Source organism: Dipodomys merriami, unplaced genomic scaffold (assembly GCF_024711535.1).
Source record: "Dipodomys merriami isolate MVZ:Mamm:240054 unplaced genomic scaffold, mDipMer1.0.p SCAF_15, whole genome shotgun sequence".
Lineage (NCBI taxonomy): Eukaryota > Metazoa > Chordata > Mammalia > Rodentia > Heteromyidae > Dipodomys > Dipodomys merriami.
Window position 1 is genome coordinate 20,554,569 of NW_027202826.1, and position 144,179 is coordinate 20,698,747.

Sequence of the window (144,179 nt, forward strand, 5' to 3'; positions counted from 1 at the left end):
GGCAATATCATAATCGGAAGAATTTCCCTCAAAATGAGTATTTCTATGGAAAAACATGGCAATAACCAAGCTAAGCTGAGAAAAAAGTGTAGATGATTGTTTCCATAAATAGGAGATAGAATGAATATGAATTAGTTGTTTGTTGATTGCTTTAAGAAATTCATAAAATTAGGGCCCCCCATACATTAGTCAGTATGTATGTAAGTTGGTTCATTACGCAGTAATGGAAGGCTTACAATCTTGTGTCCTTATCATAGGACTGTTAAGAGTTGAAAACAATTGGTTTTATGGGAAAGGAGAGATACTAAAAATCAATGAAAATTAATACTATGAAATAGAATATCAAGTTTTCTGTAAAATGAGAATATACTTATTGGTTAATTTCATGTAACCAATTTAGCTTTTGAAAAGAACAAAACAACAGCAAACAAATAAAAACCCAAATGGTACTTTAAATGTGAGCAACACTAAACATAGATAATCCTTTGATGGGGACTAATCACTGAAAATGAGAGGTAATCTTCAGATGCTACCAGGAAAGACCGGTTGTAAGGATTTCAAGCTAACAGTGTGTGATGAAGGGTCACTGAGGCTCTTCCCTTCTAGCCCAGCCCTCAGCCCGCTGTTTGCAGTGACATGAGCGAGCCATGTATGAAAAGCTACTTACCTGGTGAATATTTACAAAATGAAATTTAAAGCCAGTGTTTGACACAAATTTATGGTCATCATTTTGCCAACCATGAAACCTTTCTTCCTAGATACTGATTGCTATCTGGACATAAAGAATGTTTGTGAACTGCTGTTGATACAACTCAGTTGGAAAGTAATATGACACTTTATAGTAAGATGGAAAATGCATTTGTGTTATAATTCAGAAATCATCACTTATGTGTTTACCCTAACAGGACTGTTTTTCATTTGTACCTGTGTATAATTATTTGCATTGTGAAGTTGAAAATGAGTCAGTACAAAAATGTGTGCACTGGGGCTGGGGAGGTGGCTCAGTGGTAGAGTGCTTGCCTTGCATGCATGAGGCCCTGGGTTCGATTCCCCAGCACCACATAAGCAAAAAGAAAAAAGCCAGAAGTGGCACTGTGGCTCAAGTGGTAGAGCGCTAGCCTTGAGCTGAAGAGCTGAGGGACAGCGCCCAGGCCCAGAGTTCAGGCCCCATGACCGGACCCCCCACCCCAAAATAAAAATGTGTGCACTATTGAAACATCCACAGAGTTGGGATAGAGAATGTATTTTGGTGTATTTGGATAATGAAATAAAAAGATACATACATATACATTTTCTGGATATAAAAATACACCAGAAAGCCATGAGAAATAGAGGGGAATTGAAAATTTGCATGTTGATATTTATGATGGAAAAGGGAAGGAGACTAGATTCAGAAATGATAATGAGATCTTCAAAGATAACAGTTATGCTTTCTTCTTGATATTGACTTGTATGTTTAATGGTATTAATTATATTTCAGCTTTGTCATATTATTCATATTTTCAAGAAGTCCTTTTCTACTCAGTATTTCTTATGAAAAATGTGCATTGCTTTTGTTTGAGCTCCAGGAAGAATAATTATTCTACTTGTATTTTTAAAAAATATTTTGGAATGCTTATCTTCTTTGAATTCTGCCAAACTGATACTTCAATTTTAAATTGTGAAAAAAAAACAAGCAAAACCTTTTAAAAGGTACTTTTAACACTTAATAATTTTAACAATTTTAACAATTGTTTAAATGAGAATTTAGTCAACTAAAAAGCAATATATTATGGGATGTTAGAGTATATTTCAGAATTCTACCTATATTTATCATCTATCTGTCTATCTAGCTATTTAGCTAGCTAGCTAGCTATTTATCTATCTGCAACTTATCTTCCTACTTTAGGAATAGTTGTTTTTATGTACCAAATCAATAAACTCAATCAATGTAAAGTTCATTCATGTATGTTTGGTGCTTTAAAAAATGATACATATTGTAGCATACAGGAAAAACTTTATCCTTATCCCTTTACCCTGTCTCTTTTTTCCAGTGGTGACAACTTTTGAGGATTTGATTTTGAAGGCATTCACATTTTATTAGTAGAGAAATGGAACTAGAAAACCATTCATAATCCTATCACATTTTCTTTGGATCATTTGAACTGGAAGTAAATGGCAACAATGCCTGTTCTGTTCCATCTAAATAAAATTTCAAATACCAGTTTCAGAACTGTTCTGTGTAATAACCTAAGCTAATCTAATAGATTCTAAACATAGGGTACAAACTCAAATGTCCTCAAGGGCCAGGCGAGAGAGATGAGAGACTTGTTTGTTCAGTGTGAGGACTCTGCCTTGATTGCTAGCTCGATTTATAAAAAGCAGCTGTTTCCTGTCTTCAGTGAATGGTGATACATCCAAGATCAGTTTTATCAAATGGCCAGAGTTTTGAGAGAAAAGACAGAAACATCATGTCTTTGTTTCTAATGTCTAACTTTTGGCTAGTCCTTAAAATTGCAAACAGCATCTCCTAAGTTAAACTCAGCATATTAGTAGTAGAGAATGGGTTACTTCTTTATAAGCATGATTACATGAGGCAGCTACAGCTATATTTCTGCTTAGTGAGTTGAATCACCCTTTGGATGCACGGGTTTCTTCAACCTCATTTGTGTTGTGGAACTCTAGGTTTCCTGGCCCTAAAATGACCTGCATAACCTGGTACCATTCTACCATTCCAGTTTCTTTTTTTTTTTTTAAAACGTTCACAAGGCTGCATTTTATTTTATTTTATTTTATTTATTTATTTATTTTTTTTGTCGGTCATGGGGCTTGAACTCCGGGCCTGGGCGCTGTCCCTCAGCTCTTCAGCTCAAGGCCAGCGCTCTACCACTTGAGCTACAGCGCCACTTCCCTACCATTCCAGTTTCAACTCTGCCTCTCCAAACAAAGTAACGTCACTATAATCAAGAATGTGGGGGAAATGGACAGCGAGAAGGGTGGAGAGAGCCCTAGATGCTAGGGCCCCCAAGTTCTGAGTGCTCTACCCTGTCGTTTGCATCCTGAGCTCCCAAACACTAGTCAGGATCTGCTTGTGACAGAAAGCAGCTGCATATTTCTCTTTGTTAGCTTGTCTGTCTTTTTGGGAATGAGTGGAACACTCAGAACTTGGGGACCTAAAACAAAGTTGTGAGTGCTCTTGGCGTTTGCATCCTGAGTTCCCAAACACTCCGCAGCGTTCCTAGCCATATCATTTCTACAATGGCCAAATGATGAAATCAGCCTGGTGTCCATAATTAGATGTTGGGATGAAAATGTGTTAAATATCCACAATGAATTTTACTTAGCCATTAAGAAATATGAACTTATGTCATTTCCTGGAGAAATGAATGGAACTGGAGACCATCATGTTAAGTATTTCCTCTCAGGAGGAAACAAAACAAAATACAGTGAAACCAAACCAAACCAACCAAGGTCATGAGAGGAAAAGGGGGCTACTAGTGAGGTGAAAGGGGAGAGGAAAAAGGGGAAGAATGGCAGATAAAAAAGAGTAAACAGAGGGCAGAAATATAATGGAAGTTCATTACATGTTTATATGCCATGATCAAACCTCTTACTATGCATAATTTAATATATGCCCATTAAAAACATGGCCAGGCTAATTATCTCCGTAAGCAGATAACTGAATATGATACAGCCTTGAGATACTTTCAACTAAAATTCAAGGAAGTATTAGGAGACAATGTCAGTGAGGCTGATGGATCTTAGCGTCTGTTAACTTTGCTATTTTAGGATTTGATATTGGTTGCGATTATCTCTTGTTTTAAACATGTTGCATACCTTCAAATGTAACAAATTATTTTCAACCTTTAGCTTTTCAGGAGCAATTATTTACATAATATTTTCTCAGCTTAAGGATCTCAAAGCCTGCAATTATTGCTTTTCTATAACATTTTTTTCATTTTTGAGTCTTTTAGCTCAAAGCTATAATTTTTCTCACTCTGTTAAATATGAAGGTCATGTTATTGCACCATGTCCTACCTCATTGTTTATGATCATTTTAGCTGCCTCTCAGTCAAAGCTTTTGTTTGATGTTTCCTTGTGACTTATGACTTTTTGATTGTTGTATAGTGCCATCTTGCTGACAAGCTATTAAGTAAGCGCTGGTCTGTGTTTTCATTTGAGGTGTTAAAATAATATAAACTAGAATAGGTCTCTCTTAATATTCTGAAATGCTAGAGATTCTTTGCACCAAACATGCAAAAATTTTGAGAAAGCCAGATTTAGGACCAAGCAATGAAATACCCAGGGACATTCAGCATGGTGATACACTTAGGTCAGAAGTAGCATGTAGATCCACATAAACTTTGTGAAGCAAACAATTCATCAGTAGTCTCAAGCATGTACCTCCTGTATAAAACACTGGGAAACTTAGAAGGTTGGGAAAATAAATTATATTTCTTAACCCCTTCCTTTTGGTTGTGGTTTGCTGACATTTTTTTCATGCTCTTCCCATTAATAATCCATAGAATCTAGCACTAGCTATCAAAGATTTTCAGTGAGTGTTTGCTCAATCAATGAATCATTCAACAAATGCATACTATTCTCTAAACAACAGTCAATTGTCTCTAACCTCTGTTTCTATCATATCTATTAAAGATATGAGTGTTATCAATCTATGGAATTTCTATTTTTGTTAAATGTACATATGTTGGAATTATTTTATCTTAATTGGCAAAATGAGAAAATTTGAGAAAATATGGCCTTTATGTTCTATATTTTTGCAAAATATGTACATTACCTGGTTACCTCGAGACTTAACAGATTCTTTTTTTTTAATTCTGAAAATACTGTACAGAGGGGTTACAGTTACATGGGCAAGATAATGAGTACATTTCTTATCAAGCATTGTAGCCTCCTCCTTTGTTTCCCCTTCCCATCCCTTCCCATCCTTCCTCCGCCCCCCCAATTCTCCCCCTTCCCCCCCACCAAAGTTGTGAAGTTTGTTTTCGACATAACAATGTGTACATCTCATTGTTGCAATGGGTCCACCTGTATCCCTATTTAAATGATTTGGTTTTCCCCTTCCCCTCCACAAATTATACCAATATCAAATACAGTGAAAGCAGGGATTATACTGTGGGGGAGGGACATACAAAGCAACAAAGAAATAATCTTATAAATGTGTTAGAAACAATCGCATGAAAGAAAAAAACATTTGAATACATATCTTAGGGTTCATTTCCCTAACATCACATTATCTGACCTTTTTGCTTGACTCAGACATATACTAGATATTGCAAATAAGGGAAACCATGGGACCTATGTTTCTTTGGGCCTGGCTTACTTCACTTAATATAATTTTTTCCAAGCCTTTCCATTTCCTAACAAATGGGGCAATGTCATTCTTTCTGATGGAAGCATAGAATTCCATTGTGTATATATACCACATTTTCTTGACCCATTTATCTACTGAGGGGCATCTGGGTTGGTTTCATATCTTAGCTATAGTAAATAATGCTGAAGTAAACATAGTCGTGCTAGTAGCTTTAATGTGGTCTTGTTTGTAAACATTTAGGTAAATGCCCAAAAGTGGGATTGCTGGGTCATAGGGGAGCTCTATGTGGAGTCTTTTGAGGAACCTCCAAACTACTTTCCAAATTGGTTGAACAAGTTTACACTCCCACCAACAATGCAGTAAAGTTCCCTTCTGTCCACATCCCCTCCAGCATCTGTTGTTATTAGAGTTCTTGATTTTAGCCATTCTAACTGGAATGAGGTGGTATCTCAATGTTGTTTTGATTTGCATTTCTTTTATGGCTAGGGAGGTTGAGCATTTCTTCATGTGTCTATTGGCCATCCTTCTTTCCTTTTCAGAGAAGTTTCTCTTTCAAGACTTAACAGATTCTTAATGAAAGAGTATGCTCAAAGTAAAGAAAATTCACATCTCCAATATCCAGGCATTAGTTTGTGACTTGCTGGAAGGGAAAGACAAATAAAACAAAAGGCTGGCATCTATATGTAAAATAGATATGGAGCAGAGAATTTTCAGCAGCGAAGCCCAGAGACGATTGGAAATCAACATGATCAAATGGATGAACTCAGAAAAATTTGTGAGCCCTTTGGAATCAGAATGTATGAGTTAATGCCTGCTTTTATTACTTGCTTGCAACACACTAGTGATGTACAAACCTCTGTCCTAATTTCTTAATCAATATGGTGGGACTAACATTATGTACTGATTGTGAAGACTCAAGGAGCTTTTGATAAAGTACATACTATAGAATCCGGTACATACTAAGGATAACATTTTTTTTTTAATTGTAAAAGAGACTACATCTCAGTAGATTCCCGGCTTTTGTGAGATTTTCTTAAATCTTTTCTGATGAACTCACATCTGTCAGGCAAGATCATTGAGGAGATCATTGCATACTTTGCTATCAGATGAATTTACTCGATTGTAGTTTTCAAGATCACAAAGCTATCAAGCCTTAGCTAAAACTATTCCTTTCCCTTTTTCTTTTCTTTTTTTTTTGGGGGGGGGGGTTCTGGTCGTGGGGCCTGAACTCTGGGCCTGGGCGCTGTTCCTCAGCTCTTCAACTCAAGGCTAGCACTCTATCACTTGAGCCACAGTGCCACTTCTGGCTTTTTTATTTCTGCTTATGTGTTGCTGAGGAATCGAACCCAGGGCCTCAAGCATGCAAGGCAAGCGCTCTACCACTGAGCCACCTTCCCAGCCCCTCCTTTCCCTTTTTCATTCTTTTCCCTTCTCTCCCCTCTTTGTTCCTTTAACACTTGCATCTTAACATTGACTGCTTAAGAACTCTTGATTGCTCCCCACTCTATACCTCTTCTTCAAGCATCTCACTAACTGCTGTCACTATCTACCCACATATAGAAACTTCAAACCTAGAAGTCATTTGATTTTTTTCTTTTTTTCTTATTCTCCCTGATGGAATCCAGGGAATACATCATTCACTCTTACCCCCATCCTATTGGCTTGGTCTAAGTCATGATCATACCTTACCAGGACAATGTGAACTGAAATTAAGCAAAGATTTGTATAATTTCTAATTCATGTCCACATTGAACTCAGGGTAACCTCCAGTAAAGTATCTACCAGCTATTTGTCAATTCCTTGAGTGAAACACCTAGTTTGCTTCCCATTTTATGTGGAATAAAACCCAGAACCTCGTCTATCCGAACTCTTCATGATTCAGCCCTTAAATATCTTTGAAATCATCTCCTATAGTCCCTTTGGCCTCTCTACAGCCCAATCCATCTTGTCCTTTATATTCTTTGAATAAGCCAAATTCATTCCTAACACACAGTCACCTGTTATGCACCAAGGCCCTTTCCAGGTGCCTAACATATATCTTAAAGCAAAATGATAAAATTCTCTAACTTCTAAAGCTTACCTCTTAGTGGAACAATCAATAAACCACAAACATAATGAAAAATGAACTTCCTTGTGGAAGGAAGACCACGAGAGCTGTAAAAGAAAAGAGATTAGAGTAAGAAAGATAGAGACTGCCACAGAGGTAAAGGGCTTTGTACAAATTGTACCATAACACCATTCCCCAGCATTTCCCCAAATTGTTTGACTGTAGTATACGTATTATGATCTTAAGAATCTGCTCTTTCAAGGAAGACACTTCTATAAACTATGATCTAGTTGACTTAATTTGTCTCACAAAAAGGTATCTCCATAATTTTACAGAGCAGGGCCCTGAGCTCCAGAGAAACTAATTTTCTTGAAGTCACAAATCCTTCTAGAATGTTAAGATAAGACCCCTGCCTTACAGATTAGGAGAATTTTGATGAAAGAGGTAATCAGCTACACACTTGGCAAACTTACCACAGCAGCGTGTCTATCTGACAAATGCCTCTGTAACAGTTTCAAAAGAAAACAAAAGCCATGGATGGAAAAAAAATCACAAGATGGTAAAAAGGGTCTTGAGTTGGAGCATACAATCTTACAAACAGAAAAGAAAATCATCAATAAGTAGATATATGTTACAGCACAATATTGAGAAGAGTAATAGATTAGTACTGTTAAGTTGAATTAATATTCTATCTCTTTCCCCCTCCCACCTCTGTGTATTAGAGCTTGAACTGATGGCATGGGCACTGTCCCCAAACATTTTTATTCTAAGCTAGTACTCTCCTACTTGAGCCACAGTCACACTTTCAGCTTTATGGTGGTTAACTGGAGATAAGAGTCTCATGGATTTTCCTGCAGCAGGCTGGCTTTGTACTGCAATCCTTACCTCACATCTCAGTCTTCTGAGTAATTAGGATTACAGGTGTGAGTCACCCACAGCTGACTATTTTTTTCTTTTTTAAGAAAAATAGGTGGTCTTTTTAATACCCCAGTTGTTATAGATTGAATGTTTGTGTCCTATTAGATGTCAATATTTAGTTGAGGAAGCAATTAAGTTTAAAGAAAGTCAAGAATACAGTCTGAGCTGGTAGAATTTGTATCATTTTAATGAGAGACACACAGACACCATCTCTCTTCCTCTGTGTTGTGTGTGTGTGTGTGTGTGTGTGTGTGTGTGTGTGTGTGTGTGTGTGTGTGTGTCTTTGTCATCTTCCTGCTGAAGGCATACTCAAAGGAAAGGATATGAGGGCAGAGATCCACCCACTGCAAAGCGAGTCCTCATCACAAAACAAATAGGCTGAAACCTTCATTTGGGCCTCCCAGACTCCAGGACCATATAAAATATTTTTTTGTTCTTTTATTCACCAGGTACATTGCATTTTGTTATGGCAGACCAAAAAAGATTGACATTCTGATGTATCAGTATCTTAGAATAAAAGTGTAAGCCTGGCGCCGGTGGCTCATGCCTGTAATCCTAGTACTCAGGAGGCTGAGATCTGAGAATCATGGTTCAAAGCCAGCCCTGGCAGGAAAATCCATGAGACTCTTATCTCCAATAAACTACTAGAAAACTGGAAGTGGTACTGTAGCTCAAGTGGTAGAGTCATGCCTTGAGCTGAAGAGCTGAGGGACAGCACCCAAGCCCAGAGTTCAAGCCCCATGACGGATCAAAAAAAAGAAAGTGTAAATTATAGTTTCTGTGGCCTACAAGTTAGTCAATAGCTTTGTCAATTTTCATCTTTAATACATTAGTATTTCATAAACCATAGAATCATACTTGTCTATGAGTTTTACTTACAATGACTGAAGAACATTTTCTAATGTATTTAAGTTTCAAAGGTTTAATCACAAAGAATAGTAAATATCAATCTAGAAACACCACATGGTAAATGGAGGAAATGAATGAAAATCCTGTTATACACATATTCTAGAGATTTTAAAAGCAGATGACAACTTCAAGTGTTCATACAAGATAACAGAATTGAAATCATTCAAGTGCTGTATTTTATCCTTTTCATTTCTAGGCTGTCATGGTTTATTTTGACTTTAAGGAACAAGCAGTTCCACAGGAGTTGGAAAGAACACCCAAAGAGAGCTGGAATGTTTCAAAACCATTATCATTTGACTTATAATGAGAATGCACATGACTCAGAGGCCAACTGAGAATTCTTTGACTTATATTTACTTAGAATATGATGCTAATAAGTAATAAAAGGTGCCATTTTTTGTGACTCACATATATATTATTAAAACCCAACTGTCATCTTTATACTCATTTAGATTTTAGAGTAGCAAAAGTTTTGGGGTTCAACAAGTCTTTATCAGTGAAATTATTTACTGAAAATTTACTCACATTATTACTGAAAAAGTTGGATTATAGAAAGCAGATTAATTTTTTTGTCAAGGTTTTATTATATAGCCCAATCTGACCTTGACTTTGAGAACCTCTTGCCTCAGTTTCCTGGGTTCTGGGTTTGCAAATATGCATCACTGTTCTTGGTGAGAATAGTGGATTATATTTAAATCAATTTTTATCATTGCTGATAGATTTTCCATAGTTAAGGCATTTCTTTTTCTTGCTTCTCTGCTCTTGGAGAATACCTGGTATTGATAACAGCTAATGTTTATTAAAGCTCAGTTAATGCATGTTTAATTGATAGCATGAGTAAATACTGGAGTGGGAATACCCGAAAACACCTTTTCCAGCATGTTCCATTACGACTTCCTGTCTAGAGGGTTTGGAGACCAATGCTCAATTCCTCCTGGTATTGATGGGCAGAGTTGGGATTGTATATGATGGGATAGAGGAAAGCCTTCCTGGCTTGCTTCCTATTTCTACTTAATGACTAGGACCTGAAGCTCCATTGTGCTCTCTTCATAATAGTTGACCTAATATTGTTGGTTGGTGAAACCCTGTGGATTTTGTTGTTGTTTGTTCGGTTCTGTTTTCACTTTTTCAGTACTGGGCATTGAACTCAGGGCCTCATGTGTACAAAATATGTGCTCTACTACTAGAGCCACACTTCTAGCTAAAGCTGTCCAAATCAAAATATGTAACACCAGTAAAAGCAATCGATGTTTTCCCCCAGGTAAGTTATTATTATGAAGGTATATCTATGGTCTACTTTTAGCTTTTTGTAAATTAATCATTTGACGGTTTGTCTACTGTGAAATAGAAAAATAAAAATGATTTTCCTCTCAATACAAAAACAAAAAGGAAGTTCTTTTTATTTTTTTTTAATTTTCTACCTTTACTTTTATCCAGAAAAAGAAAGGCATTTAATCTCTTTTCCTAGTGTTCTGTTGTTTTATTTGCTAAATGCATAACCTTGGGGAAAGATTAGGCAATGTGATCGGTCCCTATGTCATATTACTTGAAGAAATCCTGCCAGTGAATGCTCCAGGACACCAATAAAGGCCCATATTTTTCAGCTTATTAACTTGTCTGCTCGATTGAGCTTCCTCAATCCTATGGGCCCCATCTGCAGTTTTAACAATATCGATGATTAATTCTGCAAAGAGTAGTTTAAACTGCAAAGCAAAATCTGAAACTGAGCTACAGAGAGACCATATGCTCAGAGACATCTCTACAACATGGAAAGAAATGTTTTGCTGAGGCTTTCTATTATGTTGTTGAAAGATATTGTCTGGCAGATCCTGCCCTAAGTGGTTCAGAAGGATTGTAGTAATAAGTTAGATGACTAAGTTTGTAATAAAAAAGACTCAGTTTACATTTGCATCATGATTGGATGTTAGATATTGGTACAGTAGAGTATTTCTCACTCTCAAAAGGAGATCTTTCTGCCTCCCATGTAAGTTTTTACTTTTTAATTTGAAGCTCCTCTGTTACAAGATTTACTGTGTGTGGGAACGTTATTTGCAAAATCTCAGGAATATAGAAGAGTCCAGATTTGTACTTATCATTTCTACCAATTTTGGGTCAGGTGATCTGGGAAATAACTTTTCCTTAGTTCTTTATAAAATCTGAGGAGAGTTGTCAGGATTGAGAAGACAGTGTGTTGGAAAAGGTCTGGCCCAATGCCTCAAAACCATATGAAATCTGAAGGGCAAGGTGGGGTTACAAGAATGTTCTATAGCAGTAGATGATCTGTTCCCACATTTACTGTTCTTGAATTGTTTGGTATCTTACAACGAGAGTGACAACTTACCAATTGAATAATAGAAGTCTTCAAGATAGAGGTGAATACATCTAGTTCAACTTTAAAACAAATTCTCTTCAATTAGCTAAAGCAAAATAATAACATTTCCATTGATTTAAAGACTAATTAGGACAGAAATCAGTTGTAGAAATTTAGAATAAATTTGCTTTTATTGTTAGCAAATTCTTTTCAGAAGAAGAGGAAAAGTAATACTATTTGATAATAGAGATTAATTTAGGCTTGCATATGGTAAATACTTAGTGATTATTCTCAGAATTCTTCCCCCAAATTATTATTTCTCTGGAAGCACCTGTGTTCCACAAATGATTTACTTATGCCTTTGGTAGAAAATGTGAACTGAGAAACTAAAGTAGATATTATTAAGTCCTTTATGTACTGAATCCATTAATTTGATTTTCTTAGATCTATTAATTTGATTTTCCTATTATTTGATTTAAAATGATAGAAAAATATTTTAAAACTGTATAGCTACTGGCATATTGCTATGAAATATTTACTATTTAAAACATTCATAAAATTAAGTCTTTTTTTAGGTTTTGGGAAGTAAGAAAAAATGATCATTATCCTTATTTTTGTGCCAGTCTTGGGACCTTGGTGCTGTCCTTGAGCTTCATCTATTTATTTATCTTCTCAAGGCTAGTGCTTCTACCAATTGAGCGATAGATAGCTCCATTTCTAGATTTTTGGTGATTAATTGGAGGTAAAATCTCTTGGACTTTCCTGCCGGGGCTGGCTTTGATCCTCATACCTCAGCCCCTCGAGTAGACAGGATTAAAAGCTTGAATCACTGGAATTATCTTAAGCCCCTATTACTTAATTCACAGAGTTTTGTTTATAGTGATTTCTAGACATTTCCCTTTTCTGCTCCTCCACCTATCAGCAATGTTTGCTTTTTTTACTACCCTTACCTTGACTATTTAAATAATAGTTTTACTATTTTTTCTTCCTACAGTCTTTTCTTGTCATCATTTGCAAGAGATCATATCAATGTTTTTTCTTTCACAGCATTACTTTTTTGTTTCAGTACCAGGAAGAAGACTCCATGCTTTCTATTATTGTATAAATAAAGCTTTAAAATGGTCTTCAGCTTTGATCAGTGACATATTTCCAGCTGGTTGAGGCTGCTTCTCCACTTCCTCTGCCCTTTGCCTCATTCCTATAAGCAAATCTGTCTTCACTTTGAAAATGACATGGTATTTTCTTCCACAGCGCCTTGAATATTTAAGCAGACAGAGATGGCTTAAATAAAATGGATTAAATGGATTTTGATAGAGACTCAAGGGATGCATTCAGGCTATAATCAAGGGCTCAGAGCACGATTGGCATAGTTACATATTACAAAACAAGGACTCATGAGGGCATTGGTGCACATGTCAGGTTGTTTATAACTGGAGCTTTATTTTAGTCCTGTCCTGTTGGTTGATTAACATTATGATTCTAAAAGAGTGAACTTAGAAAGTGAAATTAGATAGCTTCATAATGATGAACTGAAATTGTTCCTCTAATTAACAGAAAGCAAGGCTGGCTCTTAAAGTGTGAAAATGAACCTTTGAGACTATGAATAGAAAGCTATATAATAATCAAGAGAAAAATGAAAGACTAATAACAAGAATATCAGCCCAGGGCTGTGTGTATGTGTGTGTGTATATATAGATATATGTTTTGTGTGTGTGTGTGTGTGTGTGTGTGTGTGTGTGTGTGTGTGTGTGACATTTTCTTATGAATAGAGTTAAGGTCGAAGTAGATAAATGGAATTAAGTATGGACAGGACAAAAATAACAATTCTAAAGAGTATGTTGTTTCCTTTTTCTATACTAAGAAAGAGCTACATTGATTGGTTTCACTTTCTCAATTGTCCAGTGGTCAGTTGTTTCATAACTATTGAACTACTGAGGAATTATATCTTTAGGGTTGTCCCTAAGTTTACTGTTTGTTTTATTCTAAACCCAAATGCTGCACTTATTTTATTTATTATTTATTAGTTAACTAACAAATGATATTGATAATAAATAAAGAAAATTAATAACTTAACATTTAATAACAATACTTATTGTTCACTCTTAATTACTTATTAATAAATATCAGGTAAATATTTCGTTATTGTAGAAAGAACAGAACATGAGATTAACAATTTGAACACTTTGGAATTTGTTCTTTTTCCAGTTTCCTGAAGTTTAAAGTTAGGTTGTTGAGTGTATCAGATTTTTGACCTTCTTAATATAATAAATATGGCTAATATTTGTTTTATATGTTTAATAGTGGTGTAAATGCTCCCACCAAAGCAGATCTCAAGTCATTAACTTATCACTTAGTTGCAAGTTGTTATGGTCAACTCTCATTACAGTTTGAATCTATCATATCATTGATTGATCAATAGTAGTTAAATAGGTGCTATCTCTCTTTGGCATGATAAGCCTATGTGATCAGTTAGAGCAAGAATATGCAAAGTTTTTACAGATGAACCAGATGTGTCATAACTAATGCCCTACTGTTTTGTGAAAGACGAAATATATATCTGATTAAAAATGATAAGTGGATCTCTTTTCTAGGATGTAGTTTGTACTATTATCATTTTTACTAAACCATTGAGCACTAATTATAGAGACTTTCCTTGTCACCTATCTATAACTTAGTGTGATTACAACTCATTAATATCTAAAAGTTTTAAGTATTTTAAAAACTCAATATGAAATTAAGCCAGGCCCTGGTGGCTCACTGCTGAAATCCTAGCTACTTGGGAAGCTGAGATCTGAGAATCAGTTGGGAGTCCATGAGACTCCCAACAAACCACTCAGAAAAATCCAGAAGTGGTACTGGGCTCAAGATCACTAACCTTGAGCACAAAGGTCAGGGACAGCATCTCATTCCTGAGTTCAAGCCCCAGGCTAGACCAGAAAAAAAAAGATTAAATGGGGCTCTGAGTAACAATAAAAGAAGAAATAATTTCAACTCTTATCTATTTACTATTTAAATATATAATTGCTTAATGAATTGGGTCTTCGTTAATACTAGTCTCTGTACTTGAATGAACAATCTGGCACCTCAACATTAAATTAATAAATATTAACATTACAATAGACAACATAAGTATCAACATTGTTAATATTATTTTGACCATGTTTTGAGTGCCTACTATGGCCCAGAGATTGTGCAAAATATTTTTAATAATATTATCTTTTGAATCTGATCACTCAAAAGGTATTCAACACCTGCCTTGTTTAAATCATAGTTAATAACTTTAAAACTTTATAAAGAATATATTATGTTTTGCTTTAGAATAGGGATCATTATATGTAAGAAAAACAGCCTTTAAAGAAGCTTTCCAATTTGGCTAATGTTGAGGAGCTGGACTCTTTCCAAATTTTACCTGTTAGCATGTAAGTTGCCAGGTTTCTGCAAGGCCCAGGAAATTTGCTATGATATCATAATTATGTGGAACAAATGTTAAATATTAACTGATAGCCTTGGAATGGTTCTCTGGATTACCATCACTCTTACACTATTAATGTAAGACTTTTAGAACGTGACAAAGGGTAAATACAATAATGAAAAGCCTACTGCCTTGCCTTGTGAAGACAGCCAGGCGCTGGTGGCTCACGCCTGTAACCCTAGCTTCTCAGGAGGCTGAGATCTGAGGATCATGGCTCAAAGCCAGCCTGGGCAGGAAAGTCCTTGAGACTCTTATCTCCAATAAACCACTAGAAAACCGGAAGTAGCACTGTGGCTCAAGCGGTACAGCACTCGCCTTGAGCTGAAGAGCACAGGGACAGCGCCCAAGCTGAGTTCAAGCCCACAACTGACCAAAAAAAAAAAAAAAAAAAAAAAAAAAAAATTCACATAGACAAAACCCACAGGTTTTAATCTTCACAACTCTTTAGAGAATAAAACAAAAACACTCACCAAAGATGACCGGGAGATAACATGGGAAAAGGGATAAATAGGTAGTGAATACTTCTAATTGTTTCTGAAAGTTATGACAAAAAATAAAAAATCAATAGCTTATGTGCTGAGACAACCCAGAGGTATTTCCATTTCTAATTATAATGGGTTTTCTCAACCAGAGTCCCATTGTTGTGTCTTAAACTGCTTTTGTCTAATTTCTAGAAAAGGCATTTAATTCCATGAAATTATTCTAAACGCAAGGTTTTTTTCCTTTATACAATTTTCCTAATTTTTCAGGTAAGATCTCTGTATGCATTTCAGAATGGTGGATTATTTCTTCCAAGAGATGTAAGATTTGATATTTTTGAGTAACAAGATGATGGTAAAGCAGTCAATGTAACAATATCGTGATTCAGACTCAAAGCTATTCTGAATAGACATTGTATAATGCAATTTCCTTATGCTACAGACCATAATTAAATTGTCAATTCTAGATGTATTTTCTTTCTTTAGGTAAATACCTTGAGAAGATTGTAATTCTAATTTTAATAGAAATATTGACTGTTCTGTATCTATCTGAAAGCATGCAGTTCTCTAGCATTTTAAAACTATATCACAGATAAAGGAGAAACTGCAAGATGGTGATTGGAGAATGATATACATAGCCAAATGAGATTGCAGGCATGCTGGACTTTTCTATTGGATGTAAGTCATTAGAGAGCTCATTCAGTCTGTTTGCTTTGAAAGTTTTTTTTTTTAATTTTGTTTTTTAATTTCTTCATGTGAAGAAATGCTCAACTGCTTTAGCCAGAAAAGAAATGCAAATCAAAACAACATTGAGATTCCACTTCACCCCAGTTAGAATGGCTATAATCAAGAAATCTAGTAACAACAGATGCTGGAGGGGATTTGGCCAGAAGGGAATCCTATTGCATTGTTGGTGGGAGTGTAAACTTGTTCACTTTCCACTTTGGAAAGCAGTATGGAGGTTCCTCAAAAGACTCCACATAGAGCTCCCCTATGACTCAGTGATCCCATTTGGGGGCATTTACCCAAATGATCACAAACAAGGCTATACTAAAACTACCGGCACAACTATGTTTATTGCAACACTGCTCACCACAGCTAAGATATGAAACCAACCCAGATGCCCCTTAGTAGATGAAGGGATCAATAGTTCACACACACACACACACACACACACACACACACACACACACACACACACACACACGAATTCTATGCCTCCATCACAAAGAATGACACTACCCCATTTGTTAGGAAATGGAAAGACTTGGAAAAAATTATATTAAGTGAAGTAAGCCAGGCCCAAAGAAACATAGGTCCCATGGTTTCTCGTATTTGTAATAACTAGTGCATGTCTAAGACAAGCAGAAAAGGTCAAAATCTATGTATATATGACCATACAAGATGATACTAAGTGAAATGAACCCCAAGATAGAGGTACAAGTGGTTTTTATCTTTGTTGCTGTTATTTGTAATGTACTTATAATGTTCTATGTAATTTTTTTTGCTTCTTTTGTATGTTCTTCCCCCATGGCATAACCTCTGTTTTCACTGCATTCGATTCTTGTGCCCTGAATCTTGTATATATATTTTTCTAATTTGGGGAGGGGAAGGGAAATAACAAAATGCTGAAATAAGGATACAGGATGATCCATTGTAACAATAAAATATACAAGACACTATGTTGAAAAGGAACTTTACAACTTTGAGGCGGGGGGGGGGGAGGAATTGGGGAGGTTGGGAGGGAAGGGATGGTAGGGGAAAAACAAAGGAGGGGGTAACAATGCTCAATAGGAAATGGACTCCTCTGTACAGTATCTTTACAATAAAAATACATAATTAAAAATTTTGTTTCTAGCAGAACTCCAGAAACACTGTAGAATAATCAAACACAAATACAATGATTATATAAAATTATTTTTTCTTAATTCACCAAAATACTAAAATATATAAATTATAAAAAAAAATCACCTTGGGAAATCCCAATTTTCAAATGTCATGCATACTGATGATTAATGATGACAATTAGAATGTATTGAATAATGGTTATTTTTCCAGCTATGACATTTCTGGTTTTATCAGAAACTGTTGTAGGTATTTCTATAAAAATTATACTCATATAGGACAGAAGATATGGCTTAAGAGATAGAGCACAAACTGAGCCAGCAAGCCGAGAAATGGGTAGCCTTGAGCTTAAGACCTGGCACCAGCACCAAAAACGTAAAGAAAAGAAGAAAGAAAAGAAAAGAAAAGATCTGACACCACTTTATGATGAAAGCTCTGGAAAAATTAGGAATCCATGGAACATTCCTCAATATAACAAAGGCTGTATATGACAAACCTACAGCCAGCATTATACTTAATGGCAAAAGCTAAAGCCATTTCCTTTAAACTCAGGAATGAGACAAGAATGCCCACTCTTTCCAGTTCTCTTAAATTTAGTATTAGAATACCTAGCTAGAGCAATAAGACAAGATGCAAACATAAAGGGGATCAAAATAGGGAAAGATGAAGTAAAACTCTCCCTCTGTGCAGATGACATGATCTTGTATTTAAAGAACCCATGGATTCCACTCCCAAATTACTTGAGCTGACCAAAACTTTGGCAAAGTAGCAGGGTAGAAAATTAACCCTCAGGGACTGGGAAGGTGGCTCAGTGGTAAAGCGCTTGCCTTGCATGCATGAGGCACTGGGTTTGATTCCTCAGCACCACATAAGCAAAAAGAAAAGAGCTGGAAGTGGCGCTGTGGCTCAAGTTGGTAGAGCGCTAGCCTTGAGCTGAAGAGCTGAGGGACAGCGCTCAGGCCCAGAGTTCAAGCCCCACAACCGCCCCTCCCCCCAAAAAAGAAAATTAACCCTAAAAAATCAATGGTTTTTCTGTATGCCAACAATGAGAAGAGTATGGCTGAAATCGGGAAAGCAACTCCATTTGTAATAGCCCCACAAAAATAAAATACCTAGGAGTTAACTAAAGAAGTGAAGGACCTCTATGATGAAAACTTTAAAAACCTGAAAAAGGAAATTAAAGCAAAACTAAGGAAGTAAAAAAATCTCCCAAGCTCCTGGATTGGGAAGATTACCATTGTGAAAATGGCAATACTGCCAAAGGCTATCTACAAATTCAATGTGATACCTATCAATATTCCAACCTCATTCTTTAATGAAATAGAAGAAGCAACCCCAAAATTCATATGGAACGATAAAAGACCCCGAATAACAAAAATAATCCTTAGCAGAAAGAACAGTGCTGGAGGAATATCAATACCAAATTTCAAACCCTACTACAAAGCCATGTAATCAAACCAGCTACTGGCACAATAACAGACCTGAGGACCAATGGAATAGAATTGAAAACCCAGAAATGAATCCACATACCTATAGCCACCTAATCTTCAATAAAGGAGCAAGAAAAAAAAAATAGAAGGGAAGAAAGACAGCCTCTTCAGTAAATGGTGCTGGCAAAATTGGTTAAACACCTGAAGAAAACTAAAGCTAGAACCATATATATCACCCTGCACCAGAATCACCTCAAATGGATCAAAGACCTTGAAGTCAAAGCAGACATCCTGACAACATTACAGGAAGGAATAGGAGAAACTCTAGGGCTCCTTGGCACAGACTGAAATTTTCTTAATAAAGACCAGAAACACAACAAATCAAAGAAAGGTTGGACAGATGGGATTGTATGAAACTGCAGAGCTTCTCCATGGCAAAGGACATAGCTAGCAAGATCAATAGAAAACCCACGGACTGGGAGAAAAATTTTACTAGCCACAACAGACAAGGGTCTCATATCTAAAATATACTTAGAACTCAAAAACTAAATACCCCAACAACAAATCCTCAAAGAAACAACTGCCTGATTAATAAGTTAGCTAAAGACTTAAAAAGACTTCTCTGAAGAGTAAATAAGATTGGCCAATAGACACATGAAGAAATGCTCAACTTCTCTAACCATAAAAGAAATGCAAGTCAAAACAACATTGAGATTCTACCTCACCCCAGTTAGAATGGCTATAATCAAGAAATCTAGTAACAACAGATGCTAGAGAGGATGTGGCCAAAAAGGAACCCTGTTGCATTGTTGGTGGGAGTGTAAACTTGTTCACTTTCCACTTTGGAAAGCAGTATGGAGGTTCCTCAAAAGACTCCACATAGAACTCCCCTATCAGTAATCTCATTTTGGGGCATTTACCAAAATGATCACAAACAAGACTATACTAAAGTTACCAGCACAACTATGTTTATTGCAGCATTATTCACCATAGCTAAGATATGGAACCAACCCAGATGTCCCTCAGTAGATGAATATATATATAAATATATATATATATATGCCACATTTTCTTGATTTATATTTTCTTGATCTCTATCTATCTATCTATCTATCTATCTATCTATCTATCTATCTATCTATCTATCTATCTATCTATCTATCTATCTATCTATCTGTCTATCTATACACACACAATGGAATTCTATGCCTCCATCATAAAGAATGACACCACCCCGTTTGTTAGGAAATGGAAAGATTTGGAAAAAATTATATTAAGTGAAGTAAGCAAGACCCAAAGAAACATAGATCTCATGGTTTCCCTTATTTGCACTAACTAGTATATGTCTATGACAAGCAGAAAAGATCAAAAGCTATGTATATATGACCATACAAGATGATGCTAAGTGAAATGAACCCCAAGATAGAGGTACCAGTTGTTTTTATCTTTCTTGCTGTTGTTTTTAATGTACGTATAATGTGCTATGCAATTTTTTTGCTTCTTTTGTATGTTGTTCTCCCATGGTATAACCCCTGTTTTCACTGTATTTGATTTTGGTGCCCTAAATCTTGTATATACATTTTTTTAATTTGGGGAGGGGAAGGGAAATAACATAATGCTAAAATAAGGAAACAGGATGACCCATTGTTACAATAAAATGTACAAGACACTATGTTGAAAATGAACTTTACAACTTCAGGGGGTGGGGTGGGAGAAGTTGGGGAGGTGGGGAGGGAAAGGATGGTAGGGGAAAAACAAAGGAGAGGGTAACAATACTCGATAGGAAATGTACTCATCACCTTACTCATGTAACTGTAATCCTTCTGGACAGTGTTTTTACAGTAAAATATATACTAAAAAGGAAAAGAAAAACTATGGTCATGTTTTAAGACCTGAACTACACAGAATAGAATTTTGAGTAAGGATTCATTCAACAAATACTTGGCAGGGTGATGTGTGAAAGTGGAAGAGAGCAAAACTGGGGATTCAGTGGACACCTCTCGAAGGTAGAGATGCCAAGGATGTGCAATGTCTGCTGAAGAAAGATGCAGGAAGTGAGCAGAACAAGCACCAAGAGAGGCTGTGTGGCAACTGAAGCAGGCAGTAAAGCACATTGAAGCTCACATCTCACCACTGTGTGTGCCCTTTTGTTGCTAGAATTAGCCACCGGATTTAAAGCTTGCCCTGTTGGGTTATGATCTTGCTTCTTGCTTCTGTCCAACTCCTTCCTATTTTCCCATTCATCCTTTGGAATGAGACTATTTACCTCATGCCCATTGTACATTGGAAATAGGTGACTTGTTTTTAGTGTGTACAGGGCTCACAGTTAAGAGATTGCTTTGAGTATTAGAAGACCTTTGGACTTGAGAATTTGAACAGTGTGGACTAAATGCATTTTTGCATTATGAGATAGGTCTTTAGGGGGGCAGTTATAATATTATGGTTTGGAAATGAAGTGCCCCTCAAAAGTTTCACGTGTTGAAGCCTTTGTCCACTGCTAGACCCAATCACTGAGAAGTGACTTAAACCATGAGGACTATGCCTTCATGAAAAGATTCATAACAGAATGGCATTATACGGTAGCTGCGGGTAATAGGTCATGAGGAGCATGCTCTGGAAATGCACACTTTATCACTCACTGTCCCCTTTTTGCCTATCTCTGCTTCCTGAATTCCATTTAGATGAGTAGCCTCTTTCCCATGCTCAAAACATCATGAAGTTCAAGGTTACCACAGGCCTATGGAAATGGAGCAAGCCAACCATGGAGTGAAACCTCAGGCCTCTGTTTATACAAGTGGTGAATTAACACAGATATTAATTCTGTTAGTTTTAGGAGGGAACCCTCCATGTTATTTTCCACAAAAAGGTCCTATTCCTCCCAACACTGTCCAACAGCTTCTTTGTCTTTCTAGCCTTATCAGCATTCGTTGTCAGACATCTATCTTTCTTAGTTTGGTCTGTCAACCAGTGAACAGCGAGGTGTTTGCCCCTAGGCAAAGGATGCCCCTGATGGTAACACTGTTGGCTCTGCAGTTGCAAACTTCTCCAGCCAGCTCACATTTGTAGAAATAGCTGAACAGATATCCAGATGGAGCAGGCCCTATTCAAAGTCCAAAAGAGGGAAAATAAATGAGAAAGAACCCACACAGCAAGATAAATACAGAAGGGAAAGTAAAACGAACAAGGGAGAACACAGCAGAAGCCATCTACAAATTCAAAGAAACCCCACATATAGCTAGTCCACATATAGCTGCTTCACATATAGCTACTGGGCAGAATGTCCACTTTGGCTTATAGGATATCTATCAGGCTGTAGAAGTCAAGCCTGTCTTCTGCTAAGCATCTTTTTCTTACTCAGTGGCCAGGAAAAATTCTTTTTATTTTTAAATTTTATTTTTGTTTACATTTTTCAATTGTAAAGATGTTGTACAGAGGGGTTACAGCTATGTGAGTTGGCTAATGAGTACATTTCATAGTAAGCATTGTTACCTCCTCCTTTATTTCCACCCTACCATCACTTCCCTCCCCGCCTCCACCCCACCCAGGAAAAATTCTCGTTCAACTTGTTTCAAATGTTTGAGACAAAGTTAAGCTCCAGCTTCTGCATCTCTCTCCTGAATTTTGTTCAGGGTTCTCATATTGTTCTCGAAGAGCAGAGACTGCCGTTAAAACTAGTTTCCAAACCCAGCAAGCAAATAGCTAGTTTTGGATAATCCAGCTTTCCTCTGGTAAGTGACTATCTAGAATTCTTTTCTCCTGATTTTGAGGACATCTCCCATTTCCTTGAGGTCAAGAGGAAAAAGAGCCAACAGCTCAGCATGATCTTATTTCTCCTAGTTCTATAATTCTTTTCCAAAAACACAATTTGAGCTAACGGGTGATGAAGGAATGTCACAAATGTGTTACTTAAGGTAATTTCAGTATGCTTTGTCTTTCAGTCTTGGAAGATATATTCATTTTCTACTGTAGCTGTAACAAATTACCACAGACGTGGTGGCTTAAAACAATGAAAAAGTTGTTATCTTCCAATTCTGTTAAGTTAGAAGTCTAGTCTAAGATCATGTTGCTAACTGCAGAACTGAGCTCTTCTCATGGTTGTTTTCATAGCCACACATTTGGCATCCTTCTGTTATTTTTCCCCCATAATATATTTGTCTGTTTGGGTTATCATCACATAAAATCACAGATTAAATGAGACAATTTATTTTCTCATTGCTCTGGATGCTTCAAATTCAAGATCAGGTAGCCATCACAGTGAGAGAGTAGGGAGAGAGGGAGACAGAGGCAGAGACAGAGACAGAAACAGAGAAACAGAGAAACAGAGAGGGACAGAGACAGAGACAGAGAGATCTGACTTCAAAAGTAAAGATATTATCCTGTCAGAATACCTCCCCATTTTTTAAAAACTTTACTTAATCTTAATTATTTTCTAAAGGCCCATTGGAAGTTGGGCTTTAACGTGTGAATCTGGGAGAGATAGTTCTTTACATAATATGTAGTAACTTCTCCTTTACAGATTTGGGGTACTGGGGTGGGGATACTTTTGGCCAGGCATTTCTCTGTTCAGCACATAGGCAATTCTTGGTTATTAGCAGTTGAATGCTCTGTTACAAATTTAGAGTTTAGTGAGCAGCATTGTGGTATGTGTCAGGTGCATTATCTTTGAAATTGATTTCATTTTTTATAGAGTAATTTAAATGAATATGTATTAAAGTTATTACTAGTTGTTACTGGGTCCAAAATGTTAACATTGTAATATATTAAAATTATTATATAGCTAATATTTGTTCCTTTTTATGTCCCACCCAGAAATATTTGCTCTCAGTTGGTGAAATGTACAACCAAACCACTTTAAGTATCCATTAAATGCAGCAAATAACTTGAAATGAAGGTAATACCAGCTAATACCTTCTTCCATCACACCTGGGAGAAGGCAATGCAATTTAGAAACAGATGTAGAAGTTTGCAATTCTTATTAAAGCTAAATTCCAGGATGTACTAAAGTACAGAGCAAAGAATATGGAAAGTTGAGAAACAAAAATTATTTCTGCTAAAGTCCTTAGTAAAACCTAAGGAGAAAGATAGTGAGAGTCAATTGAAAAATAGAAAAAAAGGACAAATCGTGATTTATAAAAATGTATAATCCATGTAAGTTATGAAACAAAAATATGTACGTAAGTGGCAGTCCCAAGTTATTACCCACATATAATGATAAAAGAGAGGCCTAGCTAAACGACATGTTTCTACAATGAGATGGAAGTGTTAACTCTACTTGTGCCCTTGAAGATTTGAACTTGAAGTCTAGCTTTGCATTCTTTTAAAGGAAGGCAATTGATAGGTGCCAAGGAGTCTGCTCCAAAGATCAATGCACAATGTAGGCAAACATGGAAATTTCACCATCATTCACATTAATCTGTAGGTTTAATAGGTGCTATTCATAATAATAAATACAATTGCATTTTTAAAAAGCACAGAAAAAAGAATTCTAGCCCCAAAATGCAGTGTCCAGAATTCCACTATTGGGTAGTTTTCCATTTAGAGAGAGCCTTGTTACCCCCAGGCAGAGCAGATGGGGCTTTTCTCAATAAACATATTAAGTCACCAATATCTTTACCTGGACTTTAGCATTGTTGGCTTCTTGCATGGGGAAAGTGAGAGCAGAAGATGCACTGTATTGACCTCTGTAAGGGAAGATGGTATCAAAAAAAGAGCTGGTAATTACTCAAAGCCTAGCTGTCTTTCTCACAAGCTATAGAGTAGTGTCATCTCTCAAATCTAGCATCTGCAGTGTCCTTCCTAAAACTCGAAAAGTACTGGGATGTAAGGTGTTGTATTGAACTCAACATTGTATCCAGAAACTGGCTGAAACAAAGTGGGAATATAAATACAGGTAAAAAAAATGTATTTTTATGTTTCCAGTTACTTAAAATTTGCATCTGAATGACAAGATATTAACACAAGAATATGAAAGTTGACTTAGGGGCAATGTTTTAAATTTTTCCAAAAACAGTGTAATTTTTATGTTTTTGTTACAACAGAACAGAAAAAAAATACATGGGTGATGAATAAGAAATAGTAAATCTCAAAAAACTCAAATTTCAATGGCGGAAAAATGCTCTTTGAACTAAATTCATGTGTATGAAAGGGAAGACAAAAAGATAAGGAAGTACTGCTCAATAAAATTCAATTAGTATTTGTTATCCACCCTTCTCCGTGGATAATCACAGATTTTCAGACAGCTTGTGGCTCATTCCTGTAATTCTAGCTCCTCAAGAGGCTGAGATCTGGAGGACTGTACTTGAGAGGTCAGCTCAGGCAGAGAAGTTTGCTAGATTCCATCTTAAAAAATAAACAGCAAAAAAAAAAGCAAGGCTGGAAATGTATTTTTGAGCCCTTTACCTGTATGAGTATGTACTTATTAGACATCTGAACTTGAATGACTCATTGGTATCTTAAATCTGTGATAAACTGAACCGATGATCTTGCTTTTTAGACTTGTTACTACATTGTTCTTTACATGTTATATGTTAGCAGATCACATGACTATCCATCCAGTTGGAAATATATTAGATATCCTGGTTTTGCTCTCAACTGTACATTCACCAGTTGCTTCCAATTCTTTTTATGGCCTACAAGTTTTACAGGATATGTGTCTTTCTTATTTCTCCAGGTAGAACAAAGGAAGTCATTTCTAAGCAAATAGACCTCCAAAAAGCAAGAGTTCAAACTTTAAAAAATAAGAACTGCGATTTCTCTCTCTCCCTGTATGTGCATGAGTGTGTTTGGGACAGGGTCTTTCTATGTGGCAAGGCTAGCTTACAACTCACTACTTAATACAGTTCCCTTGACCTCCGGATCCTTCTGCGTCAGCCTCTCAAGTATTGGGATTACAGATATGTCCCATCAAGCTCAGCAAGAATTCATTTCTTTTGATCTAGTTAAAGTCCTGGTAGATGTTTCAGAGGAGACAGTACTCAGCCCATTGATCACCAGCACTCATGAGCATTGCGGTCTTTAATTCTTGGCTTGAAGGCTGGGCATAGCTTGACAGCCATCCCGAAAGTGGAATAAAGGCCATCAAATGGCATACATGGTTTCTGTTTTGTGGTTAAGGCTTGGAAGTTGTCTGTATTTCTGCTCTCAATTCAGTGGAAAGCATGTTATTTATAGAATCACACTTTGTTATAAGGAAGGTTGGGAAATAGAAGGCGCCATATTGCCAGTAACAAGGGAGGGAGCGGGGAAGAGCTTCTTGTGGAGCCTTGGCGCTCTTACCCCTGTCTGATTCTGACTCACTGGGTTTAGTCTTTTATTCTTTCTCTGGGGGTTTTATATGTGTGGGTCTCTCAGCTCCACAAGATGTTTGTCAACTTCTTCATTTAGATGGCGAATGATTCAGAAGCGACGTTTTATGCTCTCATAGAAAGTTGTCTCCATTGTAGCATGTGGAAAATCTGTTGTAATTTATTCAGTGATTGGTTCTTGTAGAGCATATGATCCGGGGGTAAAGAACATCCATTCTTGTTATCCATTGCATCTCAAATGTCTGTCACATAACAGATGGTTACTAAATCTTTTGACAATTGGATGTGTGCCAGTATAGGTAAGTGAAAGAGCTACTACAACCCCAGCCTTTTTTTTTTTCTTTAAGAAAAAAAATACAATTGTATTTTCTTAGCATGGTAAAGAAAGACTATTCAGGATCAGTGTAACAGGGATGAAGACCACTGAATGGGGACTTGGAGCAGAGCAAAAAGATTAAGCTCAATCCTAAATACAGCACAGGCAACTAGAAATCGATAGACAACAAACCAGGTGGCAGCCAGAGGATAGAAATTACTAAAAGAAAACATCAGTGATAAAGACATTTTTTGTTCAATTGACTTAGAAGTATGCTAAGATCCTAGGGTGATGGCTTGTGGTATGGAGTGTGTGTGTGTGTGTGTGTGTGTGTGTGTGTGTGTGTGTGTGTGTGTGTGTGTGTGTGTGTGTGTGTGTGTGAGGGGGGGAGGGAGAGAGATTTGAGGAGATTGATTGGCTTTTCAGGTTAATTAGATTTTGAAGGTGAGTGTGGGAGGATTCCTGCTAACTTAACTTAGTAGTGAATTGGATTTAATTGGATTTTCACAAGGAAAATGCCCATCAGGGACTAAGCATGGCTTCAAGAGTTTGACAAAAAATTGATCAAGCAGAGAGATTCTTTAAGTTCTGTCCTTGAAGAATATTTGCAAAAGCAAAGAACAGTGAGTGCAGAAAGAAAATTCGAGGAGACTGCTACAATTTGGGGTAGTTGAAAGATCGTGAAGAGCAATGAATAATAATAAGAAAAATGATAATCCATCAATGTTGGATATTTAATTGTGGGCAAAACCTCAGCCCTACAGTGGTAACTCATCATGATGATTTTCTCTAGCATCCTTTAGTTCCAGAGAGAATGTACTTTGGAGATTCTCATAGCTAACGATGGTCAACAACGCTTTAGTTCTGGGTCAGCTTCACATTTTCTGTGGAGTTTTCAATATAATATTTTCAACTTCTTCCTTGTTTTATACATGAGGAAACTGAAGGCCAGAAGGCACAAATAAATGGCATAAGGACAGAACTAACAATCGGAGGATTTCTCATTGGTACCCAGGTCATTTGTAGTTGAAGTGATAGAGATTTAGGAAACAGGTGTGACAGAAGTGTAAATGTGACAGGAAATGAACAGGCCAGGAGAACATCTTTGCATATTCGGTTCCTAGGACCAGTTTATGCAAAGAAGTAATAAGATTTTATGGAAAGTTAATGGGAAGAGAGAGGGTGCTAGACTTGTGGATAGAGAAGATTGTGGTGGGGGAAAACATACTTTCAAATTTCTAATTAGGAAAGAGATGTTAGAAGATGACCATAGATATTAAATAGTATTTCATTGGAGGGAAATGGGAGTGAACTTTATTAGATATTTGTCCTTATGGACATTGTGTTCAAAATAAGAACAGAAATGGCTAGGAAGGAGATGTATTTTTCCAGATGTCAAAGCCCTCATTTCAGGAGATGTAAGCAAGTAGAGGTTATCTGGTGATGGTGAACGGTGATAAGATGTGAGTCACATAGTACAGCTCAATTCTGAGATGTTCCAATGAAAGGAATGTTTTGGGCAAATATCAAATGCAATGAGAATGAGACTGTAATTGGCAAGAAAAAGATGAACGTATCTCCTCACGATAAAATAGAGAATTGAAAGCTTCTTTTGAGTGGTTTTGAGTCAGATATTATTAGAAGGGAGCAGGTTTATATAGTTAGGGCAAAGAGGTGAGGTGGGAGGGGGAGAGGGCTGAGAATAAGATGTTTCATATGAGAGAGAAGTTTCTTGAAAATAGGATGAGATGCTACATACTTACAGTAAAATGAGGTAAAGGTCCCATCAGCAAGAGAATGGTAGTTCTGGGAAGGAGAAGATATAAATTAGCTAGAAGAGATTGCAATGTGGATAGATCAAGGGCACGAGAAAGCAAGAAATACAGAGGTAGATGGGAAGTACTTGAAAGTAACTAACTCGCCTCAAGGTTCCAGCTGGGGCTTGATGACAGGTTGTTTTCTTGCTGCTATAAATGCAGACCCTCCCATTTTGAAGAGCCAGAGAAGAATGGGAAAACAACATGCAGGGATAAGAAAGTGAGGAGAAATGGACACAAAATGTGCACATTTTGACATTGAAGCTCCCTGAAAGAAATTTTAGAGCACAGGAATCTTGAGAAAAAGTGAGAAAAGTAATATGGCTTCTTTCTTCCTTCCTTCCTTCCTTCCTTCCTTCCTTCCTTCCTTTCTTTCTTTCTTTCTTTCTTTCTTTCTTTCTTTCTTTCTTTCTTTCTTTCTTTCTTTCTTTCTTTCTTTCTTTCTTTCTTTCTTTCTTTCTTTCTTTCTTTCTTTCTTTCTTTCTTTCTTTCTTTCTTTCTTTCTTTCTTTCCTTCTCTCTCTCTCTCCTCCTTCCTTCCTTCCTTCCTTCCTTCTTTCTTTCCTCCTTCCTTCCTTCCTTACTTTTTTTTTTTTTGTAAATGCATCTTTTGTGTTTCTTATGGACTTTGTACTGATCAAGACAATCTGGACATTTTCCTAGCTTGACAACTTCAGGCAGACTTCTTGCCTTTAAGACCTGATAACTTTGCCACTCCCCTGCCCTTACAGATTTGTATGGATTAACCATAGAGACCTCTCTGCTCCTTTTCTTTTTAGAGCCTTTATTTTAGAACTCTTGTAAGTTCTTTCCCTTCCCCTTCAAGACACCCCTTTAAATCCTTTCTCTCTCCTCTTTAAGCATCCCTAACTAATTTCCAGCCCAGTAGTAGTGTCTTCCTCAATGACCCTACATCCTAGTTTCTGTGGTAGAGTAGGAGCCCAAGTTCAGTGAGACTTTATGAAACTATCTCCTGTGCCAAAGACAAGAGAAAGCTTGCTTTTCTTTAGCACAAGATTATTAACGGATATACTAGCCATTCCTCCTTTTACTTTAGTGTTTAAAACTCTTCCCATTCTTCATTAGAATTCAGTACAGACTGCTTTCTAGTCAAGTATTTCCTATTATAATAGATGTTTAAAGTATTCCATTTCTGTTTGACTTTGATGTGATTTTTTTGTTTGTAAGAACTTTTCAGACCTAGTCTGTTTCCTAGTCAATACTGACTAAAAATATCTGACCTGGCTTAGGATATTTGATTATTCAGAAAGACATTTCTCAAGCCTGGTGAACTATCTGGATACTCTTTTCACAGGAAAAAAAACCCCATAGGAACTAAGAACACAAATATTCTACCTTGTCCTTTCAGGAAGGGCACTCACCACGTCAGTGAGAGAAGTTTGCCTCTGAACTACAGATCTGGCCCCTCCCCTTCCAATGAGTCATTCATGAGTCTGAGTAAACCTTTGCAAAGCAAGTCCCTGAAAACCTGTTGTGTTTGCTGGAGGTTCCACAGATGATGCTCAATCACCCTGCAAGTCACCTTTACCTTGATGCTTTGCCATCTGTGACAAGTCTGTTTTAGTAGTCGTTACTTGACTGTGACATATATTTGCCTGCTTATAAATGTTATAAATGCTTATAACTGTTAGGGTAATATGTATTCGAAAGTAAATGGAAGGTTTCTCTTTGCACAGACTACTTCTAGTTCCTAGGTCACTAGAAAGCTTCTGATAGAAGCTTTGTCTCAGGATGCAGACTTAAATCTATGATTTAAATAGTTTTCAGACTTTACCTGTTACAAAGACAATCCTATCCACAGACATGAATTTCTCTCTCAGATGCTTAATTTCCCTTGAAGATTTTGAATAGCTTTGCCCATTTAAGCACATTTGATTTATTTAGTTAGCAATTTCAAATATATCTATATATACTTTAACTTTCCCACCTTTCCCCCCAATAAGAGCTGGTTGAATTCTTAACAATGAAACTTGTTTGTAGAATTCAATAAATGTTCTTGAGTAAGCATTGATTATTTTTTCATTAGCCACACATGGTTATGAATAGCAGATTTGGTTGAAGTAGAAACTAGTGAAAGAAACGGTAATTGATTTTACTCAGATCTGATGCAGAGTTTAGAGAACTATAGGCAGAAGACACCATCAACTCTAAAACAAAAGCTGAATATTAAACAAGTCACTTGTCATTTTAAGAATCTGTTGCTTTCTCATTTGTGATAAAGGAATCATAATAGCTGTCTAGGCTCTGTCATAGGAACCTTGTGAGAATAAAGCAAGATAATGTGTCAATGTACTTTCTAAACAATAAAAAAGATATTTCTACTTTGTAACAAAAGATGACATAAACCTATAAATTTAACAGTACTTCAAATTAAAAGGGCTTGAGGCTTAAGTCTTTATACATTCATCCAAATTGTTCTATATGTTACCATTCTAGTATATCTGGATAATTAGGTGTAGCTGTCCTCTAGGAACATAGAATATTGGGAGAACTTTCTAAAATACCCTAGAAATGTAAGTATTTATTGTAATTAAATTCAATGAGTACCATGGCATGGGAAAAGCTTATGGACTGTAGCTTCTTAAATCCTGGATTGTTTTAGAATCAGTTAAGTTGCTTTACAGTTCCATAGTTTAGGCAGCCACATTTGGCTGCTCTATTCATAGTAACTAGGAGAATGGCTACCACTGGGGAAACTGATTGGTCTTCTCCCATGGTATGGGTGGTCTCATTACCATGGCTCTCATATTGTCAATGTACAGGGGAAATTTTCAGAGCTGTGATTATTTAATGGTATCTATCATACTGAATCAACTTCAGGTTATGTAAAAGTAACCTACTTTTTCTTTTTTTCTTCCCTTTCTTTATCATGTATTTTTAAAAGATACTGTACAAAAGGGTTGCACTTACATGAGCAACATAATGAGTTCATTTCCTATCAAGCATTGTTACCCCCTCCTTAGTTTTTCCCCTACCTTCCTTTTCTTCCCCATCTCCCCAACTCCTCCCCCTAACCCCTTACCCCCTGCAAAGCTGTAAAGTTCATTTTCAACATAGTGTCTAGTACATCTCATTGTTACAATGGGTCATCCTGTATCCTTATTTCAGCATTTTGCAACCTACTTTTTCATATGCAAAAAGAAAAATGTACATTTGCACATAGTTTAATTACACATAAAACATATTCAGAATATTGCTGAAGGAAATTTAATATCTCTTTGTTTCACCAAAGAGCATATTGATGAAAAATAGAGCCCTCCAACTAGGCTCAAGTTAAGTACTTTTCCCTTCTCTTGTTCAATGATTGGCGGCATTATTTTACATGTGCTGTTTGTCCTAACTAAATCTTATTTCCCTCTCTTGTAAAATAACACTAGAAATAGCACCAACATCATAGCATATTTGTAAAACCTCAGAAAGACAATAAAGATAAAGCAAATACTATGGTATTTGGACTCAGGATCTCATAAAATACCAGTTGATGCTTTGATATGATAAAAAAAATAAAATACTAGTCTTTCTTTTTAAAAGGAAAATAAGTGAGACCTCTACTAGTAACATGTTACCATTTACTAACTTCATGAAAAACATGGTACAGAATATTAAAACTGCTATCAAAATTCATATCAACAGTTATACAGCTACATGAAAAACTTCAATACAAAATTTTCATTTCTGTGAAAAGTTGGTCCTGGCTGATTAAGTGATTAAAAGTTACAACAAATGGCATTTTTGTTCATTTTGTACTATCTTTTCACTAGACATGTAAGATCAGATTTAAGAGATCTTGTGAAGGAATTAATTAAATCCAAGCCTGACTCTATGACTGAATTTTCTAAGGAAATACAAAATGATTCTAAAACTTCATTCATAATAAAAATATGTAGAGAAGTCAGATAAGTCCATTTATCTATCTGGTTTTTAGCCTGTTATTTTCTGTTCAAAAGTGAAGATACTTATTTTCCTACATTCCATAGATATTTATAGAACAGATTTTTACCTTTATCACCATATATTGTTTACCATTTATTATTACTAAAGACTAATCATTTAAGCTATCTTATATGAAATAATTTTATATGCATTTAAAAATCAGAATGATAATAACAGACAGCTTCCACTAAATGTGACGTCTTGTGGTATATTTATCAAAACTAAGAAACTAATATTATATATTAGTAGTAACTGAATAGTAGTAACTGAACTATAAGCCATTTTGAAATGTTCAGTTTTCCACTATGTCTTTTTTTGTCAGTTCCAGGATCAGGCTAAGTTTGTAGCTGTCATGTCTCCTTAGTTTTCTCTACTTTGTGACAGTTTATCCCCTATGCTTTCATGACCTTGACCCTTGCTGAAGAGTACTGGTTAGATATTTCATAAACTTACAGAGAGCTTGTGATGTGGGGGAATAGCACAGGCCGAGGGACTCTCATCATCTGTGTCAGTGTTCATCATATCAACATGGCTTACACTGATCATATTGAACTTGAGCACTTGCTGAAGGTGATACTTTGCCAGGTTTCCTTGCTGTAGAGTTAATATTTTTTTCTTTCCATTACTTATTCCTTAGGGGCAAATTGTTAGCACAGCCCAGAATCAGTCCCATCTCCTAGAAAGACAAGTGTGTAATATTTGTAGGCATAAATCTATATATAAACCATCACTACAGCTGATATTTCAGAGAAGCTATTAAAATGATGATTAATAGATTCAGAGAGATATGTAAGTAAAATTAACTTTCATAAGAAGATCTTGCTTAGGACAGTGATGAAGATATTTTAAAGGTAAACTTCCTTCATTCCTTCACATTCATTGCTTGAAATTATTTTTTAAGGGAGATTTCTCCCTTCTCTTATATATTTATTTCTTCATTTGCTTATATCAGTGTAGGTTCATGAGTAGTTATTTTGACCTTTAAATTATAATCATAGCATATTTATTTGATAGCTCAAACTATTTCATCTCTGACCAATAGGAACTCTTTTAAATGGAATAATATATTTTCTGAAATTATAAATTTTTCATATCTACCTTAAAAATTCCCTCTCCTACCCTTACCTTCAGCCATTTCTTCAAGGGGCCCTAATCAATTTAAAGGAAGCTTTTAAAAACAAGATCTGGGCACTGGGTAAGCCCAATGTTACTGGGCATCACTGGATCTACACTCTCTATTTGTATTTATTAAGTATAAAATGTATAATTAAGTATAAATTATTAAGTATGTAACAATGTATAAGCATATAAGTAGAAGCTTATACTATATGCTTATATATACTTATAGATATACAAGTATAATATATAAGTGCATGTGAGTATATAGGTAAATATGTATATGTGATGTGAATACTTAAATGTATATATACTTATATGTAAGTGTATGTGAGTACATATTTACATATAGTATGTATAATTAAATAAATATAGTTATGTAAGTATACATATACACTTTTGTGTTTGTGTATACTTATATGTAAGTATATAAATATATATTTAAGTATGTGCTTACATGTAAGTGTACATATACAATTGTATATGTAAGTATAAAGCATATACTTTACTTATATACTTTATAGTTCTATATAACACATATATAAATATGTAAATATATACATAAATATAATACATGTAAATATACATACATATTACATATATGAGTATTTTTAATCTTTCCAAGAAGTCATATAAGTGAAATTATATATAATACATTGAGTTTGAGTATGATTTCATCTAGTTTGAAAAATTCAATTAAAATTGATACATCTTGTTGAGTAAAGTGGTAGCTTGTTCCATGTTTTTGAAGCTTCCCCCTTATTCACACACGAAAGGATAGCTTGTTGGCTACTTCCAGTTTAGCAAAATTATGAAGTTGCTATAACTTTGTATTCAAGTCATTGTGTAAACGTTTCATTTCAGTTCACTTGGGTTAATGCCCAGGAGTGAAAATTACAGAATGTGTGTCAATGGTTTATGCTCTTCTATAGGAAACTCAGAACTGGAGGCTTATGCCTGCAATCCTAGCTACTCAGGAGATTGAGATTTGAGGATCACAGTTTGAAGCCAGCCCAAGCAGGAAAGTACACAGGCTCTTCTCTCCAATTCATCACCAAAAAGCTGGAGATGGAGCTGTGGTTCTAGTGGTAGTGTGCCACTAGCAAAAAATGCTAAGGGATAGTGCCCAATCCCTGTGGTCAAGTTCAAGTTCCAGTACTGGCACACACACACACACACACACACACACACACACACACACACACACACACACACACACACACACACACACACACACACATTAATAGTAAGTCAATATTCTTTTTGCTCCTCATCCTGTCAAAATTATGTACAATGGGGCTGGAATATAGCTCAGTGTTAAGAGTTCTTATTTTGTAAATGTGAGGTTCTGGGTTCATTCTGGAGAATTACAAAAAAAATGAAAAAGCAACTTCTTTGTGGTGTATTGGCTTTTGAACAGGTACTACAGTCTATTCATTTTAAAGCTAAATAGTTTCAAAATGTTACTGCGGCTTAGCTGGTGTCATAATATTTTTTGAAACTCTTTTAGTGTATGACATGATACATGATATTGAGATAAATTATTCATGTCTCTAAAGCTAAGAGAAAGATAACTTTTTTATATTTTGAACAATTTTCTTCCAGCTTCTTTGTAGTAGGCTCCTCTCTTTTAAAGTCACTGATTTAATAAAATCATTTTAAAGTAATAATATAGATAATAATTTTTAAATAATAGATCATGGTTTACATATAATTTACAATTGAGGAAAGTTTCAAAAAAATTAAAAAACTTTGAAACTGTTTTTGCAAAACAAGATCATATTGGAAGACTATCCATCTTATTCCTGGGAAGGTACAAGAGAAAATTGAGGAACTATTGTAAGATAATTCAGTCATACATATTACTTTAAGATATTATTGTATGATAATTATTATAGGATAATTCTGTTATACATATTGTTCTAAGTATAACAAAAGATAGCTACTAAAAAGACAGCTGAAGTACAGGCAAAATGAGTTTATTTCTGATCAAGTACCTGTTTTTACTCTAAATCTCTATTTTAGAAAGTTCTCAAACATTTCAGACTACACAAACATACTTTGCATTTACATCAGAGTGGCAATAAAATCCATCACAAACTAGACTCCCTCTGATTGGCCTGCTATACTCATAGGAAAGAGTGATTCTAGAAAAGCAAATAGCTTAGGCTTTATGATGAAAACAAACCTGTTTTCACTGAAAGTGTTGAAAATTATTGGGATGTCCTAACCATCCTCTGAAAAATGGATCGGTTAGGCCATGAACTGGCACTGCCACGTTGGGCTGATGACAAAATATATGGGAGCACAAATAAGATTTAAAAATTTAAGAGCTTTCATGCAGCAATTGTAGCAAAGTGAGATGTGTACAGTGAGAACATCAGAAAGATGACAGAGACAGTAACTGAGAGACACTGTTACAGTCGATTTATGTTTTATTTATTTTTTGTTTGTTTGTTCTCTTTTGGCCTTTTAAGACTGGTGCTCTGCCAATTGAGGCACAGCGTCTCTTCTGGCTTTCTTCTGGTTAAATGGTCACGAATCTCACAGATTCTTCCTGCCTGAGGCTGGCTTCGAACTGCAACCCTCAGATCTCAACTTGCTGAGTAGCTAGGATTATACACATGAGCCACCAGTGCTCAGCTACATAAATAAGCATGCACTTTATGCAAAAAATACTATATGTTAAATCTTCAGGTTATCACTTATTACTAATATTATTTTGTCTATATTTACATGTTTAGTAAATATAAATCATGTTTATAGTCATATTGGGAGAAAATGATTAAAATGGTATCTTTTTAAATGTAAAAGAGATGACCAATTAGAAATTAAATCTCTTTTTTTCCTCTAGTCATCCAAGATCAATGCAGTTATCCTGACTAGAGATAATGGAATAAAATATTTATGATACGAGCTTAAAGATTGATTTAGAAAAATCCCTAAGCATTATTCATTTATTTTTCTCAGTATTTTCATTGGGGTTTTGAAATGTTAAGTAATCGTTTTGTGTGGTGTTTGTTGCTTCTAAGAAAGAAGAATCTTCTTTAGACACACAGAAGCTTGACCAATTAAGAGGCATAAACGGTGTCAAAGCTGTCTCTGTATGTGAAATCTTGAATTATTTAACTGTTTATAAAAATGGATTCTAAGGAAATTGAACCTCTCTATAAAGCCTGTTGAAAGGAATGTTACAAACTACCATAAAAGTGTTGGTTCTATTTCATAGTCTACATTATCTGGTATCTTCACTTTGTTCTCTTTCTCACGCTGTGTAAATTTCAAGTATTTCTTACTGAAATAACACCGTAAGCACAGAAAGAGAAAATGGGACAGTCTATGGGTGCTATGTTTATCCAGCCCTCTCAATAGCCAATGTTTACTAACAAAAGGTTTAACTGCTAAAAATAGACATTTCCCTTTCTTCCAAACCTTCTAAATGATTATGTTTTCTAGCTGTGTTTCCCCTAAGCTCCACTCATAAATCTCTCAATCAAAACTAAATAATCTTCTGAGTTTCAGAAGAATCTGGGCTCAAAAGATAGGTTACACCTTGATCTACCATCTCTGAATTCTCTCATGTTTTACAATCATGTCCTATATAAAGAGGCTCTGACTAATATTCATTTTTTTATTTTCTTGGCATGAACTCAGGGCCTGAGTGCTGTCTCTGAGCTTTTTGGCTCGAGGATAGACCTCTACCACTTCAGCTCCACTTTCGGCTTTCTTGGTAGTTAATTGGAGATGAGAGTCTCATGGACTTTACTGCCTGGGCTTGCTTTGAGCCTGGATTCTCAGACTCAGATCTCAGTCTCTTAAATAGCTAGGGTTAAAGGTGTGAACCACCAGCACCTGGCTTAATTTTTTTAATGAGAGAAAGAGGTCAACTGTGATAGATAATGACTTATTTCAATATTCATTGTTCTTAAAGGCATTTTCAAAACTATTACTAAGTACTTGCACATATAAATCCACCTATATATACATTTGTGTATATATGTTAAGATTATGCAGCCTTTTATGTCTGTTTGATCTTTCTGTAAAAAGTCCTGGAATATTAGACGTCTATGTATAAGGTCAACACCATTACAAAGCATTCAAGTGAAAAATTGTTAAATATAAAAATAAGAAACATTATTAATAAAAGTTTCAGTAGCTGGTTGTTTCCTCTGCTTTCTCTTCCCTTCTTCCCCCTTCTACTACAAACCAAAGACAAGTAAATTATCCATTTTTATAGAGACTATGTTTCATTTAATAAAGGTCTAGCTGAGTTCAGCTGAGATGAGCCCAGAATAGAAAAACTACCAGCAGCAAGGAGAACTAATAAACTGCTACTTTTAGCTGCTTTTAAAGCTATTTGTGAGTGTTTCTTTGTGCAATAAAAGTTTACTGGTAGATATTTTATGTTTTATAGGAAATGTGTTTTATTCCTATGGGCTAGTGTTGGTCACAATTGGAAAATGGGATTTTTGCCTTCACAAATCCAGAAATATCTTTGTAAAAATATTAAATGATAGACTATGCTATATGAACTTTTATCCTTGTCAACGTTTCTATTGGTGAATATATTCTTAGATTGTGCATGACATTGTTATTTCCTATTGTGGGAGTCAACCCACCTACCATATTAAGAAGCCATGATTAAATGCTTTCTCTAGTCTAAGTGCACTGAAAAATTCCAAAATTAATGGTGTAGTTTTCAGCTCCAAGTCACCTATAGTCTTGTAGATATGACTTACATGTGAACTGCAAGTAACAAGACAAAAATTGAAACAATATAAAGCCAGCCATGGTTCTTTTATCATTCTCTTTGTGATAAATTTCCCTCTTCAGAAAGATAGAGGGAAAAGCAAAAGGAAGCTCACATTGTAATCTCTACTTGTGATATATTAATGAAGACAAGATGTGATGCTGAGACATTTGGAAGAAATGTTTTAATATAAACAGATTAAAGCTCAAATAACTTGTGAAAAGAAGACTTTCTTTCTTACATGCTCCTTTTTTATAGTTTTTTTGTGTGATACCTTAATAAATAGATTTTGACCAAGGTATAACAAAGGAGGATATAACATCCTGTTCCATCTTCTGAAAACAAACAAATACATAAACAAACCCATGCAGTAATGGAGGGAGTTGAGTGAATTGGAGTTTGGGATTTTGATTTTACTTTTCTCTTGTATGTGTTGTCTTATAAGAAGCTGAAGCGGGTAGAATAATGTTTGTTTAATTTTTACATGTGCTATATTCTAGGAATTTACATCTCATATTCTTTTTTTGTGTGTGCTGGCTTAAACTCATGACCTGTCCCTGAGATTCTTTTGCTCAAGGTTAGTGCTCTGTTCTTTAACCCACAGCTCCACTTCTGGCTTTTTTGGTAGTTAATTGGAGGTGAACGCCTCACAGAATTTTCTGCCTGGACTGGATTTGAACCATGATCTCAGATCTCAATTGCCCAAGTAACTAGGATTACAGATGTAAGTCATTGGCACTTGACTAAAGCTAATATTCTTTTAATTTCCATGAAATTGTTTCTATTCTCATCAAATGGAAGAAAACTAAGGTTGTGAATGATCACACAGAAAAAGAGATGTATAAATAGCCTAGGAATTAATGCTTTCATAATTACATTACTTTGTTTCATTCTGTTGGGTATTAATTTTCCATTGGTAGCTAACATGGTTGTAGATACTGAGATTTCAGTGGTGAATCACAACCCATTTCCCATCTGAGAGGTGGGTGTGGGCGTGAGTATCAAGGAAATGAGTGAATCCATAAAGATAAAATATGGCAATAAATGTATGAAAAAGGAGAAGATTATATGCAAGGTTGGAAGATTAGGAAATACATCTCACTTAATTCAAGTGAGATGTGAATGATGATAGTAAGCCAGCCATGACAAGAACGGAAGAAAGCTGTTTCCAGGCAGAAAGAACAGCTAATGTTAAAACCCCCAAGGAAAAATAAGCTTATCAAATTCTAGCAACAGAAGATGAATGTGTTTAACACAGTAGTTGATGTGAACCAAGGCAAGATGAAAATATAGGAGATGGGCTGCATCAAATCATTTAAGACTTTGAAACCTGGGAAGAATTCATATTTTAAGTATGATGGAAAACTCCTAGAGGTTTTGAACTGGCTGTCCTGTGAATAATAAATGGGTTGTTCTAAGAGTAAAAAAGGCTGAGCTGGATGCTGGTGGCTCACGCCTGAAATCCTAGCTACTCAAGAGGCTGAGATAAGAGGACTGCAGTTGGAAACCAAGCCAGGAAGGAAAGTCCATGAGACTCCAACTGATCTCCAGTTAACCACCAGAAAACTGGAAGTGGCGCTGTGGCTTCAAGTGGAAGAGCACTAGCCTTGAGTAGAAAAGCTCAGGAACAGCTTGCGGACTGTAAAAGTTTAGAGTCTATCTAAACCTGTTCACAGAAGGTAGTGCAGATAGAGAACCAGAGAGCCTGAGTCCTGTCTTTGAGTCAGAGTTTGAAAGGATTTTCAGATGATTAGATGTGTAAGAACGAATCATCATAGCTTACCCTCTTAAATAATGTCTTGGATGGTATTTTGAGAAGAACCTCAGAGGAAGAAAAAATGATTATGGGGGAAGGGGAATACAACTGTCTCCTATTCATTCCAGTGGTGAAGGAGAGATATCATCCCTTAAACTGGAGGAGAGAGAGTCAGGTGCACCATACTTGACACTGGACAGGTGAGGTTGCCAGCTGTGACTGTTACTCACAAATACAGCAGGAGAAAGACACTGTGTGCCACGGGGCTCACACAGGTTTTGCACTCAGGAACAGAGTGAATGTAGGTTTCCTTATGTAGAGTTGGACTCATAAGTATTTCAAGACACTTGGGAGAATTAAACTGTGCCTCATTTTTGCTAAGAGACTGAGAGAGGTAGGCCTTGTAGTAACCAGGGTGAGGGTGGAGTCAGCCTCCAGTGGTTTTAGAAGGATGATCTGATTGGCTTGCTTCAGTTGTGGGTTAGCAGAGGGCTCAGGGTTGCATAGCCTCTGCCAGGAGTGCTAGCTTTCCCTGCTATGTAGGGGAATATTTGGTGAAGGCAAGGTCACTCACCCGTGGGCCTGTGGGGCTCAAAGATGTAAAGCTATCCCTTGAAAAGTTAGATCTTCTGTTGTAGGGGGAAGTTAGCTGTAGCTGCAGTAGGGGTGAGCCGTCTATGGAAAGACTCCATCTGAGCAGAGACATAGAATTGTTACCTATTGATCTGGAGCTATGAGAAACCAGACGCAGTGGCAAAAGACTCTGGAGAGAAGCTTTATTCTGAGCTCTGACTGCATTGCAATCTTGAGAATGGAAGCCAAGGAGAACAAGTGTTAAGATGAGGAACGGAAGCTGATGAAACCAGAGGAAAAAAAATCAGGGTTGCACACATGTCATAAACCAAGAGAAGCATTTCAGAAAAGTCGTGATCCTCTATGACAAATGCTTTTGAGCTGTCATGGAAGATAGGCAGCCACTTGTTTTATACAAGAAGTTGACAGGGAGTCTCTGTGGAGTTAGGAGAGACTGGATGCTCTCTGTGTGCTCATTTTAAGGTGGGTGAAACCAGTGGTGTCTGCTATCTCTAGCCTCCAGTATCATTTTATATTAATCACTGTATGTTAAACAACAACAACAACATGGGCTATGAGGCAAATAGATACAATGTATATGTATAGATAGCTTTGCAGCCTTGTTTCTTTTTTAGAGGCCAACATGAGGCAATTGTTTATCATCTGAAACATCACAGACAAGGCATTAGAGGTACCACAGGGGCCTTGATTCCCTCTCATGATGTGTTTCCTCCATGGCTTTGTTGATCTTCTGATTTTACGAGCTAGACAAACTTCCCTTGGAGCTTTCATTGTGCTTTTCTCTCTCTCTTTGAAAAAAAAAATCACTGGTTTCTTCTGTATAATCTCAACTTCAAGATCTCCTAGGATTTGTTCCTAAGTATCTTTCTCTTTCTCAGAATAGTCCACTGAGCTCATTAATTAGCTATGTCCCTGCTATGGACTGTCATTCAGAATATTCCCAACTCTTCAAGGCATCTCCAGTGTACATCCATGAAATTATTTTGAGACCTAACTCCATGTTCTATGAAATTGTCACCTCTGTAGATTTTGTTTATTACATTTCTAGCAGATGCCACAAGCTCTGCCATTGAGTGAACAATAAATACTGTAAAAACTAAAACCGTAAGAAATACCCAAAGGTATTTATTTTTTAAGGCATTTTAAGTAGCAGATTCATTAAGTCAGTTCTTTCTTCTTTCCATCTTTTTGGGGACAGGGAGCAATGTGTGCATGATTTACTTAGAATCTTCATCATTGGTTGTTTTCATTTTTTTCTTTGTTTCTTTTTATTTGTAAGTAGAAATGGAAGGGATTCAGTCAAAGGTAGGGAAAAAGATAAAGCCCATTCTACTCTTAAAATTCATCTCATAACTAAGGTGAATTTATTTAAATTATTTTATTCAGGTATTAATCTTGCTGAACACATTCATTTTTGTGCTCTTATTTACTATTTGCAAAAATATTCATCAAGTAATAAGTAGTAAGTAATCAAGTAGTAATAATTTCAAGGAGGAGTCTACTAGCTTATATTCAGTTCCATAGCAAATCATTTAATCTATCTATCTATCTATCTATCTATCTATCTATCTATCTATCTATCTATCTATCTAGTTCTACTTATCATTCATCTCTATTTGCTATCTATTGTCTTGTATCAATATATCTTAGGATATTAATGTATAATAAATATGGTAGTTTTTGTTAAAGGAAAAATGCCTCAGAATTATTTTTCCATCATTCCATGATACATGATGTCATTTTCCCCCCTGATACTGAGGGTTGAACTCATGCTAGGCAAGTTCCCTAGCTGTGACTGCTGTGCTTCCAAGCAAGCCTTTTTATTATTGTCGGTCATGGAGCTTGAACTGAGTACTGTCCCTCAGTTCTTCAGTTCAAGGCGAGCGCTCCAGCACTTGAGCCATAGCGCCACTTCCAGTTTTCTGGTGGTTTATTTGAGATAAGAGTTTCACAGCTTTTCCTGACCAGGCTGTCTTTGAACTTTGATCCTCAGATCTCAGCCTCCTGAGTACCTAGGGTTAACAGGCGTGAGCCACTAGTGCCCCGCCTTCCAAGCCTTTTTGTTTGCATTTTTGAGATAGGGTCTAAGTTAACTTTTCCAAGCCATCTTTAACTTGTGATCCTCCTACTTTATGCCCCAAGTAGCCAGGATGACAGATATTCACTACTACTGCTGGTTGGGACAAGACATTCTGATCTGAATTCATTCCCTTTACTACCTATATGATTCTTACTCCATATTTCACCTTGACTCTGAACACAAATCTTATTCTATTCATAATCTTTATATCTGCCCTCCCTGCATCTCAAGACCTACATATCTTTACTCCTACTCGACATCCATATTTTTCTCATTTCACCACTGCTCTTAAGGGTTATGTCTCAGACATGTGTAGCCACACCTGCTTTAACAATTCCATGCTGATAAAACATAGCGGGCTATCTTAGCAAAGTCTTCCTGAAACAAATGCGATTGCATCAATGTTGCGGGGTTAAAATGTTAAGCATCTGATAGCTTGCCAAAAGGGTCAAAAAGAAGCCCTATGAGTCCTTTTATTGCTAATAATGATCCTGGGAACGCCCTACTCACTGAGTTTGATGTACAGACAGGAAAGGCTGGGATCACTTGTAATCGCATTAGTGTTCATTCTCATGACTTCGATGTATGACTAAGAGGGGAAGAATATGAGTAATGCTAGCATTTCTTTCTGTGAATAGAAATAGATATTATAATGGGATTTGTCTGGTAGAGGGAATTTGTTATTTGGCCTGGTCAAACATCACAATAATTTGAGTACTGCTTGATGATGTGCCATTAGTTTTCTCTCTCTCTTTTTTTTTTTACCTTTCATTGTAAAAGTAATTTAGCAGTTAGTGGAGAAAACATGCGTCGTTTAGGCAGTGGGTCCCTGTACACTGTGTTCTTTATGCTTGGCTTTTTATTTCTTCAGAGAATTTCTATTGATCCTGAAGGATTCAGCTCAAGCATCATCTCCTTAGTGAAAATTATTCCCTGTTCATCACTTTTCCCCTCCCAGTTCATTTAGGGAAATAGACTCTCCCAAGTCTGCTCCCCTAGAGCTGTATACATAAACTCTTTAATCATTTATTAGAGGATAGTAAAATTACTTGTTCAATAATGTAACTGGGGCTTAACTGGCCTTTGGATGATTTGACAAAGACACATGATACTTGCTCAACATGTGTTAGATATAAATTATTGTCCAAGGAACAATACAGAAAACCAATAAGAGAAAGGGATTTTTTGCTTGTTCTCTTTATATGTTTATCAAATATTCTGAATAATGGTCTTTTCATACAGGAAGACAATATGCTAATTAGCTATTTTCTCCAGTTTTCCTCTGGAACTTTGTGAATATTACTTAATTCTTATGATTTGCAATGAACCCTGGGATGCACTAAGGCTTTGACAAAGAATCAGGAATTGGGGTTAAATCACCAGGATAATTCAGCCACATAAAATGCTTTGCTATCGATTCATCCTCTTCTCTCAAAGCTACATGTTGTGAGATGTAGCTCAAATGCTTCAAAGCTAACAATAAGAGGGAATGAAACTGATTCAAATGGTAACAAATTGTGCTTGTTGAAATGAATGCCTTTTAAAAAACATACTAATTTGGGACAGTGATTTTTTTCTTACCTTCTTACTCACTTATTCACTATTGAAAATAGACAAAAGTTGAATAATAAGTTGAGAAATTAAAAAATACATGTGAAAGAAAATCTTACGTCCTTGGTATACTATTAAAGAACATTGTCACCCTTCATTTTTATATACATATTCACAGATTCTGGGGATGATCGAAATGATAAATGAACTATCATAATGGTCCCCACTTAGCACTGAAATGTCATGTGATCACTCAAGGACATTAGCAATGGGACTACATAGCACTTATAACTTTAATAGTCAAAGACCGCTCTTTAGTTGGCATATGAAATTCATGGATTGCACTCTATCCTAGCCTATGATTTCTATAGACTATGACAGGCATAAAAGGGAAATGCCTTATTGGTTTTTGTGGAATTCTTTTGCTTGCTGAGAGAAGTCAGGAGTTGAAATCTATAAGAGATTCAACCCAAAAGAGGAAGCAGCCTACCAGGGGATGATAGGTTTTTCAGTTTGAGAACCTAACACTTCAGTATTTAGACTCAAGACCAAAAGAGCTTTCAAATTTTTGCCTTGTTTTTTGGTATTACTGTGAGTTTGGAGATGCAAACTCAAAAGTGTCTTTTAATCCAAGGGCAAAGAAGGAAATGATACTTCTTATAAAAGAAATTCTGAATGTGCATTCCCACAAAACCTGAACACAAACTTTTCTGGGACATCTGACTCTTCTAGTTTTGTTCATTGGCGTTTTTATGAGATGTGTTAGAGTATTTTTAATCACTTAAAGCCATACAGCATTACATGAATTATATAAAAATGTGATGGAGTAGAAGATGGTGAACCATGAAGACAATAGTAGTAAGAAAAACTTGTGTATGATTGGCAAAAAAGTGTTATGACTTAGTAAATATTTCATGTGCTTATGCTTCTATATAAGGAATATAATATGTTAGCAGTGTGAAGGGAAGCTAACAATACACATCTACAATACATCTACAAATACCTTGGTGATGCATGTTTTTATATATGATGACCATTAACACTAGGTACTAAAGTAAATCTCTGTCCAGACAGACAAGGCCTATAATACTTATTCCCTTGAATTTCATCCATGTGGTAGACCCATGTTTTCTTTTTTTTGGGGGGGGGAGGGGGTCCGGTCATGGGGCCTGAATTCTGGGCCTGGGCACTGTCCCTCAGCTCTTCAGCTCAAGGCTAGCACTCTACCACTTGAGCCACAGTGCCACTTCTGGCTTTTTTCTTTTTGCTTATGTGGTGCTGAGGAATCGAACCCAGGGCCTCATGCATGCAAGGCAAGTGCTCTACCACTGAGCCACCTTCCCAGCCCATAGAACGTGTTTTCTATGTGTACCTCTATTGTCCCTTTCCTGAATTTGAATTTGTAATTCCATTTATGGTGTCTCCTCTCCACCATGGTAGGTTGGATGCCAGGTGAAACAGATGGCTTGTCATTTGGATCATAAATGAACAGCCATAAGCAGACCTATCCATGGACTATGCACAGAACTCCATACCAGCTGGACCACCTGGACTCTGAGTTGAATGAAGTAACTGGATGCCTGTGTCAGTTTTGAAATATGGGATATGTTCTGGGTTGGGCACAAATGATGCATAGAGAGAGATATTTGATGGCTAAATGGGAATTTGTAACAGAAGGTGAGGTTTCCACCAATTAGTTATTCTGTGAATGTTTAATGCAAAAGTTATTACCAAGAAGTAGCTGTCTTTTGAGGTATGTATTTCTCAGAGTCCCTTGGCATTTAGTTGATACTTTGTGCCTACTTGTTGGCAGTTCAAGACAGTTATGAATCAAGTGTACCTTGCAATTAATGAGGTTCAGTGTGATCCATAATGTGCACTGATCAATCTAGCCATCACTTTTCCATTTTCATTTATTCCCTGTGATCTGTGGCAATCACCAATCTACTTTCAGGCTGAGGATATTTTAAAGAGAACAAGTAGTTCTATGTCAGGCTTATTTCACTTAATGTCATGTCCTCTGGTTCCATCTATTTTGTTGTAAATGACCCTAATTCATTCTTCTTTATGGCTAACACTCCATTTTGTGAATATCACATTTGGACATTCTCTTTAGCCACTTATCTGTTGATAGAACCTAGGCTGATTCCATGGTTTAGTTATGTGACTAGTGCTGAAATACATAATGTGTACAAATATCTCTTCACTATGATGATTTAATATAGTTTGGCTATATACCCAGAAGATAACTCAATCATATATATATATATATATATATATATATATATATATATATGTATATGCTAGATGTATTTTAGTGTTTTTTTGGGGGGGGAGAGGAAATACCTTGCTGTTTTGCATCATGAATACATTGATTTATGTTCATACCAATAATGTATAAGAGTTTTTTTCCTTCTTATTCTAACTAGCATTTATATCCTTTTCCTTCTTATTCTAAATAGCATTTATATCCTTTTTTCTTTCTCTCTCTCCTCCCTCCCTCTCTCCCTCTCTCCCTCCCTCCCTCTCTTCCTCCCTCTCTCCCTTCCTTCCTTCCTTCCTTCCTTCCTTCCTTCCTTCCTTCCATCTTTCCTTCTGAACTTTTTCTTTTCTTTTGCTTTTTTGCTCTTAATGAGCAAAAAAATGTGAGTGGACAACTTTTTCTTGTTCCTTTTAATTTTTTTGGTTGTTCCTCTTCTGAGGAACAAAGCAGGCTAATTAGCATATCTACCACTTCAAATATTTTCATTTTTTGTGATGAGAACAATAATAGAGTACAAAGAACAATATTCCACTGACTTCATTCATTCACTAGGATCCCTTTTCACAGCCTTTCCTTTGCAAGTTTGAATGAACTAGGGTCATCTTACTATAAATTAGAAGATTCATTATAATAAAATGCACAGTTATTTCCAAAGCAAGTTTTCTCCTTATCCTGAATCTCAGACAATGTAGAGTTTCCCATTTTGGGGGGAGGAAACTATGCAACTTGCCAGAATCACAGGAGTTACTTTTTAATTAATACAGTACCATCATGAATATGACATTATACCTAGACAGTAATTATGCTAATTATCCCTAATTGTGATATTATCTGCCTATCAACAGCCAACTAATCTAACCTTTAAAACTGATAGCAATTGTTTTTTATATTTGCCAGTCAGGGTAACAATAACCTTGGAAAAAATGGAGGTTTCTTCTATGAATTCAGTTTAAAAAATCAATGTTTTTTCAAATTTTCATTACTTGTGCAGTACATACTTACTGAAGAAAATGAGCTTAACAAGAAAGAACAAAAGGATAGTTTTGAACTGTGTTTCTACTAGCCAAAGACATCTACTTCGTATTTTGGTATATTTTTTGTTTCTTAAATCATCTTCAACAGATTTTTGTTATTTTTAATTGAATACTCAGCATCTATGGCTGGAGAATGTCCACCTTGTGAGGCAGATCCTGACTCCTAGCAGAAGATCAGATACACCTTTTTCCTGGTCTTGGAACTAGGCGCAATGGCATGAGCTTACGTTATATCAGTCTAATGCAGCTTTGGACTGAAAATTCATGAGGCAAAGTACCAGAAATACTGCAGTGATGCTTCATGTACCACCAAAATCTCATCTTCCAGAGGAAGAAGCCACAGCACTGGCAGCAGTGGCTCATGGCGCCGAGTTTGGGTGATTAAAGAATTCTGCACAGTTATGTCGAAAAATGAACTTTACAATTTAGGCCAGGAGATGGTGGTGGTGGTGGTAGGGAGTGTAGTTGTAGAAATGGGAGGGAAGGGATGATAGGGGAAAAACAAAGGAGGAGGCAACAATGTTTGATAAGAAATGTACTCATTACCTTGCTCATGTAATTGTAACCCCTCTGTACAGTATTTTCACAATAAAAAAACTTATTTTTAAAAAAAGTGCTGAGAATTTGATAGCCTTCTGTACTTGACTGATTATTAGAGCTGCTTGCCTCGATTTTCCTGTGAAAGTCTGCTTTGATTCACCTTCGTTTGCTTTAAATAAACATTATCATATGAAACTAAAAAAAAAAAAAGAATTCTGCAGGGGCTGGGAAGTTGGCTCAGTGGTAGAGTGCTTGCCTTGCATGCACAAGGCTCTGGGTTCAATTCCTGAGCACCACATAAGCAGAAAAAGTCGGAAGTGGCGCTGTGGCTCAAGTGGTAGAGCACTAGCCTTGAGCTGAAGAGCTGAGGGACAGTGCCCAGGCCCAGAGTTCAGGCCCCACAACTGACCAAAAAAAAAAAAAAAAAAAGAATTCTGCAAAGAATGGTGATTGTGCCCAGCAATTGGGATGATGGCGTTGAAGCTACCTTAAGGATACTAAAGAAGGATTTGAATATTGCTGGTGACCACATGGCCCCAGGTCTGTACTTCTAGTTCTTAAAGGGACTTTGGGAGTTACCTAAATGTTTAATAAAATTCATTTTTGCTAAGATCATTTGAGTTAGTTTCTATGGCTCATAAATAAGAACACTGATTCAGTGGAATCTCTTTTAGTATATGGTGGAATTCTATCACAACCTGCTTCTGAGGTCAGGGGTAAATTCACCTATAAACTAGAAATTTTCTGAAGATTTATTTGTGTGTGTGTGTGTGTGTGTGTGTGTGTGTGTGTGTGTGTGTGTGTGTGTGTGTGTGTGTATGTGTGTGTGTGTACGTGTGTGTGTGTGTGTGCAGACATAAAGTCCTGAGGATGTAGCATGCTTGGAAGATACAGAATGGTAAACTGCAAAGTACAGAAAAGTCAAGCAGAATATATAGATGGATCCTAGTGAAAGCCCAAGAGAGAAGAGAAGAATAAAGCAATGCCATGAGAAGTTCCCCATTATGAATGCCCACCGAGGCCACTGTATTTTGAATTTTTGGCTGAGTGAAATGGGAAGGCAATACAGGATTTGGAGTACAAAGAGATGATGTGATGTGATGTTTTAAAGAAAATCCTTCTGGTTACTTCATTGTGAATCACCGGTAGGGAAGGCTTGAGGTAAAAGCTATTCTAATAATCCAGACAGGACGTGATTACAATTTAGACTAGGTTTATAATAATGGGAAGTATAAAGCAGAGGCGCACTAAATATAGGAGCTTAAATGCTTTCCTGATGCTCTGGATATGTGATGGACAAATCTTTTTTTTTTTTTAAGTTTTGGCCAACCGTAAGGCTTAAACTCAAATCCTGGGCTATTGGTTAGTTTCTTTTGCTCAAGTCTAGTGCTCTACCACTTGAGCCACAGCTCCACTTCTGGATCTTTTTTCTTTTTTTTTTCCAGTCGTGGGGCCTGAACTCTGGGTCTGGGCACTGTCCTTCAGCTCTTCAGCTCAAGGTGAGCTCTCTACCACTTGACCCACAGTGCCACTTCTGGCTTTCTGCTTATGTGGTCCTGAGGAATCGAACCCAGGGCCTCATGCATGCAAGGCAAGTAATATACCACTGAGCCACCTTCCCAGCCCCAGTTCTGGCTCTTTTGGTAACTGACTGGAGATAAGAGTTCCATAGGCTTTCCTGTTCAGGCTGACTTTGAACCAGGATCCTCAGTTTTTAGCCTCCTGAGTTGCTAGTATTACAAGTATGAGCCACTGGCAGCTGGCTCTTTCTCCTTTTGCAATGAGTTGGTCAGTAGAACTTGTTTCTCTGCTGGAAAGGAAAGATGTCCTTAGAGCTGTTAGGATTGGATAGGCAGTGTGAGTCATTGAGGCCACTTGGTATAGCAATATTCCTGGTCACTAGTTCTCTTATCATCCAAAGAAGGCTTCAAGACAATCAATGGATCTTCCAAGTAGATTCCAAGAGACTGTTTTAATGCTTTCCTTTCCTCATCTATTTTCCTCTGAAGTTTAGCATTCTTATTCTTCAACCTGAAAACTGCCCACCTGCCTGTTACTAAAGAAATGATTTTAGTTTCACATGCTCAAAGCCATGGTTTCTATTGGTTGGCCTTTGCTAAGCTATCGCCTGTACAAGTTCTCCATCTCAGGGACCAGGGTCAGAGAGCAAAAGCTCAAAAGAGTCATAGATAGCCTCTGAGATTCCTTGAGAACTCTGAAAACATCCCAGAACTATGTGATAGGAGGCTGCAAGGCTACTTACAACCGCTCAAAAAGTTTTGTCTAGGGGCAGGTAATACAGGCAAAAAAGGCCTTTCTCTCATGCACAAAAATAATAATGATGATGTTTCAAGCCCTTTCTGTTTGGCTCTAAGGATAGAGTCATCTATTAGCTCATTTAACTCTCACATTAGCATTATGAAAAAAATTCATTATTTTTCCACTTTTACTGATATTTAAGAGGGGCTCAGAGCAGAGAATCCCTTTTAAGTCCCAGAAAGCTCTTAGTAGACTTGGACTCAAATTCTAGTCTGTCACTGGGGGTAGCCATAAGGCATAGTTTTAAAATGCTAGGCTCAGCCAGATGCCAGTGACTCATGCTTGTAATCCTAGCTACTCAGGATGCTAGGATCTGAGGATCTGAGGATCAAAGCCAGCCAGGGCAGAAAAGTCTGTGTGACTCTTATTTTCAACTAATCACTCAAAACCCAGAAGCGATGGAAGTGGTAGAGCACTAGCCTTGAGTAGAAGAGCTCAAGGACAGCACTCAGGCCCTGAGTACAAGCCCCACACCACTAAAAAACAAAAATAAAAATAAAATGAAGTAAAATGCTCTTTACTCAGCTTTGTGCATTTTCTTTTTGGGTTATTCCAACTCATCTGCTGTTTATACAGAATGTTTTTTCTTTGGTTACTTGTCTCAATAATAAACACTTTTACCAAAACATTGAAACTTAGGAAAACTAGGATTTTTACATGGAAAAGTAAGGGAGAAAAGTGTGGCTGGATGGATGGTTGAGTGTCTAGAAATGAGAGTATGTCACATAATATATGTTTTGGTAATTAATAAGAAAAATTTAGGACCTTTTATTTTGCATATTATTTTTAATGCACTTAAAGAAACACATAGAAATTAAATCTGCTGCATATAGCCACAAAGGACATGGGCTTAATAACATAGCCAGCATAATACCACAAGTTGAAAATGCTTCATTCAGTAGCTGCAAATTATATATCTATACCTATATATATTACTTTCTTATATAAACAGATTTGTTTTACTAATATATTAAATCACACAATTAATGACCTTATATGATCCTGTTGATACTATTCGCCATTCTTGCTTGGCCTGAGGAGCGTGTGTTCCAATCTCATTACTCTGCATGGCCGGTGTCATGTTTGATTTCCTTAACTTTTGGCACACTATCAAAGACAAAAAACCCTCCTGTGGTTATTGTTAGATGTTAAATTGCTGTAACTCTCCTTTGTACTGGATGGAATAACATATCAGACACTAATCACAGGTTTTTCTGAGGAAATTATGCCTTAACCAGAATCAAATTCCAATTTGGAGCTGGTAACATTACTTGTTTGCTTTTATTTTTATGTCTGTTTCTTATGTATCAAACTAAACTCTTGGTATTGTGTGTGTGTGTTTGTGTGTGTGTTAAAATTGGAGTTACTATGAAGGTGGTCAGATTTCTGTTTTGATAATGGAAGAGAATATGCAAGTGGCTACTAGGTCAGAAATGTCACCATCATGAAGTTGGTAAGTGGAATAATGCAAGAGTATGCTGTACTGATAAAAAGAACATTTTAGGTTGCATTCTGCAGTGACTTTGCTTTAAGTTGAACAATAATGAAAATGTTCATTTTTATTTACTTTTCCCCCCTTTAAAAAAAAAAGAATACTTAAAACAATACAAACATTTTTGGTTGTTGTCAGATTTTTCTCATAGTATTTTTAGATGTTTCTCATGTTGATATAAATCTAAAAAAATCTTAGGATGTTTTAACCATATGTTCAGGACTCCATGTCTGTATTTACCTGTGAATGAAGGAAAATATTCACATTGAATATTAACATCAGAGGGTAAAGTGAATTTCGGAGGCAAATTCTAAACCCTAGTGAGCATGAAAACACCCACATGTTTATTTCAATTAAATCTACTGAAGCTGATTTCCTGGAGCATATTTTGTAAATGTCAGCATCAAAATTCAAAGAAAAGGATTAAACTCTTCTTTCAGTTGTTTTCTTATGATTGCTTAACAATTTTTGGAATTTCTTTGTTTTCTTTATTTTTTAAATTTGTTTTTATCGTAAAAATGCTGTACAGAACGGTTACAATTACATGAGTTAAGGTAATGAGTACATTTGCTATGGAGCATTGTTACTCCTTCCTTTGTTTTTCCCCTACCATCCCTTCCCTCCCCACTTCCCCAACTCCTCCCTGTTTAATATTTTTAAACTTAAATAAAAACTGTGAGACTCTTATCTACCCCCCCCTCCAAAAAAACAACAAATGCTGGAAGTGGAGCTGTGGCTCATGTGGTAGAGAACTAGCCTTTTAGCAAAAAAGCTCAGGGTCGGAGCCAAGGCTCCAGTTCAGACTGGTGCACACACACACCCACCCACACACACCCACCCACCCACCCACCCACCCACACACACACACACACACACACACACACACACAATTCCTGCCTTGTAATTCTTGCTTTAAAAGCTATGATTAATGGTGTGAATGACGTCTGTTTTCCTAAAACACATGAGAGGTATATTTGCAATACTAGAGGGGCTATTGCTCCATAAGCAGTGTAGTGGCAGACAAATGTACTAAAAAACCACCCAAACAACAAACAAACAAAATAACTGATATTAGGGAATCTTTTTTTCCTCAGAGATGACTTAGCACATTCAATTGAATTCTCCTAATAAAAGTGAAGGCCAGGAGTTAGGTATTTCTATGTAGTTTGGTGGTGGATGACTACAAATTTGAAGCCCAAATTTCACATTGATATCTAAAGCAGAATATAGTCCCATCTATTTTACATATTAATTATACAAATCCCATATTATTCATACATTTAAAGAAAAGTATACTTGCTTTTACATATGAGCTTTTTTCCTTGATAGTTTTACATTTGCTAAGCATTTTAATGTTTTAGAAATGAACACTTAAATCATTATATTCAAACAATTAGATATTAAATAATCATACATTTGACTGCCTAGAGCATGCAGACAAGCTTTAGAGATTTTGTGGAGTTGTTTGAGGCAACCCTATGATAACCACTTACTATTTCAGAATGAATTTTGAATAATGCTTTAAAGTTGTTACATTCATTATGTGACTGTATATATACATTCATATGTGAATCTATTTGTCTTATTTAATGTTATTCAAAGAAATTCTGATCAAACATGGTCATATGAAGTTGTTCAAATAGCAAACACTTTGTAACAATTTGATATTTCTGATTTTGGTTCCAAAATAAGGAGGATTTGCAGATTAAAGCCATGGCAGCAATAGACCATGATTTGCTTTTTATCTTGCCCTTCAAAAAGTTACTTGGTTCTCATGTGAATGGAGACCTAAGACTTAATTGATGTGTGAGATGTAATTATTTTAGGCAGTTTTAAAACCTAACCAAGTATTTCAAAGAAGAAATTTGTACTAGGCATCCACATTCTCAGGGAGTTTTTTGGTTTCTTGAGTAGGATGGACAGAATTCCTAATTTAAGGGAAGATACCATAAGGAATAAAGTCTGGAAGATAAATTCTACATGTACAGATATTCCTTGTTTTGTTATAGATCTCAGGAAAATATTTGCATGCATGTGTGTGCGTAATTTCTTCTTGTAAGAAACTGAGTGTTTTTTTAGATCACTGCCTCATTTCTTTCCATAATAATTAGATAATTTTGAATTATCTAAACAGAGAAAAGAAGAGGACTTTGTGTATAAGTGTGTGATCTATGAATACTCCTGCTCACATGGTGTTAGCTCACACATATTTAAACTATGCAACAGCTTCCTCCCCCTCCAACAGTTGACTTGCCTTCCTATGTCTTGTCTGACTTATTTATGTATAAATTATTATTTGTCAACTACATTTTGTTTTATAACCCTTATAACTTTTTCCCCTAAGAATTTGCACTTGAAATATATTCTGATCATTTCTCCTGGTCCTTGCTCATTTTCTAGTTAAGAGAGAAGGGGAGGATGCAATATAGTTGGTACAGTTAATGTCTACAACTTTTGCCTTCAACTATAGGGGAGAGAAGCTGCTCTTGGAAATGGGAGGTGCTCTTGTCTAATTTCATACCATGAATCACTGGAGTTCTTGCCTGAAACAAAAGCAGCAAGTTACAGAGGCAAATGTGACTCTTCCTTTCTGCATTAGAAGGCATGGTTAGTGTCTTACATTTTCAAATGTAAATTTAAAAAAATCTATGAAAAATAAAATGATAATGATACTAGCTTCATGTTTAAAATATGTAATAGTCAAAATGGAATAATTACTTTTTGGTCACTCATAGGAAAAAATTAATCAGGTTGATGACATGGATTCCTACTTAATGGTTTGTCTAGATTTCCTTTTCAGTTAAATATCTTGTATGAAATCTTGAAACCTCTGAAGGTCTTTATTCTATGAGTTCTCTTGCATAATGGTTTTCATTACTTGCTCCTTTTGGAGGTTAGTTTTCTCTTTTGTGGGAAAATGAATCATTTCACTTTTTATTTTAGAGCAGTAAAAGAGAATTTTTTTTATGGACTGTCTTGTTTCCTTCCAACCAGAGTATTATGTTAACTAGTTTTATTCTTTTGGGAAAAAATGTCATTTTTAGTGTCACAAAAATATTGCAATTTTTAAATGACAGAAATTGAACATATTACAAATATTTTTCATATATATTTTTGTTGCATACAACAATCGAATTTTTTTAAGAATAAATTTAAAACTTGTATCATTTTGGGGGTGGTGGGGGCTAGCAGTGTTTTTGTTATATTTCTATATTACTTTTGTCCAGTCTAAGCCTAACTGCCTAAATATTGCTCCTTTCTAAAGAGTATCTAGGACAGGATGAAAACAGGTAAAAATGGATTTAAGAATATTCATCCACAGAGGTATGGGGGGAGCTTATGAAACTTGAAGTGGTGGAGGCAGATTTGGAATTCCTGCGGGAACAGCCATTGAAGCCTGGGTCTCCTGGGATTGCTCTCTTCTTCCGGCTGGATTTGATGTTTTCTCCATCACTGGGGTCAAACACCACTGTCATGGACTCCATCCGGGTCACGGTGTACAGGCTGCTTTGCCGAGTTGGATGAAACCTGGTGGTCTTGAGTTCCAGCTCATCATAGCTGGACACTTGGATGAAAGGACACCAGCGAAGTGCTCTTTTAAACCCAGCTCTGAATCTGAGAAGCAGACCACAAGTAGAAAAAAGAAAAACCATCTTGCAAATGGAAATTTCCCTTAGCAACCACAGAAAATCTTACTTAATGCCATTACACCATTTTGTAAAATTTGATTTTCTACTCACACTTAGAATCGATGCCACCTGTGCCAGTTCTCTAAATTTTGGTTGAAAATGAATCTTAATTTCCCATTGGAGAGAAATGTGTCATCAATTAACAAAAGCATAGCATAAGGTTATCAGTATGACCGCTTTTTGCAATGCTTTTGTACATTTACAGGGGCATAATTGCATTAAACTGCCCAGTGAAGGCACTTAAAATGGCATATGGTATTTCAAAATAGCTTCTCCAGAAATAATGACACATGTATAAATTAATGACACATGTATAAATTAAAGTCTCATTTGATTGCAGAATTAATGGTTAACTTAAATGGTGTTTAATCATATATGTGAGCATAAAATCCTTATCCTTATAAATCATTGATTGAAGCTGATTATATACATGTGCATTGCTTGTGCAATGCCTTAAATTGAGGTATGGCCTATGCAATTGGTGAAAAAGAATAGGAGGTAATTCGGTATTTAACAAATTAAAGTCACAGTATGGAAGAGCCCTAATTGGATAGACACTTTATGATTTAGATTATGCAATTACTTACATTTCTATTGGTGCTCAAAACATACTAGTTTAATTAAGGGAATTATCAACTTTAATGTAATTTAACTCTCCCCCTCCATGTGGTGAATGTACAAAGAAGATAGGCAAACCACATTTTACCTTCATTCTGTCTTTAAATTTGACTATAAGTGTATCTACCTTTAAAAATCTATACAAACATCTTTTCCTTGTCTGCTCCACAGAGATCCTGGCAGTAGCTCTGTTGGTCATGCCTGCACAGGACCAAACGGGAAACTGTGGTTCTCTTTCTCCGTGCTGTTCTACCACCTGTATAGCAGTCTGATTTGAAGTCTAATGTGTAAGATGCCTTTTCTAACATAGTACACTCACACAAACCACCATCTCCTTCTTACCCAAATGACCTCTACATTTCTATGAAGAAACTTCATTTCCCTGGGAATCTGAGCAGATTTTCCTGTCAACACCTCTAGTGAGGATGGCATTTCTTTATCTTTGGCAGGTAAAATTCTGAAGAGTTTGGTGGGAGAGGTTGGTCTGTATAAAAAGGACCCTCAGAGTCTCTAAGAATACTGCATTGAGCATTAAGCTTTAAGGTAGAACATTTTGTGAAGGAGGAGGAGGTGTTAAAAAACCCCAATCTTTCCATTCCTCTTGGTGATTTTTTTCTCATCCCCTTGTATTTCTAGTTTCTAAATTAGCACCAAGAAACTAGAACAACATGTGCTCCCAATGAAGTCTGGGGATGACAACTAGCTTGTATTTGGTACCTTTGTTTTACCTCTTATTCAGACAGCAGTAGATGATCGGATTGTACATGGTGGAACTCATTGCCAGCCAAAAACTAGCCAGGTAGACTTGCTGGATATACTTCCACCTATTTAACTGCTGATAGACTGCAGTAATAATGAAGTAAATATGATAGGGCAGCCAGCAGATAGCAAATGTCACCACCACAATGATCATCATCTTTACAACCTACAAAGAAAGAAAGAAACCACTTATGCCAAGTTATCAAACAATTACAGATCATGATTTCATTGCCTTACTGATAATCCCATTTTTCTTTTTATCAGTGTAGGTAAGTGTATAAAATACACAGTATGCCTGAGGAAGAGTTAATATTAAAAATAGTAAAGGTTAATATATTAACATGTTATATATTACAAAATTGCCTCTTGTTAAACTAAGATAAAGCTTCAAAAATGTATGGTGTTGTAACTATTCTATTTCAACCTATCCAGGTGAGTGAATGACACTACTCAAACACAAATTCTTTTGTTTTAAGTGCTCTAAAGAAATTGTTTGCAAGGGTCCAGAAAGGTCTGATTGAAGAGAGAATGAGGAGCTAGGATTTGGCTGTGCTTACTTGTCCTGTATAATAGTAGAGATATTATACGTAGGGAAACTTAGTCACCATGGAAATAAGAATATCGTTTTTCAAGACTGGGCTGATTTTTCATTATGTAGCATAGTCTTGCCATAGCTTAAGACTATTCTAATTTCTTTAATACCATACACACTAGGAAAACTTCTGTGAATATTAATTTGGTTTCTCTTATAATAGCATACCAGGGGAATTTTCCTGTACAGTGCGTATGAATATTGGTAATAATATAGGGAATTTAACTAACTTTATATCTGTAAATAGGCAATTGTTTATAAAACTAATTTAAATATCAGCTTTAATGAGCTTGATAATCATAGGTAATACCCCTGTCATTCCATAGCCTTAATACCTTAAAAAGCCCAGGCTAAATAGAATGTCACCTTCTATTTCCCCTCTACTTGTCCTTGAATGCCTGAAATGCATAGATGTCTCAGCATTACATGTCTGGTATACAGTTGGAGATATATATATATATATATATATATATATATATATATATATATATATATATATATATATATATATATATGGTAAATATATATGTGTATGTGTAGAATGAGTAGATGGTAAATGATGGCATATGTTATATAACAGAAGGTTTAATGTGAGGATGTTCTTAGTGTATCTAAATGAAATGAAATCTCTACCATTTTCTTGGTCTATGAGGAAGGTAGAATCAAAGGCATTTGAAACTAACATTGCTATGCAAAGAGGTTAAACTAATACTCTCTGATGATCTCTTTTAATATTTCCCATCATTAATCAGTTTACATTTCCATACCTCTTGGGGAATTTTGGAATTGTAGAAAGTTTAGAATAAGTTATGTTAAGCAAAACCATTTTGGAGCTTAGTAGCAGCAAGATGAACATAATGAAGAGAGAATCCTGATATAAGTCCAATGAGGCATGTTAGAACCAGGAAATTGTATTATTTATAAACTGGCCTTGTCATCTGACTTCAAGTTGTAAATTCAAATGGAAGTTGGCAAGGTTAAGAGTCATGAGAAACATTATTCTGGAAATAGACAAAGCATGAAATAGATCAACACAGAACGCAAAGCTTCCCTTAGGGCCTATCCCCAGCTCCGTTCAGGTGACTGGGATTGAACTGATGGGAAATTGGCCATCCGAGCAGAAAATCCAGGTCAATAGCTCACAGAATGTCATCATTGGACACACTAAAAGTCATTTGATTTTTTTTATGTACTGCATTCAAACGTCTTGGTTTGTCTCATTCACACAGTTGTAGAATTCAAGTAGTTGCTACATTGTAATATTTATGGCACATGTATTTAGCAACTTACTATATTTTTGTTGTGCATGTGGTTAACAACTTATTATATTCCAGCTGCACATCTGGAAACAGAGGCAAGGCTGAAAAGATGTGACTATGGTGATTCATAGGACTATGTTAAGGTCCTTCCAGACTTCTTGTTGATTTGTTTCTTTGTGGTGCTGGGGACTGTGCTCAGGGCCCTATACATGCCAGACAAGTTCTTTATCACTGAGCTACGTTCTCTAGGCAAAGTGAACATCTTTAAAATTCAGGCTCTTAAGTCTTCTTTTTTCCTCCTTATAGTTCAAAATAGTTTTAAAATCACAAATGACTCTAGAAAAAATATTGGGAAATAGAAGAAAAATTCATTACCTTGGTGTTGACGATATAATGAAAACAATGTTGTGCTAGTGGCTTTAGTATAGCCTTGTTTGTGATTGTTTGGGTAAATGCCCAAAAGTGGGATTGTTGGGTCATAGGGGAGCTCTATTTGTACATTTTTGAGGCACCTCCATACTGCTTTCCAAAGTGGTTGAACAAGTTTATCGCAGCATTATTTACCATAGCTAAGATACGGAACCAACCCAGATGCCCCTCAGTAGATGAATGGATCAAGAAAATTTGGTATACACACACACAGACACAGACACACACACACACATACACACACAAACACACACACACACACACACACACACACACACACACACACACACACACACACACACTGGAATTCTATGCCTCCATCAGAAATAATGACATTGCCTCATTTGTTAGGAAATTGAAAGACTTGGAAAAATTATCTTAAGTGAAGTAAGCCAGGCCCAAAGAAACAGAGGTCCCATGGTTTCCCTTATTTGCAATAACTAATACATGTCTAAGACAAGCAGAAAAGGTCAAAAGCTATGTGTATATGACCATATAAGATGATGCTAAGTGAAATGAACCCCAAGATAGGGACACAAGTGGTTTTATCTTTCTTGCTGTTGTTTTTAATGCATTTATAATGTATTATGTGATTTTTTTTGATCTTTTGTATGTTCTTCCCCCATGGTATAACCCCTGTTGTGACTGTATTTGATTCGGTGTCCTGCATCTTGTACATACATTTTTCTAATTTGGGGAAGGGAAGGGAAATAACAAAATGCTGAAATAAGGATACAGGATGACCCATTGTAACAACGAGATATACAAGACACTATGTTGAAAACAAACTTTACAGCTTCAGGGGGTGAGGAGGGAGGAGTTGGGGAGGTGGGAAAGGAAGGGATGGTAGGGGAAAAACAAAGGAGGAGGCACAAATGTTAGATAGGAAATGTACTCCTTACCTTATTAATGTAACTGTAACCCCTCTGTAAAGTATCTTTACAATAAAAAAATCTATACAAAAATGTAAAATCTTGGGGCTGAGCAGGTGGCTCAGTGGTAGAGCGATTGCCTTGCATGTATGAGGCCCTGGGTTCGATTCCTCAGCACCACATAAACAAAAAGGAAAAAGCCAGAAGTGGCGCTGTGGCTCAAGTGGTAGAGCACTAGCCTTGAGCTGAAGAGCTGAAGAGTGCCCAGGCCCAGAGTTCAGGCCCCAAGACCGGACCTCCCCCCCAAAAAAGTAAAATCTTTGGCAAAATGCATAAATGTGAGCATAAATGTGTCAACAAAATTAAAAATAGTGTTTATGAAAATATGATTGCTTATTGTAGTAATGGATGGTTGACAACGGTTAACTAAAAACGTATCTGTTAAATGTAGGCAGAAGAGTTATTGGACTGAATGAAGGGAGTACTATTGAGATTTTATTTCTTAAATATGAATACATCTGTGAATCCTTGAATGAAGTAAGCAGACCTCTGCCATACATCCTATTCTCTCTGGCTGCTCCTTTTTCTAGAACATTTTTCTTATAATACTCATTGCCTAATGTCTTCATTTCCTTCAAGCTTCTGTACAGTTGCTCATTTCTCAGTGACTTCTATTTTGACCTGTTTATTAATATTTGTTATCTGCCCTTCCAGAATAGCCAGAGCCCCTCAATTTGCTTCTTACTTTCTTGTACTTTACTTTGTTTTTTTTCTCAGGCCACAGTATAAAAGATCAAAGCCTTTCTGGTTGGTTTGCTCACTGATGTATTTCAGGCATCTAGTCTAGTCTTACACATAAGAGGTGCAGAAACACTTAAAATGATGAATGTGAGCAGACAAATGAAAGAAGCAGACCCATAGGTGGTTAAGTAATGTCCAAGATTTTACAGTCATTAACTACTGGAATCATTTGGTTTTTTTTTTTCAGCTAAAAATGGTATGTGTATATAAAAGAAGCATAGCATCTCATGCTATTTCCTCTTTATGGAAAATAAATGAAGGTGCAGAGATAAGTACAAAAATTATGTAAGCATACATCATTTGGATATATGAAAGTTTGAAGTTTTGTTCTAGATAAATACTAAGTTCAAGTGAAGTACCTATGAGCGTGTAAATGTGAAAGTTTCAGACCCAAATTGTGTGTATATATATTGTTTTCCAATAACAGTGAAGACCTCCTAAAGTGATCAGAGTCTCAGAGTCATTTAAAGTTTTTTCCAGTTATTGAACTGGAAAAAAAACATGGTAAAATTAAAATGCACATGGAAAATGGTTTCATTTTCTAATTCTTATGTGTAGATTCTTGGAAAGTACTTTAGCAATGTATTTGAAGCTTTACAAAACTCAAAACAAAAGACTCTAAAAGAAAGGCTTTCTGAAGTGAAACAATTCGTATGTGATAAAAAAACATTGGACAACGGAAATGAGTTTAGGGAAGAGGAACAGATAGAGTTGGAAGAATGGTGGAAGGGATGACTCTGATCAGTTCTGAACATTTAGATGGATACATTAAATTGTAACCCCCTGGGGTACAACATTCAGCTAATCAAAACAATTCTTATGCTATATTTCATTTTATTTACTTCTTTTAAAAATTATGATTAAGTAGTTGTACAAAGAGATTCCAGTTTCATTAATCAGATCCTGAGTTCTGTGCTGTTACCTTATCTCCCTCTCCACAAAACCTTATAGAGTTATTATAGATAATTGAAGTTTCAGTAACTTCTTTTTTGATAGAAATACAAAATTTCTTCTGGGTAGGAGAAATTATTTTGCTCTGTGAAGTGCTTAAAAAGATCACACAATTGTAATCATCTTCCAAAGGACAAGAGCTTCTGGAAGCATCTAGCTTGAGCAATGGTAAATGTACAAATACTGTGAGCAGTCTCACTGTGCTGCAGGGACCAGCACAGACAGGCTATGAATGCTAACCTGGAAAGGAAATCATTTATTAAGTCCTGAGTCTCAAAGCTTTTGAGATTATTGGGAAAGATGGAAGTGTGGGATAGATATTAAGTCCTGAGACCCAAGGCTTTTGAGATTATTAGGCAAGATGGAAGTGTGGCTATGTAGAAAGATTGATTGATGTTGCACATTCTTTGAGGCCAAAAGACACATCCTGGTATCTCAGACAATGGGAATTATTTTCCGTGGCAGCAACTGTGGACAGGGGTACCTACTTTCCTTAGTTTAGGAAGTTGAAGAAGGGGAAGTGGAAACAAGGGATAGAACTCTTATAAGGTAGAGTGTTTAGTTTTTAGTAAGGACAGGATTGAAATGCATCTCATACGTTGGTGAATGCCCTTTCCTCATGTATCAAAGGGAAACTATCCTTTGACTTTTGTATCTTGTACAGGTTAGAATGAAATGCCTACAGCTATTAGTATCTATCACATTTAGTTAGAGTTGGATGGATGAGTTTGAGGTTGAGGTCATAAAAAAAAGAACCAGTCTAGGAAATTAAATAAGTAGTACAACAACAACAACAAAATCTTCAGTGAACATGTATTATTTCTCAAAGTCTGGGCCATGTGTGACATGAATTTGTCACATGAAACTTCTTGTTTTGCTTAGAATTTCCTCAGGGCATGTGACTTGAAGAAACAACCAATAGACTATATCCTACCCCTGCTCTGAACTTGTACTCTCGATTAGGGTTCTCCAATGAACCGTCACACTCTCTTAAATCAAAATTATGAGCCACATTATTTTACCCACTATTTCATGGATTATTACAGCTTGGCTTTTGGTGTTTCAGCTTCAAAGACGATTCTTAATAACTTTGGTCCCAAGTGAAAAAACAACTTCGCAATACCTGTAGAAACATGGCAAAGTGGTCCAGAAGATAAATTTTTTGACCAAACAAATGGAAAAACAGGGAAAATGTCTGCTTCTGCATGCTGGGCTCACAATCTACATTTTTTATTTGAGAGGAAAGAGAAATAATTGAAGAAGGAATTGTTAAACAGCAAAAGAGAAGCTTAACTTGAAGACCCAGAAAATGTTCAGCCTCTCCACATCACACATCGGAGAGGATACTCTTGAGAAAACACTAGGCTGATGGCCCAAACCACCATTTGATTTAAAAACAAAAAAAGAACTTGCCGAGCGCCGGTAGCTCATACCTGTAATCCTAGTTGCTCAGGAGTCTGAGATCTGAGGATTGACAGCTCAAAGCCAGCCCAGGCAGGAAAGTCCAGCGAGACTCTTGTTTCCAATTAATCACCAGAAAACCGGAAGTGGCACTGTGGCTCAAGTGGTAGAGCACTCGCCTTGAGCTAAAGAGCTGAGGGACAGCGAGGAGGGCCAGAGTCAAAGCCCCATGACATATATATATATATATATATATATATATATATATATATATATATATGGATCTACCTAAGTATCTGAGCAGAAGGCAGAAATAGAGATAGGGCTGACCAGTAGAAAAATGTTCTGGGAGTTTCATATTGGAATAAGTAAAGAATTTGGGACTATTCAGATAAAATACATGCATCTTGCTGATGAGGTATACATGAATTTAGGAGGACCAATACAAGGCAGAATACTATAGATACTGTGTCCTTATGTTGAAATTTAAATCCTTGGGGGACAGAAAAAGGTTATCAGGGAGGGCACTAAGTTAATATGAATGTCAACTTTATCAAAGGAAGAGATTAATGCTCATCCTCCACCACGGGTGGACCTTGAGAAGACATGAGGTGAGGTTATCTTTAACCCCTGGAAGAAACTAACCCTGTTGACAGGTGAATCTCAGACATACAGCTTTCAAAACGGTGATAAATAACTTTCCGTTGCTTAAGGCATCTGATCTCAGCTATTTTATAATGGCAACCGAGTGAACGCTTCAAATATAATGTTTGACTTGCTGAGGAGACTATATTTTATGGCTACCTTCTAGCAAAGTAGAAAGCAAAGTACTGCACAGGGTCTCAATCAAAATGAATATGGACAGAAGGAGTTAGATTGCTTGTAGACTTGTTTTCATCAATGTAAGTGGTTAGACCAAAGTGTTCCTCTCACTTGAGCTTCTTTTAGGTTACATAGGGTCTACACTGTTTTCAATGCTCATCTCTTACAGAAAGCCTGCTTGCTAAGTAAGAAGATAGACTCATCCTAGTTTTACTAACAACTCAAAAACACCAATTGCAGCTGTCACTTTGAGCTTAGCTTGCAGAATGGTCCTCTTGATAAGAGCAAAGGATTTCTGAGATATCACTTGCCTATTCCCCTCTGAAGGAGCAATGATGATAGAACTTGTTGGTTTTTAGAAAATAGTATCTACAGTTTAAAGCAATAAAAGGCATTGATATAGTCACTGGTACTTCCAGGATTCAAATAGTCTAGACCAATGGCAAGAATAATATTTAGAAGTCAGATAGTACTAGAATGGAAAGCATAAGCAAAAGAACAGAGCTTGGTAAGAAGGCCCCTAGAATATAATGAGGAAAATAAAATGGAAGTTTTAGAGGAAATATTTCCAATGCTGTAGAACATTTTTCAAAGTTTCAGTAAGATAAGAATTTAGTTTCTAGCCATATAAGAGATGGTTTAGGAAATAGCAGCTTTGTTAGAGCTGTGGAAAAAGAAATTCAAATTGAAAGGACTAGAGTCACTGAGATGTGGAGGAATATAAACATATAAATGACTTTCTAAGATTATCTTTACGTGATTGTGTAAAGTTGTACAAATCAGAGTGTCTGTTTATGAATGCAATGCATCTTGATCAGTGTTACCGCCTCCACTGTGCTCCATCATCTCTCCCAATCACACCCATCCCCTTTCACATTTGTGCTTGGAATATTATGACTGTATTCACTCATTATTTCTCTATTTATCTGCCCACTTTCCCCATGACCTCCTCTGCAATATATTTAATAGGTTGCATAGTATTTAATAAATGATTTTGACTGTTTAGTTTGGCAGTGATGGAAGAATATAGACTGGAAGCAATATAGAGGAAGATGAAAAAGATTCCTGGAAGGTTGAATGCCAAAGGAAATAGTCTATAGATCTTCAGCTACGATGGAAGGCTTCCAAGAGAATTTGAGAGGCAGCTTTTTGTCTCACCACACATGAGGTGAAAATGTGGGTTATGCTTAGGAAACCTAGACTAATTTCATTTAATGTCTTTTAGTTTCTTAATCGTCAGTGCTCTAGAGGTCTAGAAAAGCCAATGACACATAGGAAATGCTCCAGAAATGTGGGCTAAATGAATTAATAAAGTCTGATTCAACACCACTAGTTAAGAAATGGATTTGATTAGAACATTGTCTAGTGTTTTGGTGGATTTCTTCACTGTCTTCTTGAAGATCAAATGATCTCATGATATGGTTTATCACGCCCAATTTAAGTGATCTGGTTGTTTTTGTTCTGCTTCAGGAAGTAGAGCTCAGTCTAGTTTTTGCACTTTTGTCTTATTTTTGGAAGATGGGTTTCCTAGGGTTTGTTTCAATTTTTTCTCCGAGCTCTGTTCAGGTTCTGTTCCCTCTGTCCTATAAAGTTAAGCAGAGGGAATTTTCAAGGGATAGCTATCTACAAACGCTATGCAGGGAGAATCCTCTTAACCTGTCCAGCCACACATCCCCAGGGAAAGGCAGGAAATCCTTGTGGGCTTAATAATAGCATACCTGACTGCAATGGTCTCAGAAACAATGATGTTGGTGAGACAAACCTTGGGGATATTGGAGATGGCATTGAGTCTATGATTTTCATTGCAACTTAAAGACTAATAAGCCTCACTAATAAGAGAGCATATTTCGTATAAAAATAGTTACCAGAACATTAGTTACAAGAAAAATAGCAAATGTTCTAAAAGAAAATCTGTTCTTGATATGTATCTAGCTTTACTGAAATATTGGTGGTAAGTGAAACTTACTGAATAAAATATTGAGTAATAGAAAAGCAATACATATTTTTCCCCCTGATCCTGGGGCTTGAACTCAGGGTCCATGAGCCTCTTTGTGCTCAAGGTTACTATTGTACCACCTGAGTCACAGCTCCACTTTTGGCTTTTTGGTGGTTAATTGAAGGTAAGAGTCACACAGACTTTCCTGTTCAGATCTTAGCCTCCTGAGTACTAGTATTCCAAGCATGAGCCACCAGCACCAGGGTAATAAATGTTTTTAAAAGTAAAAAAAAATTAAACAGAGACTCTATACTCATTATAATACAGAGAACATAAAATTAAAACAAAACACAAATATCAGCATCTTCTCTTTTGTTTAAGATAAATTGTGACATTCATCTGAGAAAAAGAAATCCCAAATGACTTGTCTCTGTTTCTACTCTCTTGGTTCGTTATTTTCACAGAGGTGGGGCAATATCCTCTGCTTTGGAAATTCTAGAAATATATTTTAAGATATCACATTCATTCCTTCCCACACTGTTTCAGGAAAACTGGAGATGTTACAGAGGATAAAGTATCACAGATTCCTATGGATGAGAAATGTCAGAAATTAGATGATTTGTAGTAGAGGAAATGTCTATATAAAAATATTGTGTATACTAAGTTACAAGTGACCTTTTTATACAAGCTTGGTGATCACTACATAACAGAGAAGATTCAGCCAAAAAAAAGGTAACAGGAGATATCATAAAGGTGTTCCCAATATTTAAAAAAATTGGGGGTTCTGATTCCCAATAATGGCAGAACACTGGAAATCTGTTAGGAAGAGGAGAGCAATGAGGATTGAGATATAGAATCGCCATTCATTGTGTTTCAGGTGATCTCTAAGTAGAGGTTAATTTGATTCCTCATTGGCTCACAGCATTGGATTCAGATGTCTCTGTTCGATCTCTTTCCCAATGAAAGAGATTGGTTTGGTTCTGAACTATTTTAGGAATGCCATCAAAAATCTACCACTAGAAAATGCCATGGTGATGAGACTTGGCTTCTGTTCAGAGGCAAGTAAGTGAAACATTGTTTTCTTGTTCTCCGTGAAATCTTCATTTAAAAATGAGAACATGTTTTGTTTTCAAGGTTGGATTTACTGTGGCATATTAAGTCATGCTCATCACTCACCAGTTTTCAGTTTCTGGTGAGATACTGTTTATATAAAGGGACTTATTTCATATTTGATTTCCTGCCTTATAATCATTATGAGTAGCATTGGAAGAATGTTATTTATCCCAATTATTATTCAAGCTTTCGTTATGCAACTACTATTCTATAGGTGGCTTTTGGTGATTTTAGGGTTCTTTTGTTGTTTGCAGATTTTCTATGTGGGGTTTATATGTTTTCCTTTAGAAGGGTATCAGTGGAAATCATTTCTCTTGTCTGGGCTTAGATAAGGACAGCACATGGCTTTAGAAATTCTTATTTCAGAGATTTGTGTAAGGCTGCCACTTCTTGTTGGAGAATGGGGGAATAATGAGGCAGAAGTAATCTGAGGATAATACCTGAGAATTGAAAGGCACAAAGTAATCACAATGTATTATCCCATTGAATCTAAAGAATTCTAAATAAAAACAGATTAAATACAGGTTTTGGAGGTGTATGAATGATTTGTCAGAGCCCCAGACATGGAAATATCACGGATAAAGCAGCTAGATGTACAGAGAATTAAGCCTCTTTTGGAGCCTAATATCTAAATGTTGTAGAGGGATATCTGTCTAAAATCTTGCCTGACTAGAAATACAAATAAATACTAACAAGGGTAAAAGGACAGAAATCAGATAATTGTCATCCTGTAGATACATCATTATGTGGAACATAATAAACAACAAAGGTTATTTTTATATCTATTATTCCCATTCAATTTGAAGGAGAGTAAAACTGAGACTATGAAAGATACTTTGTTGGCTGAGCAAGTTAATGAAGCTAGGTAGGAATATGCAAGTTTCAGTTTTTGAATTTTGACAGTACTGTTGTCATTTTAATTATAAGAGCAGTAGCAAAGTAAGCCCTAAATCATATCATGACCTATAACGGACATTGATAGTGGTACATATGGCAAGTGGTACCCATGGCAAGTCCTGTACATATAAATGTTTGATTTACATAGCTGCCCTTTTGGTAAGGATGGATGGTTGAACCTGCTCTCTGACCAGTTGCCTCCAGTTATATATTATCAATCCTATACAGAATATGTCAGCCAAAGGAACACTAGGAGGAGAAGGTCTCAGCTTCCCTTGTTCTTAATTTGTTAGGAAGGATTTAGAAAATAGATTTATAGTTGATATTACCAGATGAAGGCCTGGGTAGAATGGAGCCTTGCATAAGTATTTTCTAGGCTACCAAATATGCCATGAAAAATTTCAATACTCAAGTCTAGCAGCATACCCCCTTGACATTCATCATTCTTTTAGCTTTGTCTCTTTATAAAATTACCTAACTTGCCTAGGCAATGTGGTGACAAATATAGTCTTGGGAAGGGTCCACATATTATTCTCCTACAAAATAAAGCAGCAGTATACTTCTGTAGATTTGTTATCGCTTTTCAGTATGGTTTAATATTCTAGGAATTTGGAATTTTATAAAGATGAATGAGCACATGGCATAAACTGCTGATTTGTTTTACTGGGACATAGTGTCAAGAATCAACACTTCTTGCAGGGTTAAGAAACATTTTACTTAATGACAAATGCAGTGAAATCGGAGATACATTCCAAATCAGTTTAATCCTTTCAACAGTAAGATTCTTTCTGTGTGTGTCAAAACTAAGGCAGGGAAGCGGCTTTGGAATTTGAGAGTAACTTATCCCAGAATCGTCTCTCTTTAAATAATTTTGACCCAGGGCAAATCATAACACATAATTGTACATTATTTCTTGTATAAGATGTGAAGCCAATTCACACAAGCTTTATTCATCTATTCATATTTTCAGAGCTGTGCTAAGCACTGAGTCAGTAAAGAACATGACTTGGTTTGGTATTCTACAATAAATTCAAGAACTCATTCATAATAACATACTCTACCTTTCTTTGGAATATTGTCAATCCTTATTTTGAATCTAGGCAATTTTATCCTACCTTATTTTTTTTATATCTGTTTACTGTACTGTAACAGTGTCTAGAATATATTTTACAATATATTTATTTATTTATTTTATTTTACAATATATTTTAATTGTGAGTGATTATTAAATGATAAGTCACTATTGACAAGCACGAATATGTCTAGTAGTCACAAACAGCTTACTTAATGTGAAATGTACAAAATAATATATAATTAATGTATAAATTAAAAAATTACTCAAGGAAAGGTAAAATAAGAGAACACAGATAATGTTTAGAGATGATTACATAGTTTTCAGAGACAGAACAGAAAATAATGTTTATGAGGATTTACTTGGTCAAAAAGAGCATGGAAAACATTGAATCAAATTCTTTTTTTTTTTTTTTTTTTGGTTGGTCGTAGGGCTTGAACTCTGGGCTTTGGTGCTATCCCTCAGCTCTTCAGCTCAAGGCGAGCGCTCTACCGTTTGAGCCACAGTGCCATTTCCAGTTTTCTAGTGGTTTATTGGAGATAAGAGTCTCACAGGCTTTCTTTGCCTGGGCTGACTTTGAAACATGGTCCTCAGATCTCAGTAGCTGAGTAGCTCAGATCTGAGTAGCTAAGATTACAGGTGTGAGCCACTAGCGCCCGGCCATTGAATCAAATTCTGATTTAAATCTTGCCTTCTTGAAAAGGTACACTGAAATCTGGATAAAAGTTCATAAAGAAAAAAGAAAACAGTGCAATGAAGAGCAAGAACAAATCTACTTGTAGATAAAAGGTACAGAAAGGTAGTGATAAAAGGAAGCATAAAATATAAAATCTTAACAGTTGCCACAATTATTAATGGGTCATCAAATGAGATAAAAATGTATCATTAGTTACATGGACAACAACATTGGAGAATTAATCTTATAGAAGGAATTTGTTTTCTTAAAAAATATTGGGGGCTGAGAGCTGGTGACTCATGCCTTTAATCTTAGCTACTCAGGAAGCCAATATCTGAGGATTATGGTTCCAAGGCAGCTTGGGCAGAAAAATCTGTAAGACTCTTACCTCCAATTAACCCACCAAAAAAGCTGGAAGCAGAACTGTGGTTCAAGGGGTAGAACTCTAACCTTAAGCACAAAAGCTCAGGATAGCATCCAAGCCTTGAGTTCAAGCCCCAGGATCTGCACAAAAGCCCAAACCAAACCCAAGTCCCTGGTGCATGGCTTGTTTTCTTTATGCCCTAAGAATAAATTTTTAAAAGTCTTTTAAAAAGCATTAGTGTTGTGATATGATCTCCGCACTCTTTGACCTTCTATCTTCTTTCTCTAACATTCACAATAAATCACGTTAACCTTTTAAAGGAAGTAGAAAGTCAGTAGATAACTTCCTTGACCTTAGTGCTAAGATTATGTTCAAAATCAGACTCTTCCACTTGCCTGACAATAGTTTTAATCAATTTCAAACCTCTAAGCCTTGGTTACATCAGCAACTGGCTAAGCATAATGTTTTCTTGCAATGATAATAAAGCTTCTAAATCATATCATGTATGTGATGAGTAGCATGTAGACATATAGCTTAATTATCATTAAAGGTAATTAACTAAACATGGAAGCACTGACTATCTGAAAGACAATAACCCATGTTTTATAATCCTAATTATTATACAGTAACAGAGTTCCATGGGACAGCTTATTTACTGACTTTAAGTGAGAAGATTTCTACTGTTGGTTGAATCATTTAAAAAATAGAAAATGTCTTGAGCTCACTCTCTTAGGGTTTAATTCTTCTGTAGTTTATTTGTACTTGCTCTGCTTTGGATGACAGATTTCTCCAATTCAATTAGTGCTTTTCCAAATAAACAGAGCCTTTCAAAATAGAAGCTGGAGAAAATATATAAATATGAGTCAGTACCAATCAGTCCATCACCATGCTGAATAAACAGCCTCAAATACAACTCCTGCTGGCTAAAGGTCAGAAGCTAAAAGACTACACACTGTTATTAATACAAGCCATATAATTATGAAGCAAAATTAAATCAGGACAGATGAAGGCAGGTGGTAACAACCTTCTTACTTTTTGAGTGTTCCCACATAGCTTCAAGAACTGCTAGTTATTAGCTCCTCTTTTTCAAAGGATATTTTATAACCTGTCATAAACTAATAACCTCTAGGAATAAGAAACAATGTTCTCAATGAATTTTTGTTTTTGCAGTCATGAAAAAAAAAATCCGTTCCCTAAATTAGAACTAAAAAACAAAAGTAATAAAATAAGTATAAACAGAGGCCAACAGTTTTGGTAAAATGATTTTTTTAACGGTATTCCTGACCTGGTTTTCAGCCTGGAAATGTGGAGAAACATGAGTGGTGAGCAGCAGGGTTGGTGCTCAAGATTTCCAGTGCGTTGTGATAATTATGCCATGAAATCAGCCTAGTAGAATGTTTTCAGGAAAAGTTTCTAGTCAGAGTAACAGAGTACAGATATAAAGCTGATTACAGGCTTTACCATCAGTTATCATCATCAGCCTCAGCTGGACCATTGCTCCAGCTTTGGATGGCCCATTTTGCCCAGATTCTCCTTCGCTAAGTTCATCTTCATTTGCAAACCTGAATCCCCTCACATGAGCTCTCTTTTCTATCAACAGTGTCTACATTTTCTTATCAGTTGAATCTTTGAGACAGAATTTCCCATTTTCCATATCTAAGAGGTCACCCAAAGGGGCTGGAAAGGTGGTTCAGTGGTAGAGCATTTGCCTTGCATGCATGAGACCCTGGGTTTGATTCCTCAGCACCATGTAAACAGAAAAAGCCGGAAGTGACACTGTGGCTCAAGTGGTAGAGCGCTAGCCTTGGGCTGAAGAGCTGAGGGACAGCACCCAGACCCACAACCGACAAAAAAAAAAAAAAAAAAAGTCACTAAAAGAGTTAGGCGATTATTTATAAAGTTCCTCACTTTGATTCTTTCTCCTCTTGCTTTCATATTTAATGCCTGTTTCTATCAACATGATCTTATTGATAAATAAAAATCTTTTTTGTCAAAATCAGAGTTAATTTTATTTGAAAAAGTTTTATAAAAATATCCACAAGTCTTGTGTGTGTGTGTGTGTGTGTGTGTGTGTTGAACTATTGAAAATTATGGTGATTGTTTCAGATTTCATGTGTTGAGATTTGTTTTCCAAATGAATGCTGGTGGCTCATGCCTATAATCTTAGGCAGACCACAGTCTGAGACGTGGAGGATTGCAGTTGGAAGCCAGCCTGGGCAAGAAAGTCTGTGAGATCCCTTATCTCTGAGTAACCAGCAAAATGACAGAAGGAGAAGTATGGCTCAAGTGGTAGAGTCCCAGCCTTGATTGATAAAGCTAAGAGACAGTGTCCTGATCTTGAGTTTTAGTACCTACCTACACACACACAACACACACACACACACACACACACACACACACACACACACACACACACACACAGAATCCTTTACAATCCCTGGAAGTTTGTCTGTGGATTATCTGTTGGTATTTATGTTCAAGACACTAGGGATTTCTATCTAGAAAATAAATCTTGTGTGTACCAGGGATTTCTATCTAGAAAATAAATCTTGTGTGTGTGTGTGTGTGTGTGTGTGTGTGTGTGTATGTGTGCACATGGTGCATTTGTATTTACTTTAAATACATTTTAACCTTTCTCAGTTTTAAATAAATTCATAAACATTTCCTCTTCTCAAGCATCATTGCTTAAGGGAAGCATGCAGAAGGTTTTCTAGATTTTTCAAAATGATTTCCATCTGCTGTCAGCTCCAAGAACAGAGAGGATATTTAGAGCAAGTGGTATTGGCAATGAGGACCTTGGAGTGGGGGCAGTAGCAGGCTCTCCCAATTAGAGATTGTAGCATGGACGGGGTGGAAATGTGATTTGTGGCAAACTTCCTTGTTTCAACTAGAAACAATGGCAATGTTACTCAAACCATCCCAAGTTTCAGGTGTTTCCTGACTTTATTTTGTTTTATATCTCTTCCATGGAGGAAAGAAAAACCACTTAAAGATAATTTAAAAAGAAAATCTTAATACATACACATTAAAAATAAAAAATTTAAAGAAACTGCTGCATAATTTTTCATATTTTTTTTCCTGTTGGGTTAATGTATTTACATAGTTTGGAAGAGATATAAGGCAACTATGTTGTTATGGTATTCATTGGTTCATCAGCCAACATAGAAACTAATGACAAAATATCTGGATGAAAACTACTTGGGAAATAACCACAAGTTTCCACATAAAAATGTCATTATTTGTTTTATTTTAGGGGGAAGTATTTCTTTTTCTTTTTTTTCTCAGTCGTGGGGCCTGAACTCTAAGCCTGGGCACTGTCCCTCAGCTCTTAAGCTCAAGGCTAGCGCTCTACCACTTGAGCCACAGCACCACTTCTGACTTTTTCTGCTTATGTGGTGCTGAGGAATGGAACCCAGGGCCTCATGCATGCAAGGCAAGCACTCTACCACTGAGCTATCTTCCCAGCCCCTTTGGGGGAAGTATTTCTATGAGCATTTCTATGAGCATCACAATTCAAAGTCAGCTTAGACAGAAAGGTCTGTGAGACTCTTCTGTCCAATTAACTACCAAAAAGCCAGAAGTTGAGCTGTGGCTCAAGTGGTAGAACACTAGTCTTGAACATAAAAGCTCAGGGACAGCACCCAGCCCCTGAGTTCAAGCCCCAGGACTAGCAAAGAAAAAGAAAAAAGAATAGAAGAAAGAAGAAAGGAAGGAAGGAAGGAAGAAAAAAAGAAAGAAAAGAAAGTAAAATATATGTTTGAAAGATGATCATATGGTTTTATGATTAGCAATAATAGTATATACTCCTACGGTTCTCAGAATCTTAAGGATGATGATTTAGTAGATAAAACATGGAGGAAATTATGTCTAGTACCCAAATCAATAATAAGGATAACTATCATGACAAGATTGTGTCTGGCTACTGGAGGCAGATGTGCAGGAAAAGTAGAAATGTGTTGTAAGAGTATAGGACCAGGAGGGAGGCATAAACCCAGGTAGTCATAGCTGGGCTCTGTCTGAGCTTGATCGTCTATAAGAAGTATTATCATTGGAAGCATAAGCCATCTGGACAATTTCAAGTTGTATTTAATCACCAAAACGATTAATGAAGAACAGAAAGGAGTTAGCAAGGAAAGTGTTGGACTATTCACTCAGCATTTCAGACACTTGTCAATTACTCCCAGCTCTTACTATTGCAGAAAATGTTCAGTGAAAAATATTTACACACCTTGTGAGTCTGCTATAGCTGGGAAGCTAAAGGAGATAAATGTTAAGCTTCACAATATCATAAAGTATGGTGGAGAAATGTGCTATCACCATCCTGGTTCAGCCACTTTCAATGGGTTTTGCAAAATCTGAGAGATTAAAAAAAATGAATAAAAATTTGTCTTCTGTTCTTGCAGTTTCTATGGTTACCATGAACAACTATATACGTTGGAATTTGCCATTTGTATTTTTAATTACATTTAATGCATAGAAAAATCTTGGGGACCTTGGAAAGTAATATTAATCTTAGTATAACTTATCTTGATGGTAAGTCTTGATAACATCTACAACCAGCCTAAAAGGAGAAAAGTGAGATATGTGTGGCCAAACATGAGATTTGAAATTCCCCATATTGAAAATGGTACAAAATAGCAGGAGACAAAGGAATTATCAACATGGTTCAATTGCCTGACATGTCAAAAGTATGGTGTTAGGTTTAAAATTGGAATTTTGGTGTACTGTTTGCAGTTATTTCTTTTTTCTTTCATTTTGAGGCATTATCCTCTGTTGCCACTGTTTTTGATTTCTGTATCCTTAGTCTTGTATATAAGTTTATCTGATTTAGAGAAGGGTAGGGGAATCACAGAAGTGCTGAGCAAAAGACAAAGGGTGAACCAATGCAACAGTGATGCAGGACAGTATGTTGGAAATGAACTTTACAATTTGAGAAGGAGGGGAGTCGGGAGGAAGGAAGGAGAGAGAAAACGAGGGAGGAAGGGGTAACACTGTTGGACAAGAAATGTACTCATTTCCTTTCTTTATGCAACTGTATCCACTCTATACATCACCTTTACAATAAACTAAATGGAATTTTGATTTCCAAATGTCCTACTTTATAATCTTCCAACAACGATAATTTTCAACAAATAGGATCCAAGAAAGATGGAGGTGTATTTAAGATGCCAGAACTAGAACACAAACCTTTGACATTCAGAATCCTGCTTTTCTGTATTCTTCCATGGATCAAGGCACTAGAGTACAGTTTACTGTAATCATGGTGGTATGCTATTAGCTTTTCTAGTTCCTACTTCTGTCCTCTCACATCTTTCTGTGTCTGTAGACCTGATTATCATGACGATAGAGCTGGTATTCTTGCTGATCAAACTGGAAAACACCAGCAGCATTGAGGACAGAGCTCTGTAGCATGGCTTTAGATTCCTTCCTCTAGGTGGAGCCCATCAGCCCATCTAGAATGTCTCCTCCAATCAGCATTAATAAAACTTGCAAACTGTCCATTTTCCTTTACCCAATCCACAAGGGTATCATAATACTGGAAAACATTTTTCCTGGAGTCAATGGACTTTATGCATTTACACAATGGGAACTGTTAACCTTTGGTTAACAAATTGAGTTTGCTCAAACTACTCATCATTTTCTTCTATTCTCTATTTCCCCACTTCTTTTTCTTTTCTTTTATATTTTATTTTATTGTAAAGATGCTGTACAGAGGGGTTACAGTTACATGAATACGGTAATGAGTACATTTCTTGTCAAACATTGTTACCAACTCCTTAGTTTTCTCCCACTATTCCTTCCCTCCCCCATTCCTTCCTACCCCAAGTAGTAAAGATAATTTCCAACATAGTGTCTTGTGAGTATCGTTGTTTTAATGGGTCATCCTTTCTCCATGTTTCAGCATTTTGTTATTCCCCTTCCCCTCATTAGATAAATGTATATACAAGATGCAGGGTACCAGAATCAAAGATAGTGATTGCCAGGAATAAACCAATGGGAAAAGAAAAATGAAATAAAATAAAAGAAAGAACTAGATATATTACATTGGCAAAATGTCAACAACTGAAAAAAAGACCTGTCATTTCCATGTCTTGGAGTATATTTCAATTAGCATCTTTTTGAATGGTCATATATACATAGCTAATGAGCTAATACGATTCTCTTCCAGGACTATCCTAGACATATACTAATTATTTCATATTGATGAACCTGGTAATCATTATTACTAAAAGTATGAACTTTAAGTCCAATTTATATGCTGTGTTTGTTAGTGTGACTTGTTATCTTCATGTCATCTTTGGGCCAGTAGCATTTATATTCCAGATCAAGATGCCAGCAAGGAGCCATCTACTTCACTCACATGCATATTTTGAGATATATGTTGTCATTGCCAGGAATCTTAAAATCATTTATACAAATAAATTACCAAATTTTCTTACCCCTCAATTGGAAAGAAAGAGGTAGTCTTTAGTTATGAAAATACTCTGTGGGAAAGATAGATTATAAATCTGTTTTCAAAGTAAGTGGGTTTAGTTTCCAGCCTTATAGATCTAGTTATAGTTAAGACCCCGAATCTAAAAGGCATTACAAACAACTCTGCTATTATACTTATGTTTTTCTCACTTGCAGATACTTAAGGAAACACAATGTAGGCAACAAAGGGGAAAAAAACCTACAGTATATTTAATTTCTTTACTGAAACATCTTAAATAAAAGATCTGCTAGCCCATCTCCTCATTTCCTCCTCACATGGCATTTGGTTTTAGTCTAAGAGACTTTAAGCAAGAGATTCATAAAAAGTTAAGTTATTAAGCCTGTCTTTCTAGATTCGCCATCATTACCAGACTATAAATGTATTTTAAATCAGTTTGTGAGCTAAGCTCTATATATTTAAAATCTGTAAAATTTCAAACTTTGTGGTATAATTCTAGAGTCTTGAAAAACAGTTTTTCTAAGCCTGATTAACTTTGGTTTTGAAAATAAGATATAGAATGTGCTTTGAAATTGTAAAATACATTATATAAGAGTTTGTGTTTCTGACCTTTCTCTTTCTTTCATTAAAGATCAGTTCTATACCTGTGATTCAAACACAGAAATAATCCTTTGATGTTCCTCATAGCTCTTATTAAATTCTTCAGAGCCATCTAGCTTTAAATTTGATTTTGATATTCCATACTATAATCATAATGGAGGGTTTCTGGAGGTATTAATTTTTATTTCAAGGCTAATAATCATTTTACCTAGTGCTGACTGCAGCCAATGATGTCATTCTCTTAAATGATTAATCCTACTCTATTAGAAAGTTTCATAGTAGTTAAATTATTAAATACTCACTCCTAAATAATGTAGAAAAGTAGTTCTTTAAAAAAATACTCTTTATCCTGGCGCCGGTGGCTCATGCTTGTCATCCTAGCTACTCAGGAGGCTGAGATCTGAGGATTGTGGTTCAAAACCAGTCTGGGCAAGAAAGTCTGCCAGACTCATCTCCAATTAACCATCAGAAAACCGGAAGTGGCACTGTGGCCCAAGTGGTAGAGCACTAGCCTTAGAGCTGAAAAGCTGAGGGACAGCACTCAGGCCCAGAGTTCAAGCCCCATGACAAAAGAAGAAGAAAAGAGAGAAGAAGAAGAAGAAGAAGAAGAAGAAGAAGAAGAAGAAGAAGAAGAAGAAGAAGAAGAAGAAGAAGAAGAAGAAGAAGAAGAAGAAGAAGAAGAAGAAGAAGAAGAAGAAGAAGAAGAAGAAGAAGAAGAAGAAGAAGAAGAAGAAGAAGAAGAAGAAGAAGAAGAAGAAGAAGAAGAAGAGAAGAAGAAAGAAGAAGAAGAAGAAGAATATTCTTTAAAAGAATTTAATCCACAAGTTTTGAAACTGAGCACAATTCAAATGCCTGTAGAACAAAGAGAGAGGGAAGTCACATTCGCAAATGCTTGGAGGATTTCTTAGTGACTTGACATAAAAGGCTTTAAAGATAGGGTCTCACTATATAGCCCAGCTATCATTAAAGCTGCTATCTTGCTATCTTCCTGCTCTTGGCTCCCAAGTCCTGGGAATACAGGTGTGTTTAAGAGTATCACATTAGATGAAATCTCATCAGGTTTCATTTAGTTTGTACATGCATATTTGGGAGTCAGTCAACCTCTGCCCATATTTTGTCATTAATGGGTTGGTTCAAAGTTGGCTTACAGAGTTGTTTCTCTTGATAGTCAGGCTTCATTTGCACAATTATAGCCAATACTTTTGTATTTTTATCTCTCAAGCCTGATCTGAGTGATCAAAGATAGGTCTGCTCTGGGAGATAGCCAAGGTGCTTTTGTATGTGTGGTCATATAAAATTATGAAAAGCCCATGATGGTTAGTAGTAAATATATTTCAAATCATAGCTGAAAAGACTTAAATTTTAGATGTACACATTTATTATGTCAGCTAAAATGAAAATATATTTAAAAGATCTTTTTTTTAAAGGGAAGGAATTAACAGAAAAGTTAGCTATATTTGAAATTTGGAGAAAATGGAATAGTAATGTCCATGACATACTGATGCCTATACTAAAAGTCACTGTGGCGAAAATCCAAGGACAAGATGACTTCTAACAAGACGTCTGTGACTTGGATGTCATTTTGCATTATTTTAGCACAGGATTCAGTTTGAGAGAGAAAGAAATGGATCACAACTCTAAAATATTCTTTTCTGAAATATTCTAGAAAAGTCAGGCAGCCAGTTTTAGTTATATATATATTTTTTACTTTGAAACAAACTCAAAAAGGAATATTTATGCTTTCTCCTCACCAGTTTGTGCATTGACATCATTAAAAAAATATTTACTCATGACTTATTCCCTTTAGAGTTCTAACTGAAGAAAAATAAAGCATTCCAATTAAAAACTTATTTCTCAAAAAATTTATTTCTCCCTAAAAATATTGCATGTATGTGAAGAAAAGTAATTATAGTCTATGTAATATAAGTAAGCTATTAAAGTGAGTGTTGAAATTACAAAGGAAAGAGAAACTTAGTGTAAGATAAGGAATATATTAATAAATCCTAGTTTTAAGGTTCACTTCTGTGTGTTAAAGGTACATATGGGGTATTCACACACATTATTGTTAGGGTTTTCTTTTTCTGGTTTTGAGATTTGAACCCAGGACCTTGCAGATGCTAAGCATGAACTCTGATTTCGAACTACATCTCTAGTCTAAAGAACGCTCTTTTAAAAACATTTTTAATGAGATAAAATAACATTGATGGGGAAGATATCACCCTTATTTTTTGCTTTTAAGTACTACAGAGTATGATAAATCTTCAGGGAACCTGAATCCTGTCTAGCAGAGAAAAAAAAATATATAATGCTAACATGAAATCCATTCGCTATAGTATTTTTTTAAGAAGCAGAATAGTCATAATTAAGCAAATGTTTATAGCTAGTAATTTCAAAAATGTTGAGAGATCTTTTTATTTAATGGAAAGTCCATGGGTTTAGTAGCAGCTCTATATAAATAAGTTAACAATAATTGGGACAAATGACAATGACTGTTATACTTACTTATCCTCACAAAAACCTCTCCAGTACGTATTAGGCATGCTTCAATTGGAGAGAAGGAGTTGGAACAAGATTCTTTTGGATTTCACCAAGTTATGGAAAATCTCACCCATGGAGTCAGATAATGGCAACTGAGAAAATATCTTGGTGGAAAAAAATAATTCCAATAAAAGGTTACTACTCTTCAAATAAAGAGAGGAAGGTGGGGAAAGAATGTAGTCAAAAGCTCATTGTAATCTTTACAATAAAAATATATATTAAAAAGTTCATTGTATATACTACAAAATCAAGAACAGTGAGGGAAGGGGTGGGTGGGAAGGGATGGGTGAGAATGTTGAAGGATGACACTGACCAAGATGGGCTGTATTCATAAACTGCTGTGTTTTGTGGCACTTCCTTTGTACAACTACTGAAGAATAATTTAAAAAGCAAATCAAGAGAGGTTATTACTGTCTAATCTGTAGAGATTTGTCTCTAAGTAGGCCTTTAGTGTCACTCAGTAACTAAATTCTCATCCATTCATCAGATATGTGATGTGTACAAGAGGAGGAAGATCACAGTAGGGTCGTGATGGGGAGGAAATTGTAGCCATGGATAGCAGAGATGTCATTCTTGGGAGGAAAGATTACAGAGCATATCAGAGGCTGTCTACTTAATCAAGGTCAAAGACTAAACTAGAGTTACACAAATATAACCAGCTAGGATCTTATTGAAAGTATATTGTTTTGACAGTTTCAAGTAGAGTTATTGAGATGAGTCCGCCACTGGTGATTTCTTCAAAAGTCTCAGTGTAAGGAAATCCATTTTTTATGACATAGTCATTTTCTAACACTGCATTACAGAAGCATGACAATGAAAGCAAAAGAAAGAACAGAAAGAAAAAAACCATCAAAAGGCACATTAACAAAAAAAAGTGAAGAATATCAAATCACTTGATATTAAAAGGCCACGATGCGTCTCCTCCCTGTCTGATATGGCACAATGTACTTGGGTACTAGGTGGACTCTAGGAAACCATACCTTTCGTTTCGCTTTCAGTTGCTCATGGTATTTGTCACATGTGTCTCCTGGGATCTCTCCTCCCCAGAGAGTAATTCCAACGATGGTGTAGGTGACACCCATGATGAGCAATGGGAAACAATACACCAGGATAATGACAATAATATGGTACCTACAGGGAAAAAGGGGAAATACAGGCTGAAGAATCCTTTGGAATGAAATACGTGGGACTTGGAATTTGTTCAGCATAACAAAGTTGCCAATGATTGTTTTCATCTTATTTTAGTCTCTGCTTTACAAATCCACCGAAATATCATGCAATTGTCATCTCCAGTTGTATTTCAAATCTTGCCAATGGATTTTTTTGGTCAATCTTTGTTGGGCTTATGAAAACCTGAAAACTGAGGTGAAATGCCCTCTTTTTTTCAGTCTGTTTGTGTTCTCTTTGCTAAGAATGGAGGATGGGTATCTTTCTGCTAGTCAGTCCTCTGCTTAGTAATCGAACTAAACTACTACAATGCATCATCAAAGGAAAATGATAAGATAGGTTGAACTAATCCACTGGCCTGTATTTTCTTCTATGTGAGACTATTGCATGTATTCTTGTGATAAAAGATATTTGAAATGACTTGCTTTTCATCAAATTTTAAAAAAGCAAGTAGGTACTCTGAATTAACTCAGTACAAAATAGTTTTTGATTATAAATCAGACAAAAATTTGCATGAACTTTTCCAAAGTCATGATGTATCTGATTGAATTTTAACTTCATAAATAATGGACACACCTATTAATCACACAAAATACATGCTTCAAACTATCAAATTATACCATAGATCATCAATATTAATCAAAATTCTAAGCATTTAGTTAAGGAGGACGAGGAGGACAATCCATCATTTAACAGCCCAAACAGAGTTCTACAATCTTCCATGTGTTTCCTGTGTCTTCAGAAGAACTTAAATAACTTACATTCATTTAGTTTTGTAAGAGTTGTAAACTTAAAGGGTGCTTATCCATTTTTAAACATTTTATTTAATTCAATGGAGAAGTAATTCATTCAATAAATAATTTAAGAATAGCACCATCATACTCCTAAGGGTTAATAATAATACAATGCAGCCCCCAGGGTACAGCTTGATTTTCCTTTAATAAGTGCTTCCTAATCATTTCATTTTTAAAAAATATGAACATGGTTGGATAAAACGACTGCTTTAAAGATAACCAATATATGAACCATCAGTTTTTAAGGGGTAAAATTGGCAATCATCATCTGAAAATGAGCAAATGAAGTGATCAAAATAAAAGATAATCATGATTACAGCTGTGTTTCCTTCTTGCTACAAAAGGGAAATATCAAATTCTATCAAGTAGCACTTCTAATTCCTTTCCAATCTAGAGTTCAGGATTCTTCATGCTGAAATACATGGATGCAAACTGAATCAAAACAAAACAAGTTTCAAGGACTTCCCAAGACTTCTTAAAAGACCAATTAACACTTTGGAGCATAGCTTCCTTCCAGCCTCTTCTCAATCGATAACAATCCTGCAGCCCTATGCCTTCACCTTGTATGGCTTCCCCCAGGAAACTCTCGCGATACTTCATAGACAAGTCATCACATCTATTAAAAACTTGTGTTGCTTAACAAACTTAATGACCACATCACACTGTATTGTCTCTATTTTACACGTTCCCTTTACTAAATGAGACATTAGCCATGAGAGGAATGTGTATACTTTTTTTTCTTTAAAAAATTTTTTTTTATTGTGAAAATACCATACAAAGGAGTTACAATTACATGGGTAAGGTAATGCATTTTTCTTTTCTTCTTCTTTTTTTCTTTTAATACTTTTTGTGTTCCTCATTTTTATTTCCCTAAGTGCTTGATAAACTGAATTGAAAAGCATAACAGAGAATTAACTTACGTGAAATGTTGTTTGGGACCTTCTGGCCACTGCACATAGCAAAGTGTACGGCCCGGCATGACTTTAATTTTGGAATAAAGGCACTGCGGGAAAGCAAGTAGAAAGGCTAGAATCCAAATACTTCCAATGACAATCTTAGTGGCTGTAGCAGACAGTCTGGGTTTCAAGGGGTCAATAATGGCCATATACCTATATGGAAACAAACAAGAGGATCATGTTGGTTCTTTCATTATTGGAATTTAAAATGGAGTTTCAAAGCTATTGTAATAGACTTCTCTTCTCTCTTCTGGTAAACAAGTTGATAAACATTTTTTCTTTCTTTCTAAAGAAGCAACAGAGGATGAGAAAAATCAGGCAGAACTATGTTCAGGCACTATTCTGACAGTAGTTTAACCCTTTGAATGTTGATTTCGATATCTTAAAAATAGAAATAAGAACATGCACTGCTTAGGGGTGCCTAAAATCAAGGAAATAACACAAGTGAAAGGTATTGATTGTTTGGTGCTGTACCCAACAGGTTACCCGAATTGATAAACATCTGCTGAATTTCATCAAATAGATATGTTTAAAAGTAATACTGCTCCCTCCCTTCCTCCCTCCCTCCCTCCCTTGCTCTCTCTCTCTCCTTTCCCTCCCATTCTCCCCTTCCTTCCTTCCTTCCTTCTTTCCTTCCTTCCTTCCTTCCTTCCTTCCTTCCTTCCTTCCTTCCTTCCTTCCTTCCTTCCTTCCTTCCTTCCTTCCTCCCTCCTTACCTCACTCCCTCTCTTCCTTTCCTTCTTTCTTTCTCCTTCTTCTTAGAGCTAGGGGTCCAATTGTCAAACACATTGGTCTACTGAGTGTGATCATTTCAAAAGTAACAGGTAACATTGCATTCTTTTATGCTTAAAACGGATCCTATCATCTAAACATGGTTTGAAAGTACAAGGGTTATCTATTATAGAGACTAAAATTCTCATAGAGATCCATTGAAAGCTCCTGTTTTAGTAAGATTTCTTACTGATTTTTCCTTTCCATTTGACCACCTTCTCTTTACCATGTACCTTCTGCTGCAATAACTGAAGGGGATTTTTATGTTGATTTTCATGTCTTTTGAAAAACTGACTACTGTGATACAACTGTTGTTTGCCTTTTCTGCTTGGTAATTATTATTGGTATGTGATGTCATCTATCATTTTATATTAATCTCTGTTTCTGTGTCCTTATATGCTTCTACACACTTCAAAGTTCTTAAAATGAACAGTGTAGCCTTTGGATATTTCCCTGATTGTATTAAGAATGTAACCCAGATTTCTTGAAACATAGAGAGTTTTGCTCTTTTCCAGGTTGCTTCTTGCCACAATAGAAGATGCTCTAGTTTATAAATCCCAAATACAAAAAGTGGCCTGGCTACTCTGTGTGCAATATAAAGGTTGTTTACAGCTGCTACTCATGACTCATAAAAATTAAACTGTAGCATTGCATGCTAAAGGAATTTTCTTCTTTGACAAATCACTTGAGAGATATGTTACAATTTTCTAAGTTGTGTTTTCTAATTTTTCTAATTTTAATTAATCTAATTTTTACATTTGTTTTTTCTAATTTTATATTTTTATTTTCCAAAGTGTGCTAAGCACATTCAGGAATGAGATAATCAATTGATCATAAATGTTGCCTTAATGAATTTTAAAGTAAAGAAGCCATTACTAAAATAATCCCTTCCATACATATGTACATATGAAAATGAATGTGCACAAGTAATAAGAACTACAGAATATTATTTGGCAAAAAAACAAATACCTTGCTCATGAACTTAAATACTTGGATTTATTTTTAAAATGAAAGTCATACTCTTTAACAGAAATTATATTTACAACCAACTAGAATAGTTAAAATACTTGATTTTCATTGCAGATGCTTTGGATTTAAATTGAAAAGTACATTTGCTTAACCATGTTATATATATAAAATCAGCTGTTTGTGGTTTTTTTGGGGGGCAGTCCTGGAATTTGAAATCAGGGCCTTCCACTTGTTAGACAGGTGCTCTACCTCTTGAGCCAATCCTCAGTCCTCAATTAATTTTTTAAATAATAATAATTTTTATTTTATTGTTAAGATGAGGTACAGAGGGTTACAGTTACATGCGTAAGGCAATGAGTACATTTCTTGATCATTGTTACCCCTTCCCTCCCTTCCTTGTTGTTGTCCAATATCCGTTCTCTCCTCCCCTTCCCACACTCCTATCACCCTTGCTGCCTGAAGTTGTAAATCAACTAATTTTTTTAACAGTGGAAATCTAGGACTTATTATCTGTTTTCCTTCCTTCCTTCCTTCTTCCCTCCCTCCCTCCCTCCTTCCCTTTCTTCCTTCCTTCCTTCCTTCCTTCCTTCCTTCCTTCCTTCCTTCCTTCCTTCCTCCCTCTCTTTTACTCCCTCCCCCCTTGTTCAATGTCACCTCTTTCAACATTCTCACTGAACCCTTCAAACTTACTCCTTCCCTTACTTATAATAATATAGGTACTTATACTTATCATAATATAGGTACTGAGCCAAGTCCTCAGTACTCAACTATTGTTTGAATGATATTTACTTATTTTCCATGACTATATTACATTTTTTGATCACATTGGTGGATGAAATAGATGTAGATCCAGCCCTTATTGAATTTAGAATCCAATATGTAAAAATTGTCGCAAAATAAAGTTACTACTCAAATGTTGCTTGAGGCAACTTTGCCTACTGAATATTTGGCTTTAACCAAATGTTCTTGGGCTTTGCTGTAAGGGGCCATGTTTTTCACCAACACCCATTGAGTTTTAGCCTGAGTGGTACTGTATTTCTTTTACACAGGATCTGCATAAAATCCTCTTCTCAGTCAAAATCCTGCATGCAAATTATATTGTCATGTGATTTCCAAAATAAACCCAGTCATATAAAGCATTTCTGACTTCAAAATTTTATTAGATTTAGAGGTTTAAGGGAAGAGAGAATCACTGCTATTCTTTGTTCCAATGATGCCAAACTTGACTATGCTCTCTTTGTAATAGTTACCTTATATTCTGAAATTTTCTTAGACTACCTATAACCACAGCTGACCTATCATTTACAACCTGCTGATAAGTTTAGTACAGTTCCCAGTTCTTCATTGACAGAAAGCCTGCTCTTTTGGTAATTATAATAAATAAAAAAATTCCCCTTGTGTTCTGGGATGATAGGAAGATATGTTACCAGTATTATTACCATCAAATAGGGAATTTGACCTAATCTGGGGTGGAGATCTAAAGTATGACTTTCTCAAGAATGCAGTAGCAATTAGCTGGGCGCTGGTAGCTCATACCTGTAATCCTAGCTACTCAGGAAGCTGAAATCTGAGGATCATGGTTCAAAATCAGCCCAGGCAGGAAAGCTTGTGAGACTCTTATCTCCAATAAAACACTCACAAAACCAGAAGTGGTGCTGTGGCTCAAGTAGTAAAGTGCTAGCCTTGAGCTGAAGAGCTGAGGGACAGCACCCAGGCCCAGAGTTCAAGTCCCACAACCGATGCCCCCCCCCCAAAAAAAAGAATGCAACATCAAGATCAGAAGGGGAGAAAACTAAAAAACGAAGATAGTGGATGGCTAGCACACACCCCTTTCCCTTTCTCCAAGAACCAGAAATAAAACCTCAGGTATATATCTGCAAGGAACAGTGGACAAGTCAATAAGCCAGAAAATGGACCCAGCAAAAGTTCAGATGGATAGTGGCGAAAGAAAATAAAATATATAAGATCTCGAAAAGAAAGAAGAACACATTGTTTGGACATCGCCCTGAATCACCTCTGGGTGGGGAAAGAAGGTATCCTTTCCTTGAGCAACCCAGCCTGGTTGGTTTTGTTGTTGATTTTTAATCCAAGGCCAAACATCTCCATAGAGGCCAGTAATCTGTCCTGGCCACAGACAGAAAGAGGCCTGCATCTGTGTCCCTCCGCAGGGCGAAAGACCATTTTGACAGCAAAAAAATGAAAGTGTCACCGAGTCCAAACCATTGTGTAAGCCTAAATAAAACTGCCCAAGGGAGACTTCCAATTGAGCAACCTGATTCAGAGGCCCACACACCTACCCTGTTAGTTATATTTTCATGATAGATCATTAAATGTTGCTTTGAGCACAAATGATTCAGTTATAGAAGGATTTTTAAAAGCTGCATCTTTTCCATCATTTACTCATATAATAATATATGTGGATATTATTCTAGTGTAGATATTATTCTAGTGTCTATGACTCCAGAAGTAAATAGAATAGAGAGTAATAGTAGTAAAGTACTAAGAAAAATGGAAGCCAGTAAATGTGTGCATATGAGAATGCAAAGCTTCTGTTTCAGTAATGATCAGTTCATATAAACGCTGCTACATTGAGACAGTGGAAAGTGAAAAGGAGTTGCTTACATTTTGTCTAAGAGCTGCTTCTCTGTCCTCAAACCACACCTACAAATAGAAGATTACCTTAATTTAGTGGCTTTTGCCATCACTGGGATATAATTCTCCCAACTCTGTCTGAACTCATGAAAGGCAGATGATTCAGGTCATACAATCTAAGTTTAAAGAACAAGTGTCTTCCAGTTCTATCATATTCATGTTATCACTGTAGAACATTAGGGAAGTCAGTCTGCTCTTCCTAGAGGACCAATTGGATTTTAGTTCCACTAATTATGAAACATCATTATCTTCACTTTGTACAGTTCAAAGTGTTGACGTCTCTGATGATACATCACTACATTAATATAGGAAAGTAAAATTCAGTTACCTTGAAGGTCCTAACTTTTCCATGTTGCATTGCTTCTTTTGAAGTAAAAACTGAATTCATTATTCTTCTATTTCAACATGGTTAAATGAATCTCTATCTTCTCTCAGAATAGCTGTATTTGTGACTTTGAGTGAGTATCATTGCATAAAAACAATGGCTATTAGCCACAGTATACTTCAAGTCTTAGGATGGGAATATTTTGGCAGGTGGTAAATTTTTTTGAGGGGTGTTGGTGAACATAGCTGGCTTTTAGGAGTCAGAACCTCGAAGAAATGAGATGCTAATTTTGGTGCTGATGAAGTGGGTAGAGAAGGCTTTCACAACAGATGTTCTCTTTTCTCAGGTTTTAAATCCAGTAAAAAAAGACATCTTAGTAACAACACCAGCAGGGAGTTACTGTATGTAGCAAAGTTGGGTGACAACAGGATTTGAATCCTTCTAATTAGCTCTACATGCTTAAGAAGAGCAAGATAAACCCACGTGTGTGTGTGTGTGTGTGTGTGTGTGTGTGTGTGTGTGTGTGTGTGTGTATGTGTGTGCAGGTGGTAGGGTTTGGCCTCAGGAACTGGGCACTGTTCATAAGCTTTTTAAAAAAAAACTCAGTGCTGGCACTCTTAAGCCATAGCTCTACTTTTGGCGTTTGGCTGGTTAATTAAACATAAGAATCCTGCAGAATCTCTCCTGCATGGGCTGGCTTCAAACCATGATCCCCAGATCTCAGCTTTCTAAGTACCTAGGATTACAGGCATGAGTCAGTGGTGCCTGGCAAATAACCCACAATTAAACTTTATTTTGAAGGTATGAATTTAACCTTATGTAATTTAATTCTGTGGTGTAATAATGACTCTAGAAAACTCTGAGAAAAAGATACTAGAATAATAGCTTGTAATGAAATGTCCCCATTGTCAGAGATTGAAAAGACTGACCATTAATTCTCAATGTTTTTTTCTTCTTTTTATAACAGTACTGAGGTTTGAATTCTGTGCTTTGCCATAGTAGGCAGATGATCTACCAATTGAGCCAAGCCCTAGCCCTATTTTTCTCTTAAAAAGATAAATTGAAACCACAGAGAATGTAAGAGTTGAAATGACAAATCCTACAATATTAAGAGATAATTTTTAACGATATGGAATAATTTGATATAATCAAATAAGATCTGTAACTCTCTATGCAAGAACAAGTACATTATTATCTTGCTAAGTAACTATGTTTCTTCTCTAGTTCTCTTCAGTCCTTTAGTGGAAAATACTCTTTAACTCTTGTCAAATTATACTGTCTTAATAGGTGCAAGTAATATACTTGAGAACAGATAAAAGGTGGGTCTTCTTTGTGCTCTCTGTGGTACTTAGTGAGGGTCAGCAGTGGTGGGAAACATCTTGCAAAACTTTTGTTTGAGCCATATGCAAAGACAAATTAGGAACTTTACACATCTCAGTTATCTTGCTATTCTATCTTTAACTAATAAGTACATATTATTTATCACTTAAAGGCTTTGAGTAATTACATATCCATTCCAGTATAAAATATAAGCAATATTCAGCCCTTCAAAAGCCCTTAGTTAGCCAGTCTGCAACACTTTGGGATGAGAGTGGATTGAATGACAGCAGAAAGACAATTGTTGCAGTCCATTTCCCTTCTATTGTCCTTGCTTATGACATAAATGAAGCTATAGATACTGCTTAGTGATCATGAAAAAAACTTCTACATAGTCAGCACCTAACTGAAGTGGTAGGCCTTTAATTCTAACAGAATATTGCATCCACATATGAAGAAATATTATTTGATATTTTTGTCTTGTCAAATTCTCAATGCTACTTAGGTTGAGTGCTTTCAAAATGTTCTTCATCTAGCCGGGCACAGTGGCTCATGCCTATCATCCAGCTACTTGAGAGGCTGGAAGATCTTGTTCTCAGCCATCTTAGGCAAAAATATCTTGACACTCTCAACTCATCTCAACTAATGGCTGAGCATAGTGGTACACGTCTGCCATCCAGCTATGGAAGTGTAATGGCTGCACAAAGTGGATCATGGGTGTTATCCTTATTTGAGGAAGCATAAATAGGAGGAACACAGTCCAGGCTGGCCTAGACAAAAAGTGAAATTCTACCTAAAAAATGCATAAAGGAATGGCAGAATGGTTCAACTGGTAGAGCATTTACCTAACAATCCAGAGACCCTGCATTCAATCTCCAGGATCTCTCTCTCTCTCTCTCTCTCTCTCTCTCTCTCTCTCTCTCTCTCTCTCTCTCTCTCTCTCTCTCTCTCTCTCTCTGTCTCTCTCTCTGTCTCTCTCTCTCTGTCTCTCTCTCTCTCTCTCTCTCTCACACACACTGACACACACACACAGAGTTTCAATCTGCTCTATGAAGACAAGACAAACTTTGTGTCAGTGTAGTTGCACTTAAAAGATACTTTTCTAAGTGGAAGAAATTGTGAATGAGCTTCGTTCTAACATAGGTGTTAGGCCATTTCCATTGCCAATGCCATACCTTTGTAAGGGAATGCTGAGTTTGGGAAAACGTGAGCTTTGATATGTTTACAATTGTTAGTATAAAGAACTAACTGTGGTCATAGCCACAGAATATCAACTGTGCTTCTGGTTACAGGAACTTAGCTATGTGATCAAGAGAAATATTTAGATTCCATTTGGAAGGAAAACTCTGTGCATGTCTAGTAAAAACGACAGAATGTGTATTGTTATATGGAACACCATAGACATTTGATATAGTAGCAGTTCACTAAAAGGTTTCCTGATTCATTTAAGGAACATCCATTTTCTCATTATTTATGAGAAATAAGACACGGATAACAGTGTCTTATTTGTATCTTAGGAAGTAACTCAGAACAGACACACCTTCTGGAGGTCAATGTCTCGGTTCTCCGCATCTGTTTTGCTAACTCATGCATCATCTGAAATTATTGACAACAACTATAGATTTTCCAATTTTGTTTTCTCACCAAGTAAGGATCCTTTTAACTCTGCGGAATCAAGAATCACATTTATGTTCTCACATAGTGGAACTAATAGAGCTATTAGAAAATTGAAAAGTCATTCTGGTCACTATGGTTGTGTGTTTCCCTATTTGATACCAATCATCTCAATTTTTTCAGAAGAAAATGCTAATTTCTTGATAATTTTATATCTGATTGAATTCTCCCTCTACATCTATTTTCTTTCTCCTTTAATTTTTTGGGCCAGTTCTGGGGCTTGGACTCAGTCTTTTCACTGTTTTGCACAAAAATGGAACTCTACCAATTGAGCCACAGCTCCCATTCTAGCTTTTTGGTGGTTAATTAGAGATGAGAATCTCAGAGTCTTTCCCATTTGGGCTGGCTTTGAACCTTGATCCTTAGATCTCAGCCTCCCATGTAACTAGATTGCAGGCATGAACCAGCCAGCTTGGACTATCGCTTAATTTCTTAAAATTTTAATGGAACAGTTTCCTTGCAACCACAACCAATGAGTTCTCCTGTTTTATATGTTTTTATAGACAGGTGATAAAGGAAATTTAAAAATTCACTTTCCAAACTCAGGGAGAAAGTAAACTTTAAACCGATAGAGGAGTTCAAATGGCATATGATTTTCCATTTCTACCAAAAAGTACACAAATTAATATTCCCATACTCTATGAAGGATAGCTAATGCCACTCAAGTTTTCATAATAGAAAATTTACCCTAAAATACATTTCTCTCATGACCTAGACTAGATCATTGGAAATTCAGTTTTTGCCTTGCCTGCTATCAAACTTTGAGATCTTTACCTCCTCAGAAACTATGATTCCAGGAGTGAGACACAACACCCATATTAGAGTGGCTGTATTATTTAGGAGGCAGAGTAACATCAGATCAAAGAAAATGAGTAGCAGTGAAGATGCTATTGAGTCTTGCTAAAGTGTCAGTTTCCCAAGGATTCCTAACAGGCAATCCAAGGCACATCTAATGCAAAAAAAAAATTCAAACTATGCAATACAAGAATTCACAATTGTGCATTTATAATTTTAGACTTCAAACTTGTTTCCTTACTAGAGTCAAGAGTCCCTTAATGACAAAGATACAGTCTGGGAAGAGCATCTGTCATCATTCAAATATCAAAGGTGCAGGTTAATTAGCAATGCGCTCCCCTGATATCCTCAGACTGGGAGGAAGGATTATCTATGAGACTGTTGGCATCCAACCCAGCACACGATAGTGCAATGTGTTTCACAGTTTTATTAGTGCATATTGATAGTAAAACGTGGGAATTTCATTGAGATATTTCTATAGTACATGTAGGCTACTCTGATCAATTCACCCCATTGCTTTTTCTAGTCTTCTCCGCCCCACCCTCTTTTTCCCATCTTTCTGGCAATTTTTAAAATGAGTTTCATCATTTCTTTTTCATACATGCTTAGAGTAAAAATATTTGAGTAAGTAGAAGAATACACGTTAAATAATAATAGTAATAATAACCATAATATAGTGAATATAAACCGGTAACTTTGTCACTTACTGCCATTATCAAGTGTTCTGGATTGCACATCATTGCATGCGTTAGTTTTCCAGGATTGGCAGCAGAGTAGGTCCTTTTACACCAACATCACCACAAACAAATGAGTAATGTGTACTGTTAGGTTCCAGCTCCATTCGACTACTATGCATCACCAACATATCTGTGAGCCATCATTGACCTCCAGCTGTGGTAGAACTCTTCTTGCAAAACTCATAAAAAACCCGCAAAGACCTGTAAGATCTGACCAACTCCTTCAATTACCTATGTTTGACTAGCTTATAAAGCACCCCACAAACAATCATCTTTTACTTTGAGAGAAAGTTTCACAATGACAACTAGGCTAGCTTTCAAGTTACAATCTTCCTCTCACTACCTCCTAAGAATTATAGGCATGTGCAACAATGCCTGGTTTCATAACACACTTTTAAATTTTAAATGGAATATTCACCACTTATTTTCTCACATTTTCTATGAGTCAAGAGTTTTGGACAATTTAGCTGGTGCTTTAGTTAACTAAGTTAGCTCAGGCTGGGTGTGGTTTATCTGGTGAATCATGGTGACCAGGCTCATGCCAACTTACACTTTTTTTGTTCTTGTTGTTGGTCATGGTGCTTGAACTCTAAACCTGGGTGTTCTCCCTGAGCTCTGCAACTCAAGGTGAGCATTCTACCACTTGAACCACAGCGCCACTTCCAGTTTTCTGGTGGTTAATTGGAGATAAGAGTCTGATGGACTAGCCAGGCGCTGGTGGCTCATGCCTGTAATCCTAGCTACTCAGGAGGCTGAGATCTGAGGATCGTGGTTCAAAGCCAGCCCGGGTAGGAGAAACCGTGAGACTCCTATCTCCAATAAACCACCAGAAAACCGGAAGTGGCGCTGTGGCTCAAGTGGTATAGTGCTCGCCTTGAGCTGAAGAGCTGAGGTACAGCGCCCAGGCCCAGAGTTCAAGCCCCACGAAGAGTCTGATGGACTTCTTTGCCTGGGCTGGCTTTGAACCATAATCCTCAGATCTCAGCTTCCTGAGTAGCTAGGATTTTAAGTGTGAGCCACTAGCAGCTGGCTTCGACTAATTTTTTAAAAGCCACTGTCTAATAGAGAATGGCACTATGTGCTAATGATAAATGTGATAAAAATAGGGCAGATAATCCTTCCCCTTTGCCATGTTTTATTAATACGAAAACACACTCCATGGTTTCATTTAAGACTTAACTGTAGTGGGAGAAAAACTGGAAGGAGAGATGAGGAAGACCATCTTAAAGTTTGCCACAAAATGGGTGGATGAAACTTCAAGAGAAATATCTTGAAAATTGGAGTGGAATAAAAATGTAAATATGAAATAGCAAAACCTGTGCTATTCTCTTTAAGCAGTACTTCAATGGAAATTTTTTAAAAGGCAATGCTTAGTTGGAAAAAGCAGAAAAATCTCCAAGGTTTCATCTTAAGATACTTGAAAAAGAAAAATAAAATAAACTCCAATGAAGCAAAAGAAAGGAAATTAAAGAACGGGAATTCAATCAAAGTCAAAGTAGAACTGTAGAAAAAAATATTAGCAACATTGCCAAGTATAAAGGGAGAGGGAGAAACACCCATTACTAATACTGATGTAAAATAAGAGATAACACTATAAAGATCAAAACCTTAGAAAAAGGATAAGAGAATACTATGTTCAACTCTATACATACACATTTTAAGGTGAAACAGATCAGTTCTTTTCTATGAAGCATTCAAAGAGAATTAATACCACTGTTATACAATGCAATATTTTGCAGTTTACTTTTGAGATCAGAATTGCTCTGAAATATGAAAAAAGAGGCAAGAGAGATAGAGAAACAGGCAGAGAAGGAAAAAGGGAGAGAGATGTGTGTGTGTTGGGGATTTAACTGAAGGTTTTGTGAATGTTGGTTTTCATACTAAAAAAAAAATCAATTTAGCCATATGCCAGTGGTTTACACCTGTGATTCTAGCTACTCAGGAAGCTGATGATTGTGGTTAGAGTTCCAATTAACCACCAAAAGCTAGAAGTGGAGCTGTGGCTCAAATGTTAGAGTGCTAGCCTTGTGCAAAAAAAAAAAAACCTAAGTGCCCAGGCCCTTCAGTTTAATCTTAAAACATCAATTTTATCTAAAAATTCATGTAAACTAATTAACTGGTGTAGAAAATGCATTGATAAACATTTAGCACATTAAAATACAAGAGAATTTCTCGTATCTGATCATTTACAAATAACCTCAAACTAATGAGTATCTTGTTAACGATTAGAAGATGCAAATTTTTCTCCCATGATCAGAATAATTCAGGAATACCCTTGGGAGAAAATATACAGCATTAAAACAATCATATCAGCCAATGTTTTTTGTTAGATATCTGAATTCTCATTTGATAAATCATATGAAAAAGCACATTGAAAAGTAGAGTAATAAAAATAACTACAAAACAATAACAACTGAAGTTGGAGGAATCACACTATCATATTTTAAGCCCTAGTAATCAAGACTGTGTACCTGGTACAGACATAGATCAATGAAACAGATTCAAGAGACCAGAAATAGACCTACATAAAGATGGCCCATTGATTTTTCAACAGAAGTGCAAAGGCAATTAAATGGAGACATGATAGTATTTTCACAAAATATTTTTGAGACAGTTGGACATCTGGAAGTCAGAAATTTACATTGTCCTCAACCTCGCGCTCAATACTCCAATTAACTTGGAATAAGCTGAAAATTTAGGAGATGACATGGAAAGAATCTTCCATTACCCATCTAAAGACAGAGTCCTCCAGAAGGTGTCAAGAGCATAAGTAAATAGATCACTAATGGACCATTTGCAACATGTATAGCTTCTGCTCTGCAAAAGAATCTGTGAAGAAGAGATTGTGGCTATAGGCTAGGAGATATTTGCCTATTTGACTAAGGATACATTCTCAAAATATCTTTAAAAAACACTTAAAACTTGGCAGCAAGGTAACTATTGTATGGAGAGCTCTGGAAATCCTTTGTTACAAAACCACCAAAAAACATGAACAGAATTGTCAAGATGAACACTTAATGAACATCTTTTAAAATTAAGCACAGACCAAACAAGTGAAGAATGATTTAGTCACTAACATCTGTGTGTCTCTAAGAGCACAGATTCCTTGAGTCTTGTGTGTTCTCCTCTCTCACCCCAGGGCTATAGTAAAATTCTGCCCTGCATGATTGGCGGTATCTCTGATGACTTAGCTCTGCTGCCCTGCTGGCAGGAACTGACTTTGCTCAGATGACAGAACACAGAAAAACCCATACCTGGGGGTTTTAAACAATTGGCTTTCCAGTGATAAACAGTAAGGGAAGGCTAACAATGTGGCAGTATTCTCTGTTGGAAAAGACAATAAAACTGCAGTACTGTTATAAACTCAATGGGAACATCCAGGGCTAGATAAAGCCCAGGCCTTTGAAAGTGGTGAACCTCTGTTGACCTGCAAGGCAGTGTGCATACACAAGGCTCTGCCTCCTGTCAGAGGCTGGAGGAAGTTCTTGAGAGCTACTGGAAACTGGATGAAGTGAAACCGAGCTGTGAATTCCCAGATGTACCCAAGCAGCCCCACAACACAGATTCAATGGACAAATGGTAGACCAACTTCCTTAACATGGCCCCTGACCTGTCACTGGCTAGTGGGTGAACCATTGACAAAGCTGACCAGAGGCAATGCTTGGGATGTTAAACCTAAGATTAAAAATAAGGAAAAGAAAAAAAATACTTCAGTGAGACTCTTCGAAGATGATGCTTTTCTTCTTTAGATTATAAGCTGAAGGAAATATCTGTGAGGATCAAAATGAATACTTAAGTAGGATGGTTGAATGTATATGAGAAGTCTGTATTCATGATACCATGCCAATGTGTTTCTCAGATCTATATAATATTCTATGACAAGCATAGCCTTTTAAACTTATAGAAGCTACAATAAATGGGATATTTCTAATTTTTTTTAAAGAAAAGAAAAATACAAAACCTGACCAGTGACATTATAGGTCACAGATGTGGGTGGAAACAGACTCTATAAAATTAGTTTTGGCAAGACACCATATAAATAAACAATGGACAAATAAACAATAGTGGAATGAAAAACTAAGGGACAGATCCCAGGCCCTGAGTTCAAGCCTCAGTACCATTGCAACTCATTTCTTAGCAGGGTGTGCTGATTTCCATGCCAGCATCTCACAGGAGTCAGTTTGGGTGGGAGGGTCTCAGGCTGACAGCTTGGGTAGGAGGGGTCTCAGGCTGACCACAGCTGGTCAGCTTACAGGGAGCCATATAGGAGTGGCCGGGTGAGTAATGATAGCAGAGAGAGTGAAAACATTAGAAGCAGAGTTTCGTGTTATCAGATAATATCAATTCTTCTTTTTGCTAATTTTGAAATGTATGCGTATAGACAACCATTTCTTTTCTGAACCCTCTCGAATGCTTGCTCAAATCAAATAGATTTAGTTCCAGATAAAAGTTGATAAAAGTTGATAAAAATGCTTGCTGAAATCAAATAGATTTAGTTCCAGATAAAAGTTGATAAAAGTCTCCTCATAGCAGATGAATGGAAAATATAATCTGCTGTTCAATAACATCAGGGAATTGCTGGAATGGATAAATGTTGTGAATCTCAGTGTGAGAGAGTTCTAAAGGCAGGTCCTGGATTTTTTTTTTTATCAGTAAACCAACAACAGAATAATAGCAGAGCAATGAGAAGGCATATGAACCTTCAGTTCATTTACACAGCCAGCAAAATTGTGGAAGAATAATCTTATCCTGTTTCCCAAAAGTTACATTTCTTCCTCACTACTAAACATTCCCCATACATAAATATAATCTATATGGATAGATAACTAGTTCACTATCTAGATGTATCTATCTATATCTAGCTAGCTCGATAAATAGATAGATATAGAGCCAGTTTTGGGGTTTTAACTCTGGGGGTCTTGCATGCTGTCCCTGGGCATTTTTGCTCAAGGCTAGCCCTCTATCACTTCAGCCACAGCTCCGCTTCCAGCTTTTAAGTCATTCATTGGACGTAAGACTCTCATGGGCTTTGCTGCCTAGGATGACTCTGGACCACACACTGATTGAGCCTGAAATAATTGAGTGACTTTAGCAAGAAGGAGTAAAATAAGGTATGGGGAAAAGAAATTTGGATAATCTTGTTGACTTTATCACATTTATATGCACTAGCTTGGAGATTTAGGAAAGTCAGGGTTATATTTAAATACGTTATTATTTTATTTCTATCTTTTATTGATTTTATTTTTACATAGATTTGCACTTTTAAATGTGTTTCTTTTCCCTTTGTAAAGAATTTTGGTTGTTTTTGATTATTTGAATTTGGAAAATAAATTCTTGAAAATATAATTTTATTTAAAATCGATTGTATGTCTTAGACTGAGTTCTTTTTTTGGGGGGGGGGGGTCTGGTCGTGGGACCTGAACTCTGGGTCTGGGTACTGTCCCTCAGCTCTTCAGCTCAAGGCTAGCGCTCTACCACTTGAACCACAGTGCCACTTCCGGCTTTTTTTTCTGCTTATGTGGTGCTGAGGAATTGAACCCAGGGCCTCATGCTTGCAAGGCAAGCGCTCTATCACTGAGCCACCTTCCCAGCCCTTAGACTGAATTGTTAGTAGTGTAATAATGTATGCACTGGTAAACTGTAACTCTGATATCAACTGAGGTTGTGCTGATTATGTAAGAGACAGCTCTGATTACATCTTAATCTGGGCTGACCTTGCACTTCACCCATTTAATTAATATGTCTATGTTCAGAAGGATTGACATCAGATGTAGGTGTCACAAGACAGATGCCTTGTGATGCTAGGCACAAGCCTAGCAAGTATAGGCCCTGAATTCAAATCTCTACATCTCCAAAAGAGAAAGAAAGAAAAGAATTGATAGTTACTGATTCTAAACAGAACTCTCTCAGTTCACAAAAGCTATCATTTTACTGGATACAAATGAGATCTTTTAAAACCCTTGAATAAGAACTGTAAATGATGTAAAGGTTTAGAATACATTTCCTGAAAGAAATATTGCCCAGAATAAAGCTTTTAAATTATTATTTTTATACATAATTCAAAGATATGAAATAATTGACCTCGGAGTAACCCATATCAAGTTCATGATGCGGGCTAAATGATGAGTCAAGTGAGGACTGTAGCTGTAATAAAGAATATTAATTGTTTGGGCAGTGAGTCCTCTCAGAGACGAGGTTGAATCAGGGCACTCAGTTCAAACCAATAACAAATTAACCAATGCATTTTTATCATAATATTCACAACGTATAATTTACCACAATATGTTTAGAAAGCCTGTTTCTATACTAAGATCTCGCTATATCTCATGTTTGTGTACTGTTATCTATTCATAATCTATATCCATAGACTTCTTTAAAGGTTTTATGAAAATTTACATAAATTCCTTTGTTAAGAAGCAAAACAGGAGATTTCCAGTGAAATATTGAAGAAGAGGGTGGCTGGTGAGGTTTGTTTCAAAAACCTTTAGCTAGAATTGTTTCTTAGTTCAGTTAAATATTTCTTTAAAGAAAAATATTAGTTCAGTTAAATAGTTCTTTAAATAAAAAATGTGAAGCAATTTTGCCATTTTCCATAAGGCATTCACATTATTAGATGAAATGCATTGTTACTCCCTTAAGGTTTACCAGTAAGAAACAGTGAATGTAATTCTGAAATTAAGTATTCAGGACAAACTGAACCATGTGTCCTGAAATTATCTTTCATTATATGTTAATAACATCTCCCTATGGTTTCTAACTTAATCTCAAAATTGTGTTGAGGAGATGAAAAAAGATATGTTTGTGTCAGCTGCTCTATTAATTTTCTACTTCTGTCATTCTTCATTGAAATATAAGTACCTTATATTCTGCATACATGCAGAACCAACTAGCAGTCTTAAAGGTGATGACTTTATCTTCATAAAAGTCTTCGTAAGTAGTTAGGAAATATAATCGCGCGGCATTTAAGTGGAGAATGCATCCAAGAGTGGACTGATTTGAATGCTGAATGTACCGTGATCCTGGGAAACTTAGTATCTTTTTCATAAGTGTTTCATCCAAATGTTTTATTTCAGCATGGCAAGTTTGGGGAGAATATTTCAGTGACAAGAAGTCCATTATTAGTCAAGGAGGTCAGGACAGTGTGAAACTGGCTGTTCAGACAAGAAAGAGGTAGGTAGAATGGAGCGATTGACCCACACGAAAGCACTTTTGCAGGGATTTGTGTTATGAGAGTTAGACTGGAAGCTGTGACTTCATATTCAAATATTTGGTAGTTATTTACAAAGGGAAAAGTGGAAACAAGCAATTCTCCAAGTGTAGAATGAATGCTGAACATTTCAAAGGAAATGCCTTCTATTATAGCAAAATATATGACCATTAGCCTGCAGGTCTCCATTCACAAGCTACAGGGAATTATCATTATGGGAGTTATTGGCAGTCCTTTTGAAGTCCAAAATTTCTAAGTTGTAGGAAGTTTATAAGTGTTTTGCTGTGGCTGGAAGAAAATCATGTCTCTCAGTCAAAGCTGATTCTCTCTCCCAAGGATCTTCTTATTTTAGGCAAAAAAAAAGAATTGATTTTTTTTCCATTTAGGTTGAGATCATACAATTCTGTTTGAATCAAATGGGGGTGGAGAATATTTACAAGTAAATATATGAAGTATTCACCTTACATTCAAAATGATAAATTCCTTTATTAATGAGGTCAAACTAGGTTTTTTTCTTCCTTACAGTTATTTTAGTAAAGCATTAATTGTTGATGAAAATATAATGTTGGTGAGTCTATACTAATAAAAATGTTTCTTGCTTAAAAAAATGATAGTAAGTTCATATAACTGTAGCCAAAGGTATCATGACTTACATTCAGTATTGGCAGAGTTAACCTTGCAAAGTTTAACCTAGAAAATGACTACAAATACCTCAGTCAATTTTCCCAGTTCTTATTAGATAAGGTACCAGTGCAGAAAGATTCCATTGTAGACAGTTTTAATAACTTACATTTATATAGTCTTCAAATCTAAGCATCTTTGAAGGGATTTTCCTCCACTTCTGTAGTTAGTTTATTTATTGGTATTATAAGGGTGATGCACAGAGGGCTTACAGTTACACAAGTCAGCCAATGAGCACATTTCTTTTTGAACAGTGTTATATGTCTTCCCTCACTTCCCCTAGTTTCTCACCCCCCCTCCCTTCCCCACAGGTTGTGTGTGTCATTTTCAACATAGTGTAGAGTGAGTATCACTGCTGCATTTGTTCACACTTTGTCCCTCCATTTCTGTGCTTCCCCCTTTGTATTTCTTTTGGGGAAGTTTTTTTTTTTCCAGTTCTGTATTTTTTTATTTCTCTTTTCTGGTCAGATAAGTGCATTTTTTTTCTCAGGCATTTTAATTGTTATTACAAAGGTGATGTACAGAGCAGTTATGATTATATAAATAAGATAAAGAGTACATTTCCTCGTGAACAATGTCATCCCTTCACCCAAACCCTCAAAGTTTTTCCCCTCGTGTCCCCACCCACAAATTGTATAGTTCATTTTCAACAGTGTCTAGAAAGTACCACTGCTACACTTAGAAATACTTTTTAAAGGAGACATTTTTTCAGTACCTGAAATGAGCATGTTTCAGCTTCCATAGCAAATCCTGTGCTATACAATTTGTGTAGTTTTAGTGACATAAAACTTTTACTTCTATGAAGAAGTAAAAAAGAATAAACAGTTTTCATTCATTTCAAAACAGGAAGTATAATGAAGTAATATTGAATTATAAGTTTAGAAAATTCTCCGAAACTATTTCAAAAGTTGGAAAAATAAACTCTCTTCTTTCTCAGAATTGCGATACCAATTTCAGAGGTACTAAATTTCTATCGACTTTTATATTGCCTCATTATCACTTCAAAAAAAAAAGATCGTGAGCATTTTATAAATTTATAAGCTAACACCTCTCCCCCTCACTGCTACATAAAAAAATGCACATGCTAACAAAGTTTTTTTTTTTTGCAAAGGAAAAGAAGCCAAAACTAAAATAAAAACAAAAAAAGATGTGCAAACCAAAGATAAAATAGCAACTATTTGGTGGGAGAAGATGAGAGACAGTTCTACTTTTTCCCCGAGTTCTGGCTGGTTTTGTTCATTTTTGCATTCACTTTTTCTCCCTGGCAGAAATGCCAGACTAAATATGTGTGAAAAATCAGAGACAACAGGACATGGGAAATTACTATTTTAGAGGTTTTTAAAAGTATGATTTTAGCCTGGTGCTGGTAGTGCATGCCTAGGTCTTGAATTTAAGCCCCCCAGGACTGGCACTAAATAAATAAATAATAAAGTTCCATTTTGTGTTAATTGTCTTCATCTGGGACAACAAACCATCATTCACTCAGCTTAACCTGTGGAACTGGTCTGTGAAAAGTAGTTTCTGTAGATTGCTGTTACTAATATCTTTGTGCTCAGTATTTCAAAATAATGAATTTTTTGCACTTATGGGAAATTTTATTCTTGTGTTTTTTCTCATAACAGTAATGGAATGTAGTGAAAGTTAAGAACCTCATCTGATTGTGAATGTAAAACAAAGGAACCTTTTTTTTTTTAACAGAACATTGAGGCCACACGCTTCTCATCACTTCTTATACACCTGCCAGTCACAATGCTGAACACTGTAATCACCTAGAGCAATGGTTCATTTCTACCAAAACATTCAACTAAAATGTGACCTGCTTTCTGTAACAAATTACCATTCGCCAGGGGCAAATGCATACAGAATTACAGACGTCTGTGGTTCTTTTGATTATCTGAGTCTCTCAAAATCTCCCCCAACAATTCAGGAACATTCTGAACATTTTTTTTTAAACAACTGTACAAGTGTGTGCCTCATTTTTCAAAATCACGTATTCCTTGCCTCTAATGTTTTTCATCTTCTGAAAGATGGTTACACCCTCAAGATGTTCACACTTGATGGCCTCCCCGTGAATTCTAACTGCGGACCCACAGTTTGGGTGGGTGGGGGAATCCTGTACTCTCTGATTGATGACTCCTCTAAGACTTGGAGAAGTTGGCTTTAGAGTAAGGTTAAAGGTGGGGTCGGATGAGACAAAGAGAGAGGAGATAAGGTCGCATCAGCACTGCCCGTTTCTCTACCAAAACAGTGACCAACAACAGAGAAAAGGAAGGGCGAATAATAATAACAACAACAATAATAATAATAATAAATTTTGTGGAGAATATAAATTTTTCTTGATTGTTCATAACGATCGGAGCAAGTGGGATGGTATTTTATATGTCTTGCTCAGTTTGTTTTCCTTGGCAATAATGAGAGGTCTTTAAATCACCCTCCAATTGGTCTTTTCAGTCCCTCTCGATACTTTAATAGGGTTGGAGTGGGAGAGATCAGGAAAACAGAAACAGGTGCAACTCCCAGTTCCTCTGCTGTTAAAGACCCCGTAAAAAGTCTTTGGTGGCCTTACTCCAAAGGGGAGCTCTTCTCTGTCTCCTCTCCCTCCCTCACCCCTCCCCTCCCCTCCCCGGGTCTTCTCCATCGCACTCACCTGTCCACCGCTATGGCGGTCATGGAATAGATGCTGGCGAACACGGCCGTGATAGGAAAGAAGTTCTGGAAGCGACAGTAGTTGGCGCCGAAGTACCACTCGCTGTGAAGCGCGTAGATGAAGTTGACCAAGGTGTTGAAGGCAGCCATGGAGGCGTCGGAAAAAGCCAGGTTCACGAGGAAGTAGTTGGTGACCGTCCTCATGCGCTTGTGCGCCAGGATGATCCAGATGACAATGACATTGCCTAAGACCGCGACGGCCACCACCACGCCGTACGCCAGGGACCAGAGCGCGATCCTCCAGGACGGCTGCACGAACTGGTTGGTGAGGTTGGCGCGGGGCTGGGAGGGCGCGGGGGTCGCCGCCAGCCCCGGGGAGGAGGAGACGTTGCCGGTGTAGACGAGCAGATTGAGCCACTCGGGGCGCACGGCCCCTGCGGCCGCCGCGACCCCCAGCCTGGTGGCGCTCAGGTTCCCCGGGGCGTCTTCACCCATGCCCCCGGCGCCCTGGGTCCAGGTCTCAGCCGCTGGGAAAGATGCCATGGTGCCGTCCACCCTCCACCCCGATCTGTAGCCCTGAAGCTCCCCACTGAGGCGCACCCCTCGCCAGGATGCGAGGAGTCGGCTGCTGGCAAGTTCTCTGCCCCTTGGTGACTTGGGGTAGGTAGCCGCTTGCCTGTTAAACGATGCTGCTCTTGAGCGGGCAGATGAAGAGGACCCGAAGCCGAGGAGTTTGCACCTCGTGCAGAGAGCAAAGACTAGAAGGTTCCAAAGAATTAGGGGCTGTCCCCTCGGGGTGTGTGGGGTGGGGGTGGAGGGTCAGATCCGCGCTCCAGCAGAGCTCCCAGACGCCAGCTGCAGAACTGGAGATCCTGCGCTGCGTGCATGCTCGCTTTATAGTCTCCTGGAGTCAGCCCCCCAGTCTCCGTGACGTTGTGGGGGCGCAGAGCTGACGAACCCCCGCTTCTCGGGCTATGATTGCACTCCCTTTTCTCCTACCCGCCTGCCCTTTGAATTCCATCCGCTCCCCAGCCAGGCATCTCCACTGCAGCTGGAGCCTGGAGTGGCTGATGCGCGCAGGGAGGGCTGGGGCTGCACGTTCTCAGCTAGAATTACAATCTTGCCAATTCTGTGTCCTCTCCTTCAACTCTAGGATTTTGCTCGGAGACACGGATGGTGGCATACACTTTTCTAAACGGATTACATCGTTCTCCTGTGAGGTGAAAGGAAGATCTCAGATCCCAAGAGGGATGTAGCCGGCAACAGGCTACAAGGAAGCGCGCACGTTCTTTAGTGCCAAAGACTTTGGGGATTTCATTCAACTGCCTGCTCCTGTGTTTTTATATTTTCACAGCTCTGATTTCTTTTCATTTGCTTTCCATTTTCAACGTCCACCCGTTCTCTTCTTTCTCTAACCTTTGCCACTGGAAATCAAACCCTTTCATTCTCTCTCCCCTCAAGCAGACACAAATATGATTTTTTTCCCTTTTGCTTTCCTTCCTGAAGGATCTTTCCCAGGTTAAAATTGTCTGGCACTCAGAGGGTAAATCATAAAAACCTCTGAGATGTAAGTTGTTTTGAATGACTATGAGATTTAGGTCTCTGCCCAGAGATCAAAAATGCATCTTCTGAGCTAGGTAAAATGGGTATAGTTGGTTTACATGGCTTTGGGGATTTGTGTCCTTGGTGTTCGATTTTGAACAAGAGGACACATGAGAATCTTTTTCGTTAAAATTTTAATTTTATTTTTTTATCTTCTTACAAAGGGATTTCAATTGGATGTGACAATTTATGGGTACAATGCATCATGATCAATACCACCCTTCCCATCAGTCTCCACCAGTCAGTGACAATCCTGAGGATTGAACGCAGGGCCATACACTCTGGCTTGGCTTTTCCCCTTGAGGAAAAGCTCTCTGCCATTTGGACCTCACTTCCACTTCCTTTTTTTTTTTTTAAACTAGTTAATTGGAGTTAAGAATCTCACAGATTTTTCTGCCTGGGTTGGCTTTGAACTGTAATTCTCAGATCTGAGTAGCTAGGATTACTGAACTGTGCATAGGAGCAGGTAGTTTGAATCAACATAGATCTCACAGGACATTCCTAATGATTGGAATATTCCAGGGTAAAACTCTCCATTATTAGTCTTTTGGCAATTTTACAGGTACTCAGAGATAAACAGTTTCTCCTAAGTACACTACACCTCAGAAAGCCTCAGGTTCCCTGTTTGAAAATTAATTTGTGTGTGTGTGTGTGTGTGTTGGTCCTGGGACTTGAACTCAGAGTCTGGGTGCTGTCCCAGAGAGGTTTTACCTCAAGACTCTCACAGAGCTGGGTGTTGATTGCTCACTGTAATCCTAACTTCTCAGCAGTTTGAGATCTGAAGATGATTGTTCAAAGCCATTCTGGGCAGGAAAGAGACTCATCTCCAATTAACCTCCAGAAAACAGGAAGTAGAACTGTGGTTTAAAGTGGTAGAGCACTAGCCTTGAGCAAAAGAGCTCAGGGACAGTGCCCAGACCCTAACTTCAAGCCCTATGGTCAGAAAAAGAAAAAAACAACAAAAACCACAGTACCCCTCCCCCAAACAACAACAAAAAGAATCTCACAGATTTTCCTACCTGGGTTAGCTTGAAACTGTGATCCTCAGATCCCAGTCTACTGAATAGCTAGGATTATAGGCATGAGCCTCCGGTGCCTGGCAAAATTAGTATTTTTAAAAATCGAACAAATTGCCTACCTATGAGGTTTAGGAGTTTCAATGGATTTCCTCCAACAACATAAGGTAGGAGAAAGACCTCAGTAGATACTGGAATTATGGTTGTGCACTATATCTGAACATTTTCAGGTGAAATGGATCCCAGTAGTAGTGACAAAGAGTAGCTTGTGATTCATAAATGTTCTGCCTTCTTAACTTTTCTAAGTTAGAGCCCAGTCTTCACAAAGAAGGCACTTATTATGCACAAGGGTTTGAAGGTAACTGGTGCGAATAGTGTTTCCTTCTTAACATTCTTCACAGCCAGATAGGTACTGCATGGGAAAACCTCATAACAAGTACACTGACAAACCCCTGGTTCTCAATAAATTCATGCTGAACATGACAGTTATCAGAAATGACTTCCTATTTCTTCCCAGAGAGGCCCACGAGAATATGTGATCGTTACTAATTACTAATTATTAATGACTAATTCTGAGTAGCATATTGTAGGTCTGTCATTCTGATGACACTGATACAGACAGAATCATATGAGAAATGATATGACCTGACCAGAAAAACAAAGCAAAACCCTAAGTGATATGATGGAATTAGGATTAGATACCATGAAGGAATGTAAAGAGTTTACTCTCTGAGCAAGACACATCTATCTGTATCTGAATAGCAGTCACTGTTTATTCCTGTCCTGATGGGAAAAATGTAAAGTACTGGGAGTGTAGTCACCAAGCCAGCCATGAGCACAGTCCTCACGGAGCTGGTAGTCTAGCAATATTTTTGTCACTAAAGCAGGGCTAGAAATAAACATAGGAGATACAAAAAATGGGCATATTTAACAGTGTAAAGGAATGTTACACTTGCTTGATTCTGAATTCTATCATCCTCTCTCTCCGTGTGTGTATATATACATATATATGTATGTATATATATATAGGTATATATATATATACATACATATATATATATATATATATATATATATATATATATATACATCTTAAATATCCCAAAGTAAAGGCAGAGCTACCAGAAGAGTATATAGTTTGAGAATGAACTTTATGAAGGAAGAGCTAAGAATAATTTCCTGTTGAAAAGGTTTTCCTGAGTAATCTACCCATTAAGTAAGCTCTAGATTCTGAATCCTGTTATTTGAGCTCACTAAATTGTGTTTTTGAAAAATATTTCCTTATCCTCTTTCTCTTAGCATAAAAACTCCCTAAGTCATAGCCCAGGCTCACTGGAAGGAGAAGCAGAAGAATGCATGGAATGTTAGAAATCACCAGATGTCATTCTGAGAACTCAAACCTATTCTCTGGCTTTTGAAACTAGAAAGTCCAATGAATGTCCTTTCTTGCCTAATATGCTGCAAATCGTCTTCATTTATGTGGCTGCATACTTTTTATTTCTAATAATCAAGAAATGTTTATGTATTTTATGATGGTGTATTGTTTTGACTATATGCTTTCTAAATTTTGTATGTTAGTTATATTTTGGCTTTCAATGTATACTAGAAACATGCTCCAGTTATTTTACTGGTGATTTAGAATAAGAAAATAAAAAATGGAGAGGGTGAGTGGGGTTTGGGAGAGATAGAGAATTATGGAAAGGGTGACATTGATTAAGATGTATTATACTCATAAAAGGACTTGGTGAATTGAAACCTCTTTGTACAACTACTTAAAATAAATTTAAAGTAAGAATATAGATACTTGTCATATGTTAATTATTCTTTCCTCTCTTCACAACTTGACAGTTAGTGTCTTATAATTCACACTTGAATTGATTTTAACAGGCCTCTCCAAAGAAAGTCTAACATGATAGTATTTCATGTAATGTTGCTGGCTAGTGGATAAGCTATTTTGGGGAAGAAGTTCTTGTCTAAATTTCAGATATATGTCTCTGGCAATAATAATCTATTTGACAGTTTGATCATTCTTTTTCTTTCTGTGTGTCTAGTATTTTTCCACTAAGATTAGGTTATTTTTCAGGGCTTTATGTTTGCTATACTAGCACTATGCCACTTGAGCCATATCCCATCAGACATTCTTTTCTTTTTCATCTATTTCAGATCCTCATAGTCTAGTACTCTGGCCCTTCATTTACATTTTTTCCTTTGATATTTGCTTAGAGTTATTTTGCATTTGAGTTGATTGGTTCTTACCTTTGCACTTGGACCACTGCCATCTATAACAAAACTATAAGCATTGCTAACAATCAATCAATCAACACATCTTTGCTTAATTGTACATACAATCACATCTTGAAGATTTTTTTCTTTCTAACAATCAACTATGCAAATCTACAAGCAGTTCCAATTTCCCAAATTTTTATCTATTCCTTGACTCTTCCTATCTGTCTTCCTCCCTCCCTCCTTCCATCCCTCCCTCCTTACTTTCTTCCCTTCCTTCCTTCCTTTCTTTCTTCCTTCCTTCTTTCCTTCCTCCCTTCCTCCCTTCCTTCCTTCCTTCCTTCCTTCCTTCCTTCCTTCCTTCCTTCCTTCCTTCCTTCCTATCTTCTTTCCTTCCTTGTCTCCAATTTATTTGACAAAGTCTGTCACCCACACATTTCAGCATTTTTATTTCAATCTTATTTTTATCATGTGTTACTATTTCAGTGATAGTCATTTCTTTCCTTTTAAAATTCATTTTTCCTCTTTGATTTTTATCAGGTATTTTTTCTTTTTACACTCTCTTCAGGATCTTATATTTGTTTCCCCCTCCTTTTTAAAAAGAATCTTTGCAGTAAAATTAAATAAACATTTTTCCCCAAGCCCCTATCAACTCTTAGGATCCAGGAAGCAAATTATTTTCTTTAGTATTGAAGCATACCTAGAATTTGCATTAGGGAAGGGGATTTATTTTAGCACAAGGTTTTAGAGGTTTCTGTACACCATGATAAGGAAACCGTGGTGAATCAGAGGCAGAGTTATTCAACTTATAGCAGCTGGGAAGCAGCTGAGCAGTAACAGAAAGGGTTCAGGACAAGATCCCAAGGGGCTCGAGCCCAGAGTCACCCACTTCCTCTACCCAGGCTCTACTGTCCATGCATCCAGCACCTCCCAAGAGTTTATTCAATTTTTTTTCTCTTTTTGGTTTTGGTTTTTATCTTATTTGTTTTCATCATTTGATTAAGGGAAACATTTTATGGGAAACAAACAATGGTAGTATATATGATGGGTACCAAAGAAAATATAAATGATTTGTTTTTGTTTTGTTCTGCAGTACTGAGGATTGAACCCAGGGCCTCAAGCATGCTAAGCAAGCAGCTCTGCCTCGTGAGACAATCCCTCACTCACCACACCAGTCCTTCTTTACACTGCAGAATCTGGCCTTGAATCTGTTCCAAGGTCCAATCTGACCTTGTCTTTCCTTGCATCAGAACCCTGATGTTCAAATTATCTCTGGAACTATCTTCCCAGGCACACTCAAGGATTGGTAAGAGGCTTTACTATCTCCTAGGCATCGTTTAGTCTAATCAAATTAAAAATGAAAACGAGCAATAGCACTGTAAAGGGGGATATTCTTAGGGGGTGGGGCTTACAAAGAGGGCCAATAAAGGTTCATATGGTTCAAATAGGTTGTGTAGATAAAAACAGAACAATAAAATATGTTGAAATTGTTTTAAAAAGTGGGAAAGGAGGCAAGGGAGATTGACAGAGACTGTAGTTTGATTGGTATTTATTGTACATATGTTTAGAAATGTCACACCAAAACCTCCATTCATTATATAATTAATGCATGTAAACAAATAAACAAATAAATAAATGCCACAATCCCCTAATGTTACAAATCCACTAACTTTCTCTACCATTCCCAATGCTGCTGCTTTCTTAGGTCCATTTCCTACTACTTTTCTTGCAAATTCTATGACAGCCACATAATAGTTTTGATTTTAGTCAGGTTTTTTTTTTTTGCCAACCTGAAACATAAAATCAGTGCCATCTTCAGTTTGCTGAAAACCTTTCACTGGAGAACAATGAGGTTCCTCAATATTCCACCCTCTTTATCTCCTTAACATTTCTACTCCCTCACAATGTTTGTTCTTTTCACTATTTGCAGTTATCGGCATTAGTCCCAGCCTACTATTGTATATCTCATTTATTTGTAATTAGAGTATTTCTTCTTAGAAAATACTTTAATTCCTTTACCTTGTCACTTGTTCTGTAAATTTAATTTTATTTATTTCTTTTAAAAGAAGGAGCATTCCATCATAGAACAATATAGCAGTATTTTGGGTTTTTCCCCCCCACACAAAATTCAATAGTTATAAACTTACCTGTTTTCTTAAATTATAAGACATTAAAGAGTAAGACATGGATTTTTCTTAAGCTGATTAGCATAGAACTTGCAACAGATATTTTAATGGATTTGCTATGTGCTTAGCATATCATCTCTCCTTCCTGTTTAAAATATGCAATTGATAGCCCTCCTAAATTGCTTAAAGAAACATTTAATTTATGAAGGCCTGAGCTTTCATAAATAAATATTATTTCACTTATGTTGTATAATTTAAATTAGAATTTTAGAAGTTGACTTGCATTTTAAATTGTTAGGAATAAATAATTTTATGCTTTGTGTGTAGAAATTCACTGGACTATTTCCTGCTAGAAATAATACATTTGTCTACTAGTCTTTTTTCCATTATTTGAGAGACCTTTACTTTTTACCATTCACCTAAAATCATATTAGTTTTTATTTATTTATTTATTTATTTTGGGTCCGGTCGTGGGGCCTGAACTCTGGGCCTGGACGCTGTCCCTCAGTTCTTCAGCTCAAGGCTAGCACTCTACCACTTGAGCCACAGCGTCACTTGCGGCTTTTTTTTCTTTTTGCTTATGTGGTGCTGGGGAATCGAACCCAGGGCCTCATGCATGCAAAGCAAGTGCTCTACCACTGAGCCACCTTCCCAGCCCCTAGTTTTGTTTTATTAGTAGTATGTGGTTACTAAAACAAACTTTCATAGTCCTGTGCATTTAATAAAGGGGAGGAACTTATAAAATAACTTTTATGTATACATACTATTGTAATGTAATTCAATAATTATAACAAAGTACATTAAACACAGAATATCAACTTTTGTTCCTCTTCTATATAAATTGTACAAACAGAAATATCCTGAACTACAGTTGTGAGAATTAGTAGAATATTGGGAGTAAGTCTTGATTTCCTTACATTCCCTGTTTTCTGTTACACCACAAATCCAGTAGCTTACTAACTCCAGTAGTGTAGATTCATCATTCTTAGCAGTTTTATATCCATTTTCAAAATTTCCATTCCCCATTGGGAATGGAATGCTTTGTCTCTAGCTCTAATCCTTATCATTCCCTCATAGATTTCCTGACAGTTCCATAATGGGTCATCTTTACTTTAGTCAGCACTCCTTGATTTTATTACTGGGTAACATTACTAAAAGATTTGCTGTTGTTACATGCTTAAATGGCTTAAAGAAAAAAATTTGCTCCTGTGTTCAAAATTTATCAGTGATAATATCACTGATTCTTGTGACTATATAGTCAAGCATGGGGCTTGAACTCAGGGCCTGGACACTGTCCTTGAGTTCTTTCGCTCAAGGCTAGCGTTCTACCATTTTTAGCCACAGCTCCATTTCTGGTTTTTTGAGTGGTTAATTAGAGATCAGAGTCTCATGGGGACTTTTGTACCTGGGCTGGCTTCAAATCGAGATCCTCAGATCTCAGCCTCCTGAGAACCTAGGATTACAGGCAGATGCCACCAGTGCCTAACTCTTGGGTATAATTTTAACAAATAGAATATCTAAATATCTATCTGTCTCTATCAGCTGTCTGTCTAAATACATGCATGCACGTGCACGCATGTACACAAACACCCATATACGCACTTCTAGTTTGTATTAGAAGCAGTGACTTTGTAAAAATTTCCCATATGCAGTTAAGTGAGAAGATCTTGCAAAATTTTAATGGAGTAAAAGTACAAAATTCTATTACCTGGTTGGGGATGTAAGCCATTCAATCATTTTGGAAGTATAATTGCTTCCCTGGAATCTCCAAATGAATCGCTTGTGGGGATTCTATTATAATCAGTTCCTCAGGGGTTTCTGCTACAGAAAAACAAATCCATTTTATTTTTTATAATTATCTTTCCTTAAAATATATTGTTTTCATAAAATAATGAAATTAATCTTTCTTCCTTTCCTCATTTTTGTTTACTACTTTTGTCTTGAATCACTTCTGTTTCAATCATAAAGAATGAATCATCATTCCTGTAGATTACTTCCTCTGATACATAGGCTTGGGAAGAGATGACCCATCCAGCCTAGTTAAGAAGAATAGAGAGAGATCTTTGAAAAACAGCAATGTATTTTGAGTAGGTACAGTATTCCTCTTTCTCCAGTATAGTTTTCATTTTTGTAAAAAGATCAGGATACCATGAATGCTTACAATCTTGGATTTATGAGCAGGGCTTTCTTGCAAACTTTAATTGGAGCAGCTTTATATCTATTCTTGAGGGAACAAATAGGAGGTCTTGCAAGAACTATCTTAATGCTTGCTGAAGGTGGTGACTTCAGTGACTGTAAACTCTCTACTTGCTTTACCTTTTATAGGTTCCACCAGCTGCCAACATTAACACACTGAGAAATACATGTTCAGCACACAAACCTTCATGGAACACATACAAACAAAACTCAGGGTCTGGGCACTATCTCTGAGCTCTTTAGGGCAAGGCTAGCGCTCTACCACTTGGAGCCATAGGACCACTTCCAGTTTTCTAATGGTTAATTGGAGAGAGGAGTCTCACAGACTTTCCTGGTTGGACTGACTGATCACAATTCTGAGTAGCTAGTATTACAGGCATGAGCCAGCAGCTCAAATCTCTTATTAACTACATTTTAGTATGAATTCTACACTTGGTTCATATAGCTACCATTTATGGATTATTTATTCTGAGAGGCATTGCATTCTGTAGATCTCTCTTATCCCAACAACAATATAGTGCTGAAGTCCCCATTTACAGTTAAGAAAATAGAAGTTTAAGGAAGTTTTTCCCCCAAACTAAAGGATGGTAAATGTAAGAAACACTGCACAGGTATATAGTTTTGTATAAAAGAATCTCATTGTGATAATTTCACATGTGCATATAATGTGCCTTGATCATATTTATGTCTTACTTATTCTACCTTCTATTTGTTCTTTAAAAAATGTTCATGAGTTCATTATACTATTTTTATATGTGCATATATTGTACTGTCATCACATTCTCCCCCATCATCCTACTGGTTTCCTCCCAGAGTCCTCTTTTTGCATCTGCTATATGTGTATATGTTTATCATATGCATACATCATATATCTACATTCTATATATGAGAGTAAACATGGTATATTTCATTTTCTGAGTCTGAGAGGAAATGATGTCCTGACTATGACTACAATAGTTCAGGAAATATGACTAAGAATTGACAAATGGATTTTAATCAAATTGTAATCTTTTGCACATTCAAGGAAGCAATCACAAGAATAAAGAAAGAGCTTATACAACAGGAGGTAATGTTTGCCAAGCATTCATTCTGACAAGGACTTAATACACAGGAGATATACACATAAATATATACATACATAAAATATGTGACTCAAAAACTATTACCAAAACCCAAATTAGTCAATAAATAACTGATAAGAAAATGTTTCAAAGACAGTTAAGGACATATCCTATGTCATTCACTGAATATAAGGCTATTGTATCAGTTTCATGAGCAAAGTTGCACAGTTGCATAATCACAGAGAGGAAAAGGAATTTAAAGATCCTTACTTTTACTGATACCAGTAGTCATAGTTGAGTTTAGTATCATATGGTTTATTGTTTTATATATCTATATTTATCTATTTGTATATCTATATTGTTCATATAACTTTAAAAATGTAAATTATTTTTACATGATCTGCTTTATGAGAGAATCGAGGAAGGAGACAAAGTGATTTCTGAATATGATGATGTAGTAATGCCATTACTATAGGATCTCTTAAGAATAGCAAATCATTGTTAATAAAAGTCGGTGTCTGCATTTGTTGTAACAAAATCTAAAGTACAGACTGCTCCCAAGGCTTGGGCCTCCGATCGCTACTCTATTTGTACTCACCCTCAAGATCTTACTTGAAGATTATAAGCATGAGCCACTAAGATTATAAGTATGAGCCACTAGTGTCTGGCTGTCGTCATCTTTGATTCTTCTCTCACATAGAGCATATCTAGCCATCACAATTTCCAGTGATGTGATGTTAACATAGATCATTGGCTTGATTGAATTGTAAGATAACTAGGATCTTGGAAAACACATCTCTGGGTGTGTCTGTGAAGGGGTGCCCAGAGACAATTACATCATGAAGGCTCTGACTCCATCACTGCCTCTGGTGCCCATCCTCAACTACATAGGAGGTTGAGATCTGGAGGATTATGGTTTGAGGCCAGCCTGGGAAGCACATTGCCAGACTCCATCTTCAAAATAATCAGCAAAATGTGGGGTGTGGTAGATAGACTGTTGGGAGATGACGGAAGTAGAGTGTAAGATCTAGTTTGAAGTGGGTCATGGGGATGGGAGAAGTTCTTTCTTTCTTTTTTTTTTTTTTTTTTTTTTTTTTTTGGTCAGTCGTGGGGCTTGAACTCTAGGCCTGGGCACTGTCCCTCAGCTCTTCAGCTGAAAGCTAGCACTCTACTACACTTCTGGTTTTCTGGTGATTTATTGGAGTCTCACAGACTTTCCTGCCCGGACTGGCTTTGAACTGCCATCCTCAGATCTCAGCCTCCTGAGTAGCTAGGATTACAGGCATGAGCCACCAGCACCCTGCAAAATAAAACTCTTATAAATTAAAAAAAGTCAGCGTCTGCATACTTATTGTCAAATTCCTATTGTATATTCAGAGATTACATAATTTCAGCCCATCTCCTATTTCTGATTTCTAACTATATCTGAGGAACAGAGTAGAGTATATGTTTTAGAAACAGATGTTTGACTGGGGATTCTGTTTATTTAACCAGCCGTACCATATTTTTAGGTTCCATTTCATCTTCAAAGTATGATAATATTTAACATTTTATTAAATATCCACAAATAATAATGATAAACCCGTAGTGCTATATTAATTCAATTTGGCCCATAACTACAGAAAATTATTTTGACAGAAACAATAGCTAAATTAATTGAACACTTCATACATCTAGGAAATGTCCAAGCATGTTATTGTGTTTCTAAACTCATTCAAATTTTTATTATCATATGTTAGTTGTAAAAGGAGGCTTCATTGGGACACTTCCATGCATGCACCAATGCACCCTGATTATCTTCACCCCTTTTACCAGTCATCTCTATCCTCCTTCTTAAAACAACTTCAACAGCTTTTATTGTTCTATTTCCTACAGGCATATGAAGTACTATGACCATATTTATCCTTCCTTCCCACTAATATCTGCTTCCAACAGAGGTTGTTGTACTTTATGTCATTCATACTTTTACTGTCTATTAATTGCACCATGGCATTTCACCATGGCATTTCGCTCATGCATATAGTATATTTTAATCAGATTAACCATCTCTGTTCCTCTCTTTCCCCTTTTCCTCTATTGTTCAATAGCTTTCAGTGAGATGCCGTCTTCATACCAAGATGCATTGTATTTTGGTATTAATCCATCCCATCATTCTTCTTATCTTTCCTCCTTATTATTGCAAATTTTGATTTAAAAACTGAAACCTAAGGAGATTAACTTATCCCAGTCACACATAATATCTAGGAAACAATAGGAGGGAAAACTGTATTGAGAATTTGGATTCAGAGTCTGGGATCTTAGTCGTATTATAAAAGCTTTTCAAGAAATAAAATAAACCCATAAAACAATTGAGTTCTCTGGAGACCTCCAGGCAAAGCCAGAGAACTCAATCTGAATTATTTATAGTGGGTCTGAAAAAGTGCGAAAGTAACTAATAGTGAGAGAAATAGTGGGAAACAAAGTCGCAGCTGGAGGTAGGGGAAGTAGCCAAGCCGAAATATCTGCAAAAGGTCCTAACTGGGAGTAAATTTTGGTGCTGTGCCTACTGCATAACTGTATCTGGTCTGGGACAGAGGGTAGAGTAGGAGAGAGGGGAGGGCCGGAGTGTTAGTGAATCAGGCACTGTTTTCGGATCTAAAGATAAGGGCATTGGGCCACTTGAGTCTAACAAGAACCAAATTAATAATCACTCTCTTGGAATACAACACAGCTGCTCTAGCTGAGTTCAAGCATTGCTCAGACTTGTGTAACAACAAAGATTGGCAACCAGGTAAAATTAAATGTGGACATGGACATTCAAGCCACTAGGAGAGGAGATTCTAGAATGGTTTTTATTAAGTGTAGTTGCAAACACGATTGCAATTACTAATTTTAGAAAGCAATAGAAATACCATGGAGAAATGGTTGCATGAGAATTAACTGATGAGAAAGCTTCCTTACAAGAATTAAAACTTTGTCTGGAAGAGCATATGATTATGTACTGGAAAATGCTCCTTAATTGAGATTCTACCTCATTTCAGTCAGAATGACAAATTGTCAAGAACACATCCACAACAGATGTTGGCAAGAATAGGGAGAAGGAAATACGTGGTTGGTATGGTTGTCAATGAATACAACCACCATGGAAATCAGTATGGAGATTCCTCAAAAAACTGAAAGGAACTGGGTGCTAGTGGCTCACCTGTATAATCCTAGCTACTCAAGAAGCTGAGAGCTGAGGATCTCAGTTCAAACCAGCCTAGGCAGAAGAGTCTATGAGACTCTTATCTACAATTAGCCATGCTACAATTGGCTCAAGTGGTAAAACACCAGCTTTGGGCTAAAAACAAACAAACAAACAAATGACAACAATCACCAAGTGACCGCACAAAGGGCTGAAAGAAAAAAGTAAAAGGAAAGAAAATTATGTTTCTAGTGGCAAAAAATGAGTTAAATTTAATGCTGAGATATGGGATAATTATATTTTAGTCTTGAAATACCCTCAACTAACAACTAATCAAAATTCTCAAGGTAGTTGTATCTTCGCCTTTAAACTTTTTCAGCTTCTTGGGAAGTAGTTTTGGTTTTATTTTTGCCAATCCTGGGACTTGAACTCAGGGTCTGGGCACTGTCCCTGAGCTTCTTTTGCTCAAAGCTAGTGCCCTGCCTCTTGAGCCACAGCACTACTTCTGGCTTTTTCTGCTTATGTGGTGCTAAGGAATCGAACCCAGGGCGTCATGCATGCAAGCCAAGTACATTTCCACTAAGCCACATTCCCAGCCCTTGGAAAGTATTTTATATGTAAAAAAATGTAGCTTGAAAATTTAAAAGTGCCAGAAAAATAAAATATATAAAAAGTCTAGGAATAGCTACCTTTATAAAAACATTAACAGAATTATTTCATCCAAGTGAATATAAATATAGCCTTTTCCCTTATGTCATTGATCTCCAAGGAACTGAATATGTTTTTAATACAGAGCTGGAGAGTACACCTTATGGCATAGAGGATATATTAAATCATTGCTTTTACTCTTTATCTTATCCTATAAATATCTACCTGGAACACAGTTCTGAATTTTACTTAGTATACTAATGCTGTAGAATAAAGATGTAGTTTATTCAGTAATAGGTATACATGTGTGTTCATGCACCGTTCTGAAGATCTATCACAAGCACCCTCTCTGCTAATGTTTCTCTTGTCTTTGTTTCGATACACTCTGAAGCCACAGACAAGGTGTATTTCTTTCTGCTCTGGCTGATTTCTCCTCTTGGCGTCAACTTGCAAGAATGCTGGTGGTGGAACAAAAAAGCCATATGTACTTTCTTGTTTGTGGCATTTTGCTCAGATCTAGTGGTGGTCTGAAAGTGAAGTTATGTAAAGTGTTTTTAAAAAGGCAATTATGTTTTTCCACTCTTCATAGCAGACTTTTAATCCAACTGAGCTATTATTCTATCAGGCAGATATTAATCCCTTGTCCAGTGATTTTTAATTTTATCTTTCTGGAAATGCTAATACAGACTTATTAATTTTTTTATAGCGAGAAACCAGGTACAACAATTTTGGAAGCAAAAGGTTCACAAAATCATGTTTAACAGGGAAAATTCTGACTCCAGTATTTGCTATGCTTACTGCTGCTCTTTTAAAAGTTGCTACGATTTGTCATCCAGCAATAAAAAATATATGGGCTCTGCTGTAAGTAAGATTGTGCTTCTGAAATCAGAAAATGTATGCAGAGATATAGTTTATTAGTAGACAACTGTTCAGGCAAGTGTTTATAGATTTTCTTGATCTTCCTGGGTTGAGAAGTAACTGATGGCCACATATGCAGAAATCATTGCCTTGAATAGCTGAAGGGGAAAGAAATATCAAAGGAGGAGAAAAATTAAAGTTTGCAGAAGTCTACTTTTGGAGGGAATGTAGATCCAGACTCCCTCAAAATGAAGTCATTTATATTTGCATAGATAAAATGGACTCAAGGGACCAGACTTTGTACTCAGAGCAATGGGACTCAATGAACTGCCATCTCTAAGACTGTTAACAGGTTGGAAGATTATGTAATTGAATCCAAGGCTGAATAATTGGATGTCCTGATTGTGACTGTACGGAACATAGGAGGAATTTATGAATGAAAATGATGTATGTCCATTTCTTCATTGTTACTAGAGTATATTATTGGAATAAATGTGATCACCAAATGGGAAAATCTTTGTCTAAACCATTTTTCATATCTTCTATTAATTAGACTGCAGCCTTTCCAATTATTTATGCCAATAGGATAGTTAATTCAAAATGATTCAGAGAAATAGAAGCTATAAATTTATTTTAATTTAGGACCATTTGCTGAAGATATTATTTCTTTTTTCACTGGTTGTGGGGCTTGAACTCAGGGCCTGGGTGCTGTCCCTGAGTCTCTTTGTGCTCAAGGCTAGCATTCTGTCTCTTGAGCCACAGTGCCTCTTCTGGTTTTTGAATGGTTAATTGGAGATAAGAGTCTCACAGGGACTTTTCTGCCTTGTCTGGCTTTTAACAGTGATCCTCAGATCTCAGCCTCCGGAGTAGCTAGTATACAGTCATGAGCCACCAGCACACAGCTAATGAAGATATTATTATACCTCAACTTCCTGTCAAACATTATTATTATGCTCCAATGGCCTGTCAAACATGATTGGTAAGAAAAGATGATGGATTCTGGGGATTAACTAACCAAAGGTTATAGAAAATAAAACAGAGTGATGCTTCACATACCATTATGTGTGCCCAAATTTAATATTAATATTTCAGGCTGAGCAATAAATACTGGAGACTTGCATGTGATCATTGATTCAGCCAGTGTTGAATGAAACTCAATTTTTATTCATAAGCACTGTCTTGTAGTGTGCCTTTATTATTCTTTCACAAAAATCTTTCTTTTTTTTACTTATTGCCAAAATCTGAAGGGTCTTATATTGGATCCGGTTACAAAAACAAGCCTAGTTTTCTTTTATACCCATGGCCACGATCCTGACAACTCAATCTGAGACCTGAATTACAGGTGATTAATAATCATCAAAGGTCCAGAGAAAGTTGATCAACCAACTCAAGTTTATGAATTTTAGCAAATAAGAAATTCCTAGGCCTTTCAGAGATACCTTTCAGAGAACCAAAACCAAGTATTGTTTTTGCCAGATACTGAATCAAAACAAGAAGCAGAATGATTGATTTAGTTGTTTTCACGTTTTTTGAAGAAGACACATGCCACATCATCTGAAAATTTTACTCTTCCCCATTCATGAAGGTTCTTTGGAAGACGTTGATTTTACAGAACTTGAACCAGAGTTTCACAATTATTAGGTTCTCACTAACTTTGCTCTGGCTGGCCTCATACTTGTGCCTTGAAAGTAGCTGGATTGTAAGTGTGATTATAGACATGACTCACCATGGCTGTCTTTAAAGAGGGATTTGAGAGAGAGAGCGAGAGCAGGGTGCTTTTGAGCCTTAAAAAGTCAGAATGCAATGAAACTCTTCAGGATCTTACATAGGCCCACTTCAAGATTTCTGAAGTATTGGTGTGTGCAGCCAGTGTTCCCTGGCATCTGGAAAAAGTCTGTTACTGCCCTTTGGCATTAAGTTCTGGGATTTTGACTTGGAAAGAAGGTGGTAGCTTTGATGCCACACCATTTGAAAGACCAGTGTTGAATACTATTTATTGGAATAACTTGAGCCCCCCATCATGGCTTGGATTATTTCATATCATCATTACACCTGAAAGGGAGGAAAACATTCCTTATGGTGATAGCAAAATATTCAAGAATGTACAACCAAGGGAATCACTGAAGATCACAACACATAAATACTATGTGGTTGTGTCCCGTATTAAGTCTCCCTAAGAGTTTATCTCCTCCAACAATCAGTTATCTGAGAATGCTAAAACTGTATAGTAGTTTACAGATACTTTGTGTGGAAGAGCTGGATACTGGTGGCAAACACCATTCTGGCTACTCAGGATGTGAGGATTCTAGTTTAGAGAGAGAGATAGAGAGAGAGACAGAGACAGAGACAGAGACAGAGAGATAGAGAGACTGGAAAGTATCTGCCCTGTGTCTGGTTGCTGCTGATATTGAAATGAATGAGGGAAATGATAAATTTACTCATAGGTAGAATATATAGATGTGTTCCTCATGGCAGCAAAGAACCAAGATTATAATTATAATGTTACAACAAAGAGTTTTGCCATTTACTGGGTAATAATCAATGAATTGGTAATGTATTTAGAAAAAGCAACTTACATAACTAGAGATAAAAAGGAATTTCAGTGTGAGGTGCTATGCTATGAACAACTTTCCTCTTTTTTAGAAGGGGAAAATTAAAGTGGGCAATATGGCAATCATCATAATCCAAATGAAGAAGAGAACTAGAACTAAAATGTCAATCCATCTGTCCCTTGGTCCATGAAGGAACTGGTGCTAGGATCCTGTATTAAATATACACAGATACTAATGCTTCTTATGTAAAATGGTATGGCTTGCACATATAACCCACACATATTCTCATGCATACTGAAATAATCTCTATATTACTTATAATGCCTAGTTTAACATAAATGTTATATAAATAATTATTGTCATTATTCATAGAATAAGAAAAAGTCTGTACACATTCAATACAGATACAATTGTTCTTTAAAATAATTTCATTTTGATCCATGGTTAGTTGCATTCATGAATGCAAAAGGCCTTCTGTATTTTTTTTTTTTGTGTGCCTGACTTGGGGCTTGAACTCAGGGTCTGGTTGCTCTTGAGCTGTTTGCTCAAGGCTAGTACTCTACCACTTGAACCACAGTTCCACCTCCAGTTATTTGGTGGTTAATGGGAGATAAAGAGTCTTACAGAGAATTTCCTTCTCAGGCTGGCTTCCAACAGTCATCGTCAGATAGCCTCTTGAGTGGCTAGGATTAGAGATAAGAGCCCCTGGCATTTGGCTGGCCCTTTGCATTCTTATTGATTCCTCTAAAGGGATTGTTTTCATACACAAAATAAATTGGCATGAAGAAATCAAGCAGTGAACTAATAGAAAGTAATTTCTCACTTTCTCACTCAAAAAGTCACCATATAGCGAGTAATTGGCCAGGTGAACTAAAATGGCCAGGTGAAAATTATTTGGAGTTATAGACCTATGAACTGCAAAAATGCTTCTTAGAAACCTAGGAATCAAAATATTTCTTTTTTTATTGTGAAAATACTGTACAGAGGGGTTACAATTACATGGGCAAGATAATGAGTACATTTCTTATCAAGCATTGTTACCGCCTTCTTTGTTTCCCCTTCCCATCCCTTCCCATCCTCTCCCCACCCCCCCCCCACCCAATCCACCCCCCCCCCCACCAAAGTTGTGAAGTTCAAATCAATATATTTCAATTTGGGCTTCTACCTCTTTTTTTCTTAAGTGATATATATTTTTTTAATTGTGAAAATACAGAGGGGTTACAATTACATGGGCAAGATAATGAGTACATTCCTTATCAATCATTGTAGCCTCCTCCTTTGTTTCCCCTTCCCATCCCTTCCCATCCTCCCCCCCTCCCCCCCTCCCACCCAATCCTCCCCGCCCACCCTCCCCTCACCCCCACCCAGACACCAAAGTTGTGAAGTTCGTTTTCGATTTAACCACTTGTACATCTCATTGTTGCAATGGGTCCACCTGTATCATTACCTTTAAACGATTTGCTTTTCCCCTTCTCCTCCACAAATTACACTGACATCAAATACAGTGAAAGTAGGGGTTATACTGTGGGGGAGGGACATACAAAGCAACCAAGAAATAATCTTATAAACGTGTTAGAAACAATCGCATAAAAAGAAAAAAAAACATTTGAATACATATCTTTGGGTTCATTTCCCTAACATCACCTTATCTGACCTTTTCTGCTTGACTCAGACATATACTAGATATTGCAAATAAGGGAAACCATGGGACCTATGTTTCTTTGGGCCTGGCTTACCTCACTTAATACAATTTTTTCCAAGTGTTTCCATTTCCTAACAAATGGGGCAATGTCATTCTTTCTGATGGAGACATAGAATTCCATTGTGTATATATACCACAATTTCTTGATCCATTCATCTACTGAGGGGCTTCTGGGTTAGTTCCATATTTTAGCTATAGTAAATAATGCTACAGTAAACATAGTCGTGCTGGTAGCTTTTGTGTATGGCACTTGACCAAGTGGGAATCATTATAAATAAAATAGTAGAGATACCAGAAAAGTTGAGATTTGAATGAACAATTGAATCAGCTGTGTAATATGCCAAATGGTGATAAAGGATTGGAGGATTAGCTTATACAACTCAGTATGATTTGAAACCTAAGATGATGGAGAACATGAGTGGAAATGTGTTATTCTTTCTCCCATTTTCATAGCCCTCTAGCTTCTTGTTTACTGAGTTTTATTAATTTTTATCTGTAATCCAGTTGCTCTATCACCTATAGATTTCTGTTTTAAGAAACCTGATTTTAGGAGCTTTAATTTGCATTGCCTAGCCTTTCATGTTTTGATCTTGTTTTATCAATAATGTATTGTACATTATTTCTTTCTATTATTGTATCAATAATGCAAACTTTCTTGGTGTTCAATTTCTCTTCAACCTCCTTCATCATCATTTCTCATGGTTCAGATTTCACATCTACAGCAACCTGTGGATGCGATGTTATTACTTTTGAACTGTCATTGTTAGAGGTAAATATTGTCTGTGCCCATTTTCATTTGTTGTTTTTTGTGTGTGTTAATTTTTTTAGGTAATTTTTTTTATTTCTGTTTGTTAAATTGTATGCCTTTTCTATGTCTTTAGGGTTAAAAATGCTTTCACCAAGAATAACATAATTATGTGACTTTTAATGAATTCATTCTTCAATTTTTCTCAGTTTTCAAACCTACATTTTTCTGCATCTCAAATACACTTTCTTTTATTCTTAGTTTAACTTTTACACTTGCAAATGTATATTATATTCTTACTAACTTACTTACATTATCTGTATGTTAAATGTCATCAACATATTATCCCATCTCATTTTGTTAGTTATATCTGTTTATATTTTTGCTCTGTGACTTAGACATTATTTCAAGTTGATTTTAAAGACATTGAGTAAAGTTTTAAATGTTTCTACCATGTCATTCATTTCCTGTGCTAGTGTAACCGGTAAATCATGCTGTTTAGTTTGTACTTCTTTTCGATTTAGAAAGATTTGGGTTTTTTTTTTTTGTTTTTTTTTTTTTTGTCGGTCGTGGGGCTTGAACTCTGGGCCTGGGCACTGTCCCTCAGCTCTTCAGCTCAAGGCGAGCGCTCTACCACTTGAGCTACAGCGCCACTTCCGGTTTTCTGGTGGTTTATTGGAGATAGGAGTCTCACGGTCTCTCCTGCCCGGGCTGGCTTTGAACCGCGATCCTCAGATCTCAGCCTCCTGAGTAGCTAGGATTACAGGCGTGAGCCACCAGCGCCCGGCAGATTTGGGTTTTTTTTAAAGCCATAGCTAGGATTTCTTTTTTCTTTTTTTCTTTTTTATTGTGAAAATACTGTACAGAGGGGTTACAATTACATGGGCAAGATAATGAGTACAGTTCTTATCAAGCATTGTTGCCTCCTCCTTTGTTTTTCCCCTACAATCCCCCCTCCCATCTCCACAACTACATTCCCCCACCCACACCGCCTAAATTGTAAAGTTCACTTTTCGACATAGTGTCTTGTACATCTTACTATTGCAATGGGTCCGCCTGTATCCCTATTTAAACAATTTGTTTTTTTCCTTCTGCTCCACAAATTATACCAACATCAAATACAGTAAAAAAGGGGTTATACTGTGGGGGGAGGTACATACAAAGCAACAAAAAAATCACGTGGTACCTTGTAAATACATTAGAAACAATAGCAAGAAAGAAAATACCACTTGTGTCCTTATCTTGGGGTTCATTTCGCTTAACATCATCTTATCAGACCTTTTCTGGTTGTCTCAGATATTAGTTATTGCAAATAAGGGAAACCATGGGACCTATGTTTCTTTGGGCCTGGCTTACTTCACTTAATATAAATTTTTCCAGGTCTTTCCATTTTCTAAAAATGGGGCAATGTCACTCTTTCTGATGGAGGCATAGAATTCCATTGCGTATATATACCACATTTTCTTGATCCATTCATCTACAGAGGGACATCTGAGTTGGTTCCATATCTTAGCTATGGTGAATAATGCTGGGATAAACATAGTTGTGCTGGTAGTTTTAGTATAGTCTGGTTTGTGATCATTCGGGTAAATGCCCAAAAGTGGAATTGCTGGGTCATTGGGGAGCTGTATGTGGAGTCTTTTGAGGAACTTCCATTCTACTTTCCAAAGTGGTTGAACAAGTTTACACTCCCACCAACAATGCAGTAGGCTTCCCTTCTGTCCACATCCCCTCCAGCATCTGTTGTTATTAGATTTCTTTTTTTTAATTTTTTAAAAATTTATTTTATTTTTTTTATTGTGAGAATACCGTACAGAGAAGTTATCATTGATGGGAAGGGGAAACAAAGGAGGAGGCTACAATGCTTGATAAGAAATGTACTCATTATCTTGCCCATGTAATTGTAACCCCTCTGTACAGTATTTTCACAATAAAAAAATTACAAAAAAACAATTACATGGGCAAGATAATGAGTACATTTCTTATCATGAATTGTTGCCTCCTCGTTGTTTCCCCTTCCCATCCCTTCCCATACTCCTCCTAGATTTCTTGATTATAGCCATTCTAACTGGGGTGAGGTGGTATCTCAATGTTGCTATGATTTGTATTTCTTTTATAGCTAGGGAGGTTGAGCATTTCTTCATGTGTCTACTGGCCAACCTTCTTTCCTCTTCAGAGAAGTTTTTCTTTAAGTCTTTAGCCCACTTATTTATTGGGCAGTTGTTTCTTTGAGGATTTGTTGTTGGGGGATTTAAGTTTTTGAGTTCCAAGTATATTTTCTATATGAGACCCTTGTCCATTGTATGGTTAGTGAAGATCTTCTCCCAATCTTGTGGGCTTTCTATTGATCTTGTTAGCTATGTCCTTTGCCATGCAGAAGCTCTGCAATTTCATGCAATCCCATTTGTCCAAGCTTTCTTTGATTTGTTGTGTTTCTGGGTCTCTATTAAGAAAATATTGGCCTGTGCCAACAAGACCTAGGGTTTCTCTTATTCCGTCCTGTAATGTTTTCAGGGTGTCTGCTTTGACTTCAAGGTCTTTGATCCATTTGGAGTTGATTCTGGTGTAGGGTGATATATAAGATCTAGCTTTAGTTTTCTACAAGTGATTAACCAATTTTTGCCAGCACCATTTACTGAAGAAGCTATCTTTCTTCCATTCTAATTTTTTAGGTCCCTTATCAAAGATTAGGTGGCTATAGGTCCGTGGGTTCATTTCTGGGTTTTCAATTCTATTCCATTGGTCCTGAGGTCTTGTTCTTGTGCCAGTACAAAGATGTTTTGGCTTTGTAGTAGAGTTTGAAATTTGATATTGATATTCCTCCAGCACTGTTCTTTCTGTTAAGGATCATTTTTGCTATTCTGGGTCTTTTATTGTTCCATATGAATTTTTGGATTGCCTCTTCTATTCCCTTGAAGAATGAGGTTGGAATATTGATAGTTATCGCACATAGCCAGGATTTCTTATTCCTATTTTTTTTCTTTTCCTGTATTTTTTTTTTTTATTGTGAGAATACCGTACAGAGGAGTTACAATTACATGGGCAAGATAATGAGTACATTTCTTATCAAGCATTGTTGCCTCCTCTTTGTTTCCCCTTCCCCTCCCTTCACATACACCCCCACCACCTACCACCCAATCCTCCCCCTCCCAAAGTTGTGAAGTTCGTTTTTCGACATAATGACTTGTACATCTCATTGTTGCAATGGGTCCACCTGGATAAGTCGATGTTAGGGGAACGGACTCCAAGATAAGTATTCCAGTGTTTTTTTCTTTCATGTAATTGTTTCTAACATATTTATAAGATGACTTCTATGTTGCTTTGTATGTCCCTCCCCCATGGAATAACCCCTGCTTTCACTGTATTTGATGTTGGTATAATTTGTGGAGGGGAAGGGCAAAAACAAATCTTATTCCTATTTTTAAGTCCAAGTTTCTTCTTTCTTCAGCTCTGCTTTGCTTAACATAGACGTCAGTTTTGCCTCAATTTTTACCTGTGGCAAGTGGATATTTCTGAGTCATTAGGAAAAAGCCTATTTCCTTCTATTTCTCCATCCTCAGAAACAGGAACAACACCGAAACTCCTGCCCACTCTTAATTGATTTCTTAGGCCAGAGATACTAAGAATAGAGCAGGCTAATATGATTCAGTTCCAAGGAAACCTGCATTTGTCTTGGAGCAAACTCATGTCCAGAGATGATCTGTGACTGTGTAGTCTTCAAGAACAAACATCTTCTAATGGGTGAGTAGAAAATCTGCTCACAGTATGGACTCCAACAGAATGCAGCCTATCTGAATGCACACTTGGCCTGAAGTCTCAACTACTGATTGGTCCAGGAAAGAAAAAGAATAGGAGCTAGAGAGAAAGGAAGAACTAGATGTTAGGTTAGATTTCTCTCTTTGGTTGGACAGGGAATTGAATCCAGGACCCTTTATGTTCTAAACACATGCTCTGCCCCTAGGTTACATCCTCATTTATAGTTTTCTTCTTAGTTTCTATTACTCACTACCTCATTACCTTCATAAAGGAGATGTAGGATATAAAGGTGAGGATATACTTATAATATCCCTGCAGTTTTCTGTCTTCTTTGTTAGCATCCGCAACATAGGCTGGAAAGGATGTACAGTGCATAGTGTAAGTACTACTCACATCAGTAGTTGATTGCATAGGTTAGTATTTAAAACAATATCCATGTATATCATTCTGTTTTATCAGAAAATATGTCCTTACTTTGATCTCTTAGTTGAATAGAGGTAAGAAAGGTTAAATGTGCACAGTATTTGCAGCTCGAATAATATCTCATCCTTTGAGCAATGGTTTCCATATGTAAGCCTTCCGCACAGGTAGAACAGGCCAATAGCATCACTCTACACTTCCAAAGCAAAGTGTCCTGAGGGCCAGGCCCCTGGAGATTTGCCATAGACACTGGAAGTCCATGAAATAAGGCAGCATCCTCTATAAGTTGTTCTATTACTTTTTGTAAGTCTCATTTACCTAACAGAGGAGAAATGGTGCAGAGTCACCAGCTCTCGGTACTGGTTGATTTGGTTAAGGGTGAGAGTCCTTTGTATGAGACACGGTGCGCTGCAGCATGCCAGCACCTCTGATTCATTACATGAGGCAACCAGCTGACCAGGAAGGCTGCCATTGTGGACAACAGGGGACACAGCATGTGACAGACAGTCTCAGGATCCAACCAAACTGAAGTGAGGAGGGTGAGCCTAAGTAACTTAGTCTAAGTAATAGCGATCCTGGTGCCTTGTTAGGTAGAGGGAGGTCTCCACCCAGTGCTGAAAGTCTAGAGGTAAGAGCGGCCATTTATTGAACACAGATGGCTAGGAGAACTGTGCTTCAGAAAAATGCAGATGTCATAGCCTTAGGAAAGCTTTACATAGAGAATGCCCTGATTCCACAATGATTAACTCCCTAAATGGAGTTCCCTAAATGGAATCACCCACCTCTGAGCAGCCTCTAAGGTTTTCCCTATATGGAAGGTTGAGGCTATCTTCCGTAGATGAGAACATTCTGCTGGTAGCTGAGCTTGTACCTCAGTATGTCCACATAAGGTCGGTGTTTGCTAAGGCTTGGTCTCTACCTCAAGCATGTGGTTTTTGTCTTTAAAAGCTTTGTGAGGGGCTGGGAAGGTGGTTCAGTGGTAGAGTGTTTGCTTCACATGCATGAGGCCCTGAGTTTGATTCCTCAGCACCACATAAGCAGGAAAAAAAAAGCCAGAAGTGGCGCTGTGGCTCAAGTGGTAGAGCGCTAGCCTTGAGCTGAAGAGCTGAGGGACAGCGCCCAGGCCCAGAGTTCAGGCCTCACAACCACCAACAACAAAAAGTTTTGTGAAAGGTCTGTTTGGGGCTGCAGATCTTTGAGACAGGAGTCCATCTGCAGACGTCAGCCTTTCAATTAAGAGTCCTAATTCGAACTCTCAAAATGTGGCTTCTCTGTTGTCTCATTGACTAGATTCACCTTGCAACAAAATGACCTTGTCAATCCCGCAAGGCATAATGAAATAAAATGAAGACAGTATGGTACAATAAATTCTGAATGTGCAATAGTTTCCCATCCTTAATGTTGATATTTTAATTGCTTTTAAGGAGAAAAAAGAGTCTGCACTATTATCTTTCTCCTCTGCTATGGTTAATTTATACCTATAAATAGAGTGCTGTGAAATACACTTTCTAAAGAGACAGATATTTACTACCTGGTCATGATTGTTCAAGCAGAGCTGACAAAGTATTTGTTTTTATGGGTCTCTCTTTTGTTAAACTTCTTTCTTGATTTCTTTCCTCTTAGAAAATTATCCCAAATTAAATTTACCTGCTTTTGTATATTTACTGAAGCACAGCAGGAAGTAGTTTTGACTTGTCTGCTTTCTTGGAAACATAAGTTTATAGTACAGTTGTAAAATGAAAAGTAGGGGAAATGTATAAAAGTTAAATTAAATTAAAGTCATAGAATTTGTTATATATACTTATATATAGCAATATAAGATAGTTACTGATAGCTTCTATTATAATAAGTATTTAGTTTATGTGGTCTTTCTCCCTCCCTCTCTGTCTTTGTATATAAGCTATAATAAGAAACTATAAGAAAAGAAACTATATATAGTTATATAATATATTCTGTATATAATATATATCTCTATAAGAATAGAAACTATATATAACTATAGTTATATATACTATATGTTATACGATATATACTATTTACCACATATATAGTATATGTGTATTACATATATGCTATATGCTATGTAGTACACTAGATGTACACATATATAGTATATATACCCTATATATAGTATGTAGTATATACACTATATATATCTATATATATTTATATATAAAATCAATCTATATATAAACCAATCTTTGACTTTGTTATGAAATATGTGCTATGTTAGAAACATACAGAGGGTTCTTTGAAAACATCAAAGAGAGCAATTAGAAGTCTTTCCTAAAGAATATTGGTAAGGATTGGATATATTAGCCAGAAAATGTGTCAGAGGAGAAGAAAAGAGGAATTGCACCACACATGAAGTCGTTGGCTTATGAAATGAGATGGTGTCTCTTAGAAAGTAAGAAAAAATATGCAAATAAATTAGATCATTCTCTATCTAGCTAAACTGAGGAGCCTAGAGGAATAGAAAAATGACTGAAGGTGTTAAATAAAAAAGTGCAAATGATAAAAGTCTTCCAGCTGAGTGAAGAGTTACCTGGGAAAGAACGGGCCAGCACAGAGGGCTCTCTTCACATACCAATGGGATGAATGAGGGGAGCCATTTCTAAAAAGAGAATTAAAATCAGTCCTGCTTATTCTTCTTGAATTATGAACTTCTTAGTGAGCTTGATGACTGATGCATGATCCGGCCTTCCCTATTGGCATATATTTGTAGCTAGATGAAAAACAGTATTCCACAAATGGCAGGAGAAAATGGAGCATTGGTAAAGAAGACTCCACCGCAATGCAGAGGCATGGCACACTGCTGTTTATGGGAAACGCTGAGCGCTGAGCGGGTGCCTGAAAAAATGATGTTGTAGAGAATGAGATGTCCTCTATTAAAATGAATGAGGACTCCATTTCATATAGGACATTTCTGAGGATTTTAAATGACTAAACCTTAATTGGGAAAAAAGAGAGAAAGAATAACCAGGCCAATTTCTTTTTTTTTTTTTTTTTACAAAACCAGGTCAATCTGTAATGACTTTAGAAAATTTTAAATGTCAACAAAATTGTCAAATATATGTGTGCTCCTCTCTTCCTCTGCTTTATGCCAGCATTCCCAGAAAGCTTTGCATCTGAATTCTATAAAGCTGATCATTGAAAGGCGAGTTAAATATTTACCGAGCACCAAACAAGAAGACAAAAGACAATAGAAATTTACTGGATCCATTTCAATATAAATATTGATACAAGAATCCGAAAATTATCTGAATGATATTATTAATCCAGTGCAATAGCACTTGTGAGATTTAATCCAAGAAATGAAATAGATTCCATTACTTATAAATTCATCTAAGTAAAAATATCATATGCACTTTATGTTGGATTAAAATTCATCAAACATTTGACATTGTCCAAAAAGAAATATGCTCTTTACCTGATTTATATAACTGTAACCCTTCTGTACATCACCTTTATAATAACAATAAAAATAAAATTAATTCTTTACAAATATTCTTAATAAAGTATCTTCTTTAAAAGAAAACATATCCATAGTAACCTGAATGCTAACATTTTGCTTAAACTGAAAAATTTAAGCATCACATTTAAGTTAGGAAAAAAGACAAATATAATCTAATTATTACTATTGTTATGGGAACATTTTCTAATAATTGCCATTATTATGGAAACATAGTCTAATAATTACCATTAGTAATCTATCTACTGGATTTTAATAATCATATTGACCCAACATTTTAGTAGGTAATAACACTATTGGTATGTGAGGGGAATCTGATATAGGATCATTGTTATTCCCTTGGGAAGGATACATACATACATACATACACACACATATATGTGTGTAAATATATCCTACATATATCATATATGCACATATAATATAAAGTACATATATATTTGTATATATATTTGTATGTACATACACTACACACACACACACACACACACACACACACACACACACATATATGGTTATTCATTTTACTTTTTCTGGGATGTATGTTTCTTGACAGGTGATATAATAATTAGGGACAAGAATTCCCCAGCAATGAAGGTTGTATTGATAAAAATAAATATACCTCAAAAATAAATAAATATACCTCTAGTGCTTAATGTATGCCAAGCACTTCTCCAAGTATTTACATGCATTGATTTGTTCAATATTCACAACAATCTTGTTAGTTAAAACTCAAAGGAATGAAGCAAATTGTCCAAAATCATGAAAGTAACCATTTGCAGAGCCTCTCTTTCCTGAGTGTGTAATTGGCCTCGCTGTACAAGCAGAGTGACTGCTACTTACAGTAAGATTAGTCATGTGGCTTTAAGTTAAGCTACTGCCACCATTAATTTTTGTCTCTATTGGCTATGGTTTTCTTTGGAAATCCCTTAAAAATTGAATGTTTAGTGAGTACTTACCTCCAACTGTTCTCTTTTTTAAGAAGTTTTAAATGAGCTAAACCTGGATATTTTCAAAATGAAAAGTTACTTTTCTTCCAGTTAGTTTTCAGGAACTAAATTCTTTTCTTCCACTTTAGTGCTTATGAAGTAAATTCCTAAGGCTCTACACTTCCATTGTTAAAAAATATACTTTTAAAAGGAAACTGAATATATAAAATTGTCAATATAGATATGATGGAATTCTTGACTTATTGCTAATATGATTATGCCATTTTACATTCCACCAAAATCACATCACCATCCAGCCCATTCAAAATGCATTCTAGGACTGGGAAGGTGGCTCAGTGGTAGAGTGCTTGCCTTGCATGCATGAGACCCTGGGTTCGATTCCTCAGCACCACATAAACAGAAAAAGCCAGAAGTGGTGCTGTGACTCAAGTGGTAGAGTGCTAGCTTTGAGCTGAAGAGCTCAGGGAGAGTGCCCAGGCCCAGAGTTCAGTCCCCATGACCACCACCACTACCAACAACAACAACAACAACAACAACAACAAAAAATACATTCTAAACTTGGCATTGATAGTTTTCAGACATTTATATATGCATTTATTACTTATGTACCTATCATTAAATGACATGTGTTTACATTTTGAGTAGATAGTAGAATATTATATGAAATCTTCAACTTCTGACTTTTTTCAAGACTATATAATAGTTCACATGTTTGTAGAGCTCTGAGTCATCAGTTTTCTTTGCTGTGAATTGTTGCTTTAGTGAAAATGCATCAAGTTGATATTAAGGTTGCTATGGGTTTCTTTTTGCCTTTATCAATAATTGCTAAGACCTTTTCCAAATCTCTGGTATTTTCCAGATCTTTTAACAAAGAAGACTGGTTGTTGTTTTTTGAAGTGATGGTAGGAATTCATTCTCCTCTAAAATCACTGTTTATTTTTTTGGCAGTACTAGGACTGAACTTAGGGCTTATGCTTCCTAGGGAAGCACTCTTATCACTTGAGTCAGGCCCTTTTGCCTTTCTTCCCCTTCCCCCTTTAATATTTTTTCCCTGATTGTCCTCAAACCATGAGCCTCCTGATCTGTCTCCCAAGTGACTGGATTATAAATAAGAGCCACTGACTCCAGCTTTTGATATGAACACTTTATCAAAACGATTGCTCTACATCTTCACCAAATATATGGTAATATTAGACTTAAAATCCTACCCATAACCATATTTCAACTAAACTTAAAGGTTTGATTGATAAAACTTTTCTCAGTACTTTCAAGAGGGTTTCTTTTATCTTGCAAATGTCAACCTTTCTTGGATAATCGTCATCTTTGTTGTTGTTTTCTGCTATGAAATCTGCCTTATTTATTATTTCTTTTTGCTCATCTTGAGACATCTAGTCTTGTTTTGTTGTATTTGTGTGAATGAGGAGGGCATACAGAATGAGTGAAAGAGAGCAAGTAAGACCAAAATGCTGTGTGTACATTTGTGAAAATGAAATGGTAAAGCTTGCTGGGCGCCGGTGGCTCACACCTGTAATCCTAGCTACTAAGAAGGCTGAGATCTGAGGATTGTGGTTCAAAGTCAGCCTGGGCAGGAAAGTCCCGGAGATTCTTATCTCCAATAAACTTGGCCTTGTGGTTCAAGTGGTAGAGAGGTGTGCCTTGAGCTGAAGAGCTGAGGCACGGCACCCAGGCCCAGAGTTCAAGTCCCAGGACTGACCAAAAAGAAAAGAAAAGAAATGGTGAAACATGTTGAACTTGGATTGGGTGAAGGAGGGTAGGGGAAATGGTAGAGGAGGTGAATTTGATCATTAATGCTAAAAATTGCTCCTTTCACCTTTTATTCTTAGCAGTATGATCATGATGAGAATGTATTTCCTGATTAGGGTAGCTACTCATGAAAAATGGGTTGCTTCTGAATACTTCTTGTATACTCTTAGTGTTACATTAAAGCATTTATCTGTTCATTTCAACCAGCCTGGCTCTTGCCACTCTTTTTTCCTGAAGTATATAGCATCCCCTTCTTACTTTTTTGGGGATATGGCTTGTTGATCTGATGACAAGCATTGCTTTTAAAGAATACAGTAAAGGAAGCAGATTTTTAACATGCTCTTTGAAAGGCATGCTCTTCCTTACATTAATCTGTGTGGTACTAATTGGGGGCTGAACTAACCTAACCATTAGTTGACATGGGTTTGAATTTTCTTCCAATTTGATTGTAGGCAGTTAAAGACTAGCTTTTTAAGGTCTTAAGACAGGGTTAGCATTTTTCTTTATTGGCCTTGTATTTGAGAAGATAGTCTTCTGAAATCTCAGTGGTTTAAATGTCAGGTTCTTGCTTTGCAATAGAGGGCATTTCTCTGCTTTCTGTATTAGCTTTGGCCATTTTGGTCATTGATGAGTCCTTTCTGCTCCCCAGCTTTGTTTTCAGTACCAAGCCTGGGGATAATTTTCTCCACATAATGCCTCCTTCACAGACAATTCAGCAGGGTAGGGTCTAGATCAAGTCTCTTTATTCTCAAGGGAAAACTTTGTTCTGTATCCCCACCCATCAGTCAACCCTGCAATCAGTGAAAGTTCTGAGGCTAAAGACCTAGGCACTGGTTGGGCACTGGTAGCTCCTGTCTTCAATTGTAGCACTCAGGAGGCTGAAATCTGAGGGTTGAGGTGCATTGCCCACCTTGGCAGAAAAATTCCCAAGATTATTATTGCCTATTAACCACCAAAAAGCCAGGAATGGAGCTATGGATCAAGTGTATTGTGCCAGCCTTGAGTGAAAAAGCCAAGTCAGAGCACAAGGACATTAGTTCAAGCCTCAGAATTGGCAATAAAAATACACAAACAGACACATGACAACAAAAAAAAGGATAACTATGAACTATAAATTCATTCAATGAATGGAATCTCAGCAGTGGAAATTGCTGTGCTTTTTCTCAGAGGAAAGGCTTGTATCATTATGGAATGCTACACTGGTATTTCTTTATACTCTCTGGTAAGATCTAAAGAGTTACAGATTTTCCTGTTATTTTATTTTGTCAAGTTTGCTGTTGGTGTCATGTAATATTTTCTTGTGAACCTTTACATCTGAGCCAGAGCAGAACTTTGGATTTCTTTGTGCTTTATGAATAAAACTTCATTATCTTTCATAGATTCTTGAAATGTCTCAGACATGATAACTTTGCATATTAATTTCCCTTATTCTTGTTATGTTATCTGTCCTGAATTCCAATTAGACTTACTTAGTAACTCCATTTCTCTTCACTAATTTTCCTGTTGGAACTCTTTTTTTTTATTGTTTCATTTAACTCTATTGTATCTAATTCTGTTGAATTTGTTCTTCATTTTGCTAATTATTGCTGGAATATATTTATTTTTGTTGTGCCACAGATTTCATTTCAATATATTATAAATTCTGTTAGTTTCTCTTCCAAATCTTGGTTATAGTTTCAGTTCTCACATTGAAAAATACCAGTTTTATCTTTTGTATGTTAATCCTATTTTTTTGAAATCTTTAAAATAATTGTTATTGTAAAGGTGATGCACAGAAAGGTTAGTTATATAAGTCAGGTAATGAGTACCTTTCTTTCTGAACAATGTCACCCTTTCCATAACTTTCTCCCAGTTTTCCCTCCTGCCCCACCCCCACAAGTTGTACAGTTCATTTTTAACATAGTGTCTAGTGAGTATCACTGCTGCATTTGTTCCTCTTCTGTTCCACCATTTCTACGCTCCCTCTTACCCTTCCCAAAACAGATAAACTTACAGACAAGTGAAAGGTACAGAAAACAAAAACAACATCACAGAAAAAAAACAAACATCTTGTTTCTGTTTCTCAGAGTTCATTTCGATAAATACTATTTTGTATGATCATATGTACATAGCTATCGAGGCTTTGTGATCTTCTCCTAGGATTATCCTCCTTGGGTCTCACTGTGTGGATGTCAGGAGTTCTGTAAAATGTATCATGTCCAAGTGTATTTTTTTTTGTCTTTTTACCATCCAGTGTGTTTGCCTGTAGATTTATAGGCACATTCTAGTTACAATAAATTAAAGCAACCATGCAAGGTTCTGTATTGGAATTTCAAACTCACTTTTCTCCTGATAGATAACAGGAGGAAGCATGTGTCTAAATTACCTGTAATGTTTAGATGCTTGAGAAATAAACACCTGTATTCCATGACTTGCTTCTAAAACCTGTTTAGCTTCTGGTATTAAATGGTTAATATCTTCACTAGGCTGAAATAGTGTGTGAGAGGAAAAGAATTTTACCCTAAGCCATGACTAATTCTAGCCTTCATGGTGCTCATCCATTCCCTTTTATTGAATTGCTTAGATCCGATCAATGTGTCAAGATCAATGTAATGGAATGCCTATCCAAATCTTCATAACATCAGGGCTACCACTGGGTTTTGTGATGATAAATTCCCATGGTAATTTTCCTTGTGAAAACTATGTATGTCCTGTAGACAATCCCATAGATGAACAAAAAGTAAGACATGGATTTTAGCTTTGCTGGACTTATAGTAGAGACATGTTGCCAAATAAATCCAAGAGGAAATGAGTAAAACTAAAGTCTGTTCATTAACTTATGACTCATTATCATAAATGACATTTATTTTTATTTTAACTCTACCTGTATAGTCTTAGTAGGTCAAATAAGTACACTTAAAGAGCTTTATGACATTTTTCAAAGATTCATAGATAAATAAAAACTTTTCTTCAGTAGAAGTAACACTGACCATAATGAATCACATATTAGTACACAATTTCAACAATTTGTTCTGTCAGTCATGACTCACCATCAAGTCTTGGAATTATTTCTATTTATTAAGAGTAAATTAAATGATGTGAGGGATAAAAAAAGCATGTCCATAAAATATTTTAATGCAGCCAGATAATAGTGGCTCACACTTGTAATCCTAGATACCCAGGAGGCTGAGATTCAGAAAATTACTGTTCAAAACAGGTCCTAGCAGAAAAATCTGTAAGACTCTATCTCCAAGAAGTAATTAGCAATAAGGTGGGCTGGAAGCAGGGCTCAAGTAGTAGAGTACCAAATAAGCAAAGAAGATAAGCAAGTATAAGGCTCTGAGTTTAAAATGAGGGTTATGGAGTGCAAACTAACTGTGATGTTAAGTTTAGAATGACATGTTTGACTCCTTCAATTTTGTTCTCTTTTAAGCTTGCTTTGATTTTTTTCAGGTTGCTTTTGAGTACCTTGAATTTCCATATGAATTACAGGATTAGTTTGACAAATTCTACAAAGAAGTTAACTGGAGTTTTGATACAGAATGCATTAAATTGAGATCAGTTTTAAAACTGCTGCCCTAGCATTACATAGTTTTTCAGTCCATTAACATGAAATCATTTTTTCATTTAAATCTTCCTTAAATTATTTATAATTATATTGTTTTAATTGTCAGTATCTTGAATTTCTATTGTGTTCTTATTTTTTCAGCTTTTCTTTTCTTTCATTTTAGTATTAATATAATAGTTTTCTATATGTTTTAAATGCTCACTGCTAATGTATGAGAACATACTTAATTTTCTGTATTAATTTACTATCTTGTAGTATTGATGAATTCATTTGTTAATGGTACTTTTTTTTTTTTTTTTAGGTCATGGGGCTTGAACTCTGGGCCTGGACACGCTGGCCCTGAACTCTTCAACTCAAGACTAGCCCTCTACCACTTAAGCTGTAGTACCACTTCCAGTTTTCTGGTGGTTTATTGGAGATAAGAGTCTCATGGACTTTCCTGCTGTAGTTGGTTTTGAATCACTATCCTCAGTTCTCAGCCTCCTGTGTAGCTAGGATTGCAGGCATGAGCCACTGGTGCCCGGCTAATGGTACTATTAAAATGTGAGTTTTTAGAGACTTTTTTAATATGCAAAATTATACCAACTGGAGTATTGGTAGCTTTATTTTTTCCTCTCAAATCTTAGTACCTTTATTTTTCTTGTCTAATTTCCTTGTAAAGAATTTCACCCCAACAATATTGATTAGAAGCATTAAGAGAATTCATCAATATGTTCTTCATGATCTCAAGAGAAAAATATTTGCCTTTCACCTACAAGTAGTATTTTAGCTGTTAGGTTCTGTAAATATTCCTTGTCAGATTAAGGGAGTTCTCTCATACTGAAATTTCATTTAGTTCTTTAATCAACAAATACTTTTTCTGCATCTGTTCCCATGACAATGTAGTTCCTGATCTGTGCTCCATAGATAAAGGTGTATCAATTATTTGACATTCATATTTAATATCAACCTTTGATTTTTACAATTCATTCCATTGGTTATAATTTAAAATTTCCTTTTTATATAGATGGATTTCATTTTCTTGCATTTTGTCAGGAATTTTTGACAAAAATTCATAAGAACAGACCTATTTATAACAATCTATGCACATATTTAAATTCTTCTTGAGTCAGCTTTAGTTGGTATCTTATGAGACAGTTGTCCATCCCATCTAACTTACTTATGTTCTCAGAACTTTTAAATCTTCTACCCTTCCTTTCCTCCATTCTTCTATAGTAAGTTAATATTTTCTAGTATAAGAGTTTAATTGTTTTCTTTCTTTATTGTTTGAGGCTTAAACAGAGCATGGGTTCTGTCCCTGAGCTTTGTTTGCTCAAGGCTAACACTCTAGCACTTGAATCAGAACTCCACTTTTGACTTTTCTGGAGATGAGAGATGAGGGTTGGAGAGGAGATTCTCACAGACCTTTCTGCTGCAGCTGGCTTTGAACCATAATTTTCAGGCCTCAGCTTCTTGAGTAGCTAGAATTACAGGCAGGTTCCACCAGTACTCAGCTAAAATGTTAATGTTCTTAATGTCATTTAAAGCTTTCTTATAGAGATTTCTTTAGGGTTTCAAGGATTGGGACAGAAAAATGAAAACATCAAGTTATCATTAAGTTATAAGACAACATGAAGGGAGGTAATTAAAAGGAGTTAGAACTTTAGGAGAGCTGTGCTTTAGGAGAAGTGTTTTGAGATTCCTGGACTTGGAAAATAAGTAAAGAAGAGACTTTCAAGCTGAAGTTCTTTTATAAGTAAATATCTCATATAAATTGTATCGTATGTATTTTATCATATATATATAATATATACCTACTTGTATATATAAAGTATGTATATGTCAGTATATGAAACATATGTATATGCAAAGTATATATGTAAGTATACATAACATATGTATATATAAAATATATATCAGTATATATACAATATACATATAAAATCTATACATATCTCAGATCTTTTAAAGTTGTATATGCTAATGCAAGGCACACAAAGCTTTGATCTGAATTTAAATTCTACCATGTGCCTATCTGACCTTGGAAATAACTTAGAAAATGTACTTATCTAAATCCTAGGAATAAAAATACAATCTTGAAATGAAGCTAGCCTTAAATGAGATAACACATGGTGTGGTATCTATGAAAAATTTGATAAACATATTTTCTTTTCTGTATAAAATCATTTAATAAAATCTTAATGCCAAATGGACTATTTTGAACATAATAAAACTTGGAGGAAGGAGGCAATATTTTCATTAATGGGCTGGATTTAATTTAAGGTTCAATTAGACCTTAAAATTTCTGTCTAATTGATGATTTCAGAGGAAATTTTAATTTTTCACATCTTTCAAATTTATAATAAATATTAAGTATTATACAGGATTTTTTTTAAAGAAACAGACCATGAGGGAATGATCACCTAAAATTTGCCTTATGTCTTTGTAAATCATCCTTCATAGTCAATAACATTAAGAATAAAAGAAGCACCTTTAATGATTATCACTTGGGTTTTATTTTGTTCTCCACTGAAATAAGTATTTAGATGAAACTCATTCAATCAAAATGCTCTTCTTTTTGAGTTGGTGTAAATTACTTTTTCTATAATCCAGAAGTAGCATTTATTTTTCCATTTGGAGAAGGGACAGTGCCTCAGAATAATGAACAATAAATGATCTGAAGTTCAAGGGCTGTTAGACCCTCACCTCAATGAAAAGAAGATGTTGCAGGAAGTGACATTTAATCAGAAGCCTCCAGAAAAAAGACAAACTCTCCTGTTGAGAAAAATGTCCAGCAAACCAAAGAATAAATAAGTATCTGTCTTTTCATCACAAAAGTAAATAATAAGGAAAAAAGGATATTAAAAGTTGTGTAAGCTCAAAATTATATGTAGCCATTTGAAAACTTCAGTTGAACATAAGCATTATTATGCTGTAGAGGTTGCTGCGCTGAGCATTCTACTTGAAAGTAAAGGGTTCTTTTCTTTTTTTGGGGGGGGGTCCAGTTGTGGGCCTGAACTCTGGGCCTGGATGCTGTCCCTCAGCTCTTCAGCTCAAGGCTAGCACTCTACCACTTGAGCCACAGCGCCACTTCCGGCTTTTTTTTCCTGCTTATGTGGTGCTGAGGAATTGAACCCAGGGCCCATGCATGCAAGGCAAGCGCTCTACCACTGAGCCACCTTCCCAGCCAAGTAAAGGGTTTTTCTAATGGTGTTCAGGTACCTGTGCTCCATGAAGAAATGCACAAAGAGGCCTGGGAAGGGGGCTCAGTGGTAGCGTGCTTGTCTTTCACACAAGAGGCCCTGGGTTTGATTCCTCAGCACCACGTAAGCAGAAAAAGCTGGAAGTGGTGTTATAGCTCAAGTAGTAGAGTGCTAGCCTTGAGCTGAAGAACTCAGGGAAAGAGCCCAGGCCCAGAGTTCAGGACCCACCAAAAAATAAAAAAAAATTTAAAAAACGCACGAAGAAAACTGAATGTTAACAATAGTGTAGACAGAGACCAATAGTAATATCTCTTTAAAGGGTCTTAAATTGTTAGTTAGATGTGTGACTTTAAAAAGTGCCTACCATAATCTTTATATCAACTATGTCAATTCAGCTGAAGAAAAAGAAGTGAATCATGAAAAAGGACTATTCATTCAGTTTCAAAAGCAGGAACTGGGAAAGGCAAAGTTTAGAAATAAAACGCACTGTGGCAAATTTTAACTCAAGTATGTGGATAATTATTTTAAATATAAACAGACTACACGGCGCAGTTAAAAAGTACAGATTGTCTCAGAGGATAGAAATCGAGATGCAGCTATATGCTGCCTGCAATTTTCATTTCAAATAAAGACTCAAGGTAAAAGTAGAATGATGGGAAAAGACACACGCACAAACAATAAGAAAGCTGGATAGCAATATTAATAACAAACAGTTTAGGACAGAGACTATGACCAAGGAGGACACTTCATTTAGAAATAATAAACAGCAGCCAATAATTAATAGACCTAAGAATAGAGCTTTAAGATATATGACTCTAAAACAAAAACATCTAGGAGGTTGGACATATACACAATTAAAGGTAGCATCCGTACATTGTGGTTGTGTACAGTGGTGGCAATAAGGCTAAAGACCTTGAGGCAGAAGGATCGTGAATTTCAGACCAGACTGGATCCTTCTTGACAGATGTGATGGCTCATGTTTGTAATTCCAGTTACCCCACAGAATTGTGACTTGAGTGGCCTAAGCAAATGTAAGCTCCGACCAGAAAACCACTTGGACACATAGTCACGTAGAAGAAAGAAGCATTTAATGTCAGCTACAGGCTGACGGGCTATCTATCTCTCGTTGGGTAGAGAGTAGCAAACTGCTCTTGCAGCCTTAGAAGTAGATACAGTGTCAGGAGTCTGAGGGGAGAAGAAGGGGCTGGGGCAGGAAATCTTTGTAGTCACTGCTGGACACTGGAGCAATCAAACAGCCTGGGCAGGACATTCTCTAGCTGGCTTGCAGCCAGGGAACACATCCATCCTATCGTTCTATAGTTGGCACCTTGCGATTACGCTAGAACCATCGTATGACCAGGCCGGAGTAACCAGACCCCGTTGCTGACATAGACGGGGCTGAGGGGAATAGACAACTGTGGCTGGCCCTGGCTTGTGAATGATCCAGGGTGAAGGCTGTCAACCCAAAATAGGGGTGAATAAGCTTAGAGCAAAAAGCAAGATTCCATCTCAATAAATCAGTGGTGGTGGTATCAGCCTGCTTGCGATTCCAGCCACACACACAGAGGGACCTTACCTGAAAATAACTAGAGCAGGCTCAACTGACAGTGTGTACCTGCCTAGTCATCTCCAGAGGCCTTGAACTCAACCCCGAGCACCATCGGAAGAAAAAAAAAACTAACAAAAAGAATCCAACATGTTGTCCCAATAGTTCATAGACTAAATAATCAAAATCATATCACATCTATTAAGTAAATTCAAGCTGTGAATCTGTGGTATTCTTTGTGCAAAGAAAACTCCAGGTCCAGAGAGGTTTATGGGTGATTTCTGACAAATCTTTAAGCAAGAAGTACCAATATACAGAGAAGCCAGTGGCTCACACCTGTAAGTCTAGCTACTCAGGAGGCTGAGGTTCTGAGGATCGCAGTTAGTAGCCAGTCGGGGCAGAAAGTTGCAGTGAAACTCTTACCTCCATCTAAACACTAAGTGGTAGAGTGCTATCTTTGAGCAAAAGACCTCAGGGACAGCACCCAGGCCCCGAGTTCAAGCCCCAGGACCGACAAAAACAACAAAAAAAGTATTGAAAGCATCTCGCATTACTCTGACATCAAAACATCACAATGACATTGCATGCAAATAAACTATGAATAAGTAAGCCTCAAGAAAATAGACTTTTTGGAAGAAGTTTAATAAATAGAATTTAATGATATATCACCAAGTGTTCAAATATTAGTGACAAGGTATGAACTATTCTGTTGACTACATCTCTTTCTCACAGGACAGGTCAAAATCTTTACAAAGAATAATAGCTAAAATCTTAAGATCCTCTTAGTTTTCTGAATTCATTGGTAGCTGCTCATTTGACCAACCTATTTTCTCTGCGCCAAGTACACTCTCCTTGCTGTGCCTGAACATGCTAAACACATTCTCAGCTCAGATGTTTTGCAGTTGTTTTTTCTGTATGGAATGTGCCACTCCAATCTTTTCGTATTCCTGTGTCCATCAATTTAATTAAAAGATTCATTTCAGTGATGTAAGCCCCATCTATCTGGAATTTATTCATTCTACATTCATCTTATATTTTATTATAATTTGCCTGTAGGCATTTACAACCTTATGATCTATCTATTTACAACCTATATGTATTATATATGTATATTAATACTTGTATAATATAATTACCTTGCAATATATAATGTGCATAAATATTACATATCTGTATATTTCTATGTACATATATACATAATATATGCACATATGTGCACATAGTAAATATTATATATACAATATGCATATAATATATGTCTACATATTAAGCTGTACATAAACATATTATATATGTAACTTATTTATCTCATTTGATGTTTGTGATCTCCTATTAAAATATAGATAGCATAAATAAAAACAAATTAATAAATATTAATAGAAGATATTGTGAATTGAGTAGGCAAAATCATTTTTGCAATAGTTGAGTTCATTTGCATAAACTTGTACTTACAAATCTACCATATATATCTTATTTTCTGGTTTCAGTAAAGAGTGGGAAACTTCTGTTACTATTATGTGAAATAAAAGTGGTGTTTGCCAAAAAAATAGTATGAATTATTCCATGAGTTCAAGGTTGGCCAATATTCACAAATCAATAAAATGCATTATGTATATATTGGTAAAATGTAATGATATAAGGATGTTATTGGTCATTTTGGTTAACTAAAGAAGAAAAATACTATGGATTTAATTGATGCATAAAATGTATTTGACAACACCATAAATAAATAAATAAATAAATAATGGGCTAATGTCCCAACGTGATAGAAGATCTTTTGAAAATAATTCAGCATACAAACACGCTTAATGGTGGTAAAGCTATAATGTTCTTCCCTTAAAATCAGAATCAAGAGAAGTATGTGCACACCACTTTTGTTCAACATTGTACTGGAACATCTGGTTTGTATATGAAGATGGAGAAAACAAATAAAAGATTTTCTGGAAAGCAAGACAAAAGTTGGCATGTGCTGTAATTCAGAGTATATGCTGGGGGACTGGATGGCTGCTAAAAATAATAGTTCAGTTTTACAAGTAAATAATTTAAGGTCCTTGTCTGAACTTCAAAAATAAAAATTTGAGCTTGAAAAATATCATTAAAATATCTCCAAGAGTAGAAGCCCTTCCAGAAAATTAGAGTAAGAATTTCTGAAAATTTGTTTCTCAATAAAAATCAATAACAGGAGTAGTGAAATTCATCAAAATCAATCTTTCCAGAACTCAGAAAATCAACTAAAAGGTAACAAATATCCAAGAAGTTACTTAAGAGAAATGGCCACATTTTGAACAAGGCTTTCCTATCTTCCTTGAGAGTGGTGGAGAGAGCTTAGAGAATGTCAGGACATTTTGTTATGCTGCTAAGAATGATAAAATTGCAGCAGACATAAATAACAGAGGTATTGAAAATGAATGAAAGATTAGTTTCCCTAACCAATCAAGAAAACTATACAAAACCCCTGTTTTCACTGTATTTGATGTTGGTATTATTTGGGGAGGGGAAGGGAAAAACAAGTTGTTTAAATAGGGATACAGGTGGACCCATTGCAACAATGAGATGTATAAGACATTATGTCAAAAAATGAACTTTACAACTTTGGTGGTGGGGGGGGGGATGGGAAGGTATGGGAAGGGAAACAAAGGAGGAGGCAACAATGCTTGATAAGAAATGTACTCATTACCTTTCCCATGTAATTGTAACCCCTCTGTATGGCATTTTCACAATAAAAAAAAGAAAACTATACATAATAGAAAGGCTTTCTGAAGCAGAATTTCAGACTTAGCTTTTTTTGCTTAATAGAATATAATTACACAAACCAAAATGTATTTTCAATAAAGCTAAAATGTACTAAAATAAATGCAAAAAATTAAGACTTTTACAATTATTTACTAGACCAATTCTTTCCTCTATATAATGTTGGGATCCATTGTATTTGTAGACAGAATAATCGGTTTAGGTACCCAAGATATTTAAATATTGATCTACCAATTCATTTATATTACTAGACATAACAATTTGTTCTTAAACAAGACAGACACTTATTGGAAAATAATACTTTTTGTAGAACAAATAATGTTTAACAAATGTTTTCCTGTTTTAATTTTATTTTTACATTATATTTAGTTTAGATTAAAAGAGTCTAGCTTAGAATCCTATTGTCTTAGTCAGAAGAAACTATCTAATTTGGAGAATATTAAACTAAATTTTGTTATTTTATTTTGTAATAGTTTTCTACATGTTTATAATTCAGGTGAGTTGCTTGAATTTCTTTAAAAGCTAAGCAGAATGGCATTTTGATTTTTTTTTATACATTCTTGTTACAAACCTGAAATCAGGAAAAGAGTCTCATGATATTAAATTTTTAACACATTACAACTCTAAAAGATACAGACTTGGAATTAAAACAACTTGACATTTTCAAATTTTATTAAATTTACTATCAGTCAGAACATCCTGTAGTACAGAACATTTTCAGTGAGTCTATTGCCAACTATTTTAGTTTGGCATTTAAGACTCAATTACTCTGGAAG

General features: G+C 36.4%; 1 protein-coding gene across 1 annotated transcript; it reads right to left on the bottom strand.

Moving 5' to 3' along the window:
• Positions 1 to 52,465: 52,465 nt before the first annotated feature.
• Positions 52,466 to 103,278, bottom strand: Tacr3 (tachykinin receptor 3). Its single transcript, XM_070022380.1, has 5 exons — positions 102,125 to 103,278; positions 82,314 to 82,502; positions 80,413 to 80,563; positions 56,646 to 56,842; positions 52,466 to 55,225 (listed from the first exon to the last, which is right to left on the bottom strand). Exons 1-5 carry the CDS (start codon positions 102,664 to 102,666, stop codon positions 54,913 to 54,915), a joined length of 1,392 nt encoding a protein of 463 aa, XP_069878481.1. The 5' UTR covers positions 102,667 to 103,278; the 3' UTR covers positions 52,466 to 54,912.
• Between the last annotated feature and the right edge of the window lie 40,901 nt (positions 103,279 to 144,179).

Coding starts and splice junctions, on each gene's coding strand:
- Tacr3 (XM_070022380.1), bottom strand. CDS start 102,666: ATGGCATCTTTCCCAGCGGCTGAGACCTGGACCCAGGGCGCCGGGGGC. Junction 80,564..82,313: donor GGTCCCAAACAACATTTCAC/GTAAGTTAATTC, acceptor TTTTCCCTGTAG/GTACCATATTATTGTCATTA. Junction 55,226..56,645: donor TACTGCTGTCTGAATAAGAG/GTAAAACAAAGG, acceptor TCTGCTTCTCAG/ATTCAGAGCTGGGTTTAAAA.